Consider the following 144,179-nt stretch of genomic DNA (forward strand, 5'->3'; position numbering starts at 1 on the left):
TTGTGCTAGTACACATTTTCCCTCTACAGTGGACTAACTGTGGTTCTTGACTGGGAAATCAGCAGCTAAAGTACACTGATTTTTAATTTTTAATATGTGACACATAAGAAAAGGTGAACGTATCTAGCCAAAAGTTAAAAATGAAATGTGTCACGTAAAGAAATAAAGTTTCCACATCAAAGTGATCGATCGTATCCATTACAAATAAGATAAGGAATGAAATGAAAGTCTGACACGTGACATTACTAAATATCTTTAAAGTAACTTACAAATGTGTTTGTTTTTTGTTTTTCCAATCTGTATCAACAACAAAAAAGTATCTTTAAAGTAATAAAGTGAAATGAATGGTCCATATACAGCCTAGGGTGTGCAAAATATCTCTATAAACCGAACTACGTATTTGGACATAAACCAAATTGCACTGTAAATGGCGAAACACTTCCAAATATAGTTCAATAACCAAAGTGTTTATCATACTAAAAGTGGTTTTTGTCAACTTTTAAACAATTTAGTCAATTAACTGCATATAACCGAATCAGGAAAAATACCGAATAAATCTAATTAGGTTGTTTGATGCATATTACTTAATTGTGGAATCAAATAAAGCTCAGTTGTCGTTGTTTTGTTTTTTCAACTTTTTTGCCTTTTGAAAAATGCGTAGATGTCTGTGTTTTGGAATTGGTAGACTATTTTAATCACGGAACAGTTACGACTTACAAGTTTCATTAATAATTGAATAGACCTGTGTATAGAAGTTGCATGTTCATTGAGACTGAAATACCAATTAATATGTCGAGACTTTTTTTACATCTCAATATTCATCAACAAAAGTACAATTTACAACACCCCACTTGCAAAATTACATAACACGCTTCCACAGGGACAATAATAGCTATGGTATTGTGATTATATGGACTTACAAAAGAACAAATAGAATTAAAGAATGAGTAGCAAATACCATATAGCATTATCAGAAAGCTGTACTCTTCCAGCATGGTAAAGGTTAGAGAGAGGCTTGACTTAGAACACAAAGAAGAGAGTTAGATAGAACTTTTTTAAGTGGCCTCCACTGATAAGATCTCCAGTTCAGCCCACCAGAGTGGAGAGAGTCTTGGGACAGCTTGCTCGGGTGATATATGAAGCACTTCCCGTAATCTGGGAGTTATTTCCTTCATTGTAGATCTTAACCTTGGATCAGATTGAAGACAATCTTTGATCACCTCACAGATGACATCAAGTTCTTCGTCTTTGAAGGACTGCAGCGTGGGATCGATCAGATAGCTGATGCTTTGCTTATCGTTCAAGTGCTCAGCAGCCTAGGAAGTTGATCAGGATTTGTTTGTTAAGTGACAGAATAGAACAATGGAGTTGCACTTGAAAGTACAAGGAAGGGTACATTCAAAGGAAAGAAAAACAAAGTAACGGGCACAAATTACAAACTTACCCAGTTGGCAAGGTGGCCTTGTTCTTCAGAGTAAGGTAGTTTCCCAGAAATGATTTCAAGCAACAATACTCCAAAGTTATAGACATCGGTTTCGGGATCAGCCTGGGGTGGCAACTCAGAAGATTTATGTGATTCATCTCCAGTTGTGTTGGTTTTTGCATGCTTGCCGAAAGAGATCTCTGATATCTGAGAGGAATAGAATGGAGATATGTTACTTGATAACTGACATATATATTAAAAACAAAAAATAGAAATGTTTATACCTTAGCAGCAAAGTCATCTGTTAATAATATAGCAATTGAATTGAGGTTGGAATGAGCTACAGGTGGATTTAGATCATGGTGCATATACTGAAGACAATAAGCCGTGCCCATAATAACCCTCATCCTTGTGCTCCAGTCAAGAGGCTCAACTTCCTTAACTGAAAAGAGAGCAAATACAGACAACTTAAGCATTTTGTTTTTTGTAAAGAGAACTTAAGCCTTTAATCAGATTTGCTATGCGCAAGGTAATAACTTGAGCCTTTAGAGAGTGTTGGAAGTTGTTACCATGCAGATGCTCAAATAAGTTTCCATTTGGAGCATACTCAAACACCATCATCCTTGTGAATGGTTCTTCTTCGTCACAATACCCAATAAGATTGGTAAAGTTCTTATGGTTAACACGGGACAATGCAGCAATCTGAAGCATAAAAGGAACAAAATTAGCAACAGGTAATTAAGTAGTAAAAGTTCCTCCCTCAATTGAATTGGGACTCCTAATTCAACTTTTTCCACTCCATTGACTTGAGAAGGAGAAAACCTTTTTGCGATAGGCTGTCTCCATGTTCTTTGACCAATCATTGGCAGAAGCAACAATAGTTGAATCGACAGCAATCTCGACTCCACTGGATAGTGTTCCTTTGTATACGGTGCATTCATCAAAACTATTAATAATATTGCTGAAATCTTCACAGGCTGTTTCCAGCTCTCCCCGATTCAACTTGGGGACCCCTACATTACATACAAGGAAAAAACTGTCATCATATTATGTTAACATTGATTTCTTTTCTTTTCATTTTATGGGGCACATTGGGAGTTCTTTACCGTAACGTGAACCTATAACCTCTTCCAGAATCCCTATCCAGGACAATAAATCTATGCCCTGATAGCACTTAGCAGGAATTTTGGATTGAGCTAATAACTTAAGAGAGCTTAGACAAAATTGATTCATAGGTTGACACTTTAGATAGTATATATATTGCATAATAACAAGACAATCTATTTTCTTGCAATTGGCTGACCATAAAATAATGAAAGACGTTCATAAAATTGTTGCTATTCAAATTAGAAAGATGATGATTGAACAAGTTGAACAGGAGAGTCTCCAAACCTTAAAAAAGGTAATGGACTTATTGTAACTTATATAAACAAATGAAAACAATCAATCACATTATTATAGACTAAAGAACATATATGAGGGAAGTCAGTATGAGGTGTTTAAAATTTGGTAAACAAACATTAGTTATCTTAAAAAGTCAGTTTCAATATCAATAATTTATTACTGTCAAGTCCTTTCAGGAGTTGCCCTGGCTTCCCTCAAACAGGTTTGGAGAATGCAGTGAAACTGAGATGGCAAGATCTAATCTGCCAAATGCTAATCAGCATATACATATTTCAGTAAAAAAAAAAGGGTTTACAAACACATACCTTGATTTTAAATTTTTGAACAGAAATCCTCAACAGGTGATAAGCTCAAGAAACAGGACATAATTGTTCAACTACAGGTTCCACTTTGAAAAATCTAATTTGCAGTTCAATCGTGTATGAGCAGTTTTTATTCATTTACTGAAATAATACCTGTTATAAATGCTTTCTGCAACTGTCCACTTATTCCTGTCTTCCAGGGCTTTATTACTTTTGCTGCTCGTTTTCGCCAAATGCAAAGCATGATCACAACAAGAATGACCAAGACAGCAACACCTGTGATTATAATGATATACTTCCATAATTTTCCAGATGCACCATTAGGTGAATTTTGTTGACTTGCTTGATTCACATGTGGAGAAACAGAAGGTGAAGGCAATGGTGCAGGTGACTGATTTTGTTTCTTATTGGTGTCTGGCACAGCTGGGAAAGCTCCACTGCTCTGGGTAATTGGAATAGAACTGATCTCTATAGCAGGCCCACCACTGAAATGTTCAGCTGCAAGGTTACTGGACTGATCAAGCAACTTACGTCGTGCTGAATCAACTACATTCTGGACAAACTCTGACTCATCAGAACCTACATGATGGAAGGTGTGTTTTGAAAGTCAGTTAAAAGCATAGGTATCAATTTATGTACATATTAAGGTTCTCTACTTACTAGTCAGATTATCACAATATTTCTCTTCATAGGCATGAGGAGTAGCCTTTCCTAGCTTGAACCTTCAAATAAGAGCAGACTTTTTGTAAGCTAAACATGATGAAAGAAGAAAATTTATGTAAATATTAAGATTGATATGGGGAAGAAAGTTATCTACACACAGTGGCAGTGCCACAGCAATTACAGCATTGAGGTAATTTTTTAGTGCTCCTTTAAGTGGAATAACAAATGAATCTTCCATGTTCGATTGCTTGAAATTTTTATGGCACATACTTTTTTCACCATGTTGTTCTTGTTGTATACTTTTCACACCATGCATCAAAATCAAAAGGTCAAAAAATCAGAAACTCAACCATTCTTGTTAACCATAAAGGATGCAGCATATTAAGATAAGTATACAATCTCAGAGGATGGTACTACTAAAAGTTTGCTACTGCTATATCTAATCTTAACACCTTAACACAGCTATAAGACAACACAAATTTCACTTCCTCATAAAACAATAAAATAACTATGGTGATCAGATAAAAGAAAATCAAATGGAAAAACACACACTGAACAAACGTAAATTCTGCAATTCTCTTTCGAGTTTATATGGCTGAAGTACACCACGAATTTTCAATGAACATAATGAAATGATCAACAGTTTGGGTTTTCACCAATCATTGGGCTATCAAATGACAAATGATGAACAGATTGTTTTTAATAATTGTTATTTAGATGAGTTTTAATCTTTGCAGCACATATGCAATTTGACAAGAGCCAATCATAGACAAACAGAGTGTGACTTCTACTGCTATAAATGTGTAACTGAAAACAAACTGAGTTTTAAGGAGTTAAAACAATAAGAAGTGCCATCAGAAATTCAGAATGAAGATTTGTACCGATTGAAGACAATATACAGAAACTCCATCTAAACAGAAAATTAATTATTTCAATTATGACAAAATGAAATCTCAGATTGATTAATAGAACATCTTAAACCAATTAAGCAATGACTAAGAAATCATGACTGTGCTCCATCATTTATATATTTCTCAAGGATGTCTAGAATAAGTATAAGGCACATGAAGAGTGCAGTTGACCACGTGAAATCTATTTGACATGATGCCTGACCTTGTGGAAATAATTTTCCCGTGATTGTCTAAAAGACTTCATTGTTTGAAAAAGAATAAAATTTGTGACAACAGTAGTTCTTATGAGTTATGATTCATTAACTTGCCACTACATTTAAGTGAAGCTAAAGGAAGGAAAGCATAAAGTCACTAGCTCAGGGAGAAAAATGAAGATACACTTACTGGTGCACAAACTTTCTGTTATTGTTATTAGAGGGCAACCTTAGCTTTCTGAGCTCTTGAGAATCACTGCCTTCAAATTTATTGTCACAAACCAACCTAGGGAAAAATTAAATTTCATTGTAAGTAAACCAGAAATATAACTAAATAGATGAACAAAAAAAAGATAAAGAGCTAACTTACAGGTTTTTTGACAACAACACCCTGGCAATTTCTGCTGGGATACATCCAGTCAAGTCATTCCCCCTTAAATCCAATAACTCCAGCTTGTCTAGATCTCCAAGTTCTTTGGGAATGGTACCAGAAAAACTGTTCTTGTATAGTACACTATTTCAAAGTAACAAAGGGAGCATATCTGAATTAGAGATGTATTTGAATATAAATTACTATATCAAGTCAACTGAACTGTTCGATTTTTAAACTTCTGAAGAAGAAGCTCCTAATTTAGTCTTTCATTAAAGACATACATTAACAAACCACATATCATTGAGTTATAGTATAACAAGAACTAAAATAACCAAACAGAAGCACTCATGATAATCTGTCCAACAGAGACAAGGAGGCCTCATGGACACTAACTTGATATAATAATCCAGCTGAGAGGCAAACTAACTGTAATGGGGGGGGGGGGGGGGGGGGGACACACAGGAACATGGTCAAGAACCCTTACAGGGATTTTAGATGACTAAGTTTCCCAAGCTCAGGAGCCAATGTCCCTTCCAAAGATAGATCAGGTAGGACCCTACAAGAAATAATGGGGAAGGCACAAAATTCTATAAGCACATAAAATTCAGAACTGAATTCACATCAACCAAAATGGCAGCCTTCTTTAAGCATCAGGAACAGCTACATGTATTACTGTTTGGTAAAAGAAAATAATACTGTCTAAATGAAAAATTTAAAAAGAGGAAATCAAAGGGAACTTACAGTGATTGCACTTGACCATCAACACAACGGACACCCAGCCATTTGCAAGGGTTGCAATCATTTGGATTCCAATTTGCCAGAGCAGCAAAAGGATCAGAAGTTATTCTTCCCCGAAATTCCAACAAGGTTAATCCTGCAATGTCCATTCCAAATGCAACAACAAAAATCAAACATCAAGATACAAGAAATGGATTACATGATTCATTGTAAATTAGGGAGACTAAAAGTACACAATCCATGCAAATCACCTTCATCGTTCAGAGACGAACACTGTTGAGTTCCCCACAGAGAAATCAATCCAACATAAATTCGGAGCCATAATCCAAATGGCCCCCATATGCTTTCCATTGCTATGAGAAGGCAATGTCACTTTGGTAGCGACAATATCTATATCTCTTTAAAGTCAGGAAGCTATATGATATGTCATATCATATTTACAAAATTGGAAGGTTTTTTCTGTACATAGAAACCCTTCCACCTATTTGGATGAAGCAGCCGGAAATTCACTAACTATGCAAGCAAAACTTAATACTTTACAATGGAAAGCAAAAACAATTGAAGCTCTTGGTATCAGGGTCCCTCATTATTTGTATCAATCTCTTCCTTACAACCTTTTGCTCAACAAAAGCACACCCAGCTCAATTAATCCTCTCTATGATTCCAAGCAATGTGGGCTGGGGCTGTAAGAAATTACATTACATCCAGAGAACAACAAAAAAAAAAAATAGATAAACAAATGTTTTTATTCCAACAATAAAAAAAATGATAAAGTTGACAGCAAATCAAAACCATAACAAAGAAGAAACAAGGAATAACCCCATCAGCAAGCAAACTTTCTGGGTGTTAAAAAGAAAAAACAAAAAGAAGGCAAAAAAGGGAATTGAATTACCATGCAAATGGGAGAAAAGGGTGCAGGAAAAGAAGTCCCTTTGTGCGTTGAAACTGAAGGATCAACAATGTTTGATGATATGATGCAATGCAATGCAATGCAATGCACGTTGGTGGTGACAGGTGTGGGGGGGGAGGGGGGGAGGTAAACTGAGACAAGGAATGAGAAAAAAAAAAAAAGGCAGCAAAATAAAAGATTGAAATGATGAAGAAGGTTGTTACGTTGTTGAATTGCTGCCTTTGTGAAGAGGATCTCAGAGAAACCTCTCTCCGACCACCTTCATCATGTTACAATATTTGTTGGGGTTCTTTTGTCTCTTGTCTCAGTTTCTCTCTCTTCACCCCCCACCACCCACACACACAATTCCCCCTTCTCATATTTTTTCCTTTTTCCTAAAATTCGTTGTAGGCCCACCACTTCCGAATTACTCGCACGCGCTTCTTGTCTTTTTTTTTTTTGTTACTCCTGCTGTCTCACTATTATTAATTCATTTATTTACTTATTTATCGAAACAAACTCTATATTTCTTTATGAAAAACTTAGTTATAAATCTATTTTATTTTAGAGATAATTTTTTATCAATAAATATTAATTTATTAGTTTTATTGAAAATATTAGAGAAAAGGATTCGAATCTGTAATATCTCTTTTTCTCTCCTTTCTGCAACCTTAAACTATATTCTCAACTGTTAAATCAATATTATATTTTTCAATTTATAATGTTGATAAATAAAGTTCTTACATTTTCATTTAATTAAGGTTCAAGTAAAATGTTGCTAATATTTTTACAATATCATCAAAAATTAACTTGGAATGGAATCTCTTCTTCTTCTTCTTTTAGGAGAATGGAATCCCTTGTCAATGCCCCATTTAATAATAATAACAATATGCCTAATGTAGTCTATTATTAGATAATAGATTCTTCTATGGAGCAAATCAGTACCCATTCTAATCCAAAGATTATTTCAAATTAAAATGCCTAAGAAATTGCTTGTCACGATCTAAAGTAATTAAAGACAAATCAACAAGAACATAATATATGGCATGACAATTAAATGCAGTCGTAGATTAGTGTCTGACTATGTGAAATTGACCACCTAACCAGGAAGATACATATTTCAACTTTACTTGTATTGTTCAACTTTTTCATCAATTCCTCCTCCATATTTCAAATCATAAATGTCGTTGCTATTGGTTTCATTTTGGTCATGCTATTCCTGTTGAGGCTTGTCTCTAAACTTTAAACAAAATTTATATTTAAAAATAATTTAATTTAATTTTGAATCATTATTTAATTGAACATTTTTTTATTTAATTAATTTTTTTATAATATCTTTATTTTTGAAAATAAATCAAGATCTTAGTATTATGATACTCACCATAATTTAAAATATTTTCGAGATTAATATAATATCATTTCCACTCATTCATTTCCAAAGTTTTCATATTTTTAGGATTCAAATAAAAAATTAAACGTCGTACTATATTATGAAAATTATTCAAATTGACTTTTAATAAATAAAAAAACATATACAAAAAAAAGCTCTAGTTAAATGTGTAACTTGAGTATTAACATTTTCACCAAAATATTTTTTATCATCAATCATAAATTTATTCATAAAATTTAAGCTCTATAATAATTTTAATAGTGTTTTCTCAAAAAAGGAAAGTGATTAAGTTTAAAATAGATGTAAAACTGTTTTCTTAACTTTTTTGAATAAAAATAACTCTTCTTTTACTTCTATAAAGTAGACTTATCCAACTATTTTCTTAACTTGTTTTTTTAATAAAAACAACTCTCATTTTAATTTTATTTCAAATTAATTTTAAGACAAAATTGTAATAAAGTTAGTTTAAGGTTAGGCTCAACTGAAAACTAAACAAGATACTTTTGCAGTTTTACTTTGTGAACACACTTTTGAATGATAGTGTACTGAAGAAAGAAAAACATGCACCTTATAGTTGCCACGTCATGCTCTTGAGATGATAGCGAACTCAACGGGACTTTTATCAAAAGGGTGATTTTTTATTTATTATTTTTTAGGTGGGGATGATGTTAAATTATTATCAAGAATAAAATAAGTTGAGATAAGTGTTACGCCTTATTATTTTTTTTTTAATCTTTTTACGATTTTAGTTTTTTTATACAACTTTAAAATTATATATATATATATATATACATTGAAGTCGTAATTTTAGTTTTTTTTTAACTTTGAAGTCATACTTTTTTAAAAAAAAATTATTTACTTGCATTTTTTTGTTTTGTTTTCAATTTTTAAAAAAATTATGAATAATTTTATTTATTTAATTATTAAATAAATATTTTTAATTTTATTTTTTATTAATTTTATTTAATATCTTGTATATATTTTTTATATGAGTTTATTTAATATGTTATATATTTTTTTAATATTATTTTATTTTAAATATTTAATTTAATTTAGATAATTTCATATATTTTATTTAATTAAATATATAACATATTAAATAAAATCATATAAAAAATATATATAAGATATAAAATAAAACTAATATCAAGTAAAATTAAAAATATTTATTTAAAAATTAAATAAATAAAATTATTTATAATTTTTTTAAAAATTGAAAACAAAAAAATAAATACAAGTAAATAAAAAATCCTAAAAGAAAAAATTTAAAAGTAAAAAAATATATATAACTTCAAAGTCATAAAAAAAATAAACTTATAATTTTAAAATCATAAAAAAAATTAAACTTTCAACTTCAAAATCATAAGTCCGAAAAAAAATATGTACGACTTTAAAATTGTAAATAAAAAGACTAAACTAAAGTTTAAAAAATTTTACAACTTTAGTTAAAAAAATAAAATAATAATAATAATAAATCGAAACAGATAGTGTAGAACCTTTACCTCACAGTTGGTAACATCCTATTTTTAGTACTAATTTAATATCTATCCGCAAATAAAAAATCAATTTTTTTTTCACCCTTTAGTAAAAGTCCCGAACTGAACAGCAAAACAGAGATGGTTTTGCGAATCTATAGCGTGAATTAGAGAAACACGGTAAGGATCTGTCATTGCAATTGAGCACGGCTAGCTGGAATTAGATTTAGCTGTTTAGGTCCTTTTTTTCCTCAGACATTTTATGATGTGTTTGATAGAGATAAAAGAAGTAATATTGTTGAAAAATTTTATAATTTTTTTTATAATAATCATATCTTTTACACTCTATCTTGATTAAAAAATATATTTTTATTTTCATCTTCTAAACCAAACGCATCCTCTCATAAAAAAAAAACCGAACACACTCTAGAAAAAACTACCAAAAGCAGTCTTTGTATTATGAAGCTCTATAGGAATGAGGAATGAAGAATATAATCAATATACTTTGCCCTTTAATTTTGTCATCTATCATTTCCAAAAATGAAAAATCCTGCACATGCACCTGAATGGCTGACACCATTGAAGGCCTAACCAATTACAAAACCCAATTCAAAGAACTATGTAAGATTAAAGTGAAGAGACGGATTTAAAGTTACTGCCTCCCAAGCAATCACAGAGGGATTTTTTTTGTCAGAAAAAAAAGCTTCCACAGTTTTTCTGTATTCTGTTATGATTAGTTTTTGGGTGCTGTCAAATGATTGGTTGTAATCTTTTTATGCAGTAATGTAGTATGTATAATGCCAAAGGAGGGTTAATTACGGAAATGAGTATTTTTTTTCTAAAATAAAGATAATAAGTAAATTGTACTTTTATATACAATTTCATAATAAAAAAATCTATATCAAAACATAATTTTACTTTTCAGTTATTGAAAATATTTTTTTCTTTTAAGAACTGAAATCGTATGTGAAAATATGATTTTAATTTTTTATTTTTTTTTCTATTGAAATTCTATGTTGAAATAATATTTTAATTTTTTAAAAAAAATAATTAAAAAAATAAAAACATGTTGAAATCATATGTTAATATACAATTTCAAATTTTAATACTAAAAAAATAAAAATAAAAACTAAAATTGTATGTTCATATAAAATTTTAATATAATTTTCTTTTCAAAACAAAATTCTACTTTCAAGCACGATTTTTTTTCAAAATAAAATCATATTTTAAAAAATGATTTATTCATTTTCTTAATTTTTTTAAAAAAATTACACCATAATGGTGCAAGAGCCCAGAAAGGACAAGTCATACTTTCAGAAGTAAAACCTTAAACGTGCATCCCATTTTGCATTGTGGTGGGGTGGATAAGTAGGAAATAGAAAATATAAAAAATATGATAAGTGATATAATAAAATAAAAAATTATTATAATCAAATAACTGAATATATTGTTATGTTTTTTAAGGATTATATTATGTTATTTTATATTTATCAATTAATTTGATTTGATATTTTAAATTTAATCAGTTAACTTATAATTTTATTTTCTTTTCAACCTCAGGTAGTAATTTATAAGCATTCAACTAATAAATTTTCAATTAGTATATTAACTGATTTTGCTAAGCACAACTTAAATAAATTATCGGGGACAGTGCAATACCCAACTCAAATTCAATTTGCCTTTAGCTGGCTTAGTATTATCTAACTCTAGTCTGTTAGTTACCATCACTTCTCATCAATGGCGAGATTAGCAACATCATTGCCATTGATGATCTCTGTGTATTTCCTTTAAATATGGTATTTATTAGATGTCGCATAAAGTGATTTGAGTACACAATACAAACGTGGAGGTGGTGCATAAATAAAATAAAATATATCAACTGAAAATAAAAAATAAAAAAATCCTTAAATTTTGTTTTGAAGATTTTCCCCTAAAGGTTGTACCGCCCTCGAATTCAAGTACTAACTAACCCTGTCTATCAATGACCAAATAAATTATTGGGGACTCTGCAATACCCACCCCTCAAATTCAAATTGCCTTTAGCTGGCTTAGTATTATATAACCCTAGTCAGTAAGTCACCATCACTTCTCATCAATGGCTACCAAAATGGCAAGATTAGCAACATCATTGCCATTCATGATCTCTGTATTTTTTCTTTAAATTGTGACATTTATTATTAGACATAGCATAAAGTGACTTGAGTGCACCTTACAAACGAGGAGTTGGTGCAAAAACAAATAATATTTTAACTAAACAAAGTTTAATAGTTATTATATCCTAATAGTATAAAATGATTTTACATTATCATCTAATCACAAATTATCATTTAAATTATTTTAAAATAATTATTTTGATTAAATTATTTTAAAATAATTATTTTGAAAATTAACAAATAGTGAATTATAATTGAATGCATAACCATTTTTCTTTTAAAAAATCCTTAAATTTCATTTTTCTAGTCAAGATTGTTGATATTTAATTTTGCTGCATTATCATTTTGTTTGATAGAGATAATTCTTAAAGATACGTTTAATTTGCTAAAATAGATTATACTAGGCAATATAATTATAATTGTTCTATGTTTGATTTTTAAAAAAATTAAAAAAAGGTAGCGCAACTTAAATAGAGATAGATAAAATTAAAACTTATTTTTTATTATTCGATAAATTATAACACAACTTTTATCTCAAAAAGACAGAAGTACCAACCTATTAAATAATATTTTCATGAATTAATACATCACTTCATGTCTTCCTAACTGTCATCGTTGTGCATTTCTATTGAGCGAGCTGAAAATGTGAGATCTACAATGGAAATTACTAATTAGTTAGTAGCCGGCACTTAATCAATTTAACTTGTTCCAAACAATTATTACAACCTTAGACTATGTATTTTTATTTTAATATCATTACCTTAGACTATGTATTGTCAGAGTCTCCACGTATTACATTCTCTGACCATAAGTCCCATATTACTCTCTTACTTGAGAAGATAGTTAGACTTTGATACTAAATGCTAAAAATAAAAAGGAGGAAAAAAATTCTTATAACCAAACTTTGATATTAATTAATACATTTCTTGTTTCCTGTGAATATTCCCATACATAAGATTGTCTCTTTTACAACCAAAATGGACAATTTAAAATAGTGCAAATTAAGAAGAAGTTGATAACTCGTAATTTTAGTAAAAGTCCTTATTATCATACCTAAATTGGGATGAATCAGGATTAAAAGAAGAGAAAAAAAAACTACTAAAAAATAAGTTTTTTACATCGGTTATTAAAGACTTTTAATATCAATTATTAACTGACGTTAAAAATATCAACATTAATGTTGTTTTATCAAAAAATAACATTGGTTTTTATAAAAATCGATATTGTTTTTTTTTCACCAACATTGGTTTTTTAGAAAAAAAATTGATGTTTTTAAAAACAATATCGATTTTTTAAAATTGATGTTGTTTTTGAATTTTTTAAAATATTTTATCTCTTTTTTAATTACCAACATATAATTATTGATATCATAACTTATCATTCAAAGTTGTAAAAAAACCTCATAAAATAAGTCATGCACCAAGAATTATAAACAAAATATACCATGCACCAAGAATACTTATAAACATTTATAAAAAAAATATACCACAAATATGTTCAAGATGTTCCAATTCCCACAAAATATATCACCAAAACTTATAAACAAAAATTTATAAATTGATAATGATATAGTATAATGTACTTTAATTAAAAACAAATCTAAAATAAAACAAATTTAGAAGTTGTACTTGGGAACTCAAATATAATTTGAGTTCTAGCTTGCAAATTTTGTAATTGTGCAAAAGTCATCAATCCATTTCCAATTTTTGCAGTCTTTCTCCAATGGTTATAAACAATCATGCACTCCGTAATTCCTTCCAAATTCAGATGGGTGAATCCTGTAGTTTTCATAAATGAGTACATGGTATCCGGCACATCCTGAAATTAACATTAAATTCATATTAGATATGTATATGAATTTAAAATTTGACACACAAATGAATGCTTAATTACTCACCAAACTGTTGCAAGTCACTTTGTACTCACTCAACATGACTTTAAAAATGACTAAGTTAGGAACTTGGTGGTACAAGGAGTGTCATTTAGGATAAACTTTTGGTTCAGACTTGCTTTTGAAGATGATTAGGAAGAAAACACTCTGTCCAAAATAGATCATGGTCACTTGATGATTTGCAGTGAATTCATAGAAATGTCTGAGTTTTGTCCATTCAGCCAATAAAGTTGGGTTCACCAGATCTTGGTTGTATGTAACAGAGTGCATGTTACCATTACTGTCTAGTAGATGTTAAGTATGCTCTAGTTCATCCTTCCATTTTACAGCAAAGAACCTACTAACTTCACCATAAGGCTACATTTAACAAGCAAACTAATATAAGCAAATATATTATATCATGTCATGTTTATTTGAGAATAATATTGAAATTTCTAACCTGATCCATAATATGAAATGTGTTGAACATTTCCTGTGATTTTTTTTGTTAATCTTCATCATTGTCTTAACCATTTCCTTTCAGTTTTGTTGATCTTCATTCATTGTTTCAAAACTTTATTTACAATATTAAAGTTACTATTAAAAATAAATTTGCATGTATACCTAATAGTAGTAAACCAAGACATATGAGTTTGGTCGAGTATATGCCATGAAGTTGAAAGACATAGTGCATATACCCATTTTTGAAAAGGAAGAATGATATTCCTATTTTTAAAAAAATTGGAGACCTAAGACTATGGTAGAATTCTCACACAGCACAAAGTCTCATTAACAAACATTTTCATGTTAATAATAGCACAAAGCCCCATTATCAGTATTTGTATATCCAGAAAATAACATGTTTTCAGCAACATACACAGAAACAAGCATTTTCATGTTAGTAATATTCACATTAACAAGAAGCAATGCACACATCAAAACGAGAACTTGAAATCATCAAAACCAAGAACGAGCCCTAGCTTCTCGCTTACCATCACCATCAAAATCAAACACAAAAACAAGCATTTATAGAATACTAATCTTTCGTGACTGAGAACAAGAATGAGAGCAAGTAAAGTTGTAAGTGAGAGTGAGAAGGAGAACGCGAGAGTGATAGCGAGAACGAGAGCCCAAGAGCAAGAACGAGATTCAAAGATAATAGTGAGAGCAAGAGCGAGAACGGTGTGGTTGTGTCGTCACAGAGAATACGTGAGAGTGAGAGTGAGAACAAGAGCGCGAGAGATGAGTGAGAGTGAGAACAAGGGCGTGAAAGATGAGTGACAATGAGAACAAGAACACGTGAGTGAGAGATGATTCAGAATGAGTATGAGAAGAGAAAGAGACTATTTTAAGTAACACAACGTCAATTTTCCAAAAAACCAACGTTAACATAATTTTGTTAACATCAATCTTTGAAAAAATTCATGTTAACATGAATTTGTTAACATCGATTTTTGAAAACCAATGTTAACGAATTCATGTTAACATCGATTTTTGACAAATCGATATTAACAAACTCATGTTAACATTAATTTTTTCAAAAATCGACGTTAATAAATTCGTGTTATTTACAAATATGTCACCACATTTTTGTTAATATCGTTTTTTTTAAACTAATGTTAACATAATGATGTTATATTCATTCTTTTTTTTAGTGAAGAAAAAAGAGAAAATAATAGATTTAATAAATAAATATGATAAAAAGAGTGAGACAGAATAAAAATGAGTTACAAAAAAGGTACAAGAGAAATTGATCAGTGAATTATTATAATTTTTCTTTTAATGAGAAAATGTTGAGATGCCAGTAGCGTTTATAATTAATTTCTTTTTTTAAGCAAAATAAATTTAAATTGTCATACTATGTTTGTCAAATTATAAAAAAACAAAGTGTTTGATTAAGCGTTCAAACTAAGTTCAACAAAAAAAATACCCATTCCAAGACCAAAAACAATGTGAGGGAAATTTTCATTTAACGCTGTTGCATTGAGGGAAATGCATACGCAAATACAGCTAAAGTCGTTTGAATTCTTAACATGCATTATAGGAAATTAAACACACTCACATTCTGCAATTAAGCTGACTGGAAAGAGCATATAACTGAGATTTAATTTGCAGTACCACCCAGAGCTCTTTAATAACTTTCTTTCTTCTGTCAGTTTGCAGAGCCAAATACAGATGCGTGTTTTTCTGTTCCTAGCTATAATCTTTCACTCTCTTTCCTATTATATTTGATCATTTTCTCGTATCTTAACTGAGTAGGACGTTATTCAATTTCCTAAAAAACTTGGTAGATAATTATGATTTAGGAGGGAGCAGTACAGAGACCGCTAGTGTTAACATGGGACCGCATTACAATATGTTTTGTTAACATGGGACCGCTAGTGTTTATTTCACATTTTCATTATTATTCTTACTCTTTCTGTTCCTACTAATTAAACACCCCCATTACAATAATTTTGTCAACATTGGACCACGTACTGATCAGATTAATAAGAGTGAGTTTCTTCTTACTTAAAAATTTATTTATTTTGTCATGGATATTTAAATATAGACCAGCAACCTTTTTCTAATTAGATTAATAGACACCAGCTGACAAAAAAAAAAGTTCAGAATTGTTGGCAAATAACGGAATCTTTTAATTAAATTGGTTAGGATATTTTTTGATAGAATATTGATTAGGATTTAATTATTATCAATTGATACAATTAAAGTTATTCTAATTTAATTAGTGGATTCGAGTTTAAATATTAGATATATAATTATTTTAAATACTTACAAGAAATATTTTATTCCATTCGAATAAGATTTTCTCTCATAAAAAGGTACATGTGTTCTCTGTAAAAGAAAAAATCATGAAATTTTTTCTTTTAGAAGAAAAATAAGGGACTTAAATCTTTAGAAAAACTAATTAATATATATATATATATATATATATATATATTAGGTGTGAAATATTTATCGATTTAATTGATGATTAATCTAAAAAAAAATTGAATAACTATCTTTAATAGAATCCTCTATCCTAATTTTATTTTTTCTATCCTCAATACTCCAATTAAAACTTAATTTAAGTAATTCAAACCTAATTTTAACCTGGAACTACTTAAATAGAGGTAATTAATGACATACACCTACTTAAAGAGGTCAAGCCTAATTAATTAATTAAATTTTTTGATAATTTAAAATTTGACCTTTTAATTAAATAGAATTTTTCTGTAAAAAAAATACTAATATATAAAGTTTTTAAAATAAATTAAATTTAATTAGCAATCAATTTTACTAAATGATGAAACTTTCCAGATTAATTATGACTTCACTTAAAATTTAAATTACGTGAACGTTTTCATAAGAAAAATAATACTAGCAAGTTTCATTATTAATTAAGATTTCACTTACTGGAGTATTATTATTAAACTTTACTTAAAAAACTTGCAAGTTCCTATAACAAAATTAAACTAAATTTTATATATTCTATTATAAAATAATAGAATTATATATATTCTATTATAAAATAAATTATTATGTATTCAAATTAAAATAAAATTATATGAAATACTAATTAAATTATTGTTTCAGTTATGAATCATTTAAAATTATTTTTATAAATATGTAATGTTAAAAATATAAATTTATAACAGGTTTAAAAATATAAATTAAATATAAAGAATTAAAAACAACAACAAAACTAGTAAAAAAACTGAAAATAAGAAGAAAAAAATTTAAAATAAATAGTGAGAAATTAAAAGTTCTAAAATATAGTATAATAATTCATTTATATTATTTTCTTTCATTTAATAATTAGTATATTTTAAAATGATAAAAAAAACTATTATCATAATTTCTAATATGAGAAGTTATTTAAAGTAATTAAAATATTAAAAGTGATTATTATTTTAAAATATGTATTGTTATCAAATGAAAAATAATTAAATATATTTTTATATTATATATTTTACCCTGACCAGCTAATTTGGCCAAATTATAACATTTTAATTGAGTCAATTAGTTTATTTACTTTTAATTTCCATATATCAATTTAAAAATGGACCCCAATGTTGGAGATTCATACTTCCTGTTCGTGGGTTCATATATATCCAAGAAAATTAAATACTGAAATAATTAAGCTTAATATATATGTATATATATATATATATATATATATATATATATATATATATATATATATGTATGTATGTATTTAATTAACTGAAATATTTTTTCCTTTTCTTTTTAAACATGTTATAAGCTTGAGTTAGGTTTAGTTATCTTTTATACTTTGCTAAACTTGAACTTGATTCAAACTTAACTTTGATATTATATCCTTAATTTGTTTTTTCTTTTTGAATTCTTTCTCTATTTTTTAAGGGGTACAAATTAATATCCCATGACTGGGATTAGGGATACAAATTAGAGAAAACTTGAGACAAAAGCTTCCCGTTGCTACCAGTGCAGGTGCATCCCTTATCCTAAGCAGTAAGCAGGTGATGAGTTTTTTTTTTTTTTTTAGTTGTTGTTCATGCATACAAACAGGGAAAGAGATTAGCAATGAAATCATTAAATTATCCTAAGCTAGACCACTTGGGCTAATTAATTTTAGAGTTTAATTTCTTTATATTATTATAAGTGTAAACAAAATTTATACTATCATTTAATAAAAAATATAATAAATATAACTTTTAAGATAATTATTATAAAAATTAATATATTTACTATAGATATTAATTTATGAATGAATAACGTCGACAGTATAAAAGCTTTTTTAATTTTACGCACTAGTGGAGTATGTTTATTTAATATTTACAGACTAAAGTATGTTTATTTAATATTTACATTTCGAGCAGTTTTTTTTTTAAAAAAAATTGATTTCACCTGTAACACCGTTCGATATTCTTTAACAAATATAGAATATATACTGGATCAACGAAATGAAATTTTATTTTATTTTCCTTTACTAGTTAGCATTTTGTTCACCAAAAAAAATAAGTTAGCGTTTTATGAGCACTTGAATTAACACTAGAAATAATTTGTTATACGTTTGCAGTAAATAACGGGAAACTTCATCTTTAATAATATCTTTCGTTTCGTTTCGTGTTTTGAACACCATTCCAATTAATTTCTTCTTTAACCACTGTTTCGTAACAGTTCACGCCACGCATAAAATTCTTATTTTTAGGTCAAATTGTTTGATCTTTTATATGTTATGGAGCAATCAAAAACTCTTTTAATAATTAAACACTACTTTCTGCCTCTATCAAGAAAGATAAACAGCTACATTGTGCAATGCTATCTTATTAATTAATTATTCTTTGAAAAATTTAGTCAAGGAGTTGGTCGAACACACGTCACTAAAAAAGTTTAAATTCATGCATGATATTCAATTATTGTTGCCAGCAATCTCTCTTTAATTGGTGAATGTAAGCGTATCAATGTAAATTCTTACTATAGATTTATGCCTCTCGGGGAGGTATGCAGTCGATCGTATTCTAATAAAATGTTTTAAAAACCATTAAACCAATATGATATATATATATATAAACTGAGTTATGGTCTAATTAATTTGGGTTTTTAACGTAATTTTTGTTAATAATCACCCTAATTAGAATCTCTGACTAGTATCTTAAGGTTTCTCTACAAGTAAGAGGAAATTGGGTGGGCCGAAAAGGGTTTGCCACTCTATATATAGGCGTTAAAATATAATTTATACAAAATCAGGAGTTGAAAGTGAGAAAAAAGGGTTTGAATTGTGTTTTTTAAAATTTTATTTCTATCTACAAACCCTTTTGAGCCCACTCTAGTGCCCAGAAAGCTCTGATGTCTTAACTTTATGAATAAATTAGAAACTTCTTAATTATTTCTGAATATCTTGATGTATCTACAAACCCTTTTGAGCCCACTCTTGTTTAGCGCATTTTATCAAAAACTCAACTTTATTCCTTTTGGTATTTTGAAAAGAACTAGTTTATTCTCAATACTAATGATTGGTGTTTTTCAATTTTCTTTTTTTAAAAAATTTGATGTTCTAGATTTTCAAATGTTAATGTGGATATTAGAAAGATGGACATAAATATAAATATTTGTAAGATTATCAAACTCAAGAGTTTACGTAAATTTATACAATTTATGTAAACTCGACTAGAGTTGATTCATAAATTCATAAGAATTTACATTGTAAAAAAATACTAATAAAAACTTATTAATGACATCTACATTTAACAAAATATTCGTCCGAACCACAACAATAATTTAACATTTGAACTGCATAATAAAGCTAAATAAAAAAAACTTAATAATAAAGTGTAACAATTGAGACTAAATAATATCAAAATACATTAAATGACCATATCATATCTAAATCCATAAAAACATATGTTGTTAAAGCAAAAACATTTTAAAAAGAAGTTGATTTTTTTTAACTTAAAACATTGTCATTGTGGAGTCTATAGGAGTAAGAATAATAGTTTATTTCAAACTCATTGACTCGTTACCTAACTTGAGAGTTTATGCGAGTTTACCCAAAAAAAAGTTTACTAAAGAATTAACTCCTTTTTTCTACATAGACTTGTTCAATAATAAGAATTTAAGAGTTAATTCTAAAGCTTAATAATCATTTATATTTGGATAGATGATCAGTTTTGTCACTAAAAATGTAAAGTGGTGACAAGTTAGTTTTAAAAAAACAAATTATGATTTAGTCACTAAATATATAAAAGTACAACAATTATATTGTGTTGTACAATTGAATGTCAAATTGATTTCTAAACTTTATAATATAATGTTAAATTAGTTATTAAAAAATATATATATCAATGTACATCAAATTAGTCATTGAACATTATAGTTTAATGACAAAATAATTCTACATATCTTGACAACAGAATATAATTATCACACTTGTACATTAAGAGACTAAGTCAAAATTTTTATTCTTTCAAAAATTAAATTATAATTGTATTGCACATTTAAAGATGAAAGTGATCATTTGTCCTAGATATTTTATCCTAATTCATTCATAATTTGGACAATTACCCAGAGTCAATCAATCATAAATTATTTTTTAAGACTTTTAAGATAATTATTATAATGGTCAATAAAAAAATTATTATATATAATAATTTGTGATTAGATAATAGTGTAAAAAAATATTAACATTATTAATATATTATTTATAAAGGAAAAAATATATAATCTAATTAAGCCTCTCTATTTATAAATTATTATATATAATTCATTTTGATTAAGAAGTAACAATATATAATTAACAATTCATGCATGCAAAATAGAGAGGCTAATTAAGAGAATAAATTCCAAAGATTAAAAAAATGAGATGCATATGCTTGAACATTTGTAAATTCTTCATCGCCATTTTATTTTATAAGATTTTTTTGTGTCATATGAAATATTTTTTTAAAAAAGAAATTAATTAAATTCCACCACAATAAATTATTAATAATCTTAAAGACATATTCTATATCCGGACCTGGTGCATTTTAGAAGCTTTTTTTGGGGCTGGGGGGAGGACTAATCCAGAGATTAAATCAAACTTTTTTTTTTAGTAAAAATTAATACGCACGTTTTCTATCTTTATAAAACAATACCGTAGTAGTAGTAGTGACTTAGAAAATCACAAGTTGAACGTTAAAGCATACCTCACTTTATTGACGGCTTCTTTTAAATAATGATTATTTAGATAAGAAAAGAGATCAGATGGAAAGTATACCTTAAAAACGTAAATGCAGAATAGATAACGTTGATAAAAATTCGTGTAAATTTTTTCGTATTTTTTCCCTTGACATGTGCTTCAAATACTGAGGGACCGCCATAATTGTAGTTACTTGCCATACAGCCCATACTTACAAGTTATAGCAACTCTATTGTTGGATCATTGAAACACATACGCTTTTAAGGGGGAAAAGAACTGGCCAATATAAATTAATGTAACATCTGTGAAGTTTTCTTTTTATTTTATTTTTCGGGAATATATTCTTAAAAATCACTTAATATTTAATAAATAAAACATTAAATAAAAATAAATTCATTTAATATATCAATAATACAAAATATCTAGTACTTTTCTTCATTTATTTATTAATTATAAATATTATTAATTAGAAAGACTATTCTAATGATTTGACTTAGAATTATACAAAGGATTGTCTAACAAGTTTTTTTTATGGATACTGGTTAAAAATTTAAAATTTAAAAAAAATAAAAAATACAAATTATCGGAGGAGTTATTGTTGTAAAAATATTTTTTAATTAACTTTTAACTTGTGCTATATAACTACACTTGTTAAAAAAACTTTTATTCAAAATACGTAGTTACTGTGTGTAACGTGCTTTTTCCAATCTCATGGTTTCCAAATTGATAACAGTTGATCATTTGTAAAGTAATGGTCTTTGAAAATTATCACTATAATAATGATATTAGTTTGGCCATACATTCATTCCTCGGTCAATGATGGATTCTCAACTTCAATACACAGCAACATGCAACATCCTACGTGAGTCCCAAGAGTAAAAAATTAAACTAATCCGTTGTGATAATGATTTCTCACTCATTATATTCATAATAATTACCCAACAGTTTGAAGTTTTATTTAATTTACTTTATTTTTTTTGTCAAGACCAACAAAAATTCATAAAAGGACAAGGGCACAAGAGGGGAAAATATACCTTGGCACTTTTATTATTATTATTATTGATATAAAACTCATTTCCGGTGCTTGTTATAAGACATGATTCTCCTTTATGGGTCAATCAAGAAATGCTTAATATCTTGTAGTATTTTATAGTTGTAGATCGCTGAGGTATGTCAGTATAATAATGTAATGCTAGGTTGGACGTCGTCATCCATGAAATAATATAAAAATATGCCTAATTCTTTGAAAGATTCTTATGCAGTTTAATATATCGTGAAATGTCAACTCTCATGCAAACGTGAGGACAAAACCAACCCTATTCTTTTAAATTTCTTAATCTCTATTGATAGGCTCTCTCCTATTTTTCCCCTTCCTCTCCACGTAATTTTGTCTCTGCCAAACCCTTTTCTTTAATTAATTCTTCGAATATCTGTCATCACTGTTTCTCTCTCTCTCTCACACACACTCTCACTTTGAGCACTGGGCATGAAATATATATATGCACATGCCACGCAAAACGAGCTTTGGAGTTTGGTGCCATCTAGCAAAACCTAATTTCTCGGCTGATTCCAATGTTGTCCCAATCTGCAGGTCCTCTTTGTCCTTTTGGGACAAAAACAACCCAAAGAGGGAAAATGACCAAAATTTGTGCCCTTATGATCAGCACATCTTATGGGAGAGACATGTTTTCTTTGTTTGGTTTCGGATTTCAGACCCTGCCATCCCTCATTTTTTTCATGTACCAAACTTCAGACTTGCCTCCCTAGCTTGATTTCATGTGCCTTGAGTTTGGTGAATAATTAATAGCATAATTTATCTCAACTCATAAACGAAGATTAATTCTTTTTGAAATATAGAGGTTATTGAAATGAATTTAATTATCACTCACAATACGAAATAACGTCTTTTTAAAAAAAATACAAAATGATATTTTAAATATATATTATCAAGAATCAAACCTTTATCAATATGTTTGAGGAACTCATTTATTTATATAAACTATATGTTATTGTTGTAAAAAATGTAACTAATAAATCTCAGTTAGTAATAAAGAGTGTCTCAAAAAATATGTAACAATGATATAACATAATGTATGTATAATATATATATATAACAGGAGCAATCGATACAACATTGAAACAATTACTTGATAGAGTCCAAATATGCCGACAAATTGTATTTATACTTTTTTTTAATGCAACAAAAATAAGTGTAAAACAAGTGATGCAAAAGAAAAGAAAAGAAAATATAATGAATATTGTAGGTCTAGAAATAACAACAAATATAACACACACTCTCTTTCTTTCTCTGATTATGTGTATATGTATTATTAATTATTAATTACTTTTCAGAGGATAGATAAACCGGAATTGGCAATGTCACTTTTTGAGTTGTACATGATGACGGGTTGTGATCACCTGAAAGTTAGAGCAATTTTCACCATTTAACAAAAAACCTGGAGAAGGAAAATTGGTGTTAATAGTAATAATATATAGTAATAATATCTGGGATTGACAAAGACATCACTAAGTTAAACCACATATATGGTTGCGGTATTCAACAAATTAAAAGAGCTGGGTGCATCAGAAGTCAATAAAGTTGATATAAATTTCAACTTTCCCTTCCAGCTTCTAGATTTCCTTTAGAAGAAAGCTCAATTGTCAAATGTTTTGCTAACAAATCCTCTCTTTCCTACAGATTCTCTTAACAGCAGTAAATTACTTATATTGGTTAAAAAGTGAGATCTTAATGGTTAAAATACCTCGGCTATTGCTATGTTCAGTTACAGTAATTAATTTATTTTGATTATAACATAATGCTTGGACTTTGGACTTTCTTATTTCAATATTGAGTAAATTGAGAAATACCTATATTATTTTCTTCTCCATTCCCATGCACGGAAGTCTTCAAAAGTTAGAGTCAAGATTCCAGTCATATAGCTATGCATGCACTTAGAAAAGTAAATTACAATTTGTCAATTATGCAATTATGAAATGCATATTTGGCCACCAGTTACTGTTGAAAATGCCTCAAAAACTAAATTATGCATGTCGTTATTAGTAATATTTTTGCACATTCCCCACCAAATTAAAATTGACTATTTTTAAAACCACACACCTCTATTACATTGCTGCATTATACCTATTAATTAAGGATGTCCAATTAATCGCTAATATTCTACAAAGCATACCAAAAATCAGACGTCACAGTTACACATACAGAACAAAGAAGTCAGTGGAAACATATGGTAGTATTATTAAAAGAAGAGATATTTTAAAAATAATATATGAGGGAAGCGACTGAGAAAATGCACACATTATTGGGACAGAAAAACAGTGGTATTGAAATGGGAACAAAGTCTTAGTTTAGGTGGGAAGAAAATGAAAGGTGGATTAAGAATGGGGTCCACAATATACATGCACCTATATTAAGAATATGGAGCTAGCATGGTCAATTAAAACGAACAGTAATATTATTCATATATTACATTTTCCTACACTCATATTTTACAATTTTGTAAAGAAAAAAAAGAGGAAAAAAAATTCCTCCTTTCTATTTTTTTCTCTCATAAAAGTAAAATATACAATAAAGTTACAAAAAATATAGCACAAATATCATAATCATGATTTTAAATTATGATTGTGTTGTGGTGAGTAAAAAACATTTATATTATAAATATTTACGAAAAAATACAACTGCAATTATAATTACGATTGCGTTGCGGTGTATCTTAACATTGCCATCGCAATTGCTATTTAAAACCTAGATCATAATTAACATCAAAGTGAGTCCCTAGTACAGGTAAAACAATTAAGATAATCACGAGCTAGCTAGTTAGAGAGTAAAGACAGACAGAGAGGTAGATTGATTTTTACAACTGTCAAGAGGGGACGGAGAGAAAAAAGGGTTAATTAGAGGAAGAGAAGAGAAAAGGGTAGCTCGGAATTGTCACATGATTTGCAACAGTGCAAAAGGGGCCAGCAACATCTGTATCCATTATGTAGGTTTATTAGAATTTAAGGAGAACAAGTAGCCTGTCCGAATATTGTTGATTCTCAATTTTCTTTTTATTTCTTTCTTTTCCTTTCGTACCATAAAAGCCTATCTAATATCTTAAACTTATGACTCTAATTCTTCTGCTGAATGATATGCCAAAGACACCCCAAAACTAAGACCATTTATCCTCTTTCTCTTTTTCCCCTTCCAAACATTTCAAAGAACAGCATCATCCAAGACTAAATCCAGCACAATCTGTCCATGAGTTATGTTCTTTAAAGTTTTAACAATAAGGCCACGGAGGTTCTCCATAGGTGACTAAGTGAAGATATGTTTGGATATATATGCAGTGTTGCAGACATGATCAATATATAGGCTTGGAAGAGAAAGAAACGAGGCACATCATCATCATCGTGAATGGTTGGTGTACTTTAGGGGAAAAGGTGAGGCACTCAAAATCAAAGTATTTCTTTTTTCTTTTGTTGATTTCTTGGGCAAACCATCAACGATATATACCAGTTTATATAATTAATTCACCGTTTTCATGGATTTCTTCCCCGTCTCCTTTTTGTGGTGTACTTTGGATCATGAGTTTATACTATTCTTTTCTCTTTGTTTTTCTTATGATTACATATAAAATGATTCCTCTCCCATTACTTCCCGAAAACACTTGAAATTTATTCATACACAACCTATTGAGGATTAATTTCTTAATCAATTCCTAATTTTCCTCATCCCAAGAAAATTTTTAAGTACCGGATACTTTCTTCTGAACTGCATTTCCCTACCTGAGATGTGTTTTGTTCATGGTGATGAACTGGCTGTGTTTTTTAATTTATCTTTCATAGGTTTGCGGCGAAGTAATTAAACCTTTTTCTTCATCATACATCTTTTCCTAATATCTAGAGAAAGAACCATAATTAAAATTGAAGATACAAGTGTGTCAGCGCACCTCCTTGTTCTTATTATTTCAGTGATTAAATTAAAAACAATATATTTCTTGTTATATTTCTTAGGAGGAAATGACATGACCTAAACTAAAGTAAAGCGTTTGTTCATCCAATTTCCATATTTTTAGTAGTAATAAATTTCTTCGTCTACCACTTCAGTTAATTCCTTTCCACTTAAATACGTAGATCTGAACTTGACATATCCCTCATAAATTTTATTCAGAGCTTCGCGTTAGAGAAGTTGGTTGCACTTTTATACTGAAATTCTTGAATTTTGACCTACTACTGCTATTTGTGCCATAACTTCTCACTGTTTTTTGCTTTGTAATTTTCTTTGGTACAAATTCTTGTAATCTAATCACTATTACTTTACCATGGAGTTTTAAAGCTTCGTAATTTTTCTAGAGAAACTACAGCATGTTCTCACAAATTAATTCTTCTTTAAATCACCATTCTTTTACATTGTTTATTTTGCCAGCTTTGATCTGTGTACATTTAAATATATATTAATGTCGCGTTTGTTTCAGACATGAAATGCCATTTATAATTTGTACACATTAATAAAGAATTAAAGTTGGAGGTGATCCTGATCGAGCAACAACAAATAAATATGTCAGAAGAATATGAGAGGAGTGAGGAACATGCTGATGATGACTCTTCAATGGGATCATCCCAGAAATGCTCATCCTTTGATTTGAATGAAGAAGCTAGTAGTGAAGATAACAATGACAACGATGAGGGGTATGATGAGGAAGCAAAAGACGAAGGTACTTCAACTAATAAAAGTAGCAGCATAACGAAGGAAGGAAGTAATGAACGAAGAGGTGGCGTGAGACAATATGTTAGATCAAAGATGCCTCGGCTCCGGTGGACACCTGAACTTCATCTATCCTTTGTACATGCTGTTGAAAGGCTTGGTGGTCAAGAAAGTAAGTGAGTCATGGATTAAAGAAAAATTTATCATATATATTAAAAAAAATAGATTATGTACTTATAATATAAATAATTTTATTTTATTATTTTATCATAAACTATTATTATATAATAAGTTTATTGATAATTATAACAATGATCATTTCAACTATAGTTTCTAGTATAAAATTATTTTATGTATGTCTATTATACTGATATAAGACAAGTAGAGTTCATTGTTTTCTTTTTTTTTTTTTAATTTTATTGATCTGTTGATCATAAAATTTGTCTTTATTTAGCCTTTTAATATGATATTACTAGAGTTTTGTGCTCCAGTTACAGTAACCTTGTATTCTCTCTTAACAAATTATAGTTATAAAAAAAAGTCAATTATTTGCCCTAAAATGTTTGGCTGAAATCTTTGCATCGATTGGTGCAGGAGCAACACCCAAATTGGTGCTTCAGCTAATGAATGTGAGAGGCCTCAGCATTGCTCATGTCAAGAGTCACTTGCAGGTATATAGCTACAAAATCGGGGGTTTGATATTATATATATTTCCCCCCCGCTTGAAACTTAATTGATGTTTTATTGCCATAAATAAATTCATTGTTATGCAATTTTCCTTTCAGATGTATCGAAGCAAGAAACTCGACGAGGCTGGGCAAGGTGAGAACTATTCTAAATCTTGCAAAGCGTTCTATATAAGCAAATTAAATGAATCCTTTTTTGGGTACAATAAGATAGGAATACAACTCAATTAGTATGATCCTTTGATATATCTCTTCTTTGTAAGATATAGTTAATTTCCTCTCCTATAATGCCGGATGCAAAGTTCACAACTCACACACTAAATATGTTATAATCACACCCAAGATATAGAGAAAGGAACGGTTGATCAGCTTAGAATAAAATGAGCTAGAATGACAGGTATTATACTTAGAGAGGCAAGTAATTAACTTCTTTTCATTTTTATCTAGCTTTTTTTCATAATATGATAATTTAATTATAAGAAACGATGTTTTTTTAAAAGTGCCTTTTTTACTGCTTTAAAAATACTTTTAAGAAATTTTAAAAAACTATTCAAAGGAATCTAATCAAATCGAGTGATTTTAAGTCATGTTTGGCCAATTTATTTTGGGTCTCTCTTTTTTCTTTATAAGAGAAGTTGACTCAAACAAATTTTTAAGAAAAGATATATCTTTTTAATGAAGAAAAATATAAATTTTGAGAAAATCTAGTTTTAAAAGATTTTGATGTCTGTTTTTTTTATAATTATTATTATTTGAGATTCAAAAGCATCGTATAGAAGAAATCACAAATAATAAGTAACTTTCGTGCTTGAAAATTCATACAGTTATTAAACATTTCTTACTTCAAATTTAAAATTTTTATTTTTAACTTCAACTTTGAAGCAACTGTAAACTCAAGACAATCCATCAATGTTGTCTTAGTACTGTAGCCTGCTGAGAGGAAAGCAAATGAAGCTGGACGGTTACTTACTGGTTTAGCATTTTGTGGTTTAGTCATAATGATTGTTGCTCAATAGTACATTATTTAATTAAGATGAATCATGGTAATTTTGATTTTGTTTCTATAACAGACTGGATTAAAATTCGGTCCTAGTCTTCGTCTTGATTCTCTGCCAAGAGGGGTCATGGCTGTCTTTTTTCTTATTTCAGTTATTTGTACATAGATCCTACAGAATGTTTTGTATTTTTAGTCTTAGTCACGTTATAGGTATAGGTCTTATCACTATGGGTTCGGTATCTTTTTGTATTCATTTTCAATCAAATCTTATTATAAACAGTATGTACAAAAAAAAGTAGGTAATTAAACTGTAAAACTCAAAATAAAGTGCTATTAGAACTCAGAAGAAGGACATAATTAAGGTTGGGATTACTTTATTTGAACTAATTTATTTATTTATTTTTTACTATATATATATTCATCCATATTCACTTTGCAGTATTAGGTCAAACATATAAATCAACCCATGAACTTGGTCGTATTTTTCATGTAGCCCATCAGTCCATGAATCCTCGTCAACATTTTAAGATGGGAAATGGTGGAATTATTCTAGCAAGTGATTACAACGATCGCAGTTATTTCCATGGTCTCATGCATCCCTCCTCCCTATCACCTTCACAATCAAAAGCCATCGATTCAAGGTAGCCGTGCACATTTTAATTGATTTTATTCCCAATATTTTCCATGGTTTTGCAATCTAATTAATCCATATTTGCAATATATAACTATCTATCTCTAGGCACCAACAATGGTACTTCAATAGTCATCAACCTTATAGAAGACCAAGTTACTTTAGCAACGAAGTTGTCTCCTCAACAACCTTACAAACGCAAGGAAGATCAATGTCTTCAAACCAAATTAACCTAATGGATGCTACCAGCATTGCACCCATGAAACCAAGCCAGTTTCTTGAAGAGAAAAAGTGGCCTCCCTTAGATATTATGAACAACCATCACTGGAAGAAAAGGCTACCTGCCAATATTAGTTCAAATAGTGGGTCGCAACCTGTTGTACATCAATTTGGCACCACTTCACCATCTCTAAGACCTAGCGAGTTGAACTTCGGAAACAACACAAGAATCAGCTGGGAACATCTATCAAACTCCGACGAGCATCGTAACTATTCCAACAGTTTAAAGCTAGAATTGGAGCCTCTTTTTCGGATTAAGGTAACGTTAAGGTTTAAGAAAATAAGATTTGTATGTTCTTTTCTTGTCTTAAATATATTTTGGTGCTTGAAAATATGTTATTTTTTGTATTTAAATTTAATTTATTTTTAGTCTATATATTTAATAAAATTAAACTATTACATTTTCAATCCTTTTCAAGGATTAAAATCATTTTTTTATTTTTTAAAAATAAAAACTAGAAAAATTAGAAATAGTGATAGAAAAACTCATGTTTAATTTCAAAAAATCCGTCACTAAAATATAATAAAAAAATTCATTACAAATTTGATTACTAATCCATTGATTTTTAGAAGTGAGATATATTATAAAAAAAACTTCATATTCGCATGAGTACTATTAATGTATTGAAGTTTTCTTTCATTTTTTTTTTAGCTTTTTCACTATTGATAAATTTTTCATGAAATGCAGTCGAATCAAGAAAAATTGCAGAAAGAGAAGCAATGGGCGCCTGATTTGCGACTGAGTTTAAGTCAGAGAGACGGCAACAATGATGGCAAGACTGATCATTGCAGAGAAACCCAAGAAATCAACACGAAACTTTCACTTTCATAGAAAATTATAACCATGTCAATGTATAATGCAAATACCACAGCCTAGCCATTCATATAGTCTGAGTGAAGATATATAATCGATACTAAAACAAAGTTACACAATTATATGTCACTAGCTACAACGCTAAATTGTGGGCTTGCCAGTACATAGGGTTTCTCCCCCACACTCAAAAAAATAATAATAGTTAAATCGGATTGGAGTGTAAAATGAATGTGGTGGTCGTGATTACGAGTGAGTTTTAAAGAGAGATTTTTTGTGTGCAAGTATTTGGTTTGATAAGGCACAAAGTAAAATAAAAGAGAGTGAAGGAAAATAAAATAACACTTTGCATCATGTTCTGGCCTTAACCTTTTGTGTAAGTATATGCAATGGATATTTTAGCTCAACAACACTAGGAATATGGCGATCGATCAGGCCTCAATTCCTGCAAGAGCTCCAACTGCACCTACAGAGAAGAATATTAATTTGTGTTGGAAAATGCATGGATTAATTTAGTAGCTATGTGTTAGAAAGAAATTGACTTAATTGCACACAAGCTGAGTTTTATGATGATGAGCGTGGATTTTTTCCTTACTAGTGATTGTGTTTTTGGTTTGTTGAATATCACTAGCTGTGTAGTTGAAATTAAGTTTTTGAGCAGATATATGGCAGCTGTATAAAGAGAGTACTTGAATTGTTTATTCTCTCTCACACACACTCTCTAATCTCTATAACAGTTTAGAAGAACAAGTGAATCCCTCTCTCGCTTTCTATTCCTCAATCGATCCAAGAATTCAGTTGAATTTTGTTTAAGAACTATATCTGCTGATCAGGATGCGCAGTGCCCCTCTCCCCCAAATTGTTTTAGAATTTGTATGCATATTTATTTCGTTTTTAAAATAATACTCAATACTTTGACAGATAAAAATAATCTCAGTTATAAATTCTATAATACAATAATTGTTCATGTTAAAGAAACCTTGGGTCTTTAATTCAGATAGAGAATTCAAGAATTAACTAAACATCTCAACGAATTTTATCACACATGACTTGAAATGATAGTGGGATATCACGCCTATCTATGCTATGTGTCATCTAACAGTCTTTTAATTGTTATTGCCTTTTGCAAGGGGCCGGGAGTGTTCACATGTCTTGATGGGGGTGGTGCTTTAATTTTTGTTATCATGCTATAAAAATAAAGTATATATTTGATTTTGTTTATGATTAACCTTTGTCGAGAAAATTGTTGGAAGTAGAAAAGAAAATGAAGTTATTGTGTAAAAAATGATAAAAGTAAAGAAGGGACAAAACTTTATCGAAATTATACAAGAAAAAATAACAGTCATTTTAAGCCCAAATAATTAGGGTTTTGAAGGAATTTCAAATTAATATTTGAATTATCATGATTGTGGCGCCATAAAACCCTAAGGTTGTATATATTGTGAATGAAACCAAATATTTTATTAAGTCAAGTTTGAAATTGACATAAAATTGAGATAGAAATGTTCTTAATTGGGAAGACAAGTTTGAGATGAAGACACTCTTAATTGGAAACGATAATAATGAGTTTGAAAAATTCAGTATAGACAAATCAAGACACATATTAGAAGCTTCTGAATATTCATAAATAGAACCTCATAAAAAAAAAGATAATTTATCAAGTCGTCACAAAAATTACAATTACTACCATCTCGATTGATTTACTTACAATAAAAATTATCTTGATGATTGACTACTAAAGATATTTCAAGCAATCCATTTAGATCAAGAAAAGTAAATAGTACAAAGGTTTTTGATCGATGCATTAGCATCCTCACCTAACATTTACTATTTGCCCACACAATGTACTGATAGTAAGCAGGTTAACATAACCTTCCTAGGGTATATTTGAAACTCTTTTTTTCAAGTTGACAATATTCCCTTATAAGAAAGCACCACCAGAGAGGTCTAGTATTAGGATATTTCTTGCAAACCCAGTTAGCTAGCCAAAGTTGAAGACTCTGGTGGATCTGGGTATAGTCAAAGATCCCTCAACAAATGAAAACATGCATCAAGACTAAATACTAAACAAGAAAGGAGAACCTAGAGAAAGAGAATATGCCAGAAAATAGTTTATCTAAAAAGGAAAGGTTTCTTGGTCAATGCATCTTAACATTAATCCGAGTAATTTGAAATGGCATCTCGACCAAATAATTTTCTTACTTAATATAGAAAATCGTCACCAATTAAAATCAGTAGATTTTAATATTGTTTATCCTTACATCAAATGGGAAAATTAAAATATGTGGAAGTCGAGATATATAATCTAGACGCTGAAGTTAACTATTCGATTAATCTGTATATTTTTCAACCACTAGAATAGTCAAAATGATGATTAACTATAAGGGATGAGCTCAAAGATGAAGATTAAACAAATAAGCTCCTCTTTTATGTAGCCTCCATCAAGAAAATAATGTTACATCGGGAATAATTAATGCAAAGAAATGAAACAAACAATCAATCGGTAGAAATGGATAACTAATGGCATTAAATACACTCAAAAAACAGAAGGAGAAAGCGGAATGAAACATGCAAAAGATGGTCTCTAATTTTGAACAATTTCAAGCAGATAAATTGACATGCTTGTCTGGTAAGCATATCGATCCTAGGGCACTTGTTACAAACCAGGCTTAAGCCCAATTCATATACTAACTCTCCCAAACCCAAACATTGGGCCGGGTAACTTGGAACCACAAGTGTTGACTGCTAGTAACAAGAAAATTAGCTTACACTTATGAACACGTACCATATTATTTTTTTTCTGAAAAATCATGAACACCGTATTTTTTTTTTCTGAAAAATCATGAACACCATTTTACATCTCGTCTAGGAGTAAAATTATTTAGTGGCTACACCAAAATCGAATATAATTGCCTATGAAAGGTCTTAGGCTTTATATTAGTATCCAACTCACTTTTGACACCTATGCAGTATGTATACCATCATCACTATGTCACATGAGTATTTAATATACATAGTCACCTAGATGGAATTATTATTAACTTCGAGCGTCAAAATACATTTTGCAAACATTTACTGATTTTTCATATCATCTTAGTCAAATCAAAACATAAGTAAACCTCAATGTAACTTTTTTCTTAGTCTATCAAGAACATAAGAATAAATACTTTTCAAAGTCTTATCTCAAGTCAACAATCCATCTCGAAAAATCAATCGACCACTTTAGATCATTCTCCACATCATCTCAAGTCTAATTTCTCTTTGGTTACTAAAAGTTTTTAATATCACAGAGAAATACTATGAATTGTTGGTATGAGACCTACTACCGAGACCCAGAAAACTTGAGTTTTTATCTTATTAGAAATTTTCAATAGATATTTATAGTTTTTTTTTTTTTGTCTAAATCACTCATCCACCGGAGACAATCTTATTCGAGTCAAATAAGACTTTATAGGTGATAAAACTCTTCCTCAAAATATTTAACATAATTACATATTCAGGACTACATGAAATCATTAATTAAACTGAAACAATTTACTGGATAATTACACCCTAAATCGGAAATTAATTTGATTTTCATTGGTGACTTTTATTGAGTAAGTGCTATTGCACCCTAAATCGGAAATTAATTTGATTTTCATACTTGGACATAAGTTTATGAAAGTGAAAGAAAAGACACATTAAAGTGTTAAGAAGAATTTCTGTATGTAATATGTATATAAAAGAAGAAGCAATTAAGCATGAATAACAACAATTACTGGTCTCAACAACAACAAAAAAATACTAATGTCGTTCATATATACATTCATATATATAAAATGTCGATACATTAAGATTAGAGCAGATGATGAAACCGAAGGTTCGTTTCTCTGAGCAAGCTGTCAGAAAGTACCACAAGGTGAAAAGGCACATAATAGTAGTGCATATGCACTTATCTGGTGGTAGCTTCCTTACTTTTGAATCCACCGAAAGTACCACTAGTCTAAAGAAGCTTTGTTTGTTTTTATTGATCACCAAAAAATATACATTGATTCGTCTCTGTAAAATGCTGATATCAAGAAAATGAAAAGGAGTCAGGAATCAAGTTTGAGAAGTCAGAAAATGGAAACAAAATCCAATAGAAAATGAAAAGTAAGAAGATTTGAAAGTGTATAACAAACAAAAATCTAACCTATGCTGTCATGCCAAAAATCAATAGGGGAGAGCATGATATACACGCCAGAATTCCATCTCTATGATTTCATATGCTGAGATTTGTACACGACCAGTTCCTGTAGAGAAAAGTTAAATGTGAGTTCCATCATTTTTGTGAGTTAAACCATTGGGGAAGGCCAAAAAAAATAAGGCCACGGGATTGATGAAGTTACCTTAGAATAGGTTACATGATCATGATTCAAATTCGAAGATTTCACAATTGTTTCCCACTTAGTAAAGTTTGATGCTCTACTAAAACCTTGTCTTTTAGCCTGGGAATGTGTACCTTGATTAGAATGTGGGAATGAATTCTTAGAAGAGACTAGAGGCAGGGCACGACAAAGCCAGGACTCAGAAGGTGACTTTGGCAATGGTGGGGCAAGAGGATGCAGAACATATTCATTGTCAACTTTTCCTGAATCATCAACCACTACAATTTGCTGGTTGTTGATCTCTGCATCTTTGTCAAATGAACTTGGCACAAGTTGCAAGGACATGGATTCTTGATTAATTTCTTGATCGGCTGCCAATCTTTCAGCTTTATCTTCTTTGGCCATGAGATGTAACATGCTAGACAAAGTTGGAGAATTGGCATCCACAGAATTCAACACTTGAGAATCCAAATTCTCCTCCAAAGCTTCTAGGTGCTTCATATCTCGAAAAGAATCTACAAGGGAATTTCTGTCTTTTCCTACCACTATTGTGCTACCTAAAGAACGTGAACTAGAGCATGATGATTTTACTGTGCTTGCAGTATCTATGTACAATGTCTTTTCAACAGAAAGGCTCCCAAAGCTATAGCTTTTTTTGGCTCCTTGTGATAGCACCTCTTGAATACTTGCATGTCCTCTATTCGGGAATTTCAATTTGCCAGAATGATTATTATCAGCTTGTTCGGAATCACCAAGCAACTTTGCTCCAGGAAAGGGAGGTTGAGGTTTACTTCGAAAAGGAGATACTCCAGCAGAAGCAGCTCTTGAACGACGAAAGGGAGAGAGCCTACCTAGCTGCTTCAATTCACCTGAGTAGTTATACCTGCTTGATTCACTAGTCCATTTTTTCCTCACATCTTTCTTGTCTGGTGATGCAGCTCGAGAGCTAGAGCTTAACTTGCTCTTATTAATAGCATCCCAAGCCTGCAGCAAAAAGTCATGATTGGTATAATTGTGTTAAAGTCGTGATTGATGAAAAACTGATATACAGTGTCATGTGACATTGTGTCAATCTCTCTTCATAGGTATTATATAGATGGGGTCTTACCAATATTTGTGAATATTTATGAAGAGAGATATAGACACAAAATTTTGCACATAATGTCATTTGAAAATTCATCGTGAGAGAATCCATTCCTGGATAAGGGTACAATTGAGTATTGAAGTGTGAAATGCAATGCAAGAATAGAAAATAAGAGTTATGTAGTTCTTACCTTCTTTATAGCTGGAGCTGGTCTATGAGAACGAATATGAGAACTTTTATCAGGTTTTACAACCTCATAGGCAGAATACAAGGGAAACTGATTCCCCATTTTCGTCCCAGGCACTGGATTTAGTAAGCACAATGAGTTTCTAACACATAAGCGTGGAAACAATCCGCAACCTTTAGCTGAATTATTTGCATAATCATTAGTTTCATCGTCACTTTCTTCTTCTTCCTCCTCCTCCTCTTGGCATTGACCAGTATATGGTACAATGTCAGTGATATGTCTATTAACAAAGGACTTCTTTTGCTCAGGAACCAATTTGATAAATTCCCTAGGTTGTTCTGCCAGAACAGGTTGTTGCTTTCTAAAAGAAGCATATTGAGGAGGTTGTATAGTCATAGCCTTTGCTGCATTTAAAAACCTGCTCATCATGAAATCATGAGCTTGTTTATCAGTAGAAGAGGTTCCGCACCTATTTTCATCCACATTATCTAAGCCACTCACACCACTCAAACTACAGTTCATAGACATGGGCTCTGTAGGTGACAGTGTTTCAAGGGCATCAGAATAAATATCACTATCATCATCATAGTCATCATTCTCTTCCACCTTATTTATTTTCTCATCTTTGTGTTCTTTGTCACAATCTATTTTTTCCCTTAAAGAATTTGATATGCTTGAGGGCCTAAAGTTATTTGCAACATTAGGTTCCTTTTCCAATGACTGTTTGGCAACATTTGTGGATTTTCCAGGGGGGAGAGTTGGGGCGGTTGGGGTAATTGAAGCCTGTGTAGGAGGTTGAGGTTCTGATCCATCATAATCCTTTGGTCTTCCAGGGATATGCTCCCAATTGAAAGGCACTGCAACAGGTTCTGTTACCTGATCCAAAGCGGTGTCTGATTTGTAGTGTGGAAGTGTTTGTGGCTTCTCTAATATCTTTTTATTTGCTTCAGTTAAAGATGGTGATATACCAAAAGAGCGCCTCACCGACATAAGAGGAGCATCAATGTTCAACTTCCTTTCATCCATCATGTTCAACACTTATTCAGCTGAACTCTTCTATGCAGATACTCTCAATAACAACTTCAAGAATCGAGGGAATATCATGTACTACTAATTTCAGCTCAAAAAGGATGCAGTATAAGAATCCCTCTATTCAATCAAGAAAATCTGAAAAAGAGGATGGAGGAACCAGATCATTACATTTTAAATTACAATTTAAACAGCAGATTCTCTGTTTCAAATTTCAATTCAACCAGACTTGAACCAAGATCAGAGAAGTACATTGATGCAACCAGTGAGCAAAATTTTAAACCAAAATGAACTCATGATAACAGGGTATTGATGACTGAAATAACTTTCCGTTTTCTTCACCATTAACCAAAGAAAAAGAGAAATTCTGTAATGGTCTATTGAGAGTGTGGAACGGGAAAAACATGCAGTTTAGTTACAAAAGATTCAAGCCTGGGATAATAGAATTCCTACAAAAAAAAAAACCTATTTTTCTTCTTATCAATAAGCCAAATACACAAATATTAAACAATTGCAAGTCTTGCTACCAAAAAAAGAACATAGGCAACTATGTAATTAATAAATTAAACAGACAAAGCAAGAGAGCCTTCAAGAATATCATAACAAGCTTAACTTAAGGTCCCCTTTGAGTGGCAATTCAAGTGCAAGAGGGAAATGAATGAATGGTGATGAAGAAAAGATCAAACCAACCTACATAATAACAGCATGAAACATGGGACATGGTGATCCCAGGCATTTGCAGTGCAAGGAAAATTGAAGAAAGTGTCTTTAGTGTGGGTTTTTTTCATGGTCATGCAGCATTAAGCATCTGAATTGGCTATATAAAACTAAAAAGATGGGTTAGAATAGAATCATCAAATAAGTAGTGAGTGAGCATACTTGGTGAGAGAGAGATGAAACACGTCACAAGGAAGTGGTTGGTAAGTTGCAAAATGGAATGAGTAAGAACAAAGGAAAGCAGAGAAAGAAACAGAAAGGTTCGGTATTTCGTCTTCTTTTGCTTTCTGCGTACTTTCGGATTTTACAATGTGTCTGTGAGATACTGACGAAGACAACAGAATGGACTAAATATTCCACTCCAATGCTATTAGTCGGTACACTTTTTTTCACTGTGATGGAGTGCTGTTCAAACCACGCGCTTGCTTTTTCTACTACTTTCCATTTAGTCACCTACTTGTTAATTTTGATTTTATATTTAAAAGTTTATCCTCATCGCTTTCATGCAACATATTATACATGGCTTCAACGTTAAGGAGAAGAATCCCGGCCCTAAAGTAAAATTATTTTTTAAAAATTAATGAGTATTTATGTATGTAGATAATTTTAAATTTTAAATATATCTTTATTTAGTTTATTAGCATTCTAAATGTTTTATTTATTTTCTTCATCTCTATTTAGCAATTTGAATTATAAAAATTAAGCTTATTATGCATTTTAATTATGTATAAACTATCTCACTTTTTAGAAAAAAATAATTTATAATAACAAATTCCAGTACAATTCAAGATAATTGACTTCTTTAAAAAAAATTGTTACTTTGACTTGCTTAAATGTTTATTAGAGTTTTAATCTTGGTTTTATACATGATGCTAGAATTCATTAATTAATAATATCTTAAATTGGGACGGAGTTATTACAATTTAACATGGCTGTTTAGTATGTTATTGTATTAAATAGTGAAGGAACTGATAAATTTGTGTTAGATGAAAATTTAAATTTTAGTTCTCAAAATTGAAAAAAAAATACGAAAAATTTATCAATTCATTAACTTTCGTATATTATCGTTAATGAAAGAGTCTACGTGATACATTCAATGATGAATTTGACAGCGTTCAACACATTCAGTGATGAAAATGACTACTTATCCAAAATATAATTTAATCTTCATTTTTTTCCTTTTGTTTAATCTTTACAAGCATAACATAATAATAAACACTTAAAAAAATAAGAAAACGAGCAAAACTTAGAACAAACATAATAATAAACATAATATTGATTATTAAGCATAATCTATTTATTGCTTTGAACTTTTATTGTGACAACACTAAGTAGTGACAAAATTAAGTTGGATTTGATTTTTTTTAAGAATTAACTTAATGGCTATTCATTTTTGTTTGAGTCTCGTACTTTAGATAAGGTATTGTTACATTAAAAATTTCAAAATAATAGATAGAGTATGCTTGTTAATCTATATTATGTTTATTATTATATTTGTTCTAACTTATGCTTGCGTGTTTATTGTAATGTTATGTTTGCACTAGTTAAAAAAAGGAAAAGGATGAAGATTTATTTATATATTGGCTAAATAACCATTTTTGTCCCTTAATATGTCATGTAAACTCTTTAATAACAAAACGAGCGTGAATGAAAAGATGAATTTGTCGTACTTTTTTATTTTTGTGAATTAAAATTTAAATTTTCATCTTCTGAAAATGAATTTGTTAACAATCTACACATTTAACGATGGAAATGATTATTTATTCTATTATAATTTTAGTGCATGTTTGGTTTGGTATAAAAAAATATGAAAGAAAGTGTTAGGTTGTTTGATTTAGATGAAAGAGAATGTGAAAGAAATAAAAGATTTTTTTTTGTACAAAAGGAAATGAAAAATTAAAATTAAAATTGCTAGGTAGATAAGAAAAAAATAGAAATTAAACATTTATGCAATTCCCATTTTACTCCAACTAAAAAGAATTTATTCACATTTTCGTACAAAACCTTCTTTAACATTATTATTATAATTTTATGTTATTTATTATTATTAATATTATTTCTATTTGTTATTATAATAATTATATTTCATATAAAAACTAATATAGGAAGTTTGTTTTTTTCCCTTAGCGTCAGCGAAATAATCTGTAGAGATTAAAATTAATTTGTGACAACTTTTAGCGAGCACGGATTATTTAAACACAGGACTTATCTATTTTTTGTAATTTTTTAAAATCTATCTATTTTTGATAATTAATTAAAAAATTTACACTTGATGAAAAAGCTGACTTCTCATTCACGGACTTGGCAGAGGTAATGCACGTCTTCAGTCCTGCGGATAAACGCCACTGTATTTTTCTCGTCTTTTTCTGCACTATAATTTGCAAAAGAACACCCATCATGGGCCATGGACAATAACTATTTCATTTCAGTATAAATTGCTATGAATTCTCTTTAGCTAAAAGCTTATAAATAATTTTATATTAACACATTCTTTCGTAACAAATACTTATATCGAAATTTACTTCTTATTTGAAATAGAGAATCAAACTTGAATTCACTTAATAGTAAAACTTCAATATATACAGTATATAACTAGATATAAAAAAATTATCTCTACGAAATTTAATTTTTTATTTAAATGTTCATAAGTACTGTAAATTTATATTCGACAGTTATCAGCATTACGAAAATATAGTTTTTAGATCGTTTTTGGTAAAAAAAAAAAAAAAAAATCATTGGGGGACCTCGCTCGAATGAGAAGATGGCATGAGATTCGCGCGAACAAAATTACATATAAATAAATTCTGGTGGTATATGACAAGAATGAACAGCGCCTACTTACTCCACTCACTAATTTGTATCGGACCACCTAAAAAGAATAAATTGTAATTTTAATTATCATATAATTTTTAACATGTCATTTTTGGTTATCTTATTTTTTTTCTCTTGTAATTTTGATATTTTTAATTTATTTTAAAACAATACACAATTTTGATTTAATCTTCAATTTAATATATGCTTTTTTGTATTATATATTTTGATCTGATTAAATTTTAAACTTAAAATATTCACTTAGAATACTGTAAAAATAATTTAATTAATTAAAATATAAAAATGTATACAAAATTAAACATTGAATCAAAATTACAATTTTTTTAAAATATAAAGACTAAAATCACAAAAAAATAAAAAACAAAATTACATATTAAGAAATTATAAGAGATCAAATTTAAAATTTAGCAAAAAAAATAAAATAAATGAGATGTGTACTAAGAATACATTCTTTAATATGGTACTCTTTGTTGTCACATACTTTCTTTTATTAATTAAAAATTATGAAATAAGAATCAGAGATTAAATAACATGTGATATACCTGTAATTTTTGTAATTTTTAATAACCTTCCACGACAAAACGAAAATGTGTCAAGTATATCTCTAATATTTCTCAAGGAAAAAAAAATAAAAAATAGCAAACGAATTAAACGTGTGTATTCGATCAATAATATATTCACATAGCTAGGTGGCACGTGAAACAACTACATGACGGACTCAATATATATGTGACGCAGCTGCACAAGAACGGTATAACGTTATCCATTAACAAGGTCACTGATTTGTGCAAATGATGTCTTTGCAGAGGACCAAGTTGTTTCCTTTTTTCATTGTCCTTGTTTCCTTCACATGTAGTCTCTCCCTTGCTATGTCCAGTAACCAGTTGGAGCAGTTTGCTTCGGAGGAAGAAGTGTTTCAACTATTCCAAGCGTGGCAGAAGGAGCATAAGCGTGAATATGGCAACCAAGAGGAGAAGGCAAAGAGGTTCCAGATATTCCAAAGTAATTTGAGGTACATCAACGAGATGAATGCGAAGAGTAAGTCACCTACGACGCAACATCGTTTGGGTCTGAACAAGTTTGCTGATATGAGTCCTGAGGAGTTTATGAAAACCTACTTGAAAGAAATAGAGATGCCCTACTCCAACTTGGAGAGTAGGAAGAAGCTGCAGAAGGGTGATGATGCTGACTGTGATAATCTTCCTCATTCTGTAGATTGGAGGGACAAGGGAGCTGTCACTGAAGTTAGAGACCAAGGAAAATGCCGTAAGATTTTATATTAACCTAGCATCGTTCAAAACTTGTTTCCATTAATTATTATATCACCTCTTTTCTTGAGATTCTTCATTTCACTCCATGCATATAGCATATTTATAGTTCAAGACTAAAAATAGAGCACACATCACTCACAACGGTGTAAAATTTAGTATAATTCAGATAAAAACATTTTTAGAATATTAATTAAGTCAAGATTTTTATTTAAATTTATTTAATTAAAAAGATCTAGCTTTAGATGATCCAAAAAACTTTTTAGATTTAACGGACTGACCTATTTAATGAAATATTATTATTATTATTATTATTATTATTAAATTTGTTATAATTTATTAAAATCATGCATTTTTTTAAAATATCAAACATGATATTGTAGTAAGTTTTGCTAAAACTTGAAAAAATTTAATATCATGGTTAAAAAAATTGTGATTGTGAACCCCACTTTAAAATTATACGGTTTGTGATATTATATATGATTACTTCTATACACATTTTTTCATATACGCATCTCAACAATACGCTATAAAAGTAAAGAAACAACCTTTTGATGTCTCAAATTTGTGTTAAAAAATATTCCTTTTATTTTTAATTAAGTGATAAAATGAGTTGTGTTATTCACTGTAGCCATGCCGGCTACATATATGATTTTCTAACTCTTAGACTTAAAAATCATTTTTAAAAAAAAATATAATTTTTTCAAAAAAAAAAATGCTTACTTTTTCAATAACATGGGAGTAGTAAAATAGTTTCATTTTACAACATTAACGAGATATATATTTTTGTTTTGTTAGAAAGCCATTGGGCTTTCAGTGTCACGGGGGCCATAGAAGGAATAAACAAAATAGTTACTGGGAATCTTGTTTCCCTATCTGTACAACAAGTCGTGGATTGTGACCCTGCTAGCCATGGTTGTGCTGGAGGCTTTTACTTCAATGCATTTGGTTACGTTATAGAAAATGGTGGCATTGACACAGAAGCTCATTATCCTTACACAGCCCAAAACGGTACTTGCAAGGTCAGTGTTAAAACTCTTTTCTCCTAGCTTAGTTTTTGCGTTTTCAAAACAATTTTTTTTTTGTCTTCTTAATTTAAGGTTTTCTTTTTCTTGAAGGCGAATGCAAACAAGGTTGTTAGTATTGATAATCTTCTAGTTGTGGTTGGACCAGAAGAAGCTCTCTTGTGCCGTGTTAGCAAACAACCTGTTAGCGTGAGCATAGATGCAACTGGCCTTCAATTTTATGCGGGTGTAAGTATCTTTATTTATTGACAAGTGGTTAATTGAATTTGATTATATATATACTATCTTGAAAGATTACTCAAATTTGAAAATTTTGGGTACGTACAATTAATGTTTAGAAGGTTGTCTATGCTAATTTTATAAATTCTTGTGTTCTAATGATCACAGGGAGTCTATGGTGGTGAGAACTGCTCAAAGAATTCAACAAAAGCGACTCTTGTTTGTTTAATCGTGGGTTATGGTTCGGTGGGTGGCGAAGACTATTGGATTGTGAAGAACTCGTGGGGAAAAGACTGGGGAGAAGAAGGTTACCTCTTAATCAAAAGGAATGTTAGCGACGAGTGGCCTTATGGTGTTTGTGCCATCAATGCTGCACCTGGTTTTCCAATAATCAAAGAGGTTGCATCGTCTTCAGCTATATAGTGGACTAGAGCATGGAGTACTATCCATCCTTTTGAAACCTATAACCTGTAACAGCATTTTGTAGTGTTATCTTGTATCTGGGCATATTACTACTTAAGTACTTGCCCTTTCTCCAACAATAATAACGTTTATGAACTACAAGTGCGTTTGGTAATTCGGGTTAAGGTGCTTTAATAAAATAATGGATGGTGGTGGTAGTTCTACCAGTTGGCTTTGGTTTATTTCTTGGATCATAACTGTTTTATGACGATAATGACTTGTGAGCAAAATTTCGTTGATAAAAAATGTTAAGCACAATAATGTATGCCCAACTCAAATCGTCAATATAATCTGTATTTTGTAACACGCAAAGAAAATTGAAACAAAATAGGCATGGGCCAGAGCCTAGTTAAAGGAGAAACCCCAACCAAAATGAAGACTCCAGACTCAGAGTGCACATGACAATTAATAAACTGCATCATCCAGCTGCCATAGATTACAAGAGCACTGAAAATGCAAAATTCAGACTCAACACCCAAAGAAGAAATCATGAAGTAAAATTGATTTTGGCCTAGTTATTCAATTGAGAACCAATAAGACCGTATAATTGTGCTACCTCAATCCAATTAACCAGCACTTGCCACCTTTTCTATGTACCAACTACCAAGTCTGGATCGCAACAATGTATATATAACCATTATGAACCTCACACGTTGCACAATTTGCATTTGCCACACCTATAAATTTTTTTTTTTATAAATACACGGATACACCTATAAACGAATTGATTTTATCCTCCGAGAGGGCTGCAACTAAGAAAGAAATATGCATACCCCGTCTTAAAATTGGTGTAGTACCTCTCCACGCCTTGTCACTTTCTTCAAATGTGCATTTCAGTTTCAATATCAATATAAATTTTTTCCCATGTACCATCACTCCTACAAAAGCTGGGTCCTGTTGCCATCCAAGATGACTAAATACATTGATAATGCACCTAAACAGAGAAGATGAAACGTAAAGCTGGCAGACAAGAAACTCTCCTAAGTCCCTACTATATTATAACGAATCCTTATATTATTGATTCACCTCAACGTAACATTTATATAATTTAAGTGAATATTTATCAAAAAGTTATCATTGACAATATATGTAGGAGAAACAACAATAGTGAAAAATGAATACTAAGTGGTTCATGAAATTCAAGTAATAAGGTGAAAATTTGTTATATGTAACTGGAATAAGCATTGCTATTAATGGTGAATCCATTAGGACATTAGGATAAGCATTTGTAATAGGTGAAAAATATTTAGTTATAAATTGTTCATAATAAATAGCTTATGATAAGAATTTTCTTTCCTCTAAGCTTGATGCAATGGTGTAAGGTTTTCATTGCATTCATATACAGGAAAATAATTTATTTAACAAAAAATTCATATTTAATATCTTTTGTGTGTAAAATTCTCTTAGATCTTCGACAATCACATATCACAAGTCAACATAATAAGTTGGGAGACACCTAACAAAAAAAAAATCTTCTAGTACATCAATCATATGTTAGCTTATATTCTTTATTGGGTCAACATGACATTAATTGATAGAAAATATCCACCAATTTCATTGATGATTAATCTTTACTAGAGAACTTGGTTGGTCTTTCCTTTCAACTATATCTTTTTTCATCCATAATATTTAAACTCGAAACCTTAGTTAATGAGAAGAATCCAACACCACTTGGACCAATGACTTATTGATACTTTAACTTGTATTCTAATATAATTGAATAGATAAAAAAATGTATAATTTATTCAAATAAATAAAGGAAAATTCAATTACTTAAGGTACATAATTTTGAACAAAATAAAATTATTCAAAAAATTATTTTTTATAATTTCATTCTTTTTATATTTAAAATAATTCTTTGTATAATTAAAATATTTTATTTATCAAAGTCGATTTCTCACGTTGTTTTCCTACGAATATGATTGATATTGCCATCTATCCTCGCCTTGGGCCAGCCCGTTTTTCCTAGAAGGCCACAACCCATAACTACAAGCGACAGCCACACAGCCCACACTGACGAATCAACTTTGAGATACGAGGGTAGGTTACTATATTATTTATATTATTAGTCTCTTATCTTAATCATATATTAAAATTCCTAGTTGTCATTGGGGAATTTCGGTTTCGGGGAGAGTGTAGGGTGATAACTTCATCGACTTAACTTACCCTCCAAAACGATTCCAAACATAGTTATATATTATCATATATAACGGCAAAAGAAAGAAGCCAAGATCACGTGCCAGAGCAAGTGAGATGGCATTTAGCACCTGGAGTTTGTGGAGCAAATACTTGCCAACTCCAGGACGTAGTTTTAAACCCACTGTCACTGTGTATGCGTCTTCTTCTGCCCTTAATTTGATTAGCATGCCATTCGTATGCAATTTGTCATTTTGTAAGAGGAATTTCTATTTCGTGTTTCTTCAGAACACCTTATTCTTTCTAAAATTAACAAAAATTATGATGGAGGGAGGTATACCGAATTTTGTGGTTAGAAGTGAGGGTTTGGGTTTAGAATGTGAAGGAAATCAAACTTGTTGAATAAGATCATCTAGTTGTTGCTCCTAATAACAATTTCATTTTTTGTTAATTTTTATTAGGAAAATCTTTTTTAATTATTATGTGTATTTATATATTTAATAATCTAAGCTTGGGTTTTCCAAAAAAAAAACCTAAGCTTAGGTAAGATTACTGTTTTTGATAGATTTTGCTTCAAGAGGAGGGAAGGGAATTTTCATTTTGACAAGGTGCTCTTGCTTATTAACTGCTTGCAGATATCTTTCGTATTGCATATTCTAGTTAACGTGTATGAATAAATTACATGGGTGAGGTTTGCCAATATTGAAGTTAAAGGATTATTAAGGGGGACCAAGAAGGCTTTCGGGACTATTCAGGAGTTCAGGACTTATTAAGTGGAAGACCGAGCATTATTGAGTCAAGGTCTTTTGTAATCTAGTAATTTTCATGTGATTTGTTTTTCTTCAACCAACTAGACGATGGAGAAGAATGTTGCAATTGTTTGACCATTCTTCACATGTACATTTGACAATCTTATTCTGTGTTGTTTACTCAGCCATTTCAGTCAATACAGCTTCAATTTTTTATTTTATTTTAGCCATTAAATCAATCAATTAGTCATAGTTTAAACCAATAAAGCTCACCTACTTCGTCAACAAGGTGAAACCCCCTGTAATAGAATAGTTGCAAATCAAACTACAATTATTCTCTGGTGATTGCTCTTATTTTCTTCATTCGGGACTTATCTTAGAAATGTCCTTCTCTCATAATCTATCAAACCGACTATAGCCTAAGAATTTCAAAATTGCAGCAGATTGGAACCCAGCCCTGAAAGCAAACCGAGATGTTAAATCTAACACTCTCAATGATATATCGAGGCACTATTAAATGATATGTCTATGTTAATACATCAAATAATTTAATTTGTACGGCTCGTAATTAACATGATCTGTTGTTCCTCCTTATGTGTTGTCAACTCTTGGTTGGACGAGTCATTCATTAGTGAGGCACTATGGCTGAGCTGAACAACTCTAGCATCCAATTGCATCATATCATATGCTATTTGGATCTTTAATGCCTCATATGATCTGAAATAGTAAGGGAACTGGGACCCCATTAGTTTCAAGCACACTGAAGTCATCTTCAAATTAATCTCTCTGAGATTGAAGCCCACAATTCGATTTTTATATTCTATCTCAATTCTCTCACACTTTCCCTCAATCAAAACATCCCCATATTTCCATAGCAGCTTTGTCCCCTGCAAATCCCAGAGCTTCACGGTGGCCAATTACCTCATGACATCAAACATTCAAAAAACATAAATTCATAAGTCAAAAATAAAATAAAAATACTAAAAAAATCGCAATCACCCAGCGGTAATATTGAAGTTTTTTTTTTATTTTTTTTTTTAAAAATCTACTCATCCCTCCCTCTCTTTACAACTTCCGTTAAATTATACTATCTTTAACCCTCCACATGTTCAGGTGCCGTTAACTCTCCGTCAAAACATGACGCCGTCACTTCCTCCCCACTTTCTCTATAACCATTAAACCGCGAACCATAACAACAAAATAGACCAGAACAGCCCAAGCTCTGTTTATTTTCCTTCGTTTCTTTCTTTCTTAGGACAGAAAAAACCAAAACCATAGAGCAAAATGAAGCCCTTCTGCAGATTCTTGATTCTTGTATCGCTATTTTCTCTGGTGGAATCTTCATGCAACAGCAGTGAAGAGCATGACTTGGTGTCCAAGGCTTTCAAATCAGTCTCTGGCTTCAACGCTTTCTCCTCCTCGTTCCCAACCAACAACTGTTCACAAACTCACATCATCACCAGCATAGTACTTCCATCCCAAAACCTCAGCGGCACAATTTCATGGAACTACCTTAGGAACATATCCAACTTGCAGATTCTCGATCTCTCCGGGAATTTCCTACAGGGCCACGTGCCAAGCTGGTTTTGGTCGAGTTCATCCTTATTGGCAATAAACCTCTCTAGAAATAGGTTCGGAGGGAGCATCCTTCAACCCACATCAGAAAACACCTCGTTTTCATCCATTCAATCCCTCAACCTCTCATACAATAGGTTTACCAACTCAATCCAGCTTTCTGGTTTCAAAAACCTTAAAATCCTCGACCTTTCACACAACAACCTCGTAACACTCCCTTCCGGGTTTCAAAACCTCAGCAACCTACAACACATCGACCTCTCAAGCTGCAATCTTCAAAGCAACGTAAAACCCATTTCCGCTCTTCACTCACTTCACTACTTGGACTTATCAAACAACACCTTCACGGGTAATTTCCCTTATGATTTCCCTCCACTCACCACCCTCAAGTTCCTCAACATCTCGTTCAACAACTTCACCTCAGCAATTAGCGTAAACAAGTTCAGTAGATTCTTCGGTAAATCAGCTTTCGTCCACGCTGGCAGCAACTTCACCTACACCAACGACAGTAATAAAAACACAAAACAAGAAGCCATCATCGAAAAGAAACAAAAGAAGCGAAAGTCCAAAACGCTGATTGGTGCAGCGTCGTCTGCGGCATCAGCAATTGTCCTAATTCTCTTGGGCATATGGGCAGTCCGCATTGTGATTCAGAAGAGGAAGCAACGTGCCAAGAAGAACAAGTGGGCGATTTCGATGCCGGTCCCACAAGGGATGATGATGATGATGAAATCAGGGCCGTTCGAGTTCGAGACAGAATCGGGGTCAACGTGGGTGGCTGACCTGAAGGAAGCGTCTTCGGCGGCGGTGGTGATGTTCGAGAAGCCGTTGATGAATCTGAGCTTCAAGGACCTCATTGTTGCAACGTCACACTTCGGGAAGGAGTCGCTTCTAGCGGAGGGAAGGTGTGGGCCAGTGTATAGGGCAGTGCTACCCGGGGACCTCCACGTGGCAATCAAGGTCCTGGAAGAGGCCAGAGACGTTGATCCTGATGACTCCGTGGCCACCTTCGTTGACCTCTCGAGACTCAAGCATCCCAACCTGCTGCCCCTCTCCGGTTACTGCATTGCAGGTAAAGGTTTCAAAAGTTATTTTGGTTTTCGTGGCACTGCTCTCATTAATGCTTTCACGGGTTTTATTTTTCTGTTCCATCCTTTCTTCGCATAGAAATATAAAATCAAAATAGTGCCTATCATGTGAGCGTGGCCACAATTGCCAATAATAATATATTCTTTAATTAGGCTGCCTAGGTTGTCTCAGTTCACTGATGCAACTTTCAACTTGAATTTTAACTTTGAATCCCCCTATCAATTACTCCCGCAATTTTAGTTTTCTTCTTATCCAGAGGAATCAACATTAACATTATAATGGAAAGGGAGATGTTATGTTCCCCATTGTAGGACACATCACTTGTTAAATATTCACTCTTTTTTATTTATTTAAGATTATAGTATTCATTATTGTTTTAATTACCTTCATATCTTTATTTAAATTTTTAATATTTATGTATGGAATTATAGTTTTTTAAAAAATATATACTATTATCTGATTACAAATTATTATATACAATAAATGTGTTTCTTTCATAATACTATTTAAAATCCATATTATTATAATATTTCATTCAACTATTAAGTTAAAATTCAACTATATTGATTGATTTTATTTTAAAGTATGATATTATTAAATTTTTGTGAATGCTTAATTGATTAAAATCATATATATATAATTTTCAATTTTATTTTGAACAAAAGGTGCTTAAATATGATAAATTATAAGAATATACGTAGATTCCTTTCATTACAATAATTTTCAAAGATAGAAAATATTAATATTAGTGACTTTAGTATTAATAAATAAAAAAATTGGTAAGATTATTATTTATAGAAATGTTATGAAAGTATTTTGGTGAAATTTTCAGGTAAGGAGAAACTGGTGCTGTACGAGTACATGGCAAACGGCGACCTAGGAAGGTGGCTACACGAGCTTCCGACTGGAGACACCAACGTGGAGGACTGGACAGGCGACACGTGGGAGATTCAAAACGGCGTCGTCGACGACGGATCCCCAGAAAAGATGGGATGGCTCACACGACACCGTATCGCGGTGGGCATAGCGCGTGGCCTCGCGTACCTTCACCACGCGCGTTCCAAGCCCGTGGTGCACGGCCACCTCGTCACCTCCAACATCCTCCTCGCCGACGACTTCGAGCCCCGCATCGCCGATTTCGGGTTGCGACCCGACCCGGATCCGAATTTCGGCACGGAGACCGACGTCTACTGCTTCGGGGTGGCTCTGGTGGAGCTCCTGACGGGGAAGGGGAGCACGGCGGAGGCGGTGGCAGCGACACGGAAGGCGGTGAGGGAGGGGCACGGCGTTAGGGTTTTGGACGAGAGGCTCCGACTCGGGGGTGACTCGGTGGTACTGAGTCAGATGGTGGAGACTCTCCGAGTCGCGTTTTTGTGTACTGCTGAATGCCCTTCGAAGAGGCCCACAATGCAACAGGTTTTGGGTTTGCTCAAAGACATTCGTCCTCATCACCAACACCAACACCAACTCGTCCTGAGTTGACTCGTCAAAGACTTTTTTATTTTAATGTTGTTGTCATTATGCTGTATAGACTCATTTTTTGGGGGGAAAAGAAAAAGTGGAAAAGGACAAAAAGATGGGCATGATGAAGGCGCAAAGGGAGAGAGTAGTTTACTCTTTTTTTTTTTGGGGAGAGGCATAGGGCCAGAGAATCCCACTCAGGAGTTTCCATAATTTAATTCTTTTTTTTAATCTGCTCCCTTCACTTTAAAAAATACATATATTTTTCACTTTTTATATTTTGTTTTTACCCTCTTTTAGTTTGTTTTTTTTCTTTTTGCTTTATTCTCTTGTTGATTTATTTATCTTTAGCTAGGAATAGGATTAAGAATGAATGTCCCTTTATTTAGTACACGGAATAAATTAAAGATAGGAAGGTTGGTTTAGCGAGGCATTTGATAATGCATGTCCATTCACAGGTTACGTGTTTTTCTTTGTTGTCTTGAGCTCTTGACGGGACCATGGATGTGAACATTTGTAGAAAATTTATAAGGTTCGTTCATTCTTGATTTGTCAATGTGAGGAATGGAAATTAAAGAATGTGGTCGAAGGAGCGAGTTACAACGATAGGGGCCTAATTGTTTAGCATAATTGAGAGGCTAAGTTTTCATTTTTGAATGATTGTCCATGGAAAAGTATTAGAGGACAATCTTTCTGACGTATATTATGAGCACTAATAAAAAAATTTCGTCCCCATGCATGAACGTAGAAAATTCTATGAAAATTATGTGTTATGGTATTTTGAAGTGGGGGGTTTAATCCAATTCGCAATCAATCAACACCTTGTAGAAGGATTTTGGGATTTAAGTGAAACTATATATTTTGACATTGAGAAATTCCAGTAACACATTTATTTATTCTGTAACACATTTTCTGAACATATTTTATATATATATATATATATATATATATATATATATATATATATATATATATATATATTCACCATTTAGTTGCAGATAGATGAAAGGAGAGAAAAAAAAATCACATAAACCCCAAAAAATTATTCCTCTTAAAGTGAAGAGAATAAATTTTGCTTAAAAACAATTTTATCCATCTGCCTATTTATTATTATATATTTAAAGGATATAAAACCCATTTAAAATAATTATATATTTTTCTCTTTTTTTCAACCAAACAAATTAAAACAAAGGTTAATTCATGCATGTTTCTTCCATTTCTCTACATCCTCTCTTAATTATCTCTTCTTCTTTCTTTTCCTTCCATTTTCTCCCATTTATTTTTCTAGAAATGTCAAACAAAACATAAAAGGAATTGACAATTTCACATGCATGCTTGAAAAGGCACGACGTGCTTCATATATGAAAACAAACTAGTTACAGTATACTACTGAGACGTGACCTCGTTCCGTACTCTTGTGTTCTTTTCTTTTCTTCTTTTTATCTTTGTTTTCTTTTTATTTTTCTTTCGCTTGCCAAGTGAGAAAGTGATATTCAAAGTACAGAACAGAAACAATTTCCTTCTCCTGCTATTAGTATTATTTAGTCTTTTCTTTTCTTCATATCTTCCGTGAAAAATAATTTTCTTTTAAATATGTTGAAGACTAGATAGAACTCTTTTTAGAGTCTCTTTAGAAAAAAAAATAGTATTCCTGAAAAGAGAATTGCCAGAGTATAATATTTCATTTCATGAAAATTTCTAACTGATGAGTTTCTACAATTGTTTTAGATATACATAATCACATTTAAATTTAATATCACAATAATAATTAAGCTTCCAGCTTTTGAAAAGATATACTTATGTCTGTGTTTTTTTTAACGAGAGATACACCATTGGCTGACACATTAAAGTGAACTTCATTCAGTTTTAGATTTCTTTTGCCTTTATATATATATATATATATGTTTCCAAATTGCTACACAATCTGACTTATTCTGGAAAATTTTCACTACCTTCATGTATCATACGACAGAGTTGCTTTTATATAAGCTTATCATCAAATTGCTAACCCCCTGGTCCCGAATAAAGTAGATGCACAAAGATAAGATCAGCTGCCTGGTCATATCATAATTTTAAGTGCTGAGTTCAATCACCTCTATCTTAAAGTTGAAAGTGGGCACTGCTACATTGTTGAATCCAATGACTGAAAAAAAAGGTTTCATGCACAAACACAAATTAATCTGAATTCTATAATTGGAAGGCATATGTAATAACCATCAACTATATTAATTTTTTTCACATTAAATTTTGAGCCACTGAACATGACTCCGGATTTATTGCACTCTCATCATCTCAAAGTCTCGATGGTTTGAGGAAACTAATATAGTAAACAGTAGAGTAATCAACTTTTGCGTTCAGGAAATTCCATATTGTAAATTAGTTGAGGATTCACTATTTTTCCTTTTTAAATGTTTCTATCAACGAACGATATATATTAGTAATTAGGGAGTGGTAAATTTTGCATTTAGTGGGCAAGGTGGTAATTTTAGTACATGATCTTCGAAACAGCTGTTGCACGTTTCACTTTTGACACAGCGAACTTCTACATTTGTCCAAATCAAGGATGTTTTGATCAGGCCAGGATACAAGAAATAAGTTAAAATAGATGTAAGCAACTTGAGTGCAGTCGTGCAGATTTTGTTTTAAGATTCTAATATATGTAAAAATAGAACATGATTGTCCATGGATATATAATTAGCCTGCATGTGATAAATTGATAATGATTTATTTTATTTTGGGGGGCGATAATAAGATAATGGCATTAAACTCTGTTATTTGTAACTGCAGCCCAAAATTAACACCAGACACTTATGAATGGAAGTGGTGAACAAGGAAAAATTGAATACAAACAATACATGTAATATGTTTAATGGGAAGTGTTACTAGTACATAACGTCGGTCTCATATAATTTAAGATAAACTACTATAGATTAAAAGGAGAGGGGGTTGAAATTTAAGTCAACAATCAATGATAATTACATGAACAAGTTTTATAAGTTAAAGATTTATAATATGTTAATAATCAAACAAATATTTAGAATATATTATCAACATACTTTTGAACAAAAAATTCACAAACATAAATCAGTAAACTCATTTTCCTTTTTATCGAACTTAAGTTTACAATATTCTTTTAATTTAAATTTATATATACAAACTTTAATCTATATACTTTCTTAGTGGATTGAAATGAGTGATCATATAATGTGGACGACTCTAATGATTATTTGAAATTAATGTATCTTGTCCGGTTGTTCCTTAGACCTCAATTAGTCAGTGCCATATGCTTGGATCCTTCTCCAATTGATCCATTAAGATAGTGTGTCATTTTGAATTGGGGCTTGCTTCCTGTATTCACAAATGGGCCTCTTACGATGGTTTTAATTTGAAGGCCCACACAGCAAACAATGTTGGGTATTCTGTAGCAGAAGTCATTTAATTTAGTTTTTTGTGATATAGTTAGTTCTTGTCCAACTGCTATCACATTTTAACTTTTAAGGTTAAACTATTTATTTGGTCATATAGTTGTTTTAATTTTAAGCTTTAATTTCTATATGAGAAAAATACAAGTTTTAGTATCTAACATGCGTGTAAGTTTTGGTGCTGTTGAGAACATTAATTATTATTTCAATATATCAATTGAAAAGTCTTGTTTCGTTTTTGAAAATTATAAACAGATTTGTATCTTCTTTATCTTTACTGAAAAAAATTGTTGAAGAAATAAATAAAGAACTAAAATTTCATGAAAAACTTAACATAAGGATACATTTGATGAGAGTGCTAATGAATAAAATGAATTTATCTGCATGATCAAGATTAATCTTATAGAATAAAGTATTTCAATTATTTAGTAATCGATCTCTCACAATATTTAATTACCTAGAGCCCAAAAACGAGTCAGTACCAAAGTGCTAGTCTACATTATAAGGAACGATATATTTTAGAGGTTAAAAAATAATTTGATCTTATCGTTTTGAGTAGATCTTAAATTTTAGTTCTTATAAAAAAAATTCTTAGATATTGAGTTTTATATATAATGTTATTTATTTAAATTTAAACTCAGTCTATCAAAAGAGGAGAAAAGAGAATAAACTTAAACATATATAAATGATTGTATTAATACATTACAAAACAATAATTTTTTATATAAAGAATAAAGTCCGCATATATAAATTTTAAAAAAGAAAAACTGAAGAGGAGGGAGGGGTCGTAACTCGTGTGAAGTTTGCCTCCTAAATTCATCCCTGCGAATAACGAGACATCAATATTATATAGAACTATATATTGACAAATCATTCACGAAATATATTAAATAATAGTATAGACTAATATATATCCTAAAAAGTTAATATAAAAATAAAGCTAAATAAGTAAAATATATATAGGAACATATGCCTAGATCATAAAAGTAAAATTCAAAACTAGAAGTATAAGGTTGATATTAAAAAAATACTACACGAACTTACTAAATAGATTCAAATTGTATATAGTTTTAATATAATTAAAAGGAAAGCAGAGACATTAGCAGATCCTCGTATATGCTTACTTGAATATTCTATTAGTCGATGACATTTTGGTCAGCATTCACATTTGCTTTCTTTGTTTAATTAGGCCCATCAAAAAGAGAAAAAGCGAAAGTATGTTAATGTAATCTATGATTTTGTTTTTGTGCCTTAATGACTAGATGATTCTTGGTTGTCGATCGGAATATACGTAGGAATTGTGCCTTTAGAGATAACTTGGGAGTATCATTTTGGTCCCATACACTTTTCATTATCTGACATGGAAACGCATTACGGTTACCATGACATTGTCTTTATCTTCCTAATGTTCCTTCTTCAGTCAAATTTTCTTTTCTCTTTCTTTAAAAAGCACATCAATTGTACCTTGAATTAATATAAGTTGCGGCGGATAAATTATATATACACGTGCAAATTTAAATTTCAATTATGTGTTTTAATTGTTTCTCATTTCATTATTACTCTCTCTTCTCGATGTATAATTGTATATGTAAGGTTTTTGTTATATTAAGAGTTTAATTCATCATAATATATATTTTTTATTTTTATGTATAAAAAAATTAGGATTCTGCTATGGCTTTATAACTACTATTGTAATTTTAACTGTAATGTCAAAATTTTGAGTTTATGCGATTGCAACTGTAATTACAGTCACATTGGTCACATTTATCCAAATATTTTTTTTTGCAATAACAAAAATTGCGATAAAGTTATAATCTCAACTGCAATTTAAAATCTTAGACATCCTCATGAGGTGAGATTACGTTCTTGTGACCTGCTGCTACTTACTGCTAGAAGTTGAAGATTTAGATCTTTCTCTCTTATCATCCATTGCATTTCATGATGATTTTTCATCCTCCCAATTTTTTTCTTTACCCACAGCATCGGATATTTTCTGACTGTGTGAAATTGGAAATTATTTTCTGCAAAGTGTTAATTGCTGAATAGTCTTGCCACGGAAGAATGAGATATCACCCATGCATTCTTCATATACGAATCTTGGCCATTCGTTGTTTCTTTGAAAATAATAGAGAATATATTGATTACTGAATAGTGGGTCCAGTGTATAAGATTGATTCATGGCAAAGTTCTATCAATGTTCTGTAAGTTTCTATGATATTTGTTTATTACTACTTTAATATTATTAACTATTAAATTTCAAATCAAAATTTGAGGAACAATATTCATCCAACAGCACAAAGTAATAATACCACAGGATTCTTCTTTACATGTACGTATATGCACTTAATTACTAGACATTGTTGCATGATTCAATTGTGTTTATTTACAATAAAAAAATTTAATAAATTAATTTATGTATCAAATAAAAATTGACCGAAAGCATAAACATATGGTACCTACACTACACAATAATTTCTCATGGACTTGCATATTGACTCTCAAAGAGTACATAGATATTTCTTTCATACAACTTCTTTTTAATTAGTAGAAGAAAATGGATTCTAGCTACTATGCATCCTATTGAGTTTTTACACACTAATCAACTTTTTTTTATCATATTATATACAAAATATATATCAATTTTATTGATAATTAATTCTTTTAAATTATATTTTTTCTATCCACAAGAAATCCACATTTTACTTGAGAATTTTAATAGTACAGTTTCAGTTAGACCAATTTCATATGTGTTGTTGGTAAACAATCAACCATATTGATTTACATCTTCCTGTAGATGTCAATTTTCTTTTCTGTTATTATATTCGGATACCCCATCTTCGTGATTCAAACCGAATCTCACATTGCACCGCATGTCTCTCTCACTTACCAACTCGTTTTCGATTATTATTTGCTTGCCTAGCCCAAAATTCCTTAGATTTCATTTACACCTAACTTCATACCTCAATTTAGATTTTCTAGTTCTTAATTTCTGTGAAAGCAGGTCCTTGTACCATTATCAATGTTTCACATGTTGCTGAAGAGGATTCTGATCTCAGAAAGATTGTTCTCATGGAGTGTTGGCAGTTCACTGCATGAACGTTGAACAAGGAAGGTTCATAGTATCGATACTGTATAAATCAAACTAAACTTCAATTAACATAGAACAACTGTAAGTTGCTGCAATCACTTCTACAAAAAAACGGAGCTATATATTGCAAAACTAGTCTCTTAGAGGTTGGTAAAATTAATTTTACATAATTGAATGTGATTAAGATCTGTAATTAAATTAATCTGAATCACATATTTGTAAATAAGCCTTAATAAAAATGAAAAGTGCAGTGAAAGTGAAAAATAAGGCGTGAAAGGGCTCCAATATCAATGAGAGACGTTGGAGATTGGTACTCTGTTGATGTTCCTTCACACGTTGGAACCGAGTCAGAATTGACCCTTCTTTACTGTATTTGATGCAAACTAACTTCTATAAAGGCTTCCATTTAAGAAAATGACCCAACAATTGAAAAAATTCAGACAGCCAAATACTATAAAAATGGGGGATAGATTCTAATTTGGCTTATTAAAGTATACACGACAATAATATAAGTTTTAGTATGTCCACGTCCATATTAAATTAAAATGATTTTATAGTAAATCATAAATTATCTTAAGATTGTTTACTTTTATATTTTGATTTCTAGTTAGTTGCATTGTAAAAATCTTTACATTAACCGTCTTTTTTTTAATTACATTAACCGTATATAGAAATTGAACTCTTCTAAAATTAAATCAATTCAATTTCCCCTACTATCTTAGGGTAGGTTTTGTATTTCAATTTTTTCTAAATATCATATCATATAACATTATAACATCATGATAATACTTGCTTTGAACCAAATTATATAAAAAAAAATTATCACATTTTCTGACCACTCATTTTTTAATTGAAAAAAATGAGTTATACAAAATTTTAATAAATTACCTAAAGTTTTATTGTTTTTTTGGTTCAAGGTGCACCATATTTTTTTTTAAACTGCTTTGACCCCATAATCACATTTCACAAGTTTTCTTTTTTTAAAAAAAAAAAAACTGACATTCCATTTTTTTAAGAAGACAAAGAAATTATATGGTCAAAATTCAAATATATAATAACTAATTGTTGAAAATGACTTTAAGTAACTGTACTAGTCAAAAATTCAAATTTATAACAATAGTTGTGATGGCGTTGGGAAAATTGATTATTCTTATAATAATGTCAGTTAAAATATAAAGATTAAAGACTCAAAAAATAGTCAAATATCACCTGCATTTATTTTAATTTTTCCACAGAGCAATATCACAAATAAACTTACTTATTGAATTAAAATATTTAATAAATTATATATTAGGTAAAGTAATTAACAAATACAAAATGACATAAAAACATTTAAATAATTTTTATATGAATTATTTTTTGTTTTGTAGAAAAAATATATTTCTAAATAATTAATTTTATATTTTTTATTAATTTAAACTTTTAAAAATCTGAAATATTTATTTTAAATTAAATGAATAACATATTAATTAAAATAAATAATATTATATGAAAAAATAAAACCAGATATAGTATAACGATATATAGCAGTTAGGGTAATTTACCTTTATTCCTTTATGTATATATTTACTTTTCAATTGAAATAATCAATATTTTGATATTTTCTTAAATTTCGTTAACAATATGTATTGAATTACTAAATATTTAATTTAATCAAACAAGTTTATAAGCTATTTGAATAATGTAAAAGTTAATAATCACCTTGTGTGTTAATCAACTAGCAACACAAAGTTGTTCTAACCTTAGACTAGTGATGTTAAAATTAAAGTTTAGATATATGTTAAATATTAATACGAAAAAAAACATAAGGATATGAATAATTATAATATATATATATATATAAAGAAACTCCTAATTCTTAAGATTCAACTAGCTAGCCTTAACTTTAATAAATTAAACATGTTTACCTGCACACTTTTGTATAATTTTATGGATAAGTTTGAGTCACAAAATTGATTCGTGATTTTTTTTTTAAAATTGTTACTGCCAAACCAAATTGATTCAGAGGTAAAAATGAGGTGAATGGTTTCAAGTTACAAAGATTTGCTATTATGGGTATGGCATCCAAGCTGAGATATTAAATATGTGTTCGTTTATTAAAAATACATTAATGCAATTAAAAATTATTACATTAAATATTAATTTCAATATATTAACTATATGTACGTTAAAACTTTCACCTTTATTCAAACCTTGTAGCAAACTCAACTTAACATTTATCATTAACATCTTTATACCTATCTGAGGCACTTTAATTGGCACTTGGTTACATCAAAAAAAAAAAAAATAGTTGTAAAGTTTAATGGGAACAGTGAAGCAACGGTAACATTTGAGTTCAGTTTTTTGGAAGTTCCTTAAGGGGCAATGTGGGAATATTGAAAAGTTAACGGAACCCTTTGATATATATATAACGTAAATAAATCAAAAGCAGACATAGAAAGATAGCAACTGATAACAAAGTTGAAGAAGAAAAGGCCTTAGTGCTCAGTGCTAGAGAACTTTTTTTTGTTTTCTTCTTTTTTTCTTTTTTCATCTCTTACTTCCATGATTTGTTGTGGGCTTCTCAACATCATACATTGACTCTATCAGTTTCATTCCTGAATCAATTAGTTTCTTCACTTTCACTTTCTAACTGGGAGGATCAAAGTGTGTGTCTTTGTCCTCTTGGTGTTGTTTCTTCTTCTTCTTCAAGTGTGCTTCATAAAGCAGTAGGATTTGGAAGCAACAAAAGAGTTGCAAAGTGGGTAGTGATCATGGCAGCTGTAAAGCCTGAGGAGATAAGCCACCCACCAATGGACCAACTTCAAGGCTTAGAGTATTGTATAGATTCAAACCCATCTTGGGGTATGCAACTGTGCATTACAAGCTTCAATCTTTTCTCAAACTGCATTGTTTGTGCTTTGTTTCCTAGGTATTTATTTTTCACTGTGAGTGATATATATACGTTAAACTGTTAACAGCTGAGACAATAGCTTTGGGTTTCCAGCATTACATTTTGGCCTTGGGAACTGCAGTGATGATCCCTTCATTTCTGGTGCCTGTGATGGGTGGAAGTGATGTAAGCTATTTCTATGTTCAAGTCAAGTCCTTTTAAGGTTTAACTAGTACTTCAGTTTTATTGTTTGTGATTGATACTGATGAAATTCTTTTGATGTATTATTGGCAAATCTATATACCAAGGAAAACTCTTGAAGTTTTGATTGATTGTTTTTGTTTTATGTATTTGATTTTGTCACATACTGAGATTAAGTTGGTGGATCCCACCGAAATGAAGTTTTGGTGGCCCTTGAAATGAAATTGCAAATATACATAGAGGGAGAATTGACATTCATATATTGACTTGGTTTGTTCAGGATGATAAAGTGAGGGTGGTACAAACCCTCCTTTTTGTTGAAGGAATTAATACACTTTTGCAGACTCTCTTTGGAACGAGATTACCAACGGTGGTAGGAGGATCGTATGCGTTCATGGTCCCCGTTATATCTATAATTCGTGATCCTTCTTTTGCAACGATAGAGGACCCACATTTGGTCAGTGCATTTTCCGTAATCTCTCTTTCACGTTTTGTCCTGAATTCAATTGTTATGTTAAAGGTTCATATTAATATTACCACCTATGAATGATGTAAGCATATGAACATTTAATCTTATTCAATATGAACATTTATGGTCCTAACTATAAAAAAAACATTTACAGAGGAGGATCATATGGTCCTAACTATAAATGATGTAAGCATTTATGGTCCTAACCGTAAAATTTTTTTTATAGAGGAGCGATATACTATACTGTATGCATATTAGTACCATATTTATTGTTAAGCATGTTGGCAGGGTGTGGGCTCTACACCTGTTGGTGAAATTTGTCTTCTTTTACTAGCCATTTATTACCGGAAAAAATAACTTGGGACAAAGTTTAGAATAATAATGTGCATGATAAAGTGTACTAAATTATCTTGAATTTGTCATCTCCATTGCTTAAACTAATGCCCTTCCATTCTTCTCCAGAGATTTCTTAGCACAATGAGAGCAGTCCAAGGAGCTCTAATAGTAGCTTCAAGCATACAAATAATTTTGGGATTTAGTCAAATATGGGCTATTTGTTCTAGGTGAGTTTTATTTTATGTAAAATGCAATGTATACTTTAGCATGAAACTTGAATACCGCATTTAATATATATCTAATAATTAATGTCCTTTTCCTTTATATTCAGATTTTTCAGCCCACTTGGAATGGTTCCAGTAATTGCCTTAGTTGGTTTTGGATTATTTGACAGAGGCTTCCTTGTGGTATTACACTAAACCACATGTTGCTAGTACTATTTGTCAGGATATCTTAATTGTGAAATTTAATAGTAATATTTTTCTTGGCTCATATTGTTTAACATATTACTCTGTCCTTTTACAGGTGGGGACTTGCGTTGAAATTGGAATTCCCATGCTAATCCTGTTTATAGCCTTCTCTCAGGTACAAATTAGACGTAACTGTAGTTATCTCACACATTAAAAAATGGTGGTGACATGTTTAAAGATAACAAGTTGAAAATAGTCTTTGAAATTGTCTTACCTTTTTTAAATTTGTTTCACCAGATTAGGTTTGAACTAATAAGCTTAATATGTCAAATACCAAAAAGCCTTGTCACTAACCTATCCTAATTGTGTTGTGTGCAGTACTTGAAAAATTTTCAGATAAGACAAGTACCTATACTAGAGAGATTTGCTCTACTCATATCAACAACAGTGATATGGGCATATGCACATTTGTTAACAGCAAGTGGAGCATACAAGCACCGACCGGACTTAACCCAACATAGTTGCAGGACAGACAGGGCAAACCTCATTTCTTCTGCTCCATGGTTGGTACTACCAAGAGCATCTTTGTAGTTGAATATTTGTAAAACACACACATACTTTTACTGTTAAAAAATAATTACCTACATGAATAAAGCAAAGAATATGTTTGATTTAGTTATTGACTCTTGAACATGTTTGTGGCAGGATAAAGATTCCATACCCTCTTGAGTGGGGTGCTCCTACATTTGATGCTGGCCATGCTTTTGGAATGATGGCTGCTGTGTTAGTCTCATTAGTTGAGGTATTGACACGTGCATAAAATTTTTTACATTATCAACTAATAAAAAAAATTATGGTAGGTGTGATTCCTAAAGTAGTAGTAGTTTTTATAGAAGTCCATAAATGTGTCATACATGATAATTTCTGATCGAATAATAGTATAAAATCGTTTTAAACTAACAGCATGAACATAGACTATTTACTCAAATAAAGAATCACTTTTTTTCAGTCAACCGGGGCATACAAAGCTGCATCACGTCTTGCAAGTGCCACACCACCTCCTGCTCACGTGCTGAGCCGTGGTATCGGTTGGCAGGGAATTGGAATCTTGCTGAATGGCCTTTTCGGAACACTCACTGGTTCTACAGTTTCTGTGTGAGTGTTATTATTCTTCATGAAGTGAACTCATGCTTTTCTTCACTTTTATGGGGCACATATTGACTCTTTTATGACTAAGACAGAGAGAATGTGGGGCTTCTAGGAAGCAATCGTATTGGTAGTAGAAGGGTCATTCAAGTTTCAGCTGGATTTATGATATTCTTCTCAATGTTAGGTGAGCGGACTAACATAAGTGTGTAAATTAATTCCAATTATTTTCATAGTTTTACTTAAAGTTCATAATTTGCTTCTTTCTTCAGGAAAATTTGGAGCTCTATTTGCATCAATACCATTCCCCATGTTTGCTGCTGTGTATTGTGTTTTGTTTGGTATTGTGGGTGAGTACCACCAACTAAACTAACTAACTAACTAAGCCTTTTTATTATATATACTATTTGATTCCTTCTTCTGCCTTGTTATGACAATTGCTAATTTTGTTTTTGCAGCTTCTGTGGGGCTATCATTTTTACAGTTCACTAACATGAACTCAATGAGGAACCTCTTTATTTGTGGCGTTTCCCTCTTCTTAGGTTTGTCCATTCCTGAGTATTTCAGAGAATACACTATCAGGGCCTTTCATGGCCCTGCTCATACTAATGCCGGATGGGTGAGTTCATTGTTTTAAACTTTTATCCTCACATAGTTAACATTAATATTTAAGGACAAAACTTAGATGTAGTTTCAATATATAACATAAATACAACTTTTGAGTCCTCCTATTTTATCCGTTTCTTATTTTAAAATAAAGATATTTAATTTTTCTATTTTAAAAAATCCATAATTTTTTACAATCCCCTCGATTTGCCCAAGCCTTAGTTTGTTTGATACTGTTTGTCAATTAGAATTAGAGTTTCACCTCAATAATTTGTATTATAAGTCAGCAACATATCCTGATTAGAGAATGGTATCAACAATGTTACGAGTTGCATCTAAATTTTGTCTTATGGTTTAACTTAAACTAATTTTTAGGACCTTGACATACGTTAGCCTTCATTGTTTTTTCATGGACATTATAATAATGAAATTAAGTTTCTGTCCTTTGGTTTTGCAGTTCAATGATTTCCTTAATACCATATTCTTTTCTTCCCCAACGGTTGCATTGATTGTTGCTGTGTTTTTGGACAACACTCTTGACTACAAGGATAGTGCCAAAGATAGGGGAATGCCATGGTGGGCAAAGTTTAGAACATTTAAAGGAGATAGCCGAAATGAAGAATTCTACACCCTCCCTTTCAACCTCAACCGCTTCTTCCCTCCATCCTAAGTCTGAAGTGGAAAACCATCATTTCCAAATAAGCTAGAAAAATGTTCTAAACTTATTTGTTAATGTATGTATTTGCAGGAAAATGTTCATTTATTTGTCGTATATTTTATATAGTTGAATTGGGTTAATTTCAATTTTTCATATAATACAAGATAAACTTATTTGTTCATTAATTTTTTTTACATATTTTTCAATTTTTTGAAATTCATTTGCCTATAATCATTTTATAGTGGCTTTTTTAATCGGTATTTTTCCGTTCTTTTCATTTTTTTCACTTTGCATGAAATTGGCAAATTTTATGTGGACCAACATGTTACCTTCCTTTCAAGGCAAGATGGGAGTTATCTATGAGACTTTGCCTTCGCTTAAGGTTTAGTCGAATACACGATTTTATTTTGCAATGCTCTTCAACTGGTTAAATTTTGTTGACCAAAACAAAACATTGATTTAATCCTACAATTTGAACGATTCTTTTTCACATTGAAAATTATACTTACAAATTTAGCGGTGGTCCAAATTTACTAATTTTTTTAAAGGAAAAAAATTACTTTCATCTCTTAAATTAGTCCAAATTAACCCAAAGGGTTGATACAGCAGTGTAAGATCTCGTTGTGTTCACATGAGTGAGAATGATCTATGATCTATTTAGTCGGACACATTAGTGTAAGGTTTCGTTGCGTTCACATGAGTAAGAATGATCTATTTAATTGGAGAATCTGTGTGAACCAACGGCAACATGCACAATGAATTAGTGTGTAACTTAATAGATTGGGGGACACTCGTGATCTCTAGGACAAAATAAATTAATCCAAATTTGTTAAACAATAAGATTCCTAATTAAAAGGAAATAACTCATCTTTATCCCTTATCTTTTTTTCTTCTTTTAGTTTCATTTCTTAGTTTTTATGTTGTTTAATTGAATTGGGTTAGGTTAAGTAAGATATTTCAGTTAGTTTCTAACTTTTTTTATTAGCTGAAACTCATTTGGTTATTTGATGAGTAAGATTTTTTTTAGTAGTTTCTATATATCTTATAGCATTTTTTGAAATATTATTTGAAGAAACATTTTTTAAAGCGTTAGTTTTTAACTTTTTATATTTTCTTTCACTTTTATTCTTAATATTTTTATTCATTTTTCTTGTTCTTTTTTAAATAAATCATGATTTTATAATTTTTATGTCTTTTTACATTTTTTAGTTATTTCATCAGTTAATTTTATCGAAATTTTTAATTTAATAAGTTAATTTTTCAGCTTGTAACCTGCAACTAACTTTTTCGCTAGTTTTATCGAAGATAGTCAATCCAAATTAATAATAATAGTGATGATGATGATAATAATAATCTATAACTATTATAATAACAATTATCTCATTTGGTGCACATATTTATTATTTCCAATTTACTCTCAATTGTTTTTTCATTACTACCTATCCGGAAAAAAAAAAGAAAAAAAATATTATCAATCCCAAAACCTAGACACATATTTAACTGTCTCATTATTTGCCGATAATAATAATAATAATAATAATAATAATAATAATAATAATAATAATAATAATAATAATAATAAATTAATAAACACTTAATGTTATAATTTTAATAAAAGAAATAATTTGTATTCGATGACTATTACTTTCAAGACAACATTAGTTACTAAAGGTTAAACAATATATATAGAGAAAAGAGATTCATTTATTCTATCTTTATCATTTATATATATATATATATATATATATATATATATATATATATATAGTCTTAATAAAATATTTGAAGTGATGGAACATTCTCATATTAAAATGACCTATACTTACAATTTTAAGAATTAAAGATTTACCAAATAAGAAAGATGAAAATAAGGAATGCAAGGGATATAGGTTTTTTCTCTTTTTCTATGTAACAGTATAAAAGGAGTACGTCAAATTACACTGTCTTAATTTTTGTTTTACCTTTTCGGTGAGAAGACTTAAATCTATTTTTCTTTCTACATTTAAAGTCTGAATCTCACTTATTTATTTGACATGGGCTTTTTTAAAGAATTTACCCAACTTTTTTCTGGAAAAAACATCCAACTTGAGAGTTTATTCAAAAAACATTTTTTTGTCATAAAATCATTTTGTAAAAACAAGAATAAAACATAAGAAAGAGCTTCTTCTTAAATTGTGTTTCACAACTTAAAAGAATATCTGTTGCAGATATTTTTGTAAAATTGAAAAGCAGTTAGATACTTAGTTCATCACGGCGGTGGACAGGTACATTACCACCAGTAGCTATAAAGGCCAAGTCTTCAAAATCTCATCTTTTTCTCCACTTTTTTATCCAATCCCATCCCATTAACGTCCTCTTACCTCATGTCAGATCACAACCACGAGGTGCGTGCGTTTTCCCTTTATTTCTGGAATCTTATTGAATTGGTTTATTGTTTCGGTGCTCAGAATGACAGAAACTTGAGTCACACCTGAAGAAAAAGAGCTTCTAATTTTGGTTATTTGAGATATGATAAAGCTACCAAGAGTTATATTAGTTTTGAACTTTTTGTTTATCCATAATTCTTCTTCTTTTATCCTTTTCCCCTCCTCGTGGCTAAGCTAAGGCACTATTAGGGTTCTTTTATGTAGAAAATTTGGTCCTTGAGCTTAAAAGAGAAGACCACTTTAGCTCAGTTTCATCTTGATCCGTTTTTCTTTTAATAAAAGATTGAAATTTAGTTATTTATTTGTGGCCTGGAGAGAAGTTCTGAACTGGGTGTGTAATGATAAAGACTTGTCATGATTTGGTCTTGATTTTTGTTATGATCTTTTGTTTGTTATTTACTAGATTCTGATTGATTTCCATATTGCCCTTTTACTTTAGTTTCTGGTTAATTTATCAACATTCAATGTTGTTTTACTTTACTGCTGGCTGTTACGTTGTTTAAGTAACATAATAGGTTGTGTTTTCCCTCTTTCTTTCAACAATTGTTGGAAGTTTGTCCTAGGAGCTTAGTGATGTTATGTTTCTTGTCTTCAACCTGTTTCATCTGCTTGTTTCCATAATTTCTGTAATCTTATACCGTCCTTATGCTGTCGACCTACCTTTTTCTTTCTTTATGCAACATCTTCTGTGGAGATTAGATTTTGAATAACTGAATTGCAATATGATCTGGTTAGCACTCTGTATCCTGCTGGTCAGTCTCTTTACTGACGAGTGTGTTACTGTGTTTTTTATGGCTATATTTTTCCAACTTTACCTTTCCTGAGACATCAAATGATTTTGAAATGATATGCATAACATTTGAAATTGTAGTATTCCTTATATCTTGTTAATAATTGTGGCAACTTGACAGATATCCACTTCCGCTGATGATGGTAATGATTCTCTGAATGGTCACATCATATCTACTACAGTTGGAGGAAAAAATGGGAAGCCCAAACAGGTATTTTTTTGTGAAACCCATTTTTCCTGTAAACAGCTATTAAGATTTTTTTTTTCAGATACTGAGTTTGTTAAAAATGTAACTTGGATTTTTAAATGTTATGGGATTTAGTTAGAGAGAGGATTTCACCTATGATCCATGCTAAATCTTTGAATATTTTTTTTTTTTTTGATCAGCAAATCTTTGAATATTTAACGTTTATGTTGATGATTCTTTTAGACTAAAAGTTATATAGCAGAACGCATTGTGGGGACTGGGTCATTTGGAATTGTCTTCCTGGTAAGCCAATATTTATATTCATAGCTGTTACCATCTCCCTATATTTTGACACATGCTGATAATTTTTCATCTTAGGCTAAATGCTTGGAAACTGGCGAGCCAGTGGCCATTAAGAAGGTTTTACAGGACAAAAGATATAAAAATCGTGAGCTACAGTTAATGCGCTTGATGGACCATCCAAATGTGATCTCTCTGAAGCATCGTTTCTTTTCCACTACAAGTGCAGATGAACTTTTTCTTAATTTGGTGATGGAATATGTTCCAGAGTCTATGTATCGAGTCTCAAAGTTCTATAGTAATACTAATCAGAGCATGCCACTTATCTATGTAAAACTTTACATGCACCAGGTATGCCTCAAATTTTTTGGTGATTGAGAAGGTTCTGTTTTTATCTTTTCACATTCTGATACGGGCCTGTGGTGCACATATAGATTTTCAGTGGGCTGGCTTATATCCACACTGTTCCTGGAGTTTGCCACAGAGATTTGAAGCCTCAAAATATACTGGTTTGCTTATATGTGCTTGCTGAATGGAAATTATTATTAGGACTTTCTTTCTGAATAGTAGGAACTATTTCCTGCTCTGATGTCATTTTGTGTATTCTCTAGGTTGACCCTCTTACACACCAGGTTAAGATATGTGATTTTGGGAGTGCAAAAGTGCTGGTATGTTGATTTCATTCTCAGTACACACACACACACACACACACACACTTTTTTTTGTGTGCATCATCATATGTGTGTGTCTGTGTGTGTTTCAACATTTTATCTTGTCACATTGTAATTTTTTTATATGGTTTTGTTTTGGTAGACCAGGCAGTTTTGGTTTTTGATATTGCTTTGTTTAGGGCCTTTTGGGTAACCCATCCATTGTTGTGTGTTTTGTAGGTTTCTGTATGATTGATATACATTAAAATTATGTGTTTATGAGGTTTTGCATTGTGACTCCTATTACAATATCCAGGATCATATTTTTCCATGTTTTTCCAACCGATATTTCTTGTTTACTTGGGATTTTTGTGTGATCAGGTCAAAGGAAAAGCTAATATATCACACATATGTTCACTTTTCTATCGGGCACCGGAACTTATGTTTGGTGCCACTGAGTATACTACTTCAATTGATATTTGGTCAGCTGGCTGTGTCCTTGCTGAGCTGCTTTTGGGCCAGGTTTATGTCATTGCTTTTCTTTTATTGTTAAAATGGTGCAAATAGTCTCATTTTCAATAATTATTTAGTTATTTACTGCCTGCATGCTATCTGACACACAAATGGAATTTTTGAAGCCCTTATTTCCTGGCGAAAATGCAGTGGACCAGCTTGTAGAGATTATCAAGGTGCAATTGGTGTTACCACATGTTAGGTTTCTAAGGTCATATCACTCTTTTCATAAGAAATCAGCTCAATAAAATCTGTATTTCAGGTTCTTGGCACACCCGCTCAGGAGGAAGTTTCCTGTACGAATCCAAACTACAATGATTTCAAGTTTCCACAGGTCAGAGCACATCCATGGCTCAAGGGTTGCAATTTTTTTTCTCTCTTCTGCCACTTCTGTTTTTCAGATTATCAAAGTTGAGTGTACAAAAGAATCCCAGACATTCTAAACCTTAAAAATTTTGTGTGTAGATATTCCATGAAAAAATGCCTCCAGAAGCAATAGATCTTGCTTCCCGGCTTCTGCAGTATTCCCCAAGTCTTCGATGTACTGCGGTGAGTGCGATTGCTGCAATTTTGATTTATTTGTCTGTGTGGAACTCATTTAGTCTTTCTTCAACGTGGCCAGTATATTTCTTCTGAATGTTATCGGTTACAGACTGTTACATATATTAACTAGCATAGCAGCTTGAGGAGGATTTTCTTTGTTATGCAGCTAGAAGCATGTGCTCACCCATTCTTTGATGAACTCCGTGAACCCAATGCTCACTTGCCAGATGGTCGTCCATTTCCCCCTCTATTCAACTTAAAACAAGAGGTGAGTGTGGCTGCATCGTCTTCTTAGCTATGAATGAAGGTTACAAAAATCTAAATGCCCTACAATACAATTTTATGAACAAGATTCTTGATAGACAGCTTCATTATGAATATATCCATGATCTGATATTCACTAAGTACCTTGTTTAGGGTCTATTACATGTTTATGTTCTATGTTTACAGTTATCTGGAGCATCTCCAGAACTTATTGATAAGTTGATTCCTGACCATGTGAAGCGGCAGATAGGGCTACAACATGCCCATTTGGCTGGATTTCTGGAACATGATGTTAAGCTCGGCAAATTGTAGTCTAATGGAGATGATTTAAAAGAGGGGTACCATCTTATTGTCTAAATTACAAGTCATTATACCATGGCAGTGTAATTCTGTGCTTGACTAGGACCAAGACTTGGGTTCTGGATTGCTGCAGTTGATCCATCACTCCAGCAAGCATCTATATAGCTTGGGTACTACAAAATTAAAGCCATAGACATACTGGGTATGTACTCGTAACTGGGTACATACCTGTACCTAGTACATGTTGGGTATCCATGGGTGCATACCATACTTATTTTTCAAAAATAAATTAAGTACTGAATATGGGTACACCTTGGTACTCTTTGGGTATGTACGTCCTGTATTTATGGTGGATCATGTATGGTGCTACAATTCCCAAACATCTTCTATCCATTCCATGAAAAGGAAATAGGCTCAACCCTAAGAGTGTGATTTGCTTTTTATACTTACAAATCCTTCGTCTCCTCTCAGGAATTAAGAATTATAATGAAGATGGAAGCAAAAATGTAAGAAGGGCTCGATGTTCTTGAAGTTGTTACTTTTTCTGTCTTGATGAAACCAGGTTTAGAGGTTGCTCTATGAACAAAAAAATAATAAGTTTAACATTGTTAAAGTGAGATATTCATAGTTACGTTTAAGTTTTATCATGTTGATTGTTGAACAATATAATCCTATTACGAGTTGTCTCATTGAACATTTTATTCTCCTTTTATGTTATATATTATACTCTCTTCTTTTTTTTTGTCTTGATCTTGTTTATATAAATTTGTTCCTATACATGTATATTTGTAAAAATTTAAATCAACGTATATGTGGAAGGAGGGTCCCCCAATAGAGGATAAATCTTAATGATGGAGAGTGTTGCTTTTTGGGTTAATTTGGCTTCCTCATGACAAATATGAAATATTTGTGAAATGTAATGTTGTCTGTTTTCTCTTCAGACATTTGTCCCCACTGAGTCTATTATATAAAATTAATCATAAGATATTTTTTAAAAATTTGTTTGTTTATTTTTATAAAATTATTTTTAATTTTTAAACGTAATAATTATTATTTTAATATATTCTTGTTTAATTATTTTTTTCAAATATTAATAAAAAATAATTAAATGAATAGAGGGATAAAAAAATTTAATTTGGAATGATATACAAATAATTGATATATTTAATGTGATTAATTATATTTTTTTTAAAAGAACCAGAATTAGTTATAAAAGTCTTAAGATAAAATATTTTTTTGTTTTTAATTATAAGATCTTATTTAAACATTTATTTATCTTTTTATAAGATTTTTTTTGCTAATTTTTAATTGTATTAATTATTATTATTTTATATATTTTTATTTAATTATTTTTTCAAAATATTAATAAAAAATAATTAAGTGAACTAAAAATAAGAAAAAAATAATTTTAAAATGATAATATAAATAATTAATGCATTTAATACAATTAAGTAAATTAACTAATTTTTTAAATGATATAAACTAGTTAAAAGAATCACATAAGTATAGGAATCGAGAGACTAATACGTTCAGCCTTTCATTCTATTTTACGAATTTTTAATTTTCATGTTACATTGGGGATTTATGCGTAGATTTGTCCTTTTGAGCGTGTCAGTGCACTATTGCTTTTGAACTTTTGAGCTTGTGGACATGATTAACCAGAGTATGTTGTCGGTGATAAATACTATCATCTTAGGTACACATGCCATCCAATAATTGATTGATCTTCTTCAATCAAATATTAGAACTCTGAATATCCTCAGTTATGAAGATTTGTTAGATTATGAATCCATTATTATTTACTAATTTTAGAAAAATAAGTAGCAAGTTAATTCTACTCTAGGCGTCAGGAATTTTCTCTCTCACATGCGGATGTTTGCAATGGTCCGTGCTATTAGTTATGTATTTTTGGTTTATATTTTTATTTTATGTTTTTATTTTTTGAAGATTGTTTTTATTTTTAAAAGATTAAAATTCTGAAAATATATTTATTTAACTTCTTATTTTTTATTTTTAGAAAATAAAAACATTAAAAATTTATGCTTCTTGTCTTTTTATGTTTTTAGATTTACTTAAAATTATATCCTTTATCTATTACATTTTTATTCTACTAAAACATTTAAAATTGAAGTTTATTGTTTCTGCTTTATTTGAGAAAATATTTTTACTAAAATATTTAACCAAATACATTTTTATAATTATTTTCTATTTTCAACGAAAATAAAAACAAAAAACACTCAAACCAAACCCTCCTTTTTTAAGTTTTAAAAGATCTAGATGCTGACATGATGATACAAAATTTTAAAAAAAAAACGAAAATCTAGCTGAGCTATATAATGGTAGAAAGGAATTAGCATTTTACGGTATTACCCCTTCACAAATCACAAGCATTTTGTTGGATCAATGAGGTCTTATTTTCTAATATTACAATTTACAGCTTCAATTTTTTTTTCTAGTGTTTTCCTGCGTCCTATTTTGTTTTTGTGGTCAGCCTCCTATTTTTTTTTTTCTCAGTTTGCTAACTGCTAAGAACAAATATTGTGCGGCCCCATTTTTTTTGTCTTCTATCCCAATGGAACTGTAAGGTCGGTCTCTTTTATGCGCAGATTATATAGTAGCCTTTTTCTTTGTTGAGTAAGAAGAAATTTAGCGGGTTATGAAAAAAAAAAAAAAATATATATATATATATATATATATATATATATATATATATATAATTCTAGCAATTTCTTTAGGTTGTTTCAATATTTTTTTCTTGTAGAGTCAATCCTTGAAAGATTATACATTATTCAGTCATAAAGGAAGATAGTCTATTTTTATTTAAATATGATAGGTCCCAAGGTCACCACCTTAGGCCATGCGGAAATGATTTATGAGGTTTATTAAGGACTTCTTAGTATGTTGAAGGTTCAAGTCCTCCTTCTAACGTCAATTGTTCGAAAAGATCCAAACATAATGGACGGAGCAAATGACTCTGGCATGGTAGTGGCGATTTTTTATGAAGGGGCAAATTAAAAAATCATGCATCAGGTTACATGTGTTTAGCGTGGCTAGCAAGAGCATCAGCTACAAAGTTAGTCTCTCTAAACATGTGCAACACCTTTCAATAGAGGTTTATTAAATTGTATAGTGCAATAAAGGCATCTGAAAGGTCCCCTTAAAAAGGGGTTCATAATATCATATTAAATTTTATAGTGCAGCAAAACATCCAAAAGGTCCCCTTAAAAACTGATTCATAAGAGGGTGGTCTACCCAGCTATATATAAGCATTTATCATGTTCATGAATTACCCGATATGGACTATTCTTAACAAGGTTAATGAACCATATGAGTTATGTGTCAGGCCTAATATACCTCCGGAACATGTTTGGATGTGAACACTTTTTAAAATATTTTTTAATTTACCTTGAGGAAACTTATGACATTAGTTGTAGTGTAATAATATAATTATTAAATAAATATTCAATTAGACTATTTATATAAACGTAGTTTCCTTTTTGATGAATGAGGAATCAAAAATGTAAATTACTTGCATGACCTAATGACCACGTATATGTAAATACAGGGTACTTTCTTCTATATTTGAATAATGAGCAGCATGCCATGTATTCTTGACAAAAAAAGATGCTTTCCTCTACTATGAACTTCTGCCTTAATATGTATGTTTCATTAAGTCAACGAATGATTTCGGTTCCCCAATTCAATTCCACAGAAAATTAAATGAAATTCCGTTATCTGAAGATGGTTGTCAATTTAAGACTAATGCATAGTTCGAATATGGGGTTGGTGGTTGTGATTTGTGAGCATTCATAATTTCATATCAACTTGCAAAGGCCACTGCCAGCACCTGGTTTCAACTTTCAAATCTCAATCAAGCCAATAGCTGCACACGAAAAAGACATATCCACTCTTATCAACATGTACGTAGGTCCCATTTTGCCGCAAAGTAACTGCGAGTTTCATACATCTAGGTAGATACTGTATTCACTAAAGTACACATCAATTAAAAATTCAAAACTATTAAAATAATTTTAAGAAAGACTTTATCATTTCTTAGTTATTATTTTTAAATATTTTTTAATAAATTATACTCAATAGTACGTATACTATTTATCCCGTTTATTGGAGCACCATGATTTAAAACAAACTAAATTAAGGAGAAAATGATTATGATTACTAGATTTCCCCCTGTGCCTTTTTGACTAAGAGGACTGCACTAATAACAAAAACTCCTAATTTTTTTTAAAAAAATAATTATTCGCAAGTATAAGTAGGTCCTCTTGTGTATAGTATATATAAGTATAAATACTGGCAATTTTTTGCAAAGTGGTTAAGGTATTTTTGTTAAAATAGAGATACTTAATTTTGTTCGTTTGCTCAGGAACGGATTTCTTGAAACTAACTTGATTCTTGGCTTCTGCTAATATGCATTTGTTAATGCAAATACCAGTTTATCAAAACCATGTGAGCAAGAAATAGCAAGCTAAAGCCTAAAGGGGGATATGTTCTTTAATTTGTTATTTTCTACCCTTAATACATGGTTTATGTTCCTTTTTAATATTCAAATCATAGTAATCATAACTGACAATTTTTCATGTGATAGTAGAAAAAATATGGTTGCTTCTTAAAAAATTAGTATTTCATCAACTAATTGTACGATGAACACCAATTTAATCATTCTTCTACTTTATTAATTGACTAAATAATGTTGTCAGATATCACATGGTTTCGGTGCTCTAGAACTGTTTTTTTTTTTTTTTTTTTAATACGAAACACACTTCCGGTTTGTTAATAAAAGTGTACTCCTGTATACCAAAACAAAAAGTACTCCTTCTTTAAAAAAAATAAAATAAAAGAGTACTCCTATATATTATCTTTTGATTGTTCCAACTAATATGGTAAAATATTATCGAGAATTGAGCAAATCAATTAATAGTAGACTTTAATTATCTCTTTGTGTAATTCCATTTTGTTTGTCTTAATAGATTTAGGTAAAATATATTTTTTCCTGCTAATGAAAATATTTGAAATTTATTCTTCCAAAATTTTTAGTATATTTTTCATTTTTATAAAATTAAAATATGTTTATTATTTGTCAATAAAATTGGGACATGTGAAATTATATGCAAAGATTTATTACATTAATTATACGTACAAAATGTAAACAAATGTCACACTTATACGTATAACCATATAAAAAGTAATCATTATTAATTCCGATTTATCTAAACATAAAAATAAAGAATGATATATTTTAATTTTGTGAGAATAAAAAATATACTGAAATTTGTTGGGGACAAATTTCAAATATTTTCATATTTAAGATATTTTAACTAGTTAAAAAAACTTATTTAATTGTTTAGTAAACAAGTTTTTTTCAGTAATTTCAAACATTTTAAATGTTATTTGAAATAATATTTTTTTAAATGTAAACTTCTACCTTCTAATTTTTTTATATTTTTTTTTCATTTTTATCCTGTATATCTATTTTCTTAATTTTATTTTTTAAATAAATCATGATTTTTATGTGATTTTTACTTTTTTTAGTTATTTCAATAATTAATTTTATCGATTATTTATAATTTAATAAATTTAATTTTCAGCTTTTAGTTTTCAATGGTTAGTTAACTTTTCATTTTTTAATTAATTTTTTAGTTAAATTTGTCAAACATAAACTAATAAAAACACTAATTAATAAAACTGTATTATAAAAATGCAAAAAATCACTTTTAACTCTAAAAAAGCTTTCAAATAAAGAGTAGCTTGCTTTTATTTTTTTATCCTATCCACACCAAGAAAATCGTACATTTTATGAATGTATTCAATATAAAACTATTCAATATAAAACTAAACATTAGATAATAATTACTCATGTATAAGTATTATAATATTCTTAAATGTAAATATATATTCACAGTGATTGATCCATATATTTTTTTTTATTCGACCAAAGAAATATTCTATAATATTTTCACTGACAAAAAATATTATAAATTTTTTAAAAATACATAATTTTATGAAAAAAAATCATAATACTTAAAGCTTATACAAATTAAAAAGGATAAATGAGTAAAATTAATGCAAAATTATTTTCTCTTTTAATTTTTTTCATTCTTTTATTTAAAAAATTATCTTATTGGAGCAATATGTGAATACCTATTTTTTATGGAAGAAAAAAATGATTATTTAAAATATTAAAGTAAAAAATTTACTTTAATTGTCTCCATAATTACCCATGTGCATCCATCCATGCATATATTTCATTAAAAAAAAATAAACATGCAATTTCTTTTACTTTTAGAGTGTTTAATTAGGTACAGTAGCATGTTATATACGATCACATTTTTATTGTGAAAACGCAAAATGAGGAATCTTTAAACGCACTTAATACAAGATATTTTAAGCACTCCTTGCATCCCTTCAGTTTAAACTGATATTTTTTTAGGTAACTGCCATTAAATTATAATTAATGTTATAAATTGATAAATAAATTCTTTTGATTTCTTTAGTAATTATCCTTTCGTTCAATTTTGTTTACGTTAGTTTTCATAGTTAATTTTATCATAAAATTTATTTATTACCCATAATAATGATAATAATAATAATAGTAATAATAATAATGTTTTTCCTCAAAATAATAATAATAATGTATTGGCATGGATTTGGAAATGTAATTATGCAGAAAGCATGCTACTTTGTAATTGCACTTGGCACATCTTGTGCTTAAGTGTTTTTTAATAAAAATATTGGCCTTTTGCTGTTAAAAAACAAATAATAATAATAATAAGTATTACTCTCATAATTTGCTAAATTTATGAGTGAGCTAATGCATGTCGTAAAAGTAAAAGGGTTTAAGGAAAAAGCATGGAATAAAGACAAAAACCTCAATTTCTTATCCTTTGCTTTACACACTAATCCATTCCATCAAATGATTCAAATGCACTCAATCTCTTTTTTCAATTTTCATACCATTATCCCAGTTACTTTCCTTACCTAACCCTGCTACTCCTTTTCATACATATAAATAGTCACAATTTTCCAGAGGCAAAACCCAGAGCTTTAAGGCGCTGTGCTTAGATTCAAACATGCCCAGTTTCATTTTTTTATTCTAAAATCTAACGTTTGAGGTAAATCCTCCTCTCTGTGTCCGATTCGGGTGAAACATCCTATTGGTGGTAATCCAAGTTTCATTTTTTTTTACCTTTTTTGTTTTGCGTGTGTTTATGTTTTTGTAACAATATCTGAAGGTTATGTCTCAAAACATGAAAAGGGGTTGTTGAGAGATATGTATTTTCCGCCTTTTATTTGGTCACATTGTTCATCCTCTGTAAATAACAGAAGGTTTTATTTATTTATTTTTTTGCTTTTTTTTTTTTGTGTTTATCACTGTGGGAGGTATGTGTTATGTATTGTCAGGAGTTTCTTTTCCAAATTTCTTTTCAGGTTTTGAAATATTGATTGGAAGAATTTATATAGGGATTATGGACCAAGCAATAAGCAAAGGCAGTGGTGAGATTTTGAATCATGTTGATGAAAGGGTGGATGAGGATTTGAACCAATTGGTTGAAGGAAAAGCAATTGATGCAGGAGCTGGACATAGCTTGGGTGAAGGAGTTAGTGTAAGTGGAGAAGATGGGACTTCAGAAGAGATGTGCAATGATCTTAGATTGAAGAAAGAGCTAAAGGAGGGACCTCAAGAAGTTAATGATCAGAACATGGGTGACCCACAAGAAATTAATGATACATTGCATGGGGTTGATCAAGGAACTAGTTATAGTTCAAGAGATTTGGTTAGTGGGGAAGTACCTGAGACTTGTGTTGTAATAGATCCTTTTACTCAGATTGAGTGTGTCAATGGAGATAATAGGAAATTGGAAGCAAAACCTAAGGAATCAGGGTTGAACAAGGTGTCCATGAAAGTGACAAAAGGGGTGTCTGAGACTGATAAAAATTCATGTGTGATTGATATAAACCGTGGCAGCTGTGATGGCTTTAGCGAGAATTTGGAAGGTGAAATGATTTGTAGGATTTGCCATCTGGCCTCTGGGCAACGATTGGAAGCAGCAGATGTTGGCACTGCAAGTAGTGCTACTACTAATACAGATTTGATTCAGCTCGGTTGTGCATGTAAAGATGAGCTAGGGATTGTGCATAGTCATTGTGCTGAGGCATGGTTCAAGCTTAAAGGAAACAGGTAACTGTTGCTTTTGCTAATACATTTTTATTTCTAGTATGTAGATCAACATTTTGTTTTTGTTTTTCTTGAAGTTTTTTGTTAATGCCTGCAACGTTGAACATGCCCTGAGGATTTCTATGTTTCTGATTGATTATGCAACTGGGATGTGCATTATTTTAATAATTTGTAACATTCATTATTTTAATAATTTGTGACATTCATTTCAGTATGAGTAATCCTATTTGGCACAATTTCAGAATTTATGAAAAAGAAATTGTCTTGGGATGTGCATTATTTTAATACTTTGTAACATTCATTTCTTTTCTGATAATAGTTGGTAGTTATTTTTTTTTTCCTTTCTTTTTTTGCTTAATAGGTAGATTTTTTCTTTTATCTTGTCTCGTGAAATCTTTGAAGTTCTGCCGCATACTTATGCTGTTATGCATACAGCATTAGTGTTACTATTATCATTATTAAATTTCGTTATCATCAATAGGAAATTCTAAATTGCAATTCCGTTACTATTCTTATCTTATCAAATATTAAACTCATAACTCCATAATATTCGTAAATTTGAGGATGAACTTTTGAAATTGTCTTCATTGTTTATCATTAGTCAGTTGGTTAATGTATGCAGCTCATAGCTGTTTCAATTTTTACTGGTACATCTCTAACTGGAGAACCAATATCAATGTTATGCACCTTGATACATGGAGTTTCTATTGGTAATAGACTTCAATGAGGGGTGAGTTGGGCAAATGCATCCAGATACCCAGTTGGTTTTCCTTCTAAGGTATTAGCAAATGACCTGGCTTCTTGTGGTTGTGAGCTGAGGTTAATTGACATAAAAAATTCCAAATGATGACATCAAGTATTAGTTTGGTGTATAGAATATGAATATATGAATGCATATATTTTTAATGTTGATGTTTGGTCAAAATATACTCGTCTCCATGAAGTTTCTTTGAAACTTCGGTTTCTCTTTTCAGCTGATATATGGGGAATGAAATAGGAAAAGCAAGTTTGTACTTTCATCACCTCAGAAAGAATTATATATCACAATGGGTCTCCCCTACACCTTGCCCTTTTTCTCCATGGCTTCACCCCTTCCTAAAGAAAGGAAAAGCAAAATTTTGATACATAGAAGATTGCATGCCAGCAAGATTGTCTTTCTACTACAATAATTCCATGATATTTCTGAATGTGGCCATATTTCACATTTAAAATATTTGTTACTGTTTCTTAGAGAAGAAAGTCTGGAGGTATGGTACTAATGCAACTTTCACTTATGTCACTAAATCTCATGACCATTCCCCTGATGAACCCTTCCCTTGTTCACTTTTAATTAGTTCCAGCCAGCAGCAATGTGTAATCTATGTCTTTTTATGTGTCCAAGTGCTCCATACCTAATCAGCAATAAAACGTGAGAGAGAATTCTTTTGGTGCAGTTGGAGTGTAATGTTGAACCCAAGGGATCATAATGTGAGAACTGAGTGGTGGAACCCAGATTTTTTTGGTTTGGGGGGTGGGAGGGAGAGGTTCTACCATTGTATATTAATGAATCTAATGAAATAATATGAGAAGCTCTCTCTCAACTTGCCTTGAATCCAGAGCTTTGTCAGAGTCTCAGTTGCTGTTTTCAACATTATTTACATCAAAATTCAAATTACGATATGATGGTTCAGAATTCAGATGTATGCTAAATTCAAATTTTTGAGGTTCACTATTATACTGTTCCTGGTGAAGAATGGTCTGGGAATACCATTGTTTTTGGTCATTTTAATTCTAATTTGTGTTTGAAATTACTCTCATGTATGTACTTTTTTCATCCTAGGACCCTTCAGAATTTGAAAGCTGTTGGGTGGGGGAAGCTCTATCAGTACTTTTTTTCCATTCACATCCTATGTACTTGTGGGTAATTCTTTTTGTAATTTGAAAACCTTTCTTGCTTATTAAGCTGAGAGACAAGAGTTTACTTGTGTTTGTTTTTAAAACATTTACATAGTTATAAGAATGTTATCAGCAAAGCATGGCCAATCTTGTTTCATATGCAAACTAGTTTTTTAGTTCAATAATCCTGAGGTTCCTTTTGTTCTATGTTAGTTCTGTTACAATCTTTAATTACCTTTCATGATCACAGGTTGTGTGAAATATGTGGTGAGACTGCAAAAAATGTTTCGGATGTTACGGATAATGGATTTATTGAAGAGTGGAATGATACTAGATTCATGGACAGTGATAATACCTCATCCAGAAGGTTTGGTGGATGCTTGTGCGGACAACCATTTTGTAACTTCTTAATGGCATGCCTGGTAATAGCTTTTGTTCTGCCATGGTTCTTCCGTGTAAATATGTTCTAGTGGAGGAGTCAAACACTATTCTTTCCTTCAAATCTTCATCCCTGCCTAAATGATGAGTGCATCATTGGTTCCTTGCATATTCTTTTTCTGAAGGGGTGGTAATGCTTAACCATGACCAACTTCACATTTCTCAGGGTATGTAGTTCCCTGAAGCCTTGAAATTTGGTTGTAAAGAAACTTACCAACTTGGCAAGTTATGGCCAAATTGTTTCCCAATTGCATTCTTTTGATTGGAGTGCGTGTGGCGTACTGAGATATATATATAACTGCGGGATTCAATTTATGAAGGAGTAAAGCAAAGAAGATATTGTACTTGTGGCATAAATGCTAAGTTAGAAACAGTACATTATTCGCTGTAAAACAATCAAACATAAAGAGCCTCTCCTTGATTTTCCTTCTCTCTTTTTCGTTTTTTCACCTTTTTCTTTCTTTCTTTAATAATCTCTGTACACTTGTCTGCTAATATAAAGTTCAAAGAATCCAATGTCATTTGTTGTCATCAATGTGTTTCTATTGCCTTCTTTTTGTTTGCAAATGTTGTAGCTTCTAACCTAAGTAAAACTGGTCTTGTCAAAAGCAATACGCTCCGAATGCTTGACTTAATTTTTAAGCTACATATGTTCATGCATATTTATGTCCAAGATGTATTCGTGATCAAAATTTGAATGAGTGATAGTTCCAGAAATTTTAGCCTGTGGATTAAATACACATGTAAACTGGTTGGGGGGTGCGAGATACACATATATACACATAATACATGCGTATAATATTAAGAAAATAAAATAAAATCCTTGTGGGGCAAACTATATTCGGAAGGTTATATGTAGGTTTGTCACTGATTTGATCATGTTCCACATTCACTTTGTAAAATATTTTTTAATAGAATTTTAATCATGTTTAATGATTATGATTGTTTTATAAAACACGAGTACGGGCATTTAGCTTCAGGTATTGAAGTTAATACTGCCCAAGTGAATATAGGTTTGGGTACGTGGGTTTTTTTTTTAATGCGGATACAGAAGACAAATACAATAATATTCTATCCAAAATTTACCCATTACCATCCCTATATATATCAACTATATAATTTTTCACTCTTATTTATCTTGATAACAAAATGGAATTGTGTGAATTTAAACAAAACAGAAACATATTATAACTAAACAGCCATGTGTGTAGAAAAACAACATTTGCATAGTAAAAAAGAAATATCAACTCTACTACGAGCTATTGAATAATACTTTTGAGTTCCACATCCACTGTAATTCTTTTAAAAACTCACAAGAACTCACTTTATGTGCGTAGTGGGTTATTAATAATTGTAATATAAATTTATAAAGCGTAGATTATCAGCAATCCGTTGTAGTCTAGTTGGTTAGGATACTCGGCTCTCACCCGAGAGACCCGGGTTCAAGTCCCGGCAACGGAATCTTTTTCTTTTTATTTCGTTATGAAAACAATCATGCCATAACATAATGACACGTGAGAAGATTGGAACGAAAACGAGGCCTAATTTTTTTCGTGTAGGTATATATAGTGGCATCAATGTTGTTTGAAGACGAAGAGTCGAAGACAGAGAGTGCAATGCTAATCATGTCGAAAAGCATAGCAACGTTGACCACTTATCCAACATATCATAGTCACAGAAACAAATCAAACTATGCAAAATCTCCGAATTGTTTCATCCTCTTCAGACAATCTTGGTCAACATTTCTGTTACCTTCGAATATGGACCTTTCTTGCGGTAGCAGTGTTGGTGTCTCTGCGACTTTGTCCGAGACAACCCACAACAACGTAACCGTGGACAAAAATGCAAAGATTTGCAAGTTCTGCGAAATGGGTGATCTCAGAAACGCCATGAAATTGCTCTCAAGGTCACAAAGGTCTGAACTTGAGTTGAATACTTACTGTTCTGTGTTGCAGCTCTGTGCTGAGCTTAAGTCTTTGGAAGATGGAAAGAGGGTTCATTCCATTATCAGTTCCAATGGCATGGCAATTGATGAGGTTTTTGGGGCTAAACTAGTCTTCATGTATGTGAATTGTGGTGATTTGGTTAAAGGGAGACGAATATTTGATGGTATCCTCAATGATAAGATTTTCCTCTGGAATCTTTTGATGTCTGAATATGCAAAGATCGGTAATTACAGGGAAAGTGTGGGTCTTTTTGAGAAAATGCAGGAGTTGGGAATTAGAGGGGATTCTTATACATTTACTTGTGTCTTGAAGTGTTTTGCTGCATCGGCAAAGGTGAGGGAGTGCAAAAGGGTTCATGGGTATGTTCTAAAACTGGGTTTTGGTTCTTATAATGCTGTTGTTAACTCTCTAATTGCAGCTTATTTTAAATGTGGTGAAGTTGAGAGTGCACGTATTTTGTTTGATGAATTGAGTGACAGAGATGTTGTTTCCTGGAATTCTATGATTAGTGGGTGTACTATGAATGGCTTTTCCAGAAATGGACTTGAGTTTTTCATCCAGATGCTGAATTTGGGGGTTGATGTGGATTCAGCCACCTTGGTTAACGTTCTTGTGGCTTGTGCAAATGTTGGCAACCTTACACTGGGTAGAGCTCTTCATGCTTATGGAGTGAAAGCTGGTTTTAGCGGGGGTGTCATGTTTAACAACACCTTACTAGACATGTATTCTAAATGTGGTAATTTGAATGGTGCAAATGAAGTTTTTGTGAAGATGGGTGAAACAACTATAGTTTCTTGGACTTCAATCATAGCTGCTCATGTTCGAGAAGGTCTACATTACGAGGCTATTGGATTATTTGATGAAATGCAAAGCAAAGGTCTTAGGCCTGATATTTATGCTGTCACAAGCGTTGTTCATGCTTGTGCTTGTAGCAACTCCTTGGATAAAGGAAGGGAGGTACACAATCACATTAAAAAGAACAACATGGGGTCAAACTTGCCGGTTTCTAATGCTCTCATGAATATGTATGCAAAATGTGGAAGTATGGAAGAAGCTAATTTAATTTTCTCTCAACTTCCAGTCAAGAACATTGTCTCTTGGAATACGATGATTGGAGGTTATTCACAAAACTCACTTCCCAATGAAGCTCTACAACTGTTTCTGGACATGCAAAAACAATTGAAGCCTGATGACGTTACAATGGCTTGTGTCCTTCCAGCTTGTGCAGGCTTAGCAGCTCTAGAGAAAGGCAGAGAGATACATGGGCACATATTGAGAAAAGGGTACTTTTCAGATTTACATGTAGCCTGTGCACTTGTTGATATGTACGTGAAATGTGGGTTACTAGTTCTTGCACAACAACTGTTTGATATGATTCCTAAAAAGGATATGATCTTGTGGACTGTTATGATAGCTGGATATGGCATGCATGGGTTTGGAAAGGAGGCAATTTCCACATTTGAAAAGATGAGGGTTGCTGGTATTGAGCCTGAAGAGTCTTCCTTCACTTCCATCCTTTATGCTTGCACTCATTCTGGATTACTGAAAGAGGGATGGAAACTCTTTGATTCCATGAAAAGTGAATGCAACATTGAGCCCAAGTTAGAACACTATGCATGTATGGTGGATCTCCTTATCCGCTCTGGAAATCTATCCAGGGCATACAAGTTCATTGAAACTATGCCAATTAAACCAGATGCTGCAATTTGGGGTGCCTTGCTTTCTGGGTGCAGGATACATCATGATGTGGAGCTAGCAGAAAAAGTGGCAGAGCATATTTTTGAGCTTGAGCCAGAGAACACAAGGTATTATGTTCTTCTAGCGAATGTCTATGCAGAGGCTGAAAAGTGGGAAGAAGTGAAAAAGATACAAAGAAGGATAAGTAAGGGTGGATTGAAAAACGATCAAGGCTGTAGTTGGATAGAGGTCCAAGGAAAGTTTAATATCTTTTTTGCTGGTGATACTTCACACCCTCAGGCCAAAATGATAGACTCATTGCTTAGAAAATTGACAATGAAAATGAATAGGGGAGGTTACTCTAATAAGATTAAGTATGCATTGATTAATGCAGATGATAGGCTGAAGGAAGTGCTTCTATGTGCACACAGTGAGAAGTTAGCCATGGCTTTTGGTATATTAAATTTGCCTCCAGGGAGGACTGTTAGGGTAACCAAGAATCTAAGAGTATGTGGGGACTGTCATGAGATGGGAAAGTTCATGTCCAAGACCACCGGGAGGGAAATTGTGTTGCGAGATTCAAACCGGTTTCACCATTTCAAGGATGGTTTATGTTCTTGCAGAGGTTTCTGGTAAATCGTCGAAAAAATTCAATAGAGGAGAAGTTCTCGGATGTCAATGTATCATTCTCCTCTTCATGAGAATCAATAACTGCGTATTTTTCAATCATAGTTCTCTTATTGATGTAGGGCACATTATAGATTAGGATACAAGGTCATTGCAAAAAGAGTGTATGTAGAAGTGATAGCCATAGTGTGTACAATCAGTAATTGAGGCTACGGTTTTTGTAGTTATATCAAAGGCAATTTTATGTCCTAACTTCGTCTGTTAAGTGATGTTATTCATGGTGATTTATCTAAGCATATATATTTGGATTGGAAAAGCATCGTAGCAAAGATCTGTAATTGGGTTCAGATGTAACATTTTTTTTTTTTCTGAAATAGATTAGTGGCAGGATGTTATTTATGATTTGTGAGTGATCCGAGTTTGCATTTAGATTCCAACTTTCTTTTCTGATTTCTGATAATGTTGACCAATCTTGACTCTCGAGAAGGGAATAAAAATGAGAATGACCATAAAAATGCTAAGAAAATGAGAAATTCAGCGCAGTGTGCTGTTTGTGTACCCATTTTTTGACTTATGAGTATAGTTGCAAGTGGATGCCACGCCACATACTAAAAAGGTGACGTGTTTTTGAGGTATTTTAGATTCAAATTGCTGTTAGGTATCTGATTCAGCTGAAACATTACTTATTCACGTAATCACATTAAGTTTATTTGTCTCTCCTTAAAGGAATGTGAATCAAATAACTTAACTTCTCAAAAGTCACATTGTAGCCCTTCAAAGTCAATTTTCATAGGTTGAAATAATAATGGATTATATCATGCACAAATCTTTATAGTCTACTTATTTTAAAAGAAAAAGTGAAGATTTATAGTCACAAATAGAAATTCTGTAGTTGAAACCGTGATATAATATTACATACATGTACTAAGTTATACGACCTATAAAATTTGCTTTCTTGACTTTTGCATCAAGAGTTACAACTTTACATGATACCATGTCATCAAGGGATACCAGTATTCAAATATTGATTTCACCCAAGCTTAGCCATACAACAATGGTAGGTAGATTGTTCCTTCCTTTGAGCCTGAGGTTCTCTACATAGACATTTATCTTCCCCTTGACCTTTGGACTTCTAAAAAATTTCCAATTTAGTCTTCACTGCTATATTTTCCTTGTAGTACTTCGTATGGTGCTAATAAATTTGAACATTACAAACTAAACCAAGCTGTAATATATTTAGCTACTTAATCAGGGTATGATGGACAGCTCATATCAAACCATCCACAGTAAAATCAGCATGGACATCATAATTGTATCATAGCCAGAGATCCACGACCATGCATTATTATTCTCTACTTACCAAATCATGTGATCAACCATGACCACCAGCTCGGCGTTGTTCCTCTCCTAGAGTCATGGTAAAGTTAAACAAAACTCCATACTCAAGTTGTGCTAATTAATAATGGAATCACTATATTACCCATATATATAGAGAGAGATCAGAACCAGAAAACATTTTGAGTACATTTTTCTCCCATACTTTTATTTCATTGATTTTTATAATTAATTTTATTATTAAAATAATGTTCTTATTTTACAAATTTGTTAAAAAAACACATTTTAGAAAAATCTTCCACAAATACTACTTCGTTACTTAACCCACAGCAATTGTCATTCCTGTATGCAATTTGTGCACTATAAAGTTAATCAACGCGAATTACAAATTGGCCACATTCGCGATTACACGATACATGCATACTGATTGAGGGCTGAGGCTGTAAAACAAAAACCTTTCCATACAAAAGTTTGTGAAAAATATGATGGCAATACATTTTATCACACATTTTTTAAACACGTTATTATTTTTTGAATTTTGTTAAAAATTATAAGCTTTTTAATCTCTATTTCCAATATTAAATGAGTCTTACTTATCGGTTGTGTTCGGTTTGCACGATGGAAATTATTAGCCAAAGACAAAAATGATGCTCACAAGTTTGCTTGGATCGATTAGAAAGAAAATTAATATATAATTTGTGGCTTTAAAAAAAAAACCATATAATTTGCGGGATCCAGAGGTTAAAAAATTCCGTCTTTTGATTGGCGGGCGACCGCAACACTCAACGGGAGATTAATTTTTTTGGCAAAAAGACAATTTTAACCTCGAAAAATAAATTTTGGCAAAAAAAATCATTTTTTTTTGTTTTCAAGCCTACTCACACATAAGGGTATAATGATACTTTTCTATCTATTTAATTCTCTCCTCTCTAACTCATGTATACCAAATAACTTTACAACATTATTTCTACTATAATTCTTTTACATATTTCTCTTAAATCAAAGAACAAAACATATCACTTAATTTCTACTTTATTTTTCCTTTTTCAAATTATTTCTCTTTATTTTCATCTACTCTATTTTTCTCTTCTAAACCAAATCCATCAATAATAATTTCCAACAAAATAATATATTACAAAAGTATATTAATATATTCCTAACCCTCAAAAAGTCTATTTGATAAAAAAAAATAATGAAAGTGTGCTACTGAAGGTTTATTAGAAAATGTATTCCTAACCATCTCAAAGTCTATTTGATAAAAATAAAAAGTAATGCAAGTATACCATTCAAGGTTTATTTGAGACAGAGCAACGAAAGTGTGCTCCTTAAAGTTTACTTGAGAAAAAAGAGTAATGAAAGTGTGAGAAATAAGTGCTTATTATAGCACAGGTTAATCACATCTTAATTTCTGGATACCACATGCACCATCCATCCCCACCACCTCTTGTACTCATAAACAGTACAGTTAATTACAAAAGTGGCAAACACCATCATCATACCTCGTATATAAATCATTGCACTGCACAAGAAATTGACCAAAAATAGCAAATGAAACCAAAAATTGCACATTAATTTAATCAATTATATCAATTTTCCCCTCCTGTTTCTATCGGGTGCCACCTTTCATTTTGGCAATCTCTCGTTTCTTTTTGAACACTCCTCTGCAACTTCTATATGATCCTTCGTGAAATAAATAAATTAAACAAAGAACCATTTCAAATAAATTACCAAAATTCCTATACTCAAAATTAAGAAAAAAAACAAAAAATCAAAATTTCCTCAGCGACAAGACTTAGGAAGACAACAGAAGAAAGCGCAATGGCCACACCAAGAACCACCTTGTTGGGCCCATGATGATGACTGACAATGCCTCCATCAGATCATAGAGAGAAGATAAGAGGGACCTCTTCTGTTCTCTGCATATCACTATTGTATTTAAATGCTGCCATCTGCACGTCAAGTCAAGTCGGTTCAAATTTTTATTATTTAATAATTACTTAGTCTATGTTTCAATTATAATTTATAAATTTAAATTTGCAAATTCCGTCTTTAAAAGTATTCTAGAATTTTCAAACAAAAATTTACTCTTAAATGTATTTTTAATAAATAATTAAACTTGATTCAAAACTTATTTTACTCTCAAACATAATTTTAAAATCCTCTTATCATCAGAAATTCAAACACTCCCTTATATTATCCATTAAAAAAATTACTTTTCCTACATTTTTAAATTAAAATGTGTACTTTAATCCTTTTCATAAAATTTAATTTAAAATATTTTATGATAAATTATTATTTTACAAAAAAATATTCTTTATTAAAGTTAATTTTAAAATAGCTTGACGGTTAAAGAAAACATAACCTATATTAATATTTGTTAGTTTTATTTACATGGATAGTTTTAAAATATATTAATTTAAGATAAACTAGATGAATGTATAAGTTGATTGTTAAATTAATTGAGTAATTTATATGACTTAGTTCTTCACTATATAATATAATTGTCCAAACTACCGATTGCATTTTAAAGTAGATTAATAACAATTTATTTCCAAAACAAATTTTGATGCATAAGCATATTTTTGTAGTGGGTAATGGCTAAAATGAATTTGTTGTTAAAAATATTTGTTTTTGTATAAAAAAAATGTAATGTGACCATAACATTAGCATCAATTATTCATCCTAATATATCTTATCACATGTCTATATAAATATTATCTTATCACTTAAGTGTCCAAGTTAATGATAAAAACTAACTAAAAGCCAAATAGATAAATATATGTGAGATGAAAATCAATAAAATATTTTTTGAAAAACTAGTTAAAGTGAAAATTCTATAGACACAAAGAAGTTAATTAACCCTACGAATCTAACATGGAGCTGAAGTCTTTATTTCTTCCATTCCATTCTTTGGAAAAATGGAAGGAATAATCAATACTAATGTTTACTTAAAAAATGTGAAAAGTTATCCGTTTAAAATATTAATGGTCTTTCTTACATGGGAATGCTTTCTTGGGGTCAGAACTTTTCAACTGAACTAGAACAGTGCGAGTGGGATCCAACTCTTCCTTGAGGTTCCACAGTTTCCACTCTTACATTTTTATTTGATTTAGCTCGACCTTTGATGGCTCTCTCTTTTAATTAACCACTAGCTAGCTGGACCTTTTGTTATTTTCCTAAATTAATTGATAAATGATAACTAGTCTTCATTATCATGTCAACAATGGTTTGGTTTTCACTTTTCAGTCAGACACCAAAAGGAAGAACAAAAACGGGGTAAAGGAAGCACTGGGGCGATGTCATTATTATATTTCAATTCTTCTCTCTATCTCTCTCTTTTTCAATATTATTTTGGCATTTTAGTTCCCTTGTTCTTACGTTTCATATTATACTTATGTTCTTTATTTCTTCTATTAAAAGAAAAAGCATAATAATTACATATTATTTTAAGAAACCCTTTGAAACTGCGTCAATTCTGTATTACATCCTTCTATATGAAGTTTTTCTGTATCTTTTATCTTCGAGCGTCTAATGATGCATCAGCCATGAATAATATGGTGAAAAACTTTGCCATAAATACATGACTAATAGAGATTGAGTCTTGTGGTAACTGGTAAAGGATGCATGTCATAATAAGGATTTCACTTTATAATGCTTTAGCATATTGCTACTCCACTAAGATGTGCACACAGCTCATATCACATGTGCATTATATTTCATCAGTCTGGTCGATTATATCAAAATCTATCAACTTCGTGATAACCAAATTTCTATTAGCTCAGTCTGATCAATTGAAAAAGTTTGCAACAAAGTTTTCAAACAACAAACAATATAAAATATTAATAATGGAGTAAGTCTATCTCAACTTTTAAAACTAAATTAAAGAAAGAGGATAATTTGTGTTTTATGAGGAGTATTATAATAGTAATTTTTGTTAATGTGAGAAATTTAACATATCAACATCATGTTTAAAATTAGATAACTAGCTATAGAGTGAAGTTTGTTCTGTAAAAAAAAAAAAAAAAAGCTAGAGTGAAGTTTATAAAACTTATGCTTAATCCTTCCGTGCTACATAGCACCTAACAGGCCCAAGGGGATTATATTTGCACCCCATACTTTTCTCTCTGCACACACATTAAATTTATCTACTAATCATATCACACTATATTAATTAAGAAATTTAGTTGCAAGACAAAATTAGCTATTGATTGTTTTCCTCTTTAATAAAAAGAAAAAAAATACGTCAAAGAAAATGTTGACAGAAAAAATATTTTTGTTATTATTACTACTATTATTATTATAATACAAAAAGATATACCTTTTAGCTAGTAGGGTGTTATTTTTCAATAAACGAGAGAAAATGAAACACGTAATAAAATATGACGTGTATGAACTTTGGACAATACTTACCTCCTGATTAATAAGTTGGGAAGTTCTTAGCCTGAAATTTACAGGAAAAAAAAACTTGGAAAGTCCAATAAGTCAATGAGTAGCAATATTAATTTTATTATATTTTGTGAAGATTTATTATTTATCAGTTAAAAGTTATCCGAAAATACTAAGTAAAACTTTTGAACAAATATTGAACAGTTGTTGACATTTTTTAAGTGTCAAAAATTGCTTCTTTCCTAGTTCTCACGAGTTACAATAAACATTACGAAGATCACACAAAATCCCCAAATCAACAACACATTATGAATAAAATCCTTAAATCAACAACCATTTCCTTCTCTACCACTTCCAATTTCACAATTCCTACGTTGAGTGTAAACTCAAATTGTAGCTCCTCCTTAATTAATTCTAATTTCTTTTTTTAATTGCTTTATTTTCTTCTTCGACCATGTTCTTTCATTTCCCTGAACTTGAGGAAGACTTTGCCATTTTTTTTTAATAACTCCTCTGAAGGTTAAAGCAAAAATGAGTTAAGAGTTTTTATTGTTTAGGTTAGGACAAATTGATAATATATATACATTACACAAATCCTTTATTTACAACAGTCGCTTTACCAAGTTAAGGAAACCAGTGAGGCAAATAAGAAGTCTGTTTAGTATATATATCCAATTAGCCATAATATAAACTATAAAAACTCTTAATTCATTTTTGCTTTAACCTTACAAGAGTTATTCAAAAAAACAATGATAGAGTCCTCCTCAAGTTCAGAGAAAGGAAAGAACGTGACTGAAGAGAAAAACAAAGCGAAAAAAGAAATTTAGAATTAAGGAGTTACAACTTGAGTTCGTACTCAACGTAGGAATCTTTAAATTGGGAGTGACGGAGAAGGAAACAGAAAAAGGTTGTTGATTTATGGATTTTGTTTATTATTTGTTGTTGATTTTGGGATTCTGTATGATTTTTGTGATTTTTAATTATGAGAACCAAGAGGGAGCATTTACAACGATTAAAAGTTGCTAGAAATTGTTTGATACTTGTTCAAAAGTTTTACTAAACATTTTTTTATATAAACAAATGCGGTGACATCTCGAGAAAGAAATAAAAACACAAGCTGAATGATTTTATTAATGGCCAACACCAGGGCTGAGGACAAATTTTAAAATACCTCGATGGATGGAAATGCACCCAGAAACAAACTGTTCCTTTTTGGAGATGGGTTCTTCTGGCTTCTAAACACAAGCAAAGTGAAGCATAAATAAGGAAAACAAAGTGTTAGGTCGTGCCATATTAGTGTCAACTACAACGAGCAAATGAAGCAATTCTGAAAGAGTGAGGGAATGACTATGAGCGCAAGTTGTTGTAATATAATGGAGATCGAAATAGGTTATTTACCAACCCAACATTAAATATTAATTAAATACATACATTAACATTGTTTAATATATTACATACATATGTATCTGTGTGTAATGCTTAAGTATATAATATTAATTATATGCTTATATTTGATGAATATAATAAATAATATTAACGTGTGTTAAATACATACATCAATACATATGTGTTTGCGATATTAATTATATATAATAGTTAATAAATAATGTAGTATTATTTAATATTTATGTAAACACTATATTAATAAAGTGTGTGTATTATTAATTATATATTGTATTAAAAAAAATAATAAATAATATTATTTAATGATTAAACACATACTGTGTGACTTTATAATAATTATATTTTATTTAACGATATATTTTAACGCACATACACAATTTTTTTTTAAAAATATTTATTAAATACACGACTCTTCATGCATGTAAACTTATATATATTTCTAAAATATAATAATACTAATTATAATATATATAATATTAAAATTCTATTCTTAAATAAAATATAATTATTCAAAATCACACACATGTATGCATTTATTATTTCATCATTAAATCATATAATTTATTGTATTTCTCAAATATTATATATAATTAATATTTATACAATTAATATTACACACATTCATATGTATTTAATGTATTAAGTAGTATTAGTGTATGTATTTAATTAATATTTAATATTGGATTCATGCCCAATGTAGAATTTCTTTGTATAAATATTTACCATATCTTCTTAAATCATATTTTTAAATATTAAAAGAAAACTAATTATATCATATTCTTATTAGAGGAAATCAAAATAAATCTAATAAATCATGAATAATTTTTCTTTTTATTTTACTGGTAGTAAATTTTCTATTAATTATGTATAAAGAATATGTGTTGTTTTTTTTTTTTATAAAAAAATACTCTCATTCAATCATAAATCATGATATATGATGATAAACTTGTTAACTTTACCAAACATAACTTTTGTCCTAACAATGATTACCTATTAAGTTTTTGTTTGTTTGTTAATATCTCTATTAAGAATTGATCTTAAGGAACATATATTTTGTTTTTAATTATTTAAAATATAAATATTAAGTTATTTGGTAAAGTATTATTTGTTTTTAGTCATGACGTATTAGAGAATATAATGGTAATGCTGTCATGGTGATGGAAACAGTAAAAATTGGACAACTAATTGAATTTCAAATTTTCAATGGACATAAAAGTCTCTCTTTTTCACGTTCAAAATGGCTACATAGTTCAACAAAGAACTAATAAATAATAATCCTTACATAACTTGCACAAGCTGTGGATCAAATCATCATCCTATGCATGCACCCTTTTACATATTTAAAAATACTCTTGGCAAGCATTCTTGTAGTGACTTAACAATCTATGGCAATGCAGGTCTCGGCGATGGTTTCACTGTCAACTGTGTTGACAAATGGATTTATCTTGACCCAAATAAGAGAGAAGACAGAGGCCAACAACACTGACCAGAGAATAACAATGGTCGGTGTGCGGTTTTGGCGACCCATGAGACCTTTGAGGAATGGATAGAGATGAAAAATCACCCAGAAAGCAAAGAAAACTTTCCCAAAGAGGGGTCCCCAAGACTCATACCCTCCATTAAGTGCATCAGAGAATCCAGCAACAACACCAACCATGTTAACAACGATAAGGGTTGTTGGAGGAATCAAGAGAGTGGTCCACTTTACAAGGTAAAGTTCCCCAAACTCACTGTCCTCTGCAGCCTTAGCAGTGACAGTGAAGTTGGTGTCAACACCAGCCAACATCTTAAGAAGTCCTTGGAACACGGCAAACAGATGGGCTGAAACACCTCCAATAACCCAGAACTGCTCATTACGCCACAGATCTTCGATACTAACACCACTCCAACGCAGCTCCAGCACACTGGTTATTATAATTGAGAGGAAAAGTCCAAGAAAGAGAACACTTGCAACGTTGGAAAGCTGTGGCAAATTGTATAGAACAACATGATGTAAGGCATTGGTGATTCTTAGTAAAACTGTTATATACTGGTCTATAGCTATTGTCATAAATAGTTGGTCAAACTATTTATTTGGTCCATGTAATTGTCTCCATTTCAAGTTCTACTCCTTATATGAATAAATTGTAAGTTTTAGTCGCTACACATGCACATATAAAGTTAAGTTTTGGTCACTATTACTCACCTCAGAGAGCATTTTTTGACAATGTAAAAATTGTTACAAAAATTTCTGGCGGTTTTAAACTGTCAAAAAAAAAATTATGTAGAGACCAAACCTTACTGTTTTCTTATAAAAGGACTAAAACATAAAATGGAGACAACTATAGGGATCAGTAAATAGTTTAACCTCAATAATTTTGTTTTGTTATGCTACAAATCATTTATATTTCGTAATTGTTATACATGCGGATTAAGCTGAATTGATAACTACTCTCTCTCTAACTATATATCCTGAAACAAAAAATAAAGATGAGGAAATTACCGTTGGTATGATAAATTTTCCTGTGAGGAGGCAAATTGCAGGCAGAGAACAGTAAGCAATGAGAGGAAGGGATGTGAAAGGGTAGACAATGGTGTTTATATAAGCCATTCTTTGTAGCCATTTGAGACGGCCTCCAGAAAATCCATACCAGAGGGGGCAGTGCCTACTTAGGAAAATTTCAATTGATCCAAGGGCCCATCGAAGGACTTGGTGCAATCTATCAGACAAGTTGATAGGTGCAGACCCTTTGAATGCAGGCCTCAAGGGCATGCAGTATATTGACTTCCATCCTCGACATTGCATCTTGAACCCCGATAAGATATCCTCAGTGACTGAACCATAAATCCAACCAATCTGGAAAGACAAGACGATGTTTTAATTAACCAACGAAGGAACTGAGTTAAAAGTGAAGAGTTTGCATCTAGAATGAGATTTTTGGTATAAGTACATTAACAAAAATATCATTGGAAGAGAGAATAGGAAACTAAGAACCTGAAAGACTTTGTACAAAAACATTATCATTTTAAAGCCAAACCTCTTTTCCCCATAAAGTCTTTTCTTCATATCCACAGCTAATTACATGAATGGCCTCCTTGATCAGCATCGAGGGATCTGCAGATTCAGGCACTCCTCCATTCTCCATTAGTGTTGATTCAATGAAAACAGTAGACAAGCCAAAAGTTTTTTCAAAGCTCATTTGTGAAATAAGCATTGACCTCTCATGCTCATCGTAATCTGCAAGAAGAAAAGAAACCAGAAGAATATTGCATGAAGATTCTGCTATATGCTTCTCTAGAACTGATTGAAAAAAGTAACTGAGCTTACTGTCAAGTTCCTTGAGATTAAAAATGGCAGCCTCAAGTTCTTCCCTCTTTGCGTTTCTTTGAAAGTCTGAGACATCGTTGGTGGACTTCTTTGAGGGGAAGCAACAGCATGAAGATCTTGGTACGCTGGGCATAGAAGGAGGGCTATAGCCATAAAGTGCTTGTCTATTGAAAACACATCCAGTTCCCACATATACTGGTCCTTGAATGCCATCAAGTCCTTTCATGTTAACCTGAAATGAACAATTAAAGTCCATCAAACAGGGATGAGGGTTGGAAATTACAGAGTTGTGTCCACGATTTTTAATTCAGGGTGGTTAACAGTTACTGCATTACATGCATGCAAATGCAGTGTGTATTTGGTGAAATCATTGCACATAAGGATACGCCATTTTTCTGTTGACTCTCGATAAAATCATTGAATCGATGTTAACTTACATCAAAGAAAACTGTGTTGCGATTGGCATATCGATCACTGCGATCAATACCGTCAAATCTCTGGGGGAACTGCACATAACACACATCTCTACCAACTTCTGGATCCATGAGAAAACACATTGCTTCCCGAACGGCCTTGCTGTTGTTAACATAATGATCACAATCAAGATTGAGAATGAAGGGAGCATTTGTGAGAACTGCAGACACTCTCACCTGCATAAATCCATACAAACATCAAGCATTATAAAATCTTAATGACCTTATACGAAATATTAGTGAACTATCTATACATACCAGTGCATTTTCAGCACCAGCTTTCTTGTGATGTTGGTAACCTGGTCTTTTCTCTCTGGAAACATAAACCAATCTGGGAAGTTCATTTCCTTCTATGTCACGGGCACCAGTGTGCCCAAGAAAAACCTGGAAATGGGAAACATATATTTTGCTTAAATACAAAAACTTGTACCAATTATTGATTGCTAGAACTAAACTAGTCAATCTTACAAAAACTTGCACCAATTATTGATTGCTAAAACTTTATACAGTGTTCTTTTCTTTATGCCTATCATTGTCAATACTGACAGTTGATTACACACAGAAATAATGGATATACCTGAATCATGCCAGGGTGATCACGTGAGTTATTTCCCGGCCAAGGTGTACCATCTTGCATGGTCCATCCTTCTTCTGGTGTTTTCTGAGCCTTAGCTACCATAGCATTAACTCGTACTTTATACTCTTCATAGTCTCTCTGACAGAATTGAAAGGTAATCAATCATGAAGAGGTTGCTCAAGATACTCAATTTGGGGAACAAGGTGGTGAATACTAGCAAATCAGATACATCTAACTATCAAAGCTGTTCTATCACTGAATTCATAAGTAGCAAGCTTTACACGCTTACCTTCATTGCTCTACGCTCCTTCACAAAAGAAGGTTGCACCTTGTCCTTCAGGTAATCAATCTTCTGAGAGAAGTAAAACTCTGGTGCTCTTGGTTCAATTGAAAACTTCTTGCAAAATGGCACCCACTTCCTTGCAAAGTCAGCAGTCTCCACAAGAGATTCAAATGTGAGCATTGCAGCACCATCATCTGACACATAACAGGATACTTTATCTACTGGATAGTCAACCGCAAGGATAGAAAGCACTGTATTAGCTGTGATCAATGGTGGCTCTTTCAAAGGATCCACTGTACTGACAAAGAAATCAACAGCAGCAAGTTCATTGGGTTCACCCTCTCTTTCAAACCTGGCATGTCATTATAGAAGTGCACATCAGCATCCAAAGTACAGGCTCAGCATCAACTCTTCTAAATATTACTTTATTGTATGGATTTAATTTTATTAAAAGTAAAACTTCCACTCTCTACGAATAATGTTACCATATCATTAAAAGTATATGACTCGTCAGGTAACAGTTGTCAACTCATTATAGCCAAAGTCATTCAATGATGTGACAACAGATGATCATATTCATCACATAGAACTTTTAACACGGGGAGTAATTAAAGTTAACTTGGAAAAATTATTTTCATTGGTTCATTTTTATAGGTTGCCTTTCACAATTCCTATTAGGGAAAGAAATAGAAACAAACATTTCCATTCTACGGTATGAAGTTTTAGTGCAAATCATCCTTAAAGCACAAGGCACAAAACATCCAAGTATTTCACAACTTTGTGCATTTACCTTGCAGACAAATTGTCAATAAAAGTTTGCCTATTGATAGGACTCCATTTAGGGAACTGATCTAGCACCCAGGAAAATGCAAACCAGATCTCACAGATGATAGAAGTCAACCAAAGAGGAAAAGCACTTTCAACTGGGTTTGTAACTCGATAATGGAAGAAAAGTCCCAATATTATCAATCGCATGATTATCACAGTTCTGTACGGTGCAATTTTGGATTTTGACATTGGAATAACTACTGAAAGTGGTGCAGCAGCAGCCTCTGCGGGCCTGCAAAACATATCACCATGTGAATTATAAATAAATATATTAATTATTATGACAGATTTGCAATCAATGAGAAATGTAACAAAAGTCATAAATACATGAAATGTATTCAAATTAAATCAATAGTTTTGCAGTTGCAATCAGATGGTTAATAACAATTTGATGAATGATCCTCAAGCAATTAATATTATGCTCAGGTAAAAAAATTGATTTTTTAATATTTCAGGGGCTTCTGTTTGTTATTGTTCTCTATACAGAGGAAAGTTTGATAAAAATATCTGGTAAAATTACAATTTCAGTACACTGAAGTGTAAAGACAAAGGTTAAAGTGATCTCATGTCATCAGCTTCTGACAGTTGAAATAGTAAAAAGAATGTCTTTCAATGATTCTTCGTCTCTCATTAGAAGGATGAAATATTGAAATGTTCATATTTAGATTTCAGCTTATAACTATCAGACAACATTACCTTGGAAAATCTATGTTTTCTCACAGGATTTGTAAATTAATAATTTTTTGTTTTTCTCTGATTCCATTCATCAAACCAAAACATCTCTACCCTATCCTCACCTAAACTTACCATTAGAGCTATGCACAAGTGGCATATCTATTCTACAGCTTCTCTTAATGTTAACCTAATTAAGGAATCAAATTTTTTGTTAAATTTTAAAAATTGCTATGTTAAATATTACAGTTCATTTTCCATCTCAGCAATTTTTTGTCATTTCTCATTGAACTTACCGTGTTTCTTCCATCTGCTGCTCTGGAGGAATTGAGGCCTCCTTTTCTTCCTTGGGTGCAGACTTTTTCTTCTTGTTCTTTTTATCCTTTCCCTTCCAGCTTTCCACTCTATTTTTCCAGATTGATTTTCCAGATTCTTCATTTACTTCTACAGGAAAAACCATTTTGTAATGATCAATGCTTACTTCTAAAGATTTTGTACTAGAAGATATTGTATGAAGTATCACTTACCACTATCGACTGCGGATACTGTACTGACATGTCTAGCATGGAGTCCAACATCCTACAAAATTCAAGGTGTCATCGTAGGTGCAAATGCAAATTAACAGTATTACAAAAATTTCTGTCTTTCCTCAAAATAAAAGCTATTTAGTATTTGTCCAACTAATAATTCCTAGTAAATCATCACCTGAGAGTTACTGATTTCGGAAGGTGTTGCGGATTGATTTTCATGAACCTTTATCTCATGGAAATCATCATCCTCATTTTCGTGAACCTTTATCTCATGGAAATCATCCTCCTCCTTTGTTCTCTCTATAAAATGTACAAAAGGAAAAAAAAAACTTAGGATGTTTCAAAATTTATTGAACGAGAAAATCAATCACTTTTTGAAATAATATTACGCACACGATGTTACATAGTTTCTCTTTAAAAGATTTATAGATAAAGATTTCGTAAAAAAAAGGAAGTTATTTAAAAGATTTATAGATAAATTAAACAATGTTACATACTTTTCTCTTCCTCTTACTCACAAATTAAAACTAATACTGTATTACTTTGTTGAATGATTCACAAAATGCAATAGTCTTAATTAGCCTCCCAAAATCACCAGTCTCAGAGAATCATTGCATGGCGATTGACATTAGGAGCATAACATGAGTCACAACTCACAATCCACATAGTAAACAGAAGCAACTTATTAATTCTTAGAATTTAGAAATACAATGTTGACATTAAAGGGTTAATTACCTTCATAGGGAGTGCCACACCTCATGCAGACCCTATGGTCCTCATTGATCTCATGCTCAAAACAATCCTTGCAAATTGGGAAATTGCATTCATGACAAGCCACAAACACTTCCCCATTATCATTAAGTCCCACTTGTTCCCCACAAGTGTTGCAGAGGGGAACACTAGACTGCACCATCTTTTAGTTTTGCACCACCTTCTATCAAAGGGCCAAAATGTCAGTATATATCTCACTGACCCTTTGCTTCTCATTCAGTGCTCATATGGGTTTTATATGAAAGACCATAAACCCATTGTGTAGCAATGCAATGGATGTGCATGGTGGAGGTGGTGGTGGTGGGTTCTTTTTATGAGGTTGGAAAGTTAGTGTCATAGTTTAAGTGGTACACAACGTAAGACTATTAGCCTCAGAGATGAGAAGCAAAGTCTATTTTTTCGGTGAAGTGTGCAATATATCCATTTAATGCGGGAAGTGTAAGGGAGGCTTCAGATGACAGTTGTGTGAGGATACATCAGCTGATAAAGTGTGAAAAATATGTCAATTTTGGAAGTACAAGGAAGTATGTGCACTGACTCGGTGTGTTTAAAAGGAAAAGATTAGGGGACACACACACACACACATATATATATATATATATATATATATATATATATATATATATATATATATATTACAATATTACAAGTGTCTTGAAAGAAATTATTTTCCTAATAAATTTTAGAATAAATTATAATGATTACCTTTTGATATTTTTTTACTGTGAAAATCACCTTTAATGTTTTAAATGTGAGAAATTTAGTTTGAAACTATCACACGAGAAATATATAATTTTTAATAAAAAAAATTTTTGCCTTAAAATGCTCTTATTCGCAATTGATTCATATTAAAATAATTATTGAGAACTACATAAAATGATTTACATTAAATTTCAAATAATTGGATTAAGATTTAAATTTCAATTAAGTAAACAAAAAAATACATGTGATTAAGTATTAAAATGATTGTTGACAAAATTGTTCATGTCATTATTTAAATATTATTTTTTTACCTTTGTTTTTTCTTTCATTAAATTTATTAATAAAAATTTCATGGAATTAAAAGTAATATAAAAATAAATTACATGAATGATCATTGTAATCAATTAAAAAAATGATCAGTGAAATAAAAAAATCAACAATTATAATTTTTGTAGGGTTTAAAAAAGCAGAGTCCCCAATGTAATAAAAGCAAACTACAGATGAGTCATTATAATTTATTCTAAATTTTAAGTAGTTTATTTTCCTGCCTATGCTGCTCGATTTAATTATCTCTGTTTTTCCAATTTTAAACGAAGAACTTTACATCAGTTGGTTTGTTTGTTGCTAGCAATAAATGTATTTCAATTCTATATTGCTAGAACGTTAGGTCATGCTATATATACATCGAATATGCCATTTCTCCTGCAAATCATAGACACTAGAAATGATACGACACATTATCCTCCGAAATATTAAATATTCTAAATACTATATTTTTAATCCTTAATTTGATTTCTAAACTAAAAAAAGTTAATTCCTATCATTCTGTGTATCAATATGACAATTCGATGGGATCCTTAGTCTGTTATCATTCTACACTAAGATCATGGCTTTTTTTAATTGTAAGATCATCGTAAAATAGAAGCAACTTAATAATAATTAGTACATAAAAATTAAATATGTAAGAATTTTTTACTTTGAGAAAATGTTCTTTTTTTTATTTCTTATTTTCATTTTTAATATAAATACATTATTTTATTCTATTTAGTAAAAAAATATATAAAAACCACGAACATATTTTTTTATTTGTAATTTTTTTTACAAAATAAATTAAAAATAAAAAGTAAAGTATCATTTTTTATAATAAAAAATAAAAACATTTACACAAAATCTTTAACAACGTACTACATTGCATTCATTTTCAAATTGGCTCCCATGTTTCACCGTGATATAATAACGAGTATCTGAATAGTTAGTGACACACAAGGAAGACCAAATTCAGATAATTATGCATGTAAAACTAAATTAAAATATTTTTTTCATTTATGGATTATATGTAAAATGGGTGACAAATGCAGCAACAAAAATATACTTGACCAATCCCTGTACACAAATTACAATGCAGTAAAGTTTACATCGCGAAATAATATGCAAATATCAAGGTTCATTTTCATTATGCATTCCATTTTAGCTTGTTAATGTACAGCAGAAAGAGTTACTTTATTCAGTATTCACTAACAATTACTCGAATACCAAATGTAATAAGATTTGCACGAGGATACCTAGCAAGAGAAGTTTCACTTCTAAGTTCTAACAGACATTAAACATTTCAAAATAATAGCTTTGACAGCCAAAAATTAGAAGCAAGGGATATATGAAAGAGGCAGGCAAGATAACATAGAAGAACGAAAAAGTGTAAGTAAACATGGTATGAATCACACACCATGTAAATGAGGAAGTATAGGTCATCATTGAACAGTTCTTGTAGGCATTGAATCAGGGAGAGAATCGCAAAGCAAGCACCAAGGCAGGTATATCTAGGCTAAAAGCCTTGTGCTTTTAGGACGTTTCTTGTCAGGTGCACAATCTTTGGAGTAAGTGAAACATTACAATTTCAAACAGTCATTTTAGGTTTTGATTGCTCTCCAGGAATACTCATTCCAATAATCACTGTCATCTTTTTTTTTATCAGCAAAGATAAATTAGTGTATATATGTAAGTACCAGGGGTACTAAGAACACAAATTTTTGAAGTTCAGCAGACATATGGTTTCCTAATACAAGCTTGAACAGTCGAATTAGCTAACCATAAGCTGCTCATATTGTAAGCTATAGGCTACCCAGGTCCTATGTATGCTTCCCTCCCCTGATTACAAAATCCATCTCTTAGATTACTCAACCATTGATTAAAATGCATTACAAAACCCTTTTCCATATTCCTAAACCATGACCAACACAAGAAGATTGCATCATCCATCACTGTCATCTAGTTTTAAACTATGTTATAGAGTAGACCTTTACTACTTTAGATGTGTCACACACAACAAGGTTGTCTGTATCAGCTGAGGTGGTACACAGCCAATTGACCTGCCAAATAAAGAGTATAAATGAATGCATCATAGACATATTTGGCAGAAGCAGAACAATTAACCAACATCCAAAAGTTCCAATTAAATTAAATATATTACAAAACTCACTTTTCGAGATACTTCAATGTTCAAATGTAGGATATTATTGTTATTGTCGTCACTTAACCCTACATCTGGATAACAGGACCAATTCCATATCTTCACCAACTTATCATTTCCTCCAGATATCAAGAATTTCCCTCTTTCCCCAAACAATGAAAATGCCCTGTATCACCCATACATGTTAGGGGACAAGTGAATTTAGTGTTACAGTTGCTATCTTGCAGATAAGGAATTGACTTACAGGCTGGAAACAGCTGCAGTATGGCCACCCAAAGTGTAATTCAAATGCAACCTCTTTTTTCCATTTTGATCTGCGTCTGTATTGCTAGATGAACTACCATCTTTTGATCTTGAGTGTGATCCTTTTCGTGAATTTGAAGAGCTTTTTGATTTTGTAGCAGCCATTTCTGTTTCAATATTAATCACATCAATAGCTCCATCGCCCCTTGCAACAGCGCATATTTTGTCTAATTTATCTAGCATGTCAACTTCTGGAACAGCTATTGCATGAACAAAAGCAGGATTGACACACCGGCCAGCAATGCCACTACTCACATCAAATGTAGCTGCAGAAAAGAAAGGGCAGGAATAACAAATTAGTAGTTTATCTTTCACTAGTTTATTAAAATTATGTTTTCCCCTCATTTCAACTCTATTGTATATTGTATATTACTTTTATCATTTTTAAGAGTATGTTGGCATAAGTAAATAAACAAAAATGCCATCATGCCAAATATAATTGCAAGTTTCAACTATAAAATTATAAAAACAAAATTAGCACAAGGATCATTAATTTACATTGCACTAAGTACCAGCTGCTACTTCAGTTGTTATCTAAGCACATGTATGTATGACTCATGTATACATATATCCAAAATTTCCCAGCTTCAGTGACAACATTTTTGTTTCTTCAAAAACCTACCTGCTTGTGACTTGCATTCTCCATAGTCAATAGTACCCAAGCAGCATTTTCATGTTTTTTTCATTGGTAAAATATTTTTAAGTGGCCAAACCTTTTGTTTTTGTCTGCTGCAGAACCATGGTCAAAGGTGACTATGGTTGCAAAAGCCTTTGAACATAATTAAAAACAATCGTTATCCTTGAAGTTTTTTGCTAAATGCATTCTGAAAAATTAGTAGAGATGTGTGGACTTAATATCATTGCAAATGTGAAATAAATAAAAAAAATCAAAGGCTCTAATTTAGATAATTCAAGTAATCTCATACGATACTTAGTAAAGACAAGGTAAGATATTTATGAAAAAATATACCAAAATCCACTACTTTGTAGGGGCGCCCTTTGGAGAAGTCCCACAACATGAGCATTGAATCAAGACCTCCACTAATGACTGGTAAAAGAAAAAAAATGGAGTCAACTTTCTATAGATGTAACTTAAACAAATGGGGCTGTTATTGCAAAACCTTATACCACAATGTTCGAAAATTTCATTTTAAATAGAATCTTGTGCTTGTACAAATTATTTCTTCATGGTTAGTTAGCATGTATAGCTTGATAAAAATTTCTACATTCCTTTCCAATAAGACAATGGGTATTCTAACAACTCACACATATCTACTCTAGACAAAACAATCATATCTTATTCTCATTGAAAACCATGAATTGCGCTGCAAGGAGGAGAGACAGAGAGATTCGTATGTGAAAAACAAGCAAGACTATATTTAAGTACCCTCCCAAGATCTCCAAGGAAGGAATTCCACAGTGCTACATATCTACAACATTAAGATAAGCTGAACAACTATCAAAAAATCAAATTACTTACTAATTGTAGAACAAAATAATGAGAAAAAATTGGGTGACAAGGGGTGGAAATAAAAATATTAGTGGGTTGAGATAAAAGTTCTGATTACACAATTAGTATCCATGTAGTGAAGCAGAGCTAAAAAGCAAGGATACACTTGTATGACCAGCTCGTAGTGTTTTATACAGGCATTGCTGGCGAATGTCAATTATCTGTAAAAGAAATTTCAAACAATAATGAAGAAAATGAAAATGTACGATAATTACACATTAACTTGACTTTTCTTAAATTAAAGAAATGGGAGAATTAAAGGTGTAGACAAAACAACAAATAGTAAATTACATTACACAAGAAATGACTTCAATTTTTAAATCATCAATTACAACACAGAATATTTCCATGTTTTATGGCATGCAACAAAGCTTTTAGAATACAATGCAGGTTTATGGTTTCTTATGTGAGAATAGATCAATATTACTCAGAAATTAGGAAATTTAGTTAATATTGTCGAAGGAAACAACAAGATGAATCCAAGAAACTCATGGTGTCCAAAGGAGAGTCACAATCCCTGCAATCACAGTAATGATCTAGTAAACATATTTTCAGCAATCACAATATCAAGGAACAATTATCCCCAAAGCTTAAGGCATTGGGAGGAGGCCCATGAATGGCTTTATGTTAGCTTATGTACTATTGCTGAGAATTGAGATGGATTATAGAAACAGAGAAAAGGAAGGAGAAACATGGGATTAACATCCCATATGGGCAGAGGACAGTGTGACTCCAAGCACCCACCTGCACACATGGCAGGGTAGTTGGAGGAAAGAAAGAACCTGTTAGGGAGAACAAGGATAAGAAGGCAGGAAGGGAATGAGTGAGGGATTTGGAGGGAGAGACCAGGCACGGTCAACTGCCTCAGGTATGTACATATTTTTTTTTCCTTTCATTGATTCAGCGTGTGTGTGTTTCTTTATTCTGTTTCACACATCAGCAACTTCATTGATCTAGAAATTTTGAAATTGCTCAGATATCAGATAAGAATAGGAGATAATGGCTTTTACATCTCTAACGCATTACAAGTGGAAAGGATATATTCATTAAGAGCTGAAAAATGAGATAATACTAATGGAAATTAGAATAAGCATTGTTGGATAAATACAAGGCATACCTTAACTTCACCATTATCGTCTGCTGCAGCAACAAATGAGGACTTTGAGTTGCATACAACCTGCAATACCAGACAGATAATTGTATTATAACAGCATTTTTAAACAAAAGAAGCTCACCGAAGATAGCATCAGTTGATAACTTGATATTCCAACAGAATGAAGGAATGGATGTGTTTAGTCCCACATTGACTAGAGATATGGCTTAAATAGATCTTATAAGGCTTGTGGGATTGAGTTAGGCCTTAAACCAAAAATTCTAAGAACAATCATTCTTAATATTTCTATTTAAGGCTTCCATACACAAAACACATTCCATACAAAAGTCTTGTACAAAACAGTTAAGATGACAACAAAAATCGTACTTAAACTTTCTGATATAGATCTGCATGGAAAATGTTAAATACAGTCAGCAAATTTGCTTCAATTCATTTGTATTAAATTATTAATTCATTTTGTTTCATTTTATATAACAAGAAACAGTACTGTAGGGACATTCAACAAGTTCTGGTAAGTGCATAACATTATATTCGAATACAAGTCCTACTATCTAGTATAGTATCTACCTTGTTTATCTCCTCTTTGTTATAATTATAATTCTCCAATGGCTTCCATTGGGCGGCGGCCTTCAGCACACAACATAATACACAGAGGATCAGTATAATGATTAATAGTCATTCTCAACAACACAAATAATTAAGGTGGAGCAAGAATAGATCAAGAACAACAAAATATACATGTATATCCAGATATCCTCAAGAAGAAAATAAATAATGCAATAAATGTGATGCCACATATATAGACAGCAGTAGTAAAGGAAATAGAGGCTTGTAAAAGGAAATAGAAAGCCCTGAAAAATCATACATCTTGGAGACCATAAAATGCTTACCAATCACACATCAAAACACTTGATTTCCTTCCCTGAGGAGACATAAATCATATCTTCCATTCCTGATTCAAATGACAATTGTTTGTAAAAAGATGCAATTAAACTCATCTATTGGATGTATCAATGGAGAATTTTATTGTACTTAGGATGTGTTTGATTTTTCAAAAAACAAAGGACTGGACTGCACAAAAGCATTTGTCCCGTGTTTGATACAAAAAATGGTTATAACTTATAAGACAGCATATAAAAAAGGATGTCCCACACACAATATTACTAAACAGTCAAAACTATACACTCTTCCTAACTAACTGTGCACTACCTCCAAACCAGTTGCCAATACATTTTAAAGACAAAGATTGACAACAGAGACCCACAAGCCTTGGTGCAGGAAACACCTACTCTCTCTGAGTCTCAGGGAACTACACTACTTGATATCAGGTTCAAATACCAAAAGGCTGCGTTGCCACCCCTTTAGCCTATTTTCACATTAGGACTCGCATAAAAACACTATAGCCAACCCTTTACAACATAATAACAAGTTGAAAACAAAGACGAAAAAGTGAAACCAAAAGCAATAAACAAAACAGACCTGACTTGAAACAAAAGGACGAAACTGGCTCCACACTAACATCCATAACCAGTTGCGGCACATCAGGACATCGCAGGTCAAACCAGCAAACACGACCATCCTGTTTTTTTTTTTTTTAACAAACACAACTAGAGCCAATTAAAATTATGAAATAGTAATAATAACAATAGATGAAATAAAAGGAAGCATTGGTGAATCCTGAACCCTAGTGATTGGTAATGAAGCGATGAAAGAGAGATAAGAGTGGAGAAGGAGCTGACATCGCCGGAAGTGACAATCAGATGAGAGCGTTCACGTGAGGCAATGCAGCAGGTTGTGCTGTCGTCGTGACCCTTGAGTCTTCGAGGTTTCAGCTTAAGCTTCGGCACATCCTTCTCCGCCATCGATGGTACCGTTTCTAAAGTGAAGAGACTCTAAACCTAAATCGGCTCAGGTGTGTGAATATATAACAATGTAACGGATTGATTGCACTCACAAGAGGAAGAGAATGGAACGAAGACAGAAACGTAGTAGTATGTGGTTGCGGTGATGGGAATGGAGTCACCAAGTTGCTGCGGTGAAATGAAACCGCGCGGCAAAGCGTCGTTACTGACACCGGGCACGACGAATCATTTGTCTCTTGTATGCTATTTATGTGTCACGACTGAACCCGACTTTTGTCACACTCTATGGCCTTTATTAATTTTTGTAATTATAATACATTTTACAAGTATTATTTTACTGTTTATACCTCTAATTAAGTGGTTATGATTAATTTTTTATAATTAGATGGAAGGATCCGATTTTTTTAAAAAATATAAGTTGAAAAATTCAATTAAAAAAATCAGAAACCTAAATAAAAAGTTGATAAAAATATGAGAATCTACATAATAATTAAACCAAATATATAATATCACACATCTTATTGACAATTTCTTCAAATAAAATTAGAATTGAAATAATTCAAAACTTATATCACCAATTTTGAATGGATAACTTGAATTATTAAAGCAAATTTCAATTTCTTTCTCTCTATAAATTGTAATTAAAGTATAAATAGATTTCAAAGTAATAAAGTACTAATTCATGGAACACAAAACTTTCATGATAACAAAGTTTGTGGTTTGGAATTAGAAAAATATAAATATTAACTAAATATTATTATACTTTCTTTTAATATATTTTTTTTCGACCATGTTTTTTCTACAAGAAGATTCGAATATAAAACATAAGTTAAGGAGACTTTTAAAAGTCAAGTAGTGGTTGATCACTTTTTTCTTTTATATCTTTGTTATTTTTATTATTCTTTTTTTTTTTTATATCAGAATCATTCACCAATATCTCCTACTTTCCTTTTCTTTTCTTTCATTCTTTATATCTATTTTAATTACTGAACAATGAAATATACCCATATAAGTATAAAAAATTTATTTTCATATATACTTAAGAGATGGGAGTAGATATAAGAAAAAAGATGCAAGAGAAACGTGCGTGAAATTATGATGAGAGCTGAAAAACATAAGTTAATGCCACTTGATTTGAGTGACATGCAGCGTACAAGAGACAGCAACACTATATACGTTATACTTGCGGCTCCTGTTCCTTGGTTTCTTCAACTTCTTGGGCGAACTTAGTGGCGCCATTATTCTGCATCATATCCTTGCTTTTGCCCCACAGAAGAATGTACAACCCGATCATCACCAACATGGATCCCACCACACTACAAGCATATGTATATTCAAGTGATCAGATTTAAGGGTGGGTTTTTTACTTCTTTTTTTTATAACAAGAACGTGCTATATACAAGAATGAATTTACCTTCCAAGATGAAGCTGCTCGTGCAAGAAGGGGATATCAATCATGCCCGACATTATCTGAACAAGAGGGCTGAATGCAGCAGTAAAGACCGGACCCCTCTTCTTTACGCACCATGACATGCCCACATAGCACACACTTGACCCAACTATCCCCTAAAAACACAATAGTATTTCACTCTGTTAACCTACTTTTTAAGTTTTAATTATGCTCTATATACAATTTATGAACCATAATATTGTATTTTCTTTCTAGCTACTTAATTTATAAAAAAAATGTATGATATATATATATATATATATATATATATATATATATATATATATATATATATATTACTTTTTTTCACAACCATTGATGTTAATTAGTCTTTTTTATATATTTTAAAATTTTAAAGTTTAATTAATGTTCTTTCTCTCAATTATTCCATTATTTAATATTTCATTACTAGGCATCAAAGAATAAGAGATATTGAAATATAACAATATTTTATATCTATCAAATAAAGTTGCATGATTCACATTCATTAAATTTAAACATGAATAATTATGAGAAGAAGATATTATGTATTGTTTTAAAAATATAAAACATATTATTTTAATACAAAATATAAAAGAAGTAAGAGCATGTTGTAGATAATTAATTTAGAATTATTCAATAATATAATATTATAGTTTTGAAAATTGAGCCTAATTAATCGCCTAAATTAACGTAGTTTAAGTAAACCACATAATGTGGAAAAAAATTGGTCAAAATCTGGTAAAACAAGCAAAAACTGACTAAAATACGATTTACAAGTTAATAAAAAAAATGTTTTACACAAGATGGTTTTGATCAACCTAATTATTTTTTATAAGCCAAAATTTGGTGTTCTATAACTTAAAAGAGTGTGCTACTTACAGAATAAAGAACGGTGATTATTTGTATCTTATCCTTGAGAACCCACGAGGACAAGTTGCTGCTGCCAGTGGAGAAACCAAGAATAGCTGCTTGCATGGCTCCAAAGAAGGTCATGATGGCTGTGCTTGAATACTGGCAAGGATATCTCTTCCCTATCTTTGACTGTAAAATAAACCAAAAAGACCAAAAAAGGGTTCCCATAATCAAAGCTATTACACCGATGGTCCATTTCTGTGTTGATCTAGTAGTAGAAGAAGCTTGGTCCATTGCAGATTGATAGTGAGACCCATCAAACAAGGGTTTTCCTTTGTAAAGTGTCAACAACAATGCCCCTGCTATGCACACAAATGTACCAAGAATCTTCGCTTTCCCACCTTTGCATTTAATGTTCACAGTTTCTAATCTGTAGTAGAATCAAAAGAAAAAGGGAAAGGATATGGTGCATTTATATATTATTCTCCATTTGAATGATGATAGTTGCTAAAAGAATAAGAATAAAATAAGTTTTGTGTGTACATATTCTTTTCATACCCAAATGGTAATGCCATAATGAATGTGATCACCGGGACCATATTAACAAAGGCACAAGCAAAGGTGGCTGAGGTGTATTGGATCCCCAGAAGGAAGAAGTATTGTGTGACGGATGCCCTACAAAGAAATCATTCATTACGTGTTTTTTCTACTATCATGCATAAAGAACTATAACATAAAGAAAGATCGTTATTTCATGACTAACCCAATAATGGCACTGAAGAAAAGGCAGCATAAAATTTGAAATGTGAGATGTGGTCTTCCATTTCTGCAAGATAATACAGTTATTAAGATCTTTCAAAGTTTCCTTCTGGCATAAATGGGCCCATTTGAGCACTCATCCTGGATAGCAATATATGATTATTAGCTTAACATCCTTGATTCTAAAGATGAAGAAAAGTTTAGGTTCAAGTGGGTGACTTCATAGTCATTCATTGTTGCAGCTTGTGTATCTGCATGCTAACAATTAAAATAAATCCAAAAGGTAAAATGCCATACATGAAGGAAAGAACTAGGCTATAGATTTTAATATCACGTTAAATTTCATCCAAAAATCAATTAAGTAAATAAACCGTGTAGCCCAATAATATATATTGAGATACACAATGCAGAATTTTCAACGAGGTCTAGAAGAGATTATAGTCTCTTATTATGGTTGGAAATAATCTTGGATCACACAAAATAAAAAAGGAATTGAGAGTGCCTATACCTTTCCTTAAAGTAGCCGATGGGGGCCAGAAATATAGTAGCAACTGAGAGACGATATGTGATAAAAACCAAATGGTTCATTCCTTCTTGAAGGACTTTCTTGAGAAGAATGTTCACCATGGTTAAAGAAAAATCTATTGCTATCATTACTAGGAAAGGTTTCCATTCATCGCAATTCTTCATTTCAGCAATGCAGTTTTGTTTCTGGGGCTGAGTGGGGCCTCCCTCTATGTTTTTATTTTTCAGAAAAATGTTCAAATGCTCGCAATGCAACATAGGGCTACCTGTGGCTTTATATATATATATATATATATATATATATATATATATATATATATATATATATATATATTATTCCAGAATAAGTGGTAAGAAAGCAACATTACTGTTCCAAATCAAACACATGTGATCTTTGGACTATGATATCTGATCCTGTTCTAGAGAAGGAGACTATTAGGGAATCGTTTAAAAAGATTTTAGGTTAGTTCATGAATCATGGCCCTGATGTAAGCATTATTGGTTAATTTAGGCCACTGGTTTCATGTTTACAATTCATATAGACCCGAAACAGGTAATGTTCTTCATGTTTTGTTCACGTTCTAGTACCCTTTTCAGCAATTGAACTTTTTTTTTTGAGTGACAGGCATCTTTTGGGTGGAACTGTGGCAAAAACATGGCATCTAATGCTTTTTTAATCAATCTTCCACGTCAAAAACATTGAAAACTTGAAGAAAATGTCACATCTCGTAGCTATTTAGTCACTTCAAAATCTTAGAGAAAAAAAGAGATCACAGTGACGAAAACCATGGTAAACTTTAATTTGCAAATGAGGTAGATCAGCATATGCCCTGGAACTTGGAGTTCGCATACATTCGGATTCAAATGTCATGTTGGTGGTGTTAATCATGGGTGGCTTTCAGTACTTGATTTTAAATGAAAAGTCACATTAGTTAACCTTAACTCCAATTACAACTTCAAATTCTTCTCTTTACAAAAAATAATTAGGATTCAATTTTGATACCTCAAAACTTTTTATATTAGAGCTAAATGGAAAATCAATTAAATCTCTAGTGCATTGCAAATTGTGGGAACTGATCGAATCTTTGATCAATTGGAAGTCCCCGCATTCATTTTCAGAAGAGGGGGGGTGGGGTGGACAGATATTGAAATGGTGTTGGAAATGTGCGAGATATATAATTAATTAGCACTTATTTATTAATGTTGGATGTAATTACATCTATCACTATTAAATAAAGGATTTTGTGAAGAGAAGAAAAATTATCCTAGCCTAAAGAAATCATGTATCCAAGAAAAAAAATGTAAGTTCAAAAGACCTAAAAGAGTTTCTCTAGCTAACTAAACAAAAGAATCTTATCATTGTTTTAAACTTTTGTCTGAGATATTTAGGTTTATATTACTTTAAGAGAATTTTTTATGTTTGTCTATAAAACGTGCTATCTTTATGGCGAATGCTACCGTGGTGACCACCATTATAGGTGTTCTATAAATCATCTTTTTTTACCATTAGATTTATCCTACACCCTTCACATTGAATTATACCTCTTAACTCCTTCCTCAGCCCCTTCCCCCACCATTGACCAACAAAAAGATCCATCAAAGAAACATTGTGGTCGTCAAAAGGTCGTGGTCGCTCCGCCAGTTAGTGGTAGGTTTAACCCTAACCTAGCATGAAAATGTGGTGTCATGTGTGAAGTTCTCCAATGATGGAAGCCCCAAAGTGTTGGCCTCCGTCAACAAAACCCTGTCCCTCACATGTGAAATTGTGGTCCTTTGTCATCATTTCCCTCCTCCACCATTTCATGGGCCACTCTAAGGACATCTCCAAACTATCTTGGTCCTTCGACTCCCACTATATAGTTGCTCCACTCTGATGATTGTACCCTCCGTATATGGGACACCACTGGAGGCAACTACATCAAGACCCTCTACGGCCACAACGAATTTCTCTTGATCTGTGTAAACTTCAACATCCAATCTAGCTAGCTACATTGTCTATGGCTCCTTCAAGAGATTGATCACGTATTCAACACCCACCACTCCATGTCCGTCACCTCCGTCCACTACAATCGCAACAATACATTCATCATTGTCGATAGCCATGACGACTCTAGCAAGATTTCTCCACTGGGAGTTTTGTTTTGATGGAGTTATGATGGCATCCCTCGATTTTCATTTGATCTAAACTTGTTGTCACCTGACAGTAATGACAACCTTTCAACGACAAATGGTTTAATGGTTGCTATCAATGTAGAAACTCAGCAACTTTTACACTATCAACAGATAAAAAATGGTAACATAATTTTTAAGATAATTATGTTCAAAGATAACAAACTTAGTATATATAAATTATCATTATAAATAAAAGACCGGGAACAAATAAAGTCAGATAAATATTGCAAATGCAATAATTTATAGCCCTTAAAATAGTAATAAAAAATTATTAAAAAAATATATGATACTCAAATAGTTTATTTTTTTTATAGTGACTCAAATATTTCCACAGGACTATAAAAAAATAAAACATTATTTATCTAAAAAAACAAATAATAGAGTATCTTCACAATGAAACTATAGAAATAATTAAATATTTTTATTTCTACAATAAAAGCCGAAAATAAAATAATTAGGATAATTAAAAATATTATATACATTAAATGTAAAAATAGGAGCCCCAATTACTGACGTAGATCCGTCCCTATGAAGGTAAATGATGGGATGCAACATGCAAAATCTGTTGTCCATTAGCCAAAGATTATATGGGCACTGTCCTACAAAATCTCCATCCTTCCGTATTTCCGGTTTCCTACCAGATCTTATCGTATCTCAACAATTCCAGTGAATGAATGAAGCTTGATTATCCGTTAAATAATTTTCAGCATTTAAATGACTTGTCGGACATGAAATTTGTCTAAAACTAGGAATTTCTGCTTTGGAATATCTATTAAAGCAGGCATCGATCTAGGCATCTCAGTACTGGAATTCCTTCTATTTAGACCATATCATATCAAATGCAGGACATATCATCTCAGAATGTTTGCATTTTACTATATTTACTCTGTTCGATCTCCATTGATTTTTTCCACGTTTTTCTGGTTACTAAAAACTATTGTTTTGTGCTATAAATATATTAAATAGGGTGATATTTTGATTATATTTGACAAAATTAGATGAAAATTGGAAAATTAGTTGATAATTCAAAATAGAAAAACTTGTTAAATTGTAAGTGTCCGTAAAACTATATATTAAAGTAAATGAAAAATATAAAATGATGTAAATAAAATAAAATCATGATTTATTTAAAAAATATAATTTTTTTATATATATATTAAAAATAAACATAAAAAAACATATAAAAAATTAAAATTAATGTTTCAAAAAATATTACTTTAAGTAATATTTTTCAAAAAATACTAAAAGTTATTAAAAAAAATTTATCGAACGGTTAAATAAATTTTTTAGCTACTAAAAAAAATTAAAAAATAATCTTATCGAACATAAGTCTATAGATATCTTTGTAGTGTATATAAAAGTTTTTTTTTAACATAATAATGATATAAAATATCACCAATTTTGCTAATTAGATATATATGCAGGCAGAATATTGGAAAATAGATTGTGATTATAATTAGATATATTATTTTTATTATTAAATTTTTTACAGCATTTTTATGATTAAATTATAGGCTAAAAATTAATGTTTTAAAAATATACTTTCATTTGTATTATACGATATATGTTAATAAAACCTGTGCAAATTATTTTAGAATTATTTATTTTTTCGAAAGATTACTTTTTATAGATATAGACTTACTTTTTAGATACGATAGACTAAAACAGATTGTAGCTATAAGTTATAGATATAACCTTTTTTTATTAATTTATAATCTAAAAAAAGCTTCCTCGCCTTTCAATTTAGACCATATCAAAATGCAGGAAGAGGACGAATCATCTAGATCTATCTTACTATTTGAGAATGTTTTTTTATTTTACTATTTACTTTGTTCCCCGTTGATATTATTATTATTATTATTAAACTATAATCCAAAAAAGACATCGTTACTGAAATTTTGCCTTCAATATAGATCAATGTTTTAAAAAATGACTCAAACTAGCTGGTTTGATTGGGATTTGGGAATCGATCAATATGTTAATTGTAAAAAAAATCATCTCATTTCAAAAGCAATAAAATTCAGAAAGAAGCAAAAACTAAAGTTTGTGAAAGCTAGTGCAGGAAATCAATTTGAACTAGTACGTAAGACTCACATCGGATGAAAATCGCACAATTGCATTAACATATAGTTGGTGTGAACTAGGCTCAAATTCCTTAACAAGTGTCACAAATTCGAGTATTATAAATAATAATAAAAAAAAGCGATTAAGCCAAACACAAATTAGAGACTTTGGAGGAATGAAATCATATACACAACAAAAGACTCCGGAAGACACAAGAATGAGCTTTACTCTCCAGAACAGGGATAATTGGATAACTAAATTACATATGAATTAAAAAATGCATTACAGAGACCAAAATGATGAAAATTACAGTTACATATATATCATAGGAAGGGAATAAACTCAACATTACATTTCCCTCGTCAAAGAAAATTGATGAAATATTCAATCACACCGGGACTGTCTAGTGTCTACTATAAACTCATCAATTTAAAAGAAAAATTGGTAGACTAGTAGTATTAAGAATTAGACTAATTAAGATTTATTTCACTGACTCATTTACAACAATCAAACAAGGTCAGAGGGCACATAGAGCAGAGGATCCCAATAGGACCAAACTCATTGTTGCTCAACTGCATTGCATGTCCACCCATGTGGCATGATCTGAGAATGTCGTATCGATAATGGACTGAGTGACCCCAGAAAGTGGCCATATATGTAGAAGAAATGGTTGCATTTGAAGGGGCAAACAAGTTACTTTCATGAACCTAATTACAAATCATATGCTATTATGTCGTTGGACCAATTCACAATTGTAATTGGTGGGGGTTGACAATTTTGTTCTGAGCTAGCTGACTCCAGCAATAATTAATGTTATTGCGTGCATGTGATTGTGAGGGAAAACTTCAAATTTAATTTCATGAAATCTCTTTTCTCATCAAATAGTCTGGTCTTGAGTGCACCAAGAAGTCCATATGCACCAGCACCTGGACCTGCTTCACACACATCTTCAAATGAAAAAGGCTCCATGATACGTGGCATGTGATTGGAACCACCACCACACATGAAAAATTTTGTGGCAATTCAAAATTGGGACCATCATTTACTGCAACCATGTTTTGTCAATCTGCAACTCTTCCCCTGCCAAATTTTTTGAGCTTGAATTAAGCATTTATTTAGTTCAAAGACCGGTATCTTCTGCTCTCGAGATCTGGACACAAAAGAACATGCCAAAAAGTGCAATGAATACACATCAACACAGGAAATATAAGTCTTGACAAATTTACAATTTTTACAAATAGTCAATTTTATCAATTCAAATGTTAAATTGTGACTCTACGATATGATCATACGTAATAAATTTTTAAATAATTTAAATATTTGTAAATGCATAATACTTATAAATAAATCTGGTTTTCATTTTTACTCTATATATATTTTCTTTTTTTTATCCATACACAAAACTTTTAAATTATAATAAAAAATATGTTGTTTCTAAAATATTTAATATATTTTAAAATATTAAAATTATCAATGTATAGTTTTTTTTAATGAATATTAACGTATGGATATAATTATGTATGATTTAGTATTATGGTTATAATACAATAAAATTTAATATTTGATTAAATGATGAATGAATATTTTATTTTTTGATCCATTATTACCTTTAATTTACCTTATTTTGTGCTATTTTTTTCTATTTTCTTATAATTTTTATCATCAGTAGGAAATAAATAAAAGAACTATTTGAAACTATGAATAGATAAATTTAAATATATATATATATATACACACATTAATTTAAGAACAATTTTCTAATATCACTGGGGTCATCATAAATATAAAATTTGACAATATTTGTAAAACTAAAATCTACTTTAATCTGGTTATCCAAGAATGGAGCCTCATCAAATGATCAACTGATTATTTTTCAGCTTTGTGCTCCCCAGTTAAAGCACGCTGTGTTTGCTGATGCTTCTGGTTCTGGGACCTCTTTCCTTAGGGAGTAGTTTTCTTGTGTTTTTTATTTTTCTGTTTTCCTACTCAAAAAAATCCTTTAATCTTGGCATCATTTTTTATGATGTTAATTAAGGCATGAGTTTGTCGTCTTGGGCCAAGTCGATCGTGCAACCCAGTGGGCTGCTATGATGTTGGCCTATGATCGACTGGAGGATACAACTAGAATATTTTTTTTTAATTATTTGTCACATTAATATTAGTATTTAATGTACAACAATATTTTTTCTGTTATTTAATTTATCAATATTAAAAAAATGATTAATTTAATTGATAACAATAAATTTATTTTTTATTTATAATTTTTTTCAAAATTATCATTAATATTTTTTTCTCTTTCTTCTTTTAACGACGAATATTTTTAATCTAAAAATAATTAATAGATGAAATATTATAATAAGTTGAGTTTTATTAAAAAAATATTATTTTAAACTTAAGTCTAATAAATAAAAATAAATGAAGTAATTTAGTATGCAAGATTATCATTATAATATATAAATACTATACATTATTATAAATTATGATGAGGGACAAGTTATTTCAAAACCAACTCTAAAAGAGTTACTCTCAATCTATCCTCATATTTTTTTTATTATTATATTGTGTTCAATATACTTATGACATATAATATTATTATAAATCCTTCATTGAAAATTATAAATACTTCATCAAAAACTTATTGAAATATTTAGACAAGACTTTTACTAGATACATTTCCTGTATATTAGTACCTTGTTTAAGTCTAAACCAATTTTGTTAAGAGTCTCTCATGTAGGATTAAACGATTAATAGTAACATATTTAATTGCCAAGGACTAATGAGAGTACGAAGACAAAAGAGCCGGTTTCTTATCATCCAAGGTGTGAAGCTCCAGCTTTGTGTTTTTTCTAAAAACACAAGCTGTGAATCACTCTGGCTCTAGTCCAGTAAGGTTGGGTTAAAAAATAAAAAACACGAGTATTTATATTACAGAACCAGGAACAAGTGAAACAGCACTAATAGTATTAATGACACAGCTGAAATTCATGCATATCATTACCATTTACCATAACCACAGAAAAAAAAGACACTAACTACTACAGCTGGGGCACCACCACCGATACGGAACAGAGAGAAATACATTAATTATGTAACCGTTATCATCCCCTCATAGACTCTCAAACCAATGACCCAGAAACCAACCGCGTTATCACCGAGGCCAAGTGAGAATTTCACAATGCAAATGGTGAACAAGTTAAACTACATAGCTAAAGTTTTCACCTTGTCACAAAGGTTGTTTTTATCTGACAGTGCACGCAACTGCATAAGCCCATGACTTGAGATGTTGTTTCATTGCCACAACATCATCAAACGGAGGCATCTTAGTTTGCCACTGAATCTGATATTCCCGTGACTCCTCCTTAAACATATCAAAATAATCAAACCTCAAATCAGGCCCTCCATGAACCACATTGGTTCCATATATCCCCAATTTGTGCCACTTCCTTCTTTTTCTCCTCTCTCTCTTCTTTGTTTCCTTACTTGTTGGTACCATGGCCTTCACTTCTTCAAATTTGTGACATCTTGGACTCGAATTCTCCACATTCTGAGACTCATGTTGCAATGGGGTAATGGGTTTCAGCAAATCTCTCTTGGGACACTCTTTGAAATGGACTAAAGGTGCAAATTGATCAATCAATGAGGCTTCGGGTTCAGGCTGATCTCTACAGGTCAAGATGTTGGTGTAGAACCAGAGAGTGTCAAGGCTTTGTGCAACCCGTGACAAATCCATGAATGACTCTATGATGACCAGAAATGTGAACAGTGAACAGGACCAAGACTATGTAACATGTGAACTAGTTTATACAATAAACGAGGAAGCTTGTGTAGTAAATGCGGGAACCTATATTCTTTTGCAGAGTTTCAATTTGGACGTACGCTATTTGAAAAAGGCCAAAAGCATGAGATGATAAGTGCAACATCCTCGTTGCGTGTTTTTCAAGAGGACCAAAATGCCCTTGGGTCTGAACTGTATTTGTGAAGAATTCACGGGGACAGTTTAGTCTAGTAAGGAAACCAGCGGTAACACAGTGGGCACCGGGGCGTTACTATAACATGTTCAATGAACCATTATAACAGCAACCTGCAGTTTCCATATCTAAACAGAAAATTATCGAAAATGAGCTAGCCCAATTAAATATGATGCCAGCTGTGTGCTTCTCTCTGTTTCAAGATCTAGCTCAACTTTAGCGTTATATATTAACTCTATATATTTTATTATTTATTCTAGTTATGATATCAAGGTTTAGTCAATTTGCTAACAGGTTAAGGAAAACATGTAATTGAGTCGATGTTCACAGTGATTATTCCCTTCGTCGCATGTTATACGTTTGTTTGAGTTTTTTTTTTTTTGGAATTATTGTTCGAGTATTTTAGTTTGTGTTAAACTAGTAGTTTAACTCAAAGGATAAATAATTATTTTATTTATTGATAATTTTTTTAAAAAATATATTGAAATTTAATTTAAATATAAAAATAAAAGATGATAGATTGAAAGTAAATTTGTTAAGAAGATCAAATATACAGATAAAAACAAAATAAAGATAGTTTGAGACAGTAGAAAAACAAATATATGCAACAATTTGCTCATAAAGTTGATGTACGAACTCTTCCCAGTTGCTAGTATGTGTAAGCTAGCTAACATGTGGAAGGGGTTGAGATGAAAAAGGGTTGAATGGGGATTGTGAGGTGAATTGACCTCCCTCAAATGGGTATCTAGGGTAGTCTCTGCTTGTGTCATTTGATGTTTGTTGTTACAATATTAAGGTGGAAATTGGATTTTTCCAATTTCCACGTATGTCAATGATCGATGTGTTTGAGATAAGACTGCTAACTTTGATGGAACTTAGTAAAAGTGTTGATTGAAGTGCACTTCAAATGGATTGAGGTCACTAAATGATAGTATAATCCTTTGCCAAAAGGCTAAGACACCATGATTAGGGTATGAACACTTGCATAAGGTAATTCAATGTTTAATCTAGTAGCGATTTTACTACGGTGAACATATGTAATAAATGTTTTTCATTATAGTGATATTTGTAAGAGTTTGAGATAAGATGAATTTCCTAATACATGTATCATTTAGTGTTGTCTTCACTCAACCCTTGATTAGATTGAGTCTACAGTTCAATCTAAAATAGTTTAATATTATTGTTCAATTATAAATTTATATTAATTGACTAATAAGTCATTAATTTATGTAATATTAAATTTAATCATTTTAAGTAAAATCTTGTATTTTTATTTTAATTTAAAAAATATAATTAAAAAAATGATCAATTAGATTTTTTATTAATCATCAATAAAATTAATAGATATTTTATATCAATATGATGGTGATAAAAAAAAATCTATATTAATTGAAGGGAAATAATGAACAAAATAATCCATTCATTGGTATAAGATATTAAAATATGCAAAATTATTTTGAAGGTTTTGAAACTATTTTCAAAGTAAGAAAAATTAAGAAAGAAAAGGTTTTGGCTGACTCACGGATTATTTTGAGCCATCCCTCCAAACATATTCTACTAGTAGAAAAAATAAAATAGATACGTAAATTGTCCTCTTTTTAAAGTGGGTTTTTAAAATAAAATATTTAAATAATCATAAAAGTATTACAAATATTTTTAAAGGTTAATTTTTAATAATAAATAAATAAATCACTAATTTAGTGCACGATTCATGGGTCCTGAGCGATACAAATGAATCTGCGTTGTAAGCCGACTTATCTCTTTCCTCTTCTTGCCACACTTCCCTCCATCCTCCTCTCTTCTCCTTCACTCTCTGTAAGACTGTAAGTCCTCTCTCTCTCTCTCTCTCTCTCTCTCTCTCTCTCTCTCTCTCTACAAACTTGGCTATCCAACTTCATTTTCATTTTGCTTCCATCTCTATCTCTGTTTAATCATGCGTTGCATTATTCTAATTAAATATAGGCTTTCACTGGGAATATGCTGTTCCTTTATTCATTAGCGTTTCTCACACCGAAATTGTTTTCGCCTTCCTTTCAGAATCCAGTGCCTGTTGTCAATGTCAACTGTCTGACCATACTGCATAGTTTTATAGTCATTGCTGCTGATTTAGTCACATTTTTCAATTCATAATTGCCATAGAAAGAAAGAAAAAAAAACTATTGCTTTTTGTACCATAACTAGAATTCCAAATCAAATTTTGATGCTTTAGGTCTGCCCATCATCACTGGAACCTGAAAAATGTCACTTGTAATCCCCTCATCCTCTGCAGCTCCTTTGCATTTTTCTCAATTGGAGACTAACAATTTTAATTCCCACCAAAAGTTTGCCTCTAATTTCTTCTCCCCTTTTCAAAATAGAGTGGGCTTGGGTTGTAAATCAAGGCATATAAGGACTTACTTGAGAAATGAACTAAATGTTCTTCATAAGTATGCAGTTAGGTCTAAGGGGGACGATTTTGAGTCGATTAATGACGAGTCTTTGGACTGGGATGATGAAGAAGAAGTTGAAGATATGGGGTTTCCTTGAGAAGGTGCAATTATATACAAAAGAAACGCGACAATTTTACATCTGGAGTATTGCACTACCTTGGAGAGGTTAGGTCTAGCAAAGCTTTCAAGTGATGTCTCAAAAACTAGGGCTGCTGCAATGGGATTGCGTGTTACAAAAGCCACTTTCCAAATGGCACTCCTGTTCAGATATCTATAGATGTGACCAAGAAGAAAAAATTGAGGCTTGATGGGATCATAAAAACTGTCATCACTCTTCTTTGCAATAGGTACTGCCTTCATGAATTTACATTGTCTACTTTCAAGTGCCTTTTCTAAATTTCTTTATCATCTCTTAGTTTTTATTCATCTTTCTTGATTTTACTCTACTTCACAGACCTTACGGAGGCAGATGTGGAAGTTTCATAGAACTAATAGATTTAAATTACTTTGATAAAAATTGATGTTACAGAATTTGCTGGCGTGGATATGAGTCATCAACTCACTCTTCACCAAAACACTGTTCAAAATTGTTTTTGCTCATTTCTGCATCATTTTTTAATTCGGATGGCCATACATTGTACATCCTCAGGAAACTTTTTAGATAACTGGCAAAAGCATGGAAGCTTTAAATCCTGAAATTGATTGGTCTCCAACTTCCTTATCACTTCACCTTCCTAGGATCAAAAATGATTTCACAGAAAATTACACTCCACTGAAATATAACTGCACTCAACTTGTGATTGAACTTAGCTTAGAACTTTTTGTTGTACCTTCTATTCTCTTCATTGAACTCTACTATTATTTACCATGAAGTTCTGGCACATCTGCCTCCATGATGTGGTGTAACTAGATTTATATGCTTAGTCCAGTACCTTCTATTTCTAATTCTATACAAGTGCTTTCTTCCCAATGTTGTCACCCCCTCTCCCTGCACCCTAAAAGTAGCATATTTATAATAGCTGTTGATATTCTTTGCACTTTTGGTTGACCTGTGTCACCTAATTATGAACTGATCTGCTATGATTGGTTTGTTTTTTGAACAACAATTGCTTGTTACATAATTGTATTGCATTATTCATCTCAATTTATTAAATCTTACACCAATGCTCCATAAGAATTTAGGTGTAATAACATGGAAGATTCTTGGGGTAGTTGAAATAATATGATGTATTGTAAGTTTACAATAGCTGCTAATGGGTTAATTCCCTTCAGGTATCTGGATGCTAAGCATCGCAAGTACCGTTGCATACTTATTCACCTGACTGAGTTATCGAATATCTTCCTGCATAATTATTTTAATGTTTCATCATTTTATGAGGTAGCCAATAGTGCAAATATAGCAGTTTCAGTCAAGTACTTCTTATTGTTGACTCCATCTGAAAATATTAAAAATAAATAAAATATACGAAGTATGCCCCTGCCACATTCCATAATTTATTATTTCCACAACATGTTTCAATGTGATTTTCTTTTGAAGGTATTGTGCGCCATCTGCTGAGAGCATATTCTCTGAGTTCTCACTTTTACTCACTGACAAACCCCTTGAAGAACCAGAGACTATTGACAAGGGTGTTATATTTGGGGAAGACAAACTTACAACCTCTGGAAACAGTGGTGAGGATGATGACGACGATGCACTTATTGACATGGATGATCAACTATATTTTCCTCCAGAACAGAAACAAATAGACATTTCGAAGAACATAAGGGACAGGGTGCATCTTGAGATTACAATGAACTCAGTATATGGTCCTGGGTGCAAGGGCATGTGCCTGAAATGTGGTCAAAACTTTAACACTGGCAATTGCAATTGTAGCAAGCAGGAAGTACAAGAAAAAAGCTTTGGCCCACTTGGAAATTTGAAAGAGAAGATGCAGTTGTAACACTTATGAAGTTCATGTGTAGGATTTGCTCACAGTGCTGTATCATTATGTGTAGAAGTCCTGACCTTGATAGGTTTTTTATGTTCTGACATTGTCAAGCGCCTACCACGAGCTCTTGGATCCATGATCATACATGGAGCATTGTTCTAGTTGTAGCTACGCCTTAAAGTCTGTCTTTGGAATGCTTCTTTCCATATGTATTAGATCCATGATCATACATTAATACTGTTTAAATATAATATAATTAATATTACACACACTTTATTAATCTAATACTATTTTAATGCTTATATTATTATTTTTTATTTTATTTTAATGCTTAATTTTGGTTGGAATATAATGTATTAATTATGTAATGTGAGCAACACTATAAAAGAACCCAACAACACCTTCAACGATTGATTCACTCTCTCCCACCACAATCAAGGTGTTCTTGACTAAAACTCTCCACCACAAAATGAATTATTCATAACTATATTCCTTATTGCTAATCCCTTGCGTGATCCCCGTTGATCAGTCTTCTTTGCCAACAAATGCTAGAGTTAATTGCCCATCATGATCATGGGCTGCTTGGTGATGGTCCGACCTGATTGGCCAACTTTGCAATGAAACCAAACAAGACCAGATGATCAACTGCACAAACATTCTGAGAGCAGATCCTAGAATTCTGTCTGCAAAAAAAATTGTTGAATTTTCAAAGGCGGTCCTGGAGTTGGCCTTGAACAAGGCAAAGGACAAAACTTTCTTAAGGGATTGGTGAAGACAAAAAATATTCTCCAGCCATTGATGAATGTGCAAACTTTAATTATGGTGGGGTAGTTGGATCGTTCAGAAGTGCCCTTGGTGAGTTGAAAGATGAACCTATATATGCTAACTATGATGCCAAAATTGCTGGTGATGATTCTGATATCTGTTAGATTGTACTGGCTGCTGCACATATTGTTAACCCTGCAATTTCTGCTCTTAACCGCCAAATATCGTTGCTTGGCTATATTGCAGTCCCGCCCACAAATAAAATTACTGATTAAGACAGTTTATGGGGACAACATGCATGCATGTTGTCAACCCAAGGTCTAAGTAGAGGTTTCTATTTGTTTTAGCATCTCTTTTGTAGAAGGGGGAGATTAATTGATAAGATCAAATTGAAGTTTACTACTATTACTGTTAAAGATGAAACCCAGAGTAAAGAAGAAGAAGAAGAACTACCTACCTTTTTATTTTTGCTTAATCAGAATATGAGTGTACAATCTTATTTATATGGCTGATACAAAATTAACTTTACATCAGTAAAATAGAAAAGCCAACCAATCACAAATCATAATTGACTTCTGTTTATTCAAACATTGGCCATCATCTTTTCCTGCCTATGTATGACATTTTGTTTATTGAGACGGATCTTCGTGTTAATTTTTCTTACATTGAATTCTTTCCAATAGAGATATTTAGTATTATTTGGCTAAATATCCTAGGCTCTTTCTAAGCTAGTCCCGATCTGCAAAATCAGAAAAGGGTTGCAGTAATTTGCATATTTAATTATTGTCATCTTTTCTGAATTGAACTTTTTTGCATTTTTAATTTCAAAACATATTTAAAGCAGTTTAATATTGTTTTTTGTATATTAATTTTATAAATGAAGTATTCTAATTTTAAGAAATATGTAGGAATTTTAAACCATGCTAAATGCTAAAATTAATTTTTCAAAGACTTTTATGATTAAAAATTTATAATTTGGATTTTAATATCTTAAGAAATTAAAAAAAATTGAAAGAATTTTACAAATTTATAAGATTTATAGGATTTTATGAATTTTTAGAAAATATTTAAAAATTATAATAGTTAATGCAAAAGATAATAACAGAATGGTAAAATTTATAAAAAGAAAAGAAAAATCAATAAAAGAAATTCAAACATTTTAGTAGTTATCTTCAAGTTTTTGCTCTTAAACAAAATATGTTCAACCAAACAAAAAATTACAAGATAACATCTAATTAAAGACCCAAAAAAAGCCAGGAAAATATGGCACACCACAGTGCCTATACCCCTGGTACCATATTTTTGTAAGGATCAAACAAAAAAAATAAAGTAATTGTTTCCAAAGGGAAAAAATTGGATCCAAAACATGCTTGAGTTGCTTTCCATAGTCTGATACAATTTGACACCGAATGTAAGGAAAAGTGCCTTTCATGATGCAATTGAATTGATAAGAAATTAAAGGCATGTTTAGCTTGAACAGAAAACAATACATATTGAAAGCTTACGAGAGACAGCTAACCAGACCCTCCACAAAACCATCTAACAAATCCAAAACCAAAAGAGCATAAAGAATCGAACATTAAAGATTACAAACAAAACCAAAACAACAATGTCTCACTGTGAGGTATTCTAACAACTATCCCTGATCCAGCACCTACAACATACTTGCTTCAAAGATTCAGCACGACACCAACAGTAAGTAAGAGAAAAAGAAATTATATAGGCTTTAACGAAGAGAAAAGAAATTATGTATGCATGATAGGGGAAAAAAAAATTAACGACAAGCAGAAATAGAGAAAGAAAAAAGTGTTTAAAAGATGTTGAGGATTTTAATGAAATTGTATGATGAGTGTGGTATTTATATTTTTTTACTAAAAAGTCATCAAATCTATTAAAATTTACACTAAAAAATAATTCATCAAAATTTATATATTTTTTATTATCATGATTTTTTTTAAGTGAAAAATTTTAATTAAATACTAATGGATTTTATTATACTCCTAAAAAAATTTTAATAGTCTTAATTAAATATCACAAGACTTATTTATATAAAATCTTTTAAAATTCCTATTGAACTTTATTTATACTATTTAAAAATCCTAATTTATATCACAAGATTTTTTTCATGAAAAAAAAAATCTTTTAAAATTCTTTAAAACTTAATCCAATACATCCCTTGTACAGAAGCCATATTAGTGCATAGTCATAGCTTGTTACCGATGGTTCGTAACTTCATCAGCAACTTATGTATTTGAATAAACGGACAATTCAGGTTTATTTTAATATTCTTTGCGTTTCAATGCTCATGTATGCTTATCATCTCTCTTGACACTTTATGCATTATATTTATTTGCTTATTATTTAGACATTTTATCAAATAAAACGGCATTAACAGCATTGATGTTGCTAAAAGCATAATTGCAAACTCACTCTAGTTGATAATTAAATAAGTACGAGAGAGTTAATTTCTTCCCATCAAAATTAAAACCTGAAAATTTGTTTACTCGTTCAATGACACGTATAATTAAAGAACCGAGAAATGACAAAAAAAAAAAAACCGCGATTTTTTTATTGTAAAGAAATAATTATATAAGACGAATATTAACTCTTAAATGTCTACGAGCAACGAAAGCTTTTATTTTGAAGAGGAAATCTATAAAAGATAATTATTTTATTTTAAATACTATATTTGTATAATTCTAGCTACGGTTTTCAGATATTGTAGTTGGAAAAAACAAATAACAAAAGACAAGGGATGTTCACGTGTTAGAAGTTTTGTGTGTGAAAGGGTTCACGTGTGAGATTTAGACCGTTAGATACATGTCACTCTTCTCTATTATTATTGATTAAAGATTAAAAAAGAGCACATGATAAGAAAATAAACATGACATGGCAGAATATGATAAAGTAGAACAGGGGACATGCTATTAACTTATTATAAGGGGGGAAAACAGAAAAAACCACACAAAGCTGAATAGCTAATAATACTTGCAAATTTTGCATCTTTACTGATCACTCAACATTTTCCATGTGCATCTCTCCTACTCGTAGGCCCACATATAAATGTCATGCCATTGGCCACATGAGAAATTTAAATTACACATGCATATATTAAACTCATTATATATTATTAAATATTTTCTACTAGATAATTTATACTAAATACTTATTATTATATTAATTTTTATCAAATATATTTAATATTTATTATATTTTAAATAATTTCATATTTATTCATGTATATTTCATTTAGGATAAAATATATTTTAAGTCTTTCAATTTTTTTTCATATTTAATCTAGATTCTTATATTCTAAGAATAATATCTAACTCTAATTATAATTGATGAATTTCGTCCCTCTTTATAGAACTTAAGATAGTAAGGCAAGAGCAGAAATTCATCCATTATTAAAAAGATAATTATCAAAATCATAAACTTTTTGTAAATAAGAATTAACTAAGATCAATTTTGATTGAAAATTAAAAGAACTAAAATGCATTTTATCCTTAAAATTAATGTGATATATTTGTCAAATATATGAAAACAAAGTTTGTTTCATCACAATTCACAATTGATTTTGATGTTGGATCAAAAGATTGATTTCATGAATGTTTGACTTGATGTTGAAAAATTGATTTTGAAAATATTTTTATATATTTAATTACGCGTTGAGAATAATTCAAAATTAATTATAGATTTAAATAATTTTGAGTGATTTATGTGTTTGATACAAAATTTTATATTCAATTTTATTTTTAATTTAATTTTATAATAAAACATCCCAACATCAAATTATATCACTTCAAAATCAACCTTTAACCTTACAAAATTAATTCTATTCAAAATGAATTTTGTTAAGCAAGCATCCAAACACATTCTTATGTTCGTGCTTTGCCTACTTTGAAGGAATGAATCATCCAACTCATTCCTAAAAAAAAAAAAAAACAGATTGATAAAAGTAATATATTCAAGAATTTTAAAAAAATATTTTTTAGTTATTTTTTAGATTCGGTCTACGCATGTTTTCGATAGTACAACAGGTTTTGCCATATATTTGGATGGTTGAGGGAATAAAGGATCATCAGTGTATCAGCTGCGCAAAAACTGTGATATCACAGAAACAATCAAATGCTTCTGATATTTAAAGTGCTGCTAGTCTCTTTAATTCCCCATTACGGTTCAGCCAATAACTAGTATGTTCTTATGAACTGAATTCATCATCTAATTAATTCTGCAAAACTCTATTTTCTGAGTTTGATACCTAATTACCTATCCATTGCAATGCAAATTCCTTAGCCAAACAAGCAAGACAAACAAAGTTTGTTCACAATCAACCCAACATCTAAGAAGCAGAAATATTCAGAACCTGCCATGAGCACCAAAACAGAATTTGTCCCAGGACCTACATAAGTACACATTGAGCCAATAAATCTGAAATGCAGAGTGAAATTTCTTCTTTTGTTTAGTCTAAAATTACAGGTGACAAATTTGTGGAATGCCAGATTCCAGAAAAAAAAAATTAAAAAAAGAACAAGAAAAATGTATATACGAAACAAAAGAAAAAAGAAGAAAATTTTTGGATTATGAACAAGTGCATCATCATCTGACAGTGGAAGCAACAGTATGAGCCCACCATCTAAGACTTTCTTTCATGTCAGTTTCATTGTTGATAGCAGGCATTTTCCAATTCACCAAAGAGTTCTCTTTTTTTCTCCTATCATATTCCTGAACCTCCCATGCTTCAGAAAGGTAAGGCCTTGGAACACTTATCTCATCACAATCTTCATTTTCTTCTTCTTCCTCTTCCTTCTTCCGTAGCCTTTGCAACCCAGGAATAATTGAAGCCAAGCTTGAGTCTTTATCCTCCTCTGAGAAAACAAAACCCAGATCCATGAACCCTTTAAGCTCCTCAAATTCAAGGTCTGACAAACTCTTGCTCTCCCTCCTCTTCCTAGTTCTACTGCTTGAGATTTTTTTGTTCTTCTTAGGACACAACACCTCAGGATGAGGCCTAACCTGCGTTCTTGGGTTCTCATCAGGTTCTGAGTCAGTGGCTTCTTTTCCTGAGAGAATGGTTTGGAGCTTTGGATGGAGAAGAAGCACTGAGTCAGGTGAAAGAGAATCTTGGTTGAAGCTTGTTGTTGTCATGGATAATTGGTCACTCATGGATCTGGTGTGGCTGGTTCGGATCAAGGGTAGCTTTGGTTCTTTTTCTTCTTTTAACACATGATCTAAATTTTCTGTATAACTTGTAATTGATGTGTGAGGACTTGAATTTGTCCTTAAAATGTTAACCTCAAACCAGCAAGAATCAAAGAGGTTCAAGACAGCCTCCGCATCCATGGCGGCTGAAGAGGAAAATCAGCAGAAAAGAAAACCTTTTTTTTTTTTTTGACTCAGATAACCTCTGTGAAGTGATTTACCTAGTCCATGTAGATAACTAGAATATATATACCATGTATGATGACCATATTGCCCTTCCTTTAACACTCTAATTACAAAAATTCTAAACCTATTGGTTGTTTGTTTACACGTTTTGAATTAAGTAATTTGAAACATGTCTTTTTCAATGCATGTGTGATATAACTTTTATTGGAATATTATTGTCTATTTTGCCGAGTGGAAATTATTAATTCCGTCGAAAGGGAAATAATGTTTGGAATTAGGTGGTTTTGTGAAGAGGTAAAAGGAAGGGTTAATTGATTGAGGTGGAACCAGTGAATTGTGGATGCTACTAGATAAAGCTAGATATAAGGTTGGGGGATTGTGGACAATTTGACATCAAGTTACTTATCAAGTACTGATGTCTATCTAATTATCTCTTAGATTCTGACATTTTAATAGTTTTCATCTCTTCTTGTTTGTTTGATGATTACACCAAACCGTTTTGATGTAAAATTAATGGCTCTAACTACAGAAATTACTGTTGGTTGCTTCCAAATTACACAAACTTGAATTGCCCATGTCACTGTGGTTGGCATGTTTTAGTGCCTTATTTGCTGCTTTTCTGATCATATTTTTTTTTTCTTTTCAGTTTTTACCTTTGTTTCCCAAACATATTGTCTCTTGTGATAACTGTGATATTTGAAAATGAGTTTTTACATGTAATAATGTAAATTTTCCCCTCTTTCATTCCTCTTTAAATTAATAAAGTAATAAAGTAGTTAATATTTTGTGTTAAATTAAGCTACACGTGGTTTTTACTTTTTGATACTCAATCTATACGAGATCAATATAAAAAAGCTTTACATGTGATAAACTAGGCCTCAACCAAATAATATTATAGCTTTTACTCAGATCACGTGTGAACAACAATAGCACACTTAATTTTGCGTTTTCACAATTAAAAAAAAAAGTGTTGATCATTAAAACGTTTTTAATGAGAATGATTACTTTAGTGGTTTAATTTTAAGTAATTTTGTTTAACCTTTTTTTTCACCGGAATATATAAATAACCGTCACTTAATAAATTTATATCATAAATAAAATATTTTTCAAACATTACCAGACGCACAAAATTAAAGTTAATCATTAATTTTAATAATCATAATATTTGAGTAAATTTCATATAAAATATTTAAATTTATATAAAATTATAAAGTCTTACAAAATTATGATTTATCTAAATAACTATCCATTATATACATACTTTTGGTAAGATCAATGTCAACAGAGAAGAGGGGAATCAGGGAATAATTAATATAAAGATATATATGGATTTTTCTTTAAAAAATTAGCTACGGCTGCATTGCTTTATAACAAGAATCCACACGTAATCGGGTATGGAAATACTGATGTCGTGTACGGTGTACCTACTTGTATAGGATACTAGTATAGTACTATTATTTTTATTATTTTCGATCTTATTAATTAGTATTTTTAAAACATTTGATTAAAAAACTAAATTATTTATTCATAAATTTAAAAAATATTTTATCTTTCAATATAACTTTTTATCTTTTAATAAAAAACATATTTATTTTAAATTTATTAATCAATATTCTTAAGAGACCGGTTAATATTTACCTATCATTTGCTGCTAAAAAAATATTTACCTATCATTTTATGTATTAATTTCTCTTTCAATTTCTTTTGTTAACATTCCGTCAAAAAAATCTCTTGTTAACATTACGTGTGAATCTGAAAATGAATAAAATATTTATCAGGTGTTGACCATTAGTTGCGCAGTCACGTGTGCATCTATACAAATAAAATATTCATCGGGACACGCATTATTGGTAGTCAAATTCAAAATATCGATTATATTCCAAAACTAAGTTCCAAAACTTAGCAAATAAAAATTAGGCAGTAGAATTTCTTTTAAAAAGTCAATACAATCTGAAATTAAATATATTATACATTTCACAACTGTGTCAAAACAATGTCAAACCCATTGTATTAAGGCCGGGTCCCTGTTGCATATATATCATAATAATGAAAATAATATATAGTATCATTTGAACGAATATGTATAATCTTTATCCAAAACAAAACATTAACCGATTCAACTATTCACAATTACTGCAGGGAAATTACATTCATATTTAAAAACTTCATGTAAAATACAACATTAATCAATATATTTAGTTGTTGAATCATTTGATATCATCAATTTAGTTTTTATTTTTCATAATATTTAAGAGTTATCACTTAATGCGTTCTCTTTCTTTCTCTAAATATTACTAATATTATTATTTAGAACTTAGATATATTTGTGAAAGAAAAGTAATAATATATTTGTTATATTATCACAAATATTGAAATTAAACAGACGGACTAGGATAAAATAGTTTCCTATGAAGAATATTCTGTTAATAAACTGTGACTGGATTACTCGGTTTCCGGAATCAAGTATTCAACGTTGAATGGGAAATCATGTCCATGTGCTAATTGTGTCTCTCTTTACACAGAGCCATAGCTTTGTAGACGCCAAATTTGTGTGCAAACTTTTACTCACAGGAAGAAGAGATGCATAAAACACTCATTAATCATTCACAGATGTCGTTGTTTGCATGGCTAAATATTTTAATGATTAAACTCACCATTATAACGTACTTTCTTATTCAGTAAAAAAATGTACTTTCTAAAGAAAAATAAATATAATTAATAGAAAAAAATATATATATTTTGACACTCATTTGAGATGTATAGACCCCTTCAGAGAGAGAAATAAAATGAGAGAAAACCAATAAATCATAAGTGATATAATACAAAAAAGAAGAGAGAGAATAAATAATTATGAAAATAAAAATGAATATTGAATGCAACACAAAGAGAAATTTAAAAATGTTAGATTTTATGCAAATATTATAACTAAAATCCCATGGGTCTTATGTGGGACTTCAGTCCATCCCAACATACATAAACTGGAATAAAGTTGTTTAATTTTAACCAAATATTTCGAATTGAAATCATTGAACATGCAATCATATTAAATATTTAAAAGAAAAAATATGTTATCACGGTAATTTTATCCAACTCGATCAGGCCTCGATGGAAGACACCTAGACCAAAAAAGAAAAAAAAAATGCTTCACACTGCATGCAATAAGCACGTACATAAATATATACACACCTTTTCTTGATATATAAAAGTGATTAATGTGTGCAGGATGAATTGCCGGGCAAATCTTCTTTGGCGGTAAACATAGCTTCTCTGGTTCATGGCCTGAATGGTCAATTCAACTGCCAAATAAGTCATTGCCCAGTAATGCACCTGCACTTGAGCTTTGCTTTCTTGATAACCAATTTCTGGGTATCCATGTCTATATATAGTGTAGGGGATGATGAAACTAGGACATGCATCGCACAAGACTAAGGATATTCCCAGCACATCCTCTGCTCAACAAAGAAAGTGGTCCATCCTCTGCCTTTAGTCTCACAGCTAATGCACTTTTACTGTGAGATTGGTACCACAGATTTTTCTTCTGAAATTCCATGCATTTAATTTTAATCAGCAAACATGTCTCTGCATAAACAGAACAAGCAATGAAATGTGAGTCTGTGACAGAAAATTCCATCCATGTGAAAGGCATAATTCTTCTCTATTCCTTTTCTAAGTTAAGAATATGCTGGCAGTGAATACCTATTCCAGAACTATGTCCATTCTCAATGTCATGGTTGAAAAATCAATCCCCCTTCTTTTTTTTTTCACAAGTGACGCATTACCAAATTCTGAAATGACAAGTCTAATGATATTGTGATCTGCTTTCAAAAATCAATGTGATCTTTCCATTCAAATGACTAAATGTATTAGTGATTGCTGAGATCATATGGCTTGTGTAGTATACTGAGTAACCAGTGCAGTTGACACTTTGAAATTCCATTTAGAAATACTTTCTCAATAAAATTCTACATACATAAAATACATACATGTATGTATGTATATGGATCCGCTTATGCACCTATGTACATATGCATGTAGTAATATAAATTATGCATGTTAGAGAAAATCAGTTGATCATCTTGTGTTAAATTATGCTCTGGCTTAAAGATTTATTGCCCTGATCCAAGCAATGAAAGTGCAACAGCCTGAGGCAATACTTTGTAAATTGAAAGCCAAGGTTATCTTTAGGATTTGTTTTCTTTTCCCTCACTTGTCTATCTCTCTTTCCTCTTTTAATCAGGGTGGTCTTGGAAACAAAGAGATATTTCAACTAAATTATTATGAGAATGAAGACATTATGGTATCTTTTTGCTGCCGGTTTATTCTTATGTACATAGTACATATATACTCATACCTGTTGCCAATTTAGAATCTTTTCTTTTCTTCTGTCTAGGGTGGCAGTCTGACAGAAAATTTCATAGGAGAAGCGCACGAATGTCAAAGAACCTCTGGAAGTAGGTAGAAATTAATCAAATTATGTAAGCAAATCTTCATTTAAATTTTTACAATAAATTCGTGAATGGTAAAGCAAATTCTCTTCAATTGTGTAGTTATGCTTAAAGAACAGGTTCAACTAGCAAAATAGCAATTCAGCGTTGAATTCTTCATAGTGGACGCGGACTCCTTTTATGCTTAATGTTGGACTGGTTCTATTCCCTCGAAAATTAAATAATATCAATAACAAGGGCTTTTCTCCAATTAAGATATCCATTTAAAGGTGGAGTTTTACAATTACAAAATTTCAAGCCATCATCACCATTAAATATCTTTGAGGGATTAAATCTTTCAGACTAGTGGATTATTACTGACAGACACATTATAGGCTACTTCCTGGTAAATTTAGGTCGAGTCATATTTCAGAAATCACGGGGCTGGCATCTACCTTTAAGAAATGATTTATATACCCGAGTAATGAAGTGTGGCCTTGAACATCAAATTGGTCAAAGATTAGTATAATTTGTAATGCCTTGTAATCCCCCACAGTAATCTCATTAAGCTTTATCGTCCCATCCAACAGTTTATAATCCAAAGTTAGTGGCTGCTAGACTCTTTACACCTTTAATTTTATTCACCTGAAATTTTGTTTTGGATTGATTGACACGTCATAATATGGACTTATAATCCTCATGAAAAGGAAATCCACTTGTGCATGCATAAACTACAGATAAATAAGTACACCCGATAGTTCATATCCTGCCTGTATATAACAGAAAGTGTTTATGACCAATTCCTACATAGGAAAAGCATTTGATTAGTAAATCATGATATAGACAAATCCTTGTTTTTGAAAGGGATTGATGGTGAAAGAATTTGAACCTGTAAATAACAAGAACCTTACAATGGAATTGTACCGGCATATGCTGCTTGTTCCTAATGCTTTTTTTTTTTGTTCCTAATGCTTATCAGTGGCATATCCAAGTTAGGTGCTCATAGCTACCTATAAATAACCTTCCATTTTATGATGATGGCCTCCTAAACAAATTTGGTGTTGGAAGTGTGATGCATAAATGTGCTGTTGAGGAATGATAGAGCAAATCTCCATTGGCAGTGGGAAGTAGAGGGCTTGAACATGCATGCTTCTGGTTTGCCAAAGGAGATTTGCCCTGCCATTTTTTAACAGTTTCTGACTAAATGCATTGTGTTGGCTATTTTCTATCTTCTTCGTCATATGACTGTATTTAATTAATTTCTTTCCTGTTTATTAACGGTTTTCCTTTCAATATGTGGCAGTTGGACATGGAGGACTAGGAGTTTCACTTTTATGAGACTTGGAGACCAAAATGAGAGAAACATAGCTAACAATCAGAGATTTTCCAAGACAATTGGCCAGCATTTCCAGTTTCATCTAGTGTCATGAGCATATGAAGATGCTTAAGCACTATACTGTGAAGTTAACAAAAAGAGAAGCTTCAGTTAGCAACTTTGTTTGCTGCATTGCTAATGTATCTTTTATTAGGGAGCATTGATATTTGATGCACATATCTTACTTTTTCTAATTAGTCTCGAGAAATCTTCAAATGCCAAAATCTATCACCATTCAGTTTAAATAAATTCCATGTGTTATTTCACATTCAAATGTTTTTCATGGCCAATATGAGGCTTTTGTTTGCATAACGTTTACTTATTCATTATGATAATAAAACTCAAAAGTTCATACACTAAAATTCAAACGTATCTTGAAAGAATAAACAGGCTGATGTCGGATACAACTTTCTGAGCGATTATATCTGAAGTTATCATTGTGATAAAAAAAAAACTGTTGATAATGCAGAAAATCCATGAGATTGATTCGGACATGATGCCCAAGCAGCATCTAAGAGCCTATTTGTTTTAGATTTTTGGTAGAATTGATTTTACACCATTGAGAGTGATTAGTATTTGTGCCTTAATTAAACATGTGCCCGGTGTGTAAATTTCATTTTTGCTAGTAATCCAAACTAGCACTTTTTAAGCATTGATTGGACTTAGCCGGTGTTTGCTGCATGCCAACTCATTTTAGTTTCTTCTATACTGTCTTTTTTCCTCATTTATCCCTTTTAGGTCCATCTAGCTCAACATTATTAGTGGAGCATAAGTTCATATTCCCTTCTCAAGGAGATGCTTTGCTAGTACAAAACTACAAACTATAATTTTGCATGTTTGAGCTTGAGAACATGGAAGGTGGCAAATAATTTTTTCAATGATTATTTTTCCTTATTTAGTTTATGGTAAAGATATTATATTAGACCACTTTAGTTGCATTCATCAATAGCTAAACAGCACCCGCCAACTCACAATGTCTTAAATACAACCACTAAAGAAATTCAAGCTTTTTAATTTTTTGACAATCTAATAAGGAATTCTGGTGGACCTTATGCAACTTGTTAAGAGGCCAAAATTTTGCACATATTTGACATTTGTTTCTGTTCAATTATGAGTAGATGACAGAAAAAGTCTTCAAAAAGAAGAGGTTTTCATCATCTGGTATCAAGCGTTGCATCTCTGGAACTTAATTACTTGCTAGTATAGTGAACATCTTCACATGAAAATCAAAGAGAAGCATTAGTACATTGAGAAAGACATACTGAAGATAATAAGCAGAGACTATTTTTCTTGGTGGTATAGGATAAAGGAAGTGAGTATATATTGTTGCACTGCTTAAAAGAGTCGTCTTTGTCTTCATAATATTAGTGTGATCGTTGCAAGAGAAAATTGTCGCAAGTATTATACATCCATGCAGTATGATCTCTATCCAATAAACAGAGTTGGGGCTGAACCAGTTTGTCATGTGAAGAGTTTGATTCATGGAAAACTTAGTATGGGAAAGAAATCAACCAAACTTGTACTCTCAGGCTAGGATACAATCAGAAAAATAATGTAGATTAATTAGTCTCTTATGAATTACAAAATTCTCCCTTAATATGATTTCATGCTTAATATACTTGTTAACTTTAGAAGGTAAATGAGGGAATACACTTTAGATGATAAAAATTAGTTATATTATAGTCATTAGTCATTGATAAGAAAAACAATTATTGAGATACTAGCCTCATTGTTTATCATACTCATGTGCATGCGTATTTGATCACAATCTCAACAGTTGGTGTTCTAATCAATGGCTATAACTATACTCTATTGTTTAAACTGAAAAATTCTTACTTCAGAGAAGTTAAATCCAACTTTTTAATTAAATCTTATTTGATCTCTTATTGTTTCTGTGGGACTGTAGGTGTCATGCATATAGATGAATAACTTTTTAAATAACTATAACTTCAGACCTGTAAGTTTGTATTGATCTAATGCATTACTATTTAATGTTGCCCTTCCATTATGCAGCCCCTCACACTTTAAAGGGTCAATCACTAGTAGCAGAATAAAACTTTAAAAACTGGCCAAGAGCAGAAAGGGTGGTATTATATATAATATAGGTATTTAACTTTTCATTACTTTAGAATATCAATCGTGAAAGGTGAAAGAAAAAGAGAATAAGCTTGCTGAGGAGGAAGATCCAGATGTCTGTGCTATGCCTTACTTTCTTCTCCTACGTCGTGTCAGTTTGTTGACAATTCCTTCTTTTGTGATCACTGATAAAATGAAAATGTGAATTTAAATCTTTAAAAAAATGACAAACTATTCTTGATTTCCATGAAATCATTCTCCAGAATTTTTGGTTGTAAAGATTACAGTTCACTGGATTTAACTTAGTATGTGCTGTTGCCATTTCAGTATATCCAAAAAAAATTCCTTGTTCTTTGGAATTTTACCATATTGCATGACTGAAGCAGTCCTTTATACTTTACTTTCCGCAATTATTGTAGACTAGAACATCATAATGTGGTCGAGTGGTGACATTTTCCACAATCACCAAAGGAATCCCAGGAACACGCTAAATTTGTTAACCGAAGGTTGCCAATTCCTTGCATGTGATCCATACGTGAATGATATGTGCACTGTTTAAGGTAAAATAGTGGAGAAAAAAAAAGCTTTATCAAGCAGACTTTTAAAAACAATGAATTTGAGAAAGAGGAATCTAAAAGAATCAATTCATTACTTAGGTTGTTCAACTTGTGACTTCAAATAATACAAAATTAACCAATTAAGAGTCAATTTAGATAAAACTAGTAATAAGCACTTAAGAGAAGAAGAAAAAATAAACTAAGAAGGTAAAACATCTTTTACAAGTTAAAATAAATTTATAAATCTATGTTTCTCGAAAAACTTTTTCTTACAACTTGTGTAGGTTGATTTTTACTTATTAAAAAGTCATTCATTTTAGCCTCTGTCCAATAATGTTTATGATAAAAATTTATCTAAACTAGTCTTAAAATATAATATTTTGTTTATTATTGGCGTCTTTGGATTCACGTAAATATCAATGTTACGAATTGTTGTTTCTCCATCTTTTATTATATTGAACGTGGAAATTTAATTATACGTGTGTTGCATATATCAATGTGAGTTGATACATAAGATATATTTTTGTTTGTCTCAGATATAAGAAAAATTTAAATAAATTTTATCTTATTTAATATTATTATCTCTAAAGTATTTTTTATTTAATTAATATTTTAGTTTCAATTATTTTTTCTTATCTTGATACCAACTTTTCAAAGAATGATAAATTAAAAAAAATAATTTTTAATTAAAATTGATATAATTAAATGTGATTAATTAAATTTTGTAATATGTTATTTTTTTTATATTTAAGAGTGAAGTATAAGAGAATGGGCCAGCCTGCCTTCAAGAAAAAGTTGTAGTAGTTCAAAGTTCAGTGTAGTCCTTTAGTGGGAAGGGAGTTTCACGCCATGGAACCAAAATTATGTGATACAAAAATGATGCATTAATATGAAAGATGCATTATTTTCTAATAATCAGACTCGCATGTTTAATTTAGAGAAAAATACAAAACTAACTAATGACAAATCATCAAAATAGAGATCTGAGTTTATTATAAAATTTATACTTCTGAATATTTGTGAATGGTCGGATAACAATTTGGCAATGAGTGGTAGGATCCATGGTCCCAACAATAATTCCTACGATAAGTCCTAATATAATGTTAGAATTTTAAGTTTAGATTTAATTTAATTTTGACTTATAAGATAAGGTCTATTCCTATTTATATACTTTTTTTGGACACATCTTTAGTCACTGTGGAATTTGAAAAGCATAAATCTTGCATAAGCCTCTACTCTAAGCTAACTGTAATCCATGAAAAAGAGTTGCAGGAGAATTGCTGGGCAAATCTCCTTTGGCAGGTTGCACACGTACACTTGTATAGCATTAATAGCTTCTTGATACCTGCCAAAGAGAACTTGCCCTGTAATGCACCCACAACTAGTAAAGACGACACACACAGAAGATGACTACTGGGAAAATTATTTATGGTTTTCTAGCCACGGCTATATCCTATGGAACAATGCCTTCCATTTTGTGTTTCATACGGTTTTATTCCTTTGTCTAGGAACCATCCCTTTTGCCAGTACAAAAGGTTTTAAAAAATAATTAGAGCTAGCAGTTTACTTCTATTTTCATTTTTTGTTTTAGCTTTTAAATGACGAAACTGTCACATACCTTATATTTTTTAATTTGATTCCTATTTTCAAATATTTGTATAAAAATTGAAAAAAAAACATCATTTTTTCTGTATTTCCTATATAAATATTTGAAAACAGAATGAATATATATATATATATATATATATATATATATATATATATATATATATATATATATATATATATAAAATGAGGTGACAATTTTATAATTAAAGTAAAAGCAGAAATAAATAACTCATGGACTACGAAAAATATAAATTCAAAATGGCATGGTACTGGTACATACATGTTGCATTGGTGACCTCTCCAAACTCCGAAGGCTTTCCCCCTTTTCTATCTCTGAAGGTTAGCACATGCTTGCGGCAGAATTTATATTTGTATAGGCTGTTAAAATGTTAATATTTATTTATATTTTATTGTTAGCAAAAATAAATTATTTTAAAAATTAAACCAAACATATTGGAAGAACTTGAAAACATCTAAAGTAATCACTGAGTAATTAGTAAAAGTTATGTTTTTATTATTTAATAATTAATATGAATATTGAATATTAGAAGAAAAAGATAACAATAACATATATAATTAAGGTAGCACACGTTAAGTTAAATGACATGTAATACTATTAACTTCATTTTTCTCGCAGCAGCACCTAATCAAATCACAAGGGATCAAAGTAGAATATTGACCTCTTTTTTTCTTTGAAAAAGAAAGCACGATCGAGAAAGCCATCATAAGCACTTTGGCTCCTGTAGGCCGGCTTAAGCAATGTACCTTTTCACGCTTCAAGCTTAGGGTGACCAACCAGAATATATGGTTTTAGATTTTCTGTTTATACATTCATAAAGAATATATATTTATTTTGGTTTAAAGAATTAAGGAATCTGAATATTGTTGGAAAGGAAAAGAAGTGTGAATAGAAAGAGAATAAGCGATGAATTATGCTGCTGCGAGAAAGAAGATACTATAGACGAAGTTCTCAAACACAAGATTAGCTATCGGTGCTATATCAAATAAATAATGGAACCAAAAGGTTATATTAATTTTGAAGAAACTAGAAGCAGCGCATGGATTTGGATTCTTTGCTTTGCTTATTTTGGAAAGAATGAAAGAGATTTTAATGAATTGTAGGTGAAAAGTATACTATATATCTCTGAATCCTAAATTGCATGAAGGTTACAGATTGACAAATGTATCAATTTTATCACATGTATTAAAGATTAAAATGGAAGTCTAAATGTCAAAAAGACTTTAGTTATACTTAATGATGCAAATCCAATTATTAAATAATGAAAAAAATAGAAAAAGAAAGAGATAAAGAATTATAAGTGTGAAATTTGAGAATAAAAGAAAAGAAGAAAGATAGCAAAAAAAATAATTTAATTATGAAAAGATGGAATCAGAATGCAAAGATGTTGTGACCTATAATGCCAAAAGTATCTATGATGTAATATAAAAGATTTTATTTATTTTCTTTATTTTTGGTTTCCCGTATGAAGGGTCTAGTTTATTTATTCTCTCTAAGATAAGAGATGCAAAAACATTTGGACAAAATAAATGTCAATCTATTTCTAACAATAAATTTATTTAGATACGCTTTCCTGATTTTTTAAAAAATAATTATTTTTCAATGCATTACCTTCTAAACATTATATGGGTCATAATAACAGGAAAACACAAAAAATAATAGAAATAGAATTATATAAATAGATAATAGGAAGAATTACATTACAAGAGTTTGACTTCCAAACTCCCAACAAAACGGGTTTAGCCTCTCATGGTCATGAAAAACTTTACACTTCAAGAGCTAAAGATAAAAGAAAGGGTTGGATGACTAATAAGGAGAATGGCTAAAAGAGAGAGGAGTTTCTCTTAAGGGATAGGCCTAGACTTTGGGTGGCTTTGAGACTCGATGTCTCTTTTCTTATGTTTCCTCCTTCTTTTATAAGCTTAAGGTAGTTTACTTTTCTTATAGGCTTTCTCACTCTAAGTCCAAGTTTCGTGCTGAGCCAGATTGCACGCTAAGCTTGAATTTACCCGTTAAGCGAGGATGTGCGTTGGGCCTCGATTGTGTGCTAAACGAGCTGTCTAATCCTTTCAACTTTTCTTCCAAGGCCTTTTTTATTTAGTTTTTACATCAATTTTTTCTCTAAAACACTTAAAATCTTCTTTTTTTAAACTCTATCAATAAAAAATTATAAAGATGTTAATTTCTTCATTATTTTCTTAAAAATAATAATAAAGTAAAAAAATTATATTCATTTATTAGTCAGAATTGACTATCAAATTAGCTTATATTTCACAATTATCACTCACTTTAGGTACTGCTCCTCCTGCTTTGATGATCCAAATATGTAAATGCCATATACGAAAAAAGAATCCATTAATACAAAAAAAAAATCCATTCAAGCGGAAAAGCTAAATGTGTTCTATTATATTGCAATTATTTTGTTTTTTACTGAATCTTATATTGCAATTATATATATGACTATATCTGATAAAAATTATATATGACTATATGAGCATCATGAATGAAACGAATAAGCCTTTGTAGGAGTGCTTTTTTTTTCTAACTTTCACTGATACTAAATATTAGTATCTTATTTTCTTTTTGACAACAAAATATTAATATCTTGTTACTACCTTCATTTTTAATCTTTTACTTGTCTAAGTTTTTTTTTTCTATATTGATTAAGAAGTATATTTAATTTATACAACTTTAAACTAAAATTTCCTCATTTATTGTTTTACAAATTTCTATATTATTTAACTAATCTTATTTTTCAATGCAAATTTCACTATGGAATAATATTCAGGTTCATCACTATACCTTGTAAAAATTAAAGTTATTAATATTTGACTAAAAATAGTCTTAACTACTCCTGTATGGCCGAAGTGAAAAGCATATATCATAAATCCATAATGGCTAATTAATGCCAAATGGAGACACATGCCCAGTTATGCAGCTGCAGCCGGGAAGACAAATTGTAATTTCTACTGCTAACGTTTTTACGACTGGTAAGAATCGGTATATCCTATGGAACAATGCGTTCATAATATTCTTGTGATTGTGGCCTTTCATAGGATTAATTTCCTTATTGTTGAAGCATTCTTCTTTTTCTTTCCTTTTATTTTATCTTTTTACATATAATAAAGATAATTTGAATTGAAGTAATTAACAAAAAAAAAAAAACAATTGGTTTCCTCATATTTATGCGTTCTCTTATGGTGATAAATCGTCAAATTACTCCAAAAATAATGTTAAAAGAATTAATTTTATATATCTCAAAATTAGAATTACACTTATGTAATTTAATCCCTTTCCTTTTTAAGATCATATTTCCTTATATATAAAGTTATACCCGTCAGCTAGCTTGGGGTAAAATTAGAAGATTGTATCCTCAACTCGTTTACTGCTTTTTTATTTATTATTTGATATAACCATAATGCTAATCTTTTTCCTTCAAGTTAGTTCAATTTTCTCCTCTTTTTGTTTCATATTATTATTATTCTCTAACTTGGGGAGATTTTTATGACCATCTTTATTAAAGCTTTCACTTATGCTTTTAAAGTAAGTTTTAACATAGATGAATGGATATAATTCAAACAAAAGGTTTGTAGTAACAAAAATGTGAAACAAAAGAGACAAAAATCTATATCAAGCTCATTAGGAAGGATTTGGAATTCCTATTAAATCTAACAAAAATAAAAGAAAAAAAAATAGACGACAAATTTTCGCTATGACCTATTTAATCGTAAAAGAGAAGTATTCACATGCTCTTCATTGTAATGTACAAATAGTATTAAACATATTTCTTCAAAATGAGATAGTGAACACATTTCTTCCACCAAATATCCTATTAAATAAATGTGTTTCGATATCACATTTTGGTGGAAAACCGGCCACCACCAAAATGTCATCAAAATACATTTTTTAATTAATCATATCTCATCTTTCTTTTTCTAGCATACTTGAAACTAGTAATTCCTGCTCCACATACTTTTATCAACTCAAAGCAGAAATTAAGTAATGAGTAAATTAACATGAACTTCACTAACAAATATAAGGAAAAATTATTCTTTGAGAAGACGCAGTTGATATTAGAGTCGCAGGAGAATCGCTGGGCAAATCTTCTTTGGCAGGTTGCAGAGTATGCATAACTGCATATATAATTAATTAATATAGCATAGCATAGTATAGTAAACTGTCAAAGGAGAACTTGCCCTGTAATGCATCTGCAACTGCTGGGAAGGTATACCAAGCGGAATGACTACTGGGAATGTTATTTATGGCTTGCTAGAGTCAGCATATCCTATGGAATTATTCTGGCTTTTCGTATGGTTATTTAATCCATCTCGAACCAACTTTTTAAAGTGAAATCAAAGTAGGTTTCTGTAATATTATTTGTGATTGTATGGTACATATTGATTGCATTATGTGTTGGTAACCATCCAAGCTAGCTGTAAAAAGGTGAAACCCTTCTTTCCAGCTACGAAAGTCCTCAATCAGCTTGCACAAGAATTTATCTTTTTAATTTATTTCGAATTCAGTGGGTAAAAATATAGATAATTATTATATTATGGAAAATAATAAAAAAATCTTCATTTTGTTTTCAAAAAAAAAAAAAACCATGAACTTTCATTTCCTATCATAACTCATAATTAGAATTCAACAAAATTTATTTTATTATTA

The 144,179-nt window shown here is 31.0% G+C and overlaps 12 protein-coding genes, 1 non-coding gene and 2 pseudogenes across 24 annotated transcripts; 9 read left to right on the forward strand and 6 right to left on the reverse strand.

Annotated features, from left to right (window-relative positions):
• Positions 1 to 747: 747 nt before the first annotated feature.
• LOC114424289 (protein MALE DISCOVERER 2-like) lies at positions 748 to 7,243 on the reverse strand. 2 transcript variants are annotated; one of them, XM_028391129.1, is made up of 14 exons: positions 6,901 to 7,243; positions 6,260 to 6,691; positions 6,012 to 6,144; positions 5,755 to 5,826; positions 5,268 to 5,411; positions 5,088 to 5,183; positions 3,951 to 4,091; positions 3,790 to 3,851; positions 3,283 to 3,708; positions 2,246 to 2,436; positions 1,993 to 2,125; positions 1,708 to 1,865; positions 1,445 to 1,630; positions 748 to 1,316 (listed from the first exon to the last, which is right to left on the reverse strand). In XM_028391129.1, the coding sequence occupies exons 2-14, from the start codon at positions 6,357 to 6,359 to the stop codon at positions 1,056 to 1,058; spliced, it is 2,103 nt and encodes a 700-aa protein (XP_028246930.1). In that variant the 5' UTR covers positions 6,360 to 6,691; positions 6,901 to 7,243; the 3' UTR covers positions 748 to 1,055. The 2 variants fall into 2 exon arrangements, with proteins under 2 accessions (XP_028246930.1, XP_028246931.1); XM_028391130.1 differs by lacking the exon at positions 3,951 to 4,091.
• Positions 7,244 to 25,296: 18,053 nt separating this feature from the next.
• On the forward strand, positions 25,297 to 31,231 carry LOC114422880 (myb-related protein 1-like). Of its 2 annotated transcripts, none has more exons than XM_028389435.1 (7): positions 25,297 to 25,864; positions 26,899 to 27,300; positions 27,723 to 27,799; positions 27,914 to 27,950; positions 29,305 to 29,452; positions 29,551 to 29,980; positions 30,410 to 31,231. In XM_028389435.1, the coding sequence occupies exons 2-7, from the start codon at positions 26,982 to 26,984 to the stop codon at positions 30,551 to 30,553; spliced, it is 1,155 nt and encodes a 384-aa protein (XP_028245236.1). In that variant the 5' UTR covers positions 25,297 to 25,864; positions 26,899 to 26,981; the 3' UTR covers positions 30,554 to 31,231. The 2 variants fall into 2 exon arrangements, with proteins under 2 accessions (XP_028245236.1, XP_028245235.1); XM_028389434.1 differs by having other exon boundaries at positions 25,299 to 25,864; positions 29,251 to 29,452.
• Positions 31,232 to 34,234: 3,003 nt separating this feature from the next.
• LOC114422895 lies at positions 34,235 to 38,207 on the reverse strand. Of its 3 annotated transcripts, none has more exons than XM_028389456.1 (5): positions 38,058 to 38,207; positions 36,153 to 37,316; positions 34,900 to 35,862; positions 34,704 to 34,803; positions 34,235 to 34,580 (listed from the first exon to the last, which is right to left on the reverse strand). In XM_028389456.1, the coding sequence occupies exons 2-4, from the start codon at positions 37,176 to 37,178 to the stop codon at positions 34,765 to 34,767; spliced, it is 2,028 nt and encodes a 675-aa protein (XP_028245257.1). In that variant the 5' UTR covers positions 37,179 to 37,316; positions 38,058 to 38,207; the 3' UTR covers positions 34,235 to 34,580; positions 34,704 to 34,764. The 3 variants fall into 3 exon arrangements, with proteins under 3 accessions (XP_028245257.1, XP_028245256.1, XP_028245255.1); XM_028389455.1 differs by lacking the exon at positions 38,058 to 38,207 and adding an exon at positions 37,873 to 38,051; XM_028389454.1 differs by lacking the exon at positions 38,058 to 38,207 and adding an exon at positions 37,869 to 38,051.
• Positions 38,208 to 41,465: 3,258 nt separating this feature from the next.
• LOC114422040 (ervatamin-B-like) lies at positions 41,466 to 43,883 on the forward strand. The gene is made up of 4 exons (XM_028388216.1): positions 41,466 to 41,993; positions 42,794 to 43,017; positions 43,114 to 43,248; positions 43,408 to 43,883. The coding sequence occupies exons 1-4, from the start codon at positions 41,519 to 41,521 to the stop codon at positions 43,660 to 43,662; spliced, it is 1,089 nt and encodes a 362-aa protein (XP_028244017.1). The 5' UTR covers positions 41,466 to 41,518; the 3' UTR covers positions 43,663 to 43,883.
• A 1,972-nt stretch (positions 43,884 to 45,855) lies between these two features.
• LOC114421721 (calmodulin-binding receptor kinase CaMRLK-like) lies at positions 45,856 to 51,136 on the forward strand. Its single transcript, XM_028387781.1, has 3 exons — positions 45,856 to 45,949; positions 46,473 to 49,233; positions 50,083 to 51,136. Exons 2-3 carry the CDS (start codon positions 47,871 to 47,873, stop codon positions 50,730 to 50,732), a joined length of 2,013 nt encoding a protein of 670 aa, XP_028243582.1. The 5' UTR covers positions 45,856 to 45,949; positions 46,473 to 47,870; the 3' UTR covers positions 50,733 to 51,136.
• Positions 51,137 to 59,660: 8,524 nt separating this feature from the next.
• LOC114422864 (nucleobase-ascorbate transporter 2-like) lies at positions 59,661 to 64,104 on the forward strand. The gene is made up of 13 exons (XM_028389412.1): positions 59,661 to 60,065; positions 60,182 to 60,279; positions 60,575 to 60,751; positions 61,226 to 61,326; positions 61,431 to 61,506; positions 61,625 to 61,684; positions 61,888 to 62,072; positions 62,215 to 62,311; positions 62,519 to 62,664; positions 62,751 to 62,842; positions 62,928 to 63,005; positions 63,114 to 63,274; positions 63,719 to 64,104. Exons 1-13 carry the CDS (start codon positions 59,975 to 59,977, stop codon positions 63,929 to 63,931), a joined length of 1,575 nt encoding a protein of 524 aa, XP_028245213.1. The 5' UTR covers positions 59,661 to 59,974; the 3' UTR covers positions 63,932 to 64,104.
• Positions 64,105 to 66,107: 2,003 nt separating this feature from the next.
• On the forward strand, positions 66,108 to 70,618 carry LOC114421722 (shaggy-related protein kinase eta-like). The gene is made up of 12 exons (XM_028387782.1): positions 66,108 to 66,303; positions 67,257 to 67,346; positions 67,566 to 67,625; positions 67,701 to 67,973; positions 68,057 to 68,131; positions 68,234 to 68,290; positions 68,654 to 68,794; positions 68,911 to 68,961; positions 69,048 to 69,119; positions 69,251 to 69,334; positions 69,495 to 69,596; positions 69,779 to 70,618. Exons 1-12 carry the CDS (start codon positions 66,283 to 66,285, stop codon positions 69,902 to 69,904), a joined length of 1,152 nt encoding a protein of 383 aa, XP_028243583.1. The 5' UTR covers positions 66,108 to 66,282; the 3' UTR covers positions 69,905 to 70,618.
• Positions 70,619 to 76,813: 6,195 nt separating this feature from the next.
• Positions 76,814 to 80,927, forward strand: LOC114421723. 6 transcript variants are annotated; one of them, XM_028387788.1, is made up of 4 exons: positions 76,814 to 77,067; positions 77,369 to 78,086; positions 79,903 to 79,979; positions 80,209 to 80,927. In XM_028387788.1, the coding sequence occupies exons 2-4, from the start codon at positions 77,374 to 77,376 to the stop codon at positions 80,367 to 80,369; spliced, it is 951 nt and encodes a 316-aa protein (XP_028243589.1). In that variant the 5' UTR covers positions 76,814 to 77,067; positions 77,369 to 77,373; the 3' UTR covers positions 80,370 to 80,927. The 6 variants fall into 6 exon arrangements, with proteins under 6 accessions (XP_028243589.1, XP_028243587.1, XP_028243586.1 ...); XM_028387786.1 differs by having other exon boundaries at positions 76,815 to 77,067; positions 77,336 to 78,086; XM_028387785.1 differs by having other exon boundaries at positions 76,815 to 77,019; positions 77,336 to 78,086.
• An 857-nt stretch (positions 80,928 to 81,784) lies between these two features.
• TRNAE-CUC lies at positions 81,785 to 81,857 on the forward strand. Its single transcript has one exon. It is a non-coding gene; the product is annotated as a tRNA-Glu (tRNA).
• A 101-nt stretch (positions 81,858 to 81,958) lies between these two features.
• On the forward strand, positions 81,959 to 85,045 carry LOC114422961 (pentatricopeptide repeat-containing protein DOT4, chloroplastic-like). The gene has a single exon (XM_028389533.1). The coding sequence runs from the start codon at positions 81,974 to 81,976 to the stop codon at positions 84,653 to 84,655; it is 2,682 nt and encodes an 893-aa protein (XP_028245334.1). The 5' UTR covers positions 81,959 to 81,973; the 3' UTR covers positions 84,656 to 85,045.
• Positions 85,046 to 92,944: 7,899 nt separating this feature from the next.
• Positions 92,945 to 99,468, reverse strand: LOC114421725 (cellulose synthase A catalytic subunit 8 [UDP-forming]-like). Of its 2 annotated transcripts, XM_028387791.1 has the most exons (13): positions 99,177 to 99,466; positions 98,617 to 98,741; positions 98,439 to 98,490; positions 98,208 to 98,355; positions 97,202 to 97,471; positions 96,418 to 96,763; positions 96,129 to 96,266; positions 95,810 to 95,935; positions 95,516 to 95,728; positions 95,079 to 95,310; positions 94,789 to 94,988; positions 94,254 to 94,607; positions 93,147 to 93,734 (listed from the first exon to the last, which is right to left on the reverse strand). In XM_028387791.1, the coding sequence occupies exons 1-13, from the start codon at positions 99,352 to 99,354 to the stop codon at positions 93,147 to 93,149; spliced, it is 2,970 nt and encodes a 989-aa protein (XP_028243592.1). In that variant the 5' UTR covers positions 99,355 to 99,466. The 2 variants fall into 2 exon arrangements, with proteins under 2 accessions (XP_028243591.1, XP_028243592.1); XM_028387790.1 differs by having other exon boundaries at positions 92,945 to 93,734; positions 94,789 to 95,310; positions 99,177 to 99,468.
• Positions 99,469 to 101,846: 2,378 nt separating this feature from the next.
• LOC114421726 lies at positions 101,847 to 107,410 on the reverse strand (annotated as a pseudogene). Its single transcript, XR_003668570.1, has 11 exons — positions 107,048 to 107,410; positions 106,788 to 106,887; positions 106,199 to 106,260; positions 105,876 to 105,935; positions 105,312 to 105,371; positions 104,299 to 104,355; positions 104,072 to 104,114; positions 103,655 to 103,732; positions 102,626 to 102,950; positions 102,391 to 102,547; positions 101,847 to 102,280 (listed from the first exon to the last, which is right to left on the reverse strand). The product of XR_003668570.1 is annotated as a WD repeat-containing protein 53-like (transcript).
• An 831-nt stretch (positions 107,411 to 108,241) lies between these two features.
• LOC114421742 (WAT1-related protein At3g30340-like) lies at positions 108,242 to 110,971 on the reverse strand. Its single transcript, XM_028387804.1, has 6 exons — positions 110,722 to 110,971; positions 110,218 to 110,280; positions 110,013 to 110,129; positions 109,482 to 109,884; positions 108,585 to 108,736; positions 108,242 to 108,486 (listed from the first exon to the last, which is right to left on the reverse strand). The coding sequence occupies exons 1-6, from the start codon at positions 110,901 to 110,903 to the stop codon at positions 108,348 to 108,350; spliced, it is 1,056 nt and encodes a 351-aa protein (XP_028243605.1). The 5' UTR covers positions 110,904 to 110,971; the 3' UTR covers positions 108,242 to 108,347.
• Positions 110,972 to 120,772: 9,801 nt separating this feature from the next.
• On the forward strand, positions 120,773 to 123,587 carry LOC114422939 (annotated as a pseudogene).
• Positions 123,588 to 128,493: 4,906 nt separating this feature from the next.
• LOC114423061 lies at positions 128,494 to 129,496 on the reverse strand. The gene has a single exon (XM_028389669.1). The coding sequence runs from the start codon at positions 129,408 to 129,410 to the stop codon at positions 128,667 to 128,669; it is 744 nt and encodes a 247-aa protein (XP_028245470.1). The 5' UTR covers positions 129,411 to 129,496; the 3' UTR covers positions 128,494 to 128,666.
• Positions 129,497 to 144,179: the final 14,683 nt, after the last annotated feature.

The sequence above is a fragment of the Glycine soja genome, chromosome 8 (assembly GCF_004193775.1).
Source record: "Glycine soja cultivar W05 chromosome 8, ASM419377v2, whole genome shotgun sequence".
Classification (NCBI taxonomy): domain Eukaryota; kingdom Viridiplantae; phylum Streptophyta; class Magnoliopsida; order Fabales; family Fabaceae; genus Glycine; species Glycine soja.

What these genes read in the sequence shown, in the direction of transcription:
- LOC114424289 (XM_028391129.1), bottom strand. Translation starts at nt 6,359, where the DNA reads ATGGAAAGCATATGGGGGCCATTTGGATTATGGCTCCGAATTTATGTT. An exon ending in GATGGTCAAGTGCAATCACT is followed by an intron (nt 5,827 to 6,011) that starts GTAAGTTCCCTT and finishes TATTTCTTGTAG; the next exon opens with GGTCCTACCTGATCTATCTT. An exon ending in ATATTGTGATAATCTGACTA is followed by an intron (nt 3,709 to 3,789) that starts GTAAGTAGAGAA and finishes TCCATCATGTAG; the next exon opens with GTTCTGATGAGTCAGAGTTT.
- LOC114422880 (XM_028389434.1), top strand. Translation starts at nt 26,982, where the DNA reads ATGTCAGAAGAATATGAGAGGAGTGAGGAACATGCTGATGATGACTCT. An exon ending in ACTCGACGAGGCTGGGCAAG is followed by an intron (nt 27,951 to 29,250) that starts GTGAGAACTATT and finishes TTCACTTTGCAG; the next exon opens with TATTAGGTCAAACATATAAA. An exon ending in TCAAAAGCCATCGATTCAAG is followed by an intron (nt 29,453 to 29,550) that starts GTAGCCGTGCAC and finishes ATCTATCTCTAG; the next exon opens with GCACCAACAATGGTACTTCA.
- LOC114422895 (XM_028389456.1), bottom strand. Translation starts at nt 37,178, where the DNA reads ATGATGGATGAAAGGAAGTTGAACATTGATGCTCCTCTTATGTCGGTG. An exon ending in CAGCTCCAGCTATAAAGAAG is followed by an intron (nt 35,863 to 36,152) that starts GTAAGAACTACA and finishes TTTTTGCTGCAG; the next exon opens with GCTTGGGATGCTATTAATAA. An exon ending in ATCATGTAACCTATTCTAAG is followed by an intron (nt 34,804 to 34,899) that starts GTAACTTCATCA and finishes TTTTCTCTACAG; the next exon opens with GAACTGGTCGTGTACAAATC.
- LOC114422040 (XM_028388216.1), top strand. Translation starts at nt 41,519, where the DNA reads ATGATGTCTTTGCAGAGGACCAAGTTGTTTCCTTTTTTCATTGTCCTT. An exon ending in TAGAGACCAAGGAAAATGCC is followed by an intron (nt 41,994 to 42,793) that starts GTAAGATTTTAT and finishes TTGTTTTGTTAG; the next exon opens with AAAGCCATTGGGCTTTCAGT. An exon ending in GCCTTCAATTTTATGCGGGT is followed by an intron (nt 43,249 to 43,407) that starts GTAAGTATCTTT and finishes TAATGATCACAG; the next exon opens with GGAGTCTATGGTGGTGAGAA.
- LOC114421721 (XM_028387781.1), top strand. Translation starts at nt 47,871, where the DNA reads ATGAAGCCCTTCTGCAGATTCTTGATTCTTGTATCGCTATTTTCTCTG. An exon ending in CTCCGGTTACTGCATTGCAG is followed by an intron (nt 49,234 to 50,082) that starts GTAAAGGTTTCA and finishes TGAAATTTTCAG; the next exon opens with GTAAGGAGAAACTGGTGCTG.
- LOC114422864 (XM_028389412.1), top strand. Translation starts at nt 59,975, where the DNA reads ATGGCAGCTGTAAAGCCTGAGGAGATAAGCCACCCACCAATGGACCAA. An exon ending in CTGTGATGGGTGGAAGTGAT is followed by an intron (nt 60,280 to 60,574) that starts GTAAGCTATTTC and finishes TGGTTTGTTCAG; the next exon opens with GATGATAAAGTGAGGGTGGT. An exon ending in TGTTTATAGCCTTCTCTCAG is followed by an intron (nt 61,685 to 61,887) that starts GTACAAATTAGA and finishes TGTTGTGTGCAG; the next exon opens with TACTTGAAAAATTTTCAGAT.
- LOC114421722 (XM_028387782.1), top strand. Translation starts at nt 66,283, where the DNA reads ATGTCAGATCACAACCACGAG. An exon ending in AAAATGGGAAGCCCAAACAG is followed by an intron (nt 67,347 to 67,565) that starts GTATTTTTTTGT and finishes TGATTCTTTTAG; the next exon opens with ACTAAAAGTTATATAGCAGA. An exon ending in CATTTGGAATTGTCTTCCTG is followed by an intron (nt 67,626 to 67,700) that starts GTAAGCCAATAT and finishes TTTTCATCTTAG; the next exon opens with GCTAAATGCTTGGAAACTGG.
- LOC114421723 (XM_028387783.1), top strand. Translation starts at nt 77,290, where the DNA reads ATGTGTTATGTATTGTCAGGAGTTTCTTTTCCAAATTTCTTTTCAGGT. An exon ending in TTCAAGCTTAAAGGAAACAG is followed by an intron (nt 78,087 to 79,902) that starts GTAACTGTTGCT and finishes TTTTCATCCTAG; the next exon opens with GACCCTTCAGAATTTGAAAG. An exon ending in CATTCACATCCTATGTACTT is followed by an intron (nt 79,980 to 80,208) that starts GTGGGTAATTCT and finishes TCATGATCACAG; the next exon opens with GTTGTGTGAAATATGTGGTG.
- LOC114422961 (XM_028389533.1), top strand. Translation starts at nt 81,974, where the DNA reads ATGTTGTTTGAAGACGAAGAGTCGAAGACAGAGAGTGCAATGCTAATC.
- LOC114421725 (XM_028387790.1), bottom strand. Translation starts at nt 99,354, where the DNA reads ATGGTGCAGTCTAGTGTTCCCCTCTGCAACACTTGTGGGGAACAAGTG. An exon ending in AGTATCCGCAGTCGATAGTG is followed by an intron (nt 98,356 to 98,438) that starts GTAAGTGATACT and finishes TTTTTCCTGTAG; the next exon opens with AAGTAAATGAAGAATCTGGA. An exon ending in AGACTTTATGGGGAAAAGAG is followed by an intron (nt 94,608 to 94,788) that starts GTTTGGCTTTAA and finishes TTGTCTTTCCAG; the next exon opens with ATTGGTTGGATTTATGGTTC.
- LOC114421742 (XM_028387804.1), bottom strand. Translation starts at nt 110,903, where the DNA reads ATGAAGAATTGCGATGAATGGAAACCTTTCCTAGTAATGATAGCAATA. An exon ending in TTCTTCAGTGCCATTATTGG is followed by an intron (nt 110,130 to 110,217) that starts GTTAGTCATGAA and finishes ATTTCTTTGTAG; the next exon opens with GGCATCCGTCACACAATACT. An exon ending in ATTATGGCATTACCATTTGG is followed by an intron (nt 109,885 to 110,012) that starts GTATGAAAAGAA and finishes ATTCTACTACAG; the next exon opens with ATTAGAAACTGTGAACATTA.
- LOC114423061 (XM_028389669.1), bottom strand. Translation starts at nt 129,410, where the DNA reads ATGGATGCGGAGGCTGTCTTGAACCTCTTTGATTCTTGCTGGTTTGAG.